This window comes from Atractosteus spatula, chromosome 12, assembly GCF_055471065.1.
Source record: "Atractosteus spatula isolate fAtrSpa1 chromosome 12, fAtrSpa1.hap1, whole genome shotgun sequence".
Classification (NCBI taxonomy): Eukaryota; Metazoa; Chordata; class Actinopteri; order Semionotiformes; family Lepisosteidae; genus Atractosteus; species Atractosteus spatula.
Window position 1 is genome coordinate 15,364,427 of NC_142717.1, and position 105,514 is coordinate 15,469,940.

At 36.4% G+C, this 105,514-nt stretch overlaps 2 protein-coding genes across 2 annotated transcripts; both read left to right on the top strand.

Annotated features, from left to right (window-relative positions):
* Positions 1 to 7,988: 7,988 nt before the first annotated feature.
* On the top strand, positions 7,989 to 20,719 carry dazl (deleted in azoospermia like). The gene is made up of 9 exons (XM_088929496.1): positions 7,989 to 8,048; positions 9,020 to 9,154; positions 9,227 to 9,318; positions 9,524 to 9,575; positions 11,020 to 11,086; positions 13,147 to 13,286; positions 13,555 to 13,635; positions 14,438 to 14,488; positions 20,675 to 20,719. The coding sequence occupies exons 1-9, from the start codon at positions 7,989 to 7,991 to the stop codon at positions 20,717 to 20,719; spliced, it is 723 nt and encodes a 240-aa protein (XP_088785622.1).
* A 6,635-nt stretch (positions 20,720 to 27,354) lies between these two features.
* LOC148822705 (raftlin-like) lies at positions 27,355 to 104,784 on the top strand. Its single transcript, XM_088929790.1, has 10 exons — positions 27,355 to 27,431; positions 31,939 to 32,108; positions 52,569 to 52,752; positions 58,621 to 58,729; positions 68,004 to 68,538; positions 77,704 to 77,907; positions 84,438 to 84,553; positions 88,970 to 89,073; positions 100,567 to 100,642; positions 102,615 to 104,784. Exons 2-10 carry the CDS (start codon positions 31,964 to 31,966, stop codon positions 103,077 to 103,079), a joined length of 1,938 nt encoding a protein of 645 aa, XP_088785916.1. The 5' UTR covers positions 27,355 to 27,431; positions 31,939 to 31,963; the 3' UTR covers positions 103,080 to 104,784.
* The last annotated feature ends 730 nt before the right edge of the window (positions 104,785 to 105,514 follow it).

Here is a 105,514-nt window from a genome sequence, read left to right on the forward strand (position 1 = left end):
ACACTTTGACATAGCAATTAATATTTGTTATAGTATACAAAACCTACTCCACACATTCAGAGCAAAAATAAAAAGAAGGAAATAAATAATTAATAAGGAGAAATGTGAAAAGCTTGATTGCATAAGTATTGAAACCTTCGGCTGTGGCAAACCTATATTACAGTAATTTAGGTACACAAAGTTACAGTAACAAACCACACAGTTGTCTTGGTGTAATAATATAGGTTCACATGATCTTGGAATACATACACATCTCTCTGTAAGGTCTCTCAGTCAGGTCAGTGAAGTAGTGAATTTCACCCATGAAGACCAAGGAGCTTTCAAAACAGCTCAGACATATATTTATAGACAGGTCTGGGCCAGGAGCAGACACTTAATGAATGCTCTTTATTGGCCATATACAATTTCTTGTATTAGAAATTTGTCTTTTCCCATAACCCAACTTGCTCTCCATGAGACACACAGACAGGGAGAGAAGCTTGGGGTCAGAGCGCAGAGTCAGCCATCTATACGGCGCCCCTGGAGCAGTTGAGGTTAATGGCCTTGCTCAGGGGCCCAACAGAGTAGGATTCTTCTGCTGTCCACAGGATACGAACCGGCAACCTTCCAGCCACAGGCGCAGATCCTTAGACAGAGCCACAACACCCCTCCATAATATCTCTTTGAGCATGTAAAGATGATCATTAAAAAGCATTAAGCACCAAGACACTGTCTGGATCAGACTGTCTCATTAAAACTATTAGACGGGCAAGGAGGAAACTGGGTAAGGATGCCACTGTGAGGCTAAAAGAGGCTTTGAAAGCGTTACAGAGTTCAGTAACTAAGATGTGGGAAATTGTCCATGGGTCAACAATATCCCAGTCACAAAGGGGCTTTCTATGGAACTGAACAAAAAACAGCTGAGAGCACCTAAGTGATACTGCAAACATTTAGCAAAAAGAAAGTGTTACATCTGAAAGGAACCGACATAGCACATCACTCAGCCAGCACCATCCCTACTATCAAGCATGGTGCTGGTAGCTTTATGTTATACAGTAGTTTGTTTCTCATCAGTAAAACCTGGGAAGCTTGTCAAAACTTAGTATGCAATCTGCTTCATGTCTAAAACTGGGACAAAACTTCACCTTTCAGCAGGATAATGATCCAAAGCACAAGGCCAAAACTACACTATAATGTTTAAAGAATAAGAAAGTGAGTGTCTTTATGTGGCCCAGTCTTGATTTAGTATGTTCTTATTGAGGAACCTATTGATCCTTTTGAGAATCAGTGGAAAGACTTGAAAACTCCTGTCAATAAGAGATCCCCAAGCAGCAAGAGATCTTAAGCAAATCTGAGCTTAAGCAAGTTCATTGGTCTGAATACTTATACAATCAACATATTTCAGTTGTTTCTCTTTTATTTTTGCTAACATTAGTTGTATTTTCTCAAATACAGCTATAATCTACAGTTCCTGGCAAAAGTATTCATCACCTTTCAATGATGTCCTACTGTATGTTGCAGAAATTCTGCCTACTTAGGTAATTATATTGTTGATTGTTGTTTACAAAGGGCTTTCACAGTGTTATTCAGGGGAGGGGAGCCTGCTGTAGAGTTTAGTAATAATTTAGTCTTTAAAGAGTAAGAAAGTCTACTAATACTCCAAAATAATTTATTCTGCCAATTAAATAAAGTAAATGATGAGCTTTTATGTGCTTAGTTCCCTTACTAAAGGGTGGAAGCTTCCCCACATTTACAGGTACGTGATGAAGAAACAGAAGACTACATAAACGCCCTTGCATGGCTTCCTACAGTTTAGCCACACCGATATGATTTGTATGCCGTATGGTCCCACTGCAAGTGTGATCACTTTAAATTGTTACAGCTATTGTGTCAACAGTTGCATTTCTCAGGGGTTTCAAAGCAAGTAGAAGATGGAAGGCGAAGTGTTGTCTGGGCTGCAGGGGGCCTGAGAGACATTGATCAAAAGGAATCATCTGGTATACCTTAGTTAATTAAATTATTGTTAAATCATTAAGAGTTTTCATCAGTGAGAAACACAAGATAAAAGACAGGGAGGCAGAAGCAACAAGGAGATTAAAAATAAAGAAAGAGAAGGAAGAGAGAGAGAGGAGAAGAAGCTGTCAGGCAAGAGGACCTTGTTGTAATCAACCTTAAAGATGAGATTCTAACTAAGTAGCTAGAAAGCTAGAGTCTCCTGCTAGAATCTTAGCTAATTCTAGTTAAGATTCTAGCAGGGCCATTGGCGCAATGGATAACACATCTGACCATGGATCAGAAGATTGTAGCAGAAGATCAGCTCCTGCCTGGTTCGTCTTTCTTTGCTAACAGCCGTATCACCCTGCAACTCACAACTGGCAGCCCACTGAAGCTAAGCAGGTATGAGCCTGGCCAGTACCTAGATGGGAGACCTCCTGTGAAAAACTAAGGTTGCTGCTGGAAGAGGTGGTAGTGGGGCCAGCAGGGGGCGCTCACCATGTGGTTTGTGTGGGTCCTAATGCCCCAGTATAGTGATGGGGACACTATATTGTAAAAAGGTGTCGTCCTTCAGATGAGATGTAGAATCGAGGACCTGACTCCTTAAAATTTGCACAGTGTTTATTGAAAGGAATAGAGGTATAACCCTGGCATCCTGATCAAATCTCCTATTGGCCTTTATCTATCACGGCTTTCTAATAATCCCCATCTATGAACTAGCTTCATCACTCTGATGTGTGGTGATCACACTGGTGCACTATGGCTGCTATCACATAATCCAGATGGATGCTGCACATTGGTGGTGGTGGAGGGGAGTCCCCATTACTTGTAAAGTGCTTTGAGTAGAGTGTCCAGAAAATATATATAAGTGTAAGGTATTATTATGATGTTGATGATGATGAAGTGGAACCTTGAAGAGAGATTACCATTTCATTATTTTAGGAAATGTTATTTTCCTATTAAAAATTAGTCAGGTTGTAATCTTTTACAACCTGGGAGTTGATTTTATTTATTTTAAATATTGATTACCCTGCTCATGATTTCTCTATGTTCTGAAACCCAACAATTTCTCACACATGGTGCCTGTCATATATTAAATTTAACTTGCCACATGTTTGTAAATTCATTGATAATGTTTGTGTTTGCCACTCCCCCTAGCTTAAATATCACAGGTGGACATTTCAGAAAAAGTTTGACATCCGTTTCTTTTTAAAAAACTTTTATTGTCCTTGTAGTGGTAATGGACAAAGCACTGCACCCAACGGTTCAAAGCGCAATCAGAGTATTACTTTCGATTTGTTTCCTATATAGTGAATACATAAAAATAGTCCACTATTATAGGTTGTTGTTGGCTCTGGCATGAATTTGTGTATCTGGATAAATTAAGTGATGGTATTGTGATAAAGGATTTCTTTGTGAAATTCTTTAAGTTAAACAAATGAAGGAAGAAGGGTTATTTTTTTCAACTGGGACTCAGAGATTCTGACTGATTTAATTCCCCTCATTTAGCTGAAACAGATAAAGAAATCATGCAGTAGTTACAGTAAGGGAACAAGTAATAGGTTTATTCCATGCTGAAAAGAAAAGAGATAAAACACGATGTTTCGGCTGTGAAGCCTTCCTCAGGTGTGAGCTATTACCCTATTACTTATTCCCTTGCAGACTATGCATGCTGACGCAGCTGCCCACCTGAAGTCGTTACAGTATACAGTATGTATTTCAAGGTGCTCTGTTTTATTAACAGACACTCCGACTCAAACAAGTGTTGTACAGTGATATAGACGTCGGTAATGTCATCCCCATTATACAATGTGCTTATCGCGCAAATCCTGCTAATCCTGCTCTGGTAGAATTTCTCTGTAAAATAAAGAATAATATAGGAGACACGTTGTGTATCGCCTCTTTTTACACTTGTAAAAAAACAAGATTCCAGTGTTAATGTACTACTGTGATAATTTGAGCTACAGTATATGAATATAATTATATCGTTATCAATTTCTTTGGACACGCGATTCCATATTATATTCCCCAATAATCAAATTCTAAAAAGTATGTGTTTTGTTACTGCGATAACAAGTGCAAATACTCATAGGAAATGTTAAAACATTATAGCTTTTTACAAAGTATATAATCTTAATATAGTCAGAAGGAGCACTTAAAAACTATTCCAAAATAACCACAGTATGTAACCGAATGAAAGACTTTGATGGTTAAAATGTTTAGGAAGAAAGGGGAATACTGGTGTGTATTTTTTAAACTACCAATAACCAGTCATATATAGTTTACATAATATGATTATGTTCCTAAATTAATATCGTTTATGACCTTCAGATGCTCCTCTTCTTTTTTTGCTCAGCTACTAAAGTTTCCCTTTAGTTGCAAAATTCCATATAAGTATTCAATACTAAGCGGATTAAAACATGCACAGTAAAGAGATTAAATGATTAAATCATTTCACTAACAACCAATGCACCACGTCAGTCATTTTGGCCAGCCAAATCATGTACTGCGGTACAACGCGGTGAATTGTGGGTAATTTTGTGTGGTATGGGGTTGTACCGTGCATTTTGAATGGCTGCATCTGTATATACTGAAGGTCTTTCATAAAGGGTGGCATGGTGGCACGGTACAGTAGGTACCACTGCTAGGGCCCTGGGTTTCAATTCTGGAACTGATGTGCTATCTCCGTGGAGTCTGCATGTTCTCCACACGTGGGTTTTTGCTGGGTTCTCCAGGTTCTTCCCACAGTCCAAATACATACTGGAAGGTTAATTGGTTTCTATGAGAATTGGCCCTGGTGTGAGCGTCTAAGTGTACCCTACAATAGACTGGCATCCCGTCCAGTATGTAACCCACCTTGTGCCCATTGCTTGCAGGGATAGGCTCTGGCTCCACTGTGACCCTGTCTTGGATAAAGCGGTTAGAAAATAGATGTATGGATGGACCTTTGATGTATCTAGGAAAATTATTATTCTATTTGTCCTAAAATTAATCTTCTGTAGTGAAGATCTCTGTTAGTGCATTTAATTAAGTCATTATAATCTGCAAAGACGTGTAGCATACTAACAATGTGTAGTACAACTTTAAAAAAAAAACAGAGTTCTGTATGACCTTTACTGTAATAGTTCATTTGTAATAGCTTATGAAAAAGCTCATTTGTAAAACTATTTTGATTGGTTTAAAAAAATACAATTTTAAATACGAAGACGTATATTACTGTTGTATTCTATTGCAAAGAGAGCTACTCAAGCATTGCACATTTAAATTAAGTACTCTGAAATACTGTCTTTTATTTTATACCAGCTCCTACTAAAGACTAGACAAACATATGAATTGCTCAACATAATTACCCAAAACCCTGCAGGGATGTCTCAAAGGAATTACAGTACAGTGGAGATCTCCAACCGTTTCTGGAGTGTCCAATTAAGGGAACTCTTGTCCTTGAACTCTTGTTCCTAATTATCTTTAAATTGTTTCATTTAGCAAATCGCTTGCCATAGATCACAAGTCATGTTTTCGAGGCCTTGAGAAATTTGTGATACAACAGTTAAGTTCTGCTGGCCGGTGATATAGTCAACAATTCTAATTTTGTGTCAAAAGGTGGGGTTGCCATCTAGTGGTATAAAAGAGTGGTTGTGCAATATTGAAACAACCTTAAAATATTTAGTTGTGTACAAAAATGTGTGGCTTAACAGTTCACAAGCAAATCTATATTTAAATATTTTTGCACTGTAATTTGGTTTTGCCATTTGACCTCAGAGTTTAAAGCTCTATTTATTACTTCATCTGGTCAGTCACAATAAAGCAGTGAGTCACCATAGAGCTAAATTTCCAGTATATTTAGAAAGCATTTTGAATAATATTCTCCTGGGCATGTCTGGGGGGATGTATGATAACTACAGTATGTGCCATTACATTGGGGGGGGGGGGGGCAATTCTGTTTATAATGTAGCATAAGCCATTACGTTCCATTCTGGTTTAATTAATAAAATGATATCTTATAAATATAACAATAATTCCTTACTCTTACATAGCAGTTTTCTAACAACACACCACTCAAAGCCCTTTACAGGTAATGGGGACTCCCCTCCACCACCAACAAAACCAAGGTTCAGCCCCCACCTGGATGATGCGATGGCAGCCATAGTGTGTCAGTACACTTCACCACACATCAGCTATCAGTGGGGAGGAAAACAGAGCAATGAAGCCAATTCATAGATGGGGATCTAGTTCAAGCCACTGATTGGTAAAGGCCAACAGAAATTTGGTAACACCCCTACTCTTTTCAAGAAATGACCTCAGTGTGATATCTCATCCAAATGATCCAAATGACAGTGCCTTTTTACACTGTAGTGTTCCTGTTACTATATTGGGGCATTAGGACCCACACAGACTGCATGGTGAACACCCCCTAACACCTCTTCTAGCTGGAGCCTAAGCTTTCCCCAGAGGTCTCCCATCCAAGTACTGGCCAGGCTCACACCTGCTTAGTTTCACAGTTGTGCAAGTTGTGAGAGGCAGGGTGATATACAGTAGCTGCTAGTAAGCCTCTATTTTATTAATTTTAATTTATAAAATAGTTAAAATGCAAAAGAAGCAATCCACAATTATCATTGCGGCAATACACAATAATATTTTTTGTAAAACTAACATTTTTGGTTGTATACTACTGTACTGACAAAAACTTACAAATATCCTATATAAAAAGTAGGTGTAATCACCCAACGTTTTCTTCCCATTATATTTTATTCACTTTTTGTATTGCAGTAAGAATGCAGGAAGATAATGAAGATAAGAAATGAGAGGAGGCCAACTAGTCCACCTTGTTTATTTGGTTTATGGTAGCTAATTGATCCAAGGTCAAATCCAGCTGGTGCCTATACTGTAAATGATGTGTCTGTATGCACACATGTGCACCCTGCAGTGGACTGATGTAGTCTTACCGTGCAACCTACATTTTTCTGTTGCTACTGCGCTTATTGGGAATAAGCAGCTTTCTGTACATTGCATTATAGATAATGCAATGTACAGAAATGGGAATAATGTACATTGCGTTATAGATAATGCAATGTACATTATGTAGCCCTTTCTTAAGCATCCCAGAGAACAATCCTAAAAAAAACCCGCATCTGACAGTTTGTTAGCCCCTCACAACCTTTTGTGTAAATGAATTGCTTCCTGATGTCAGTCCTAGACCTGATGTTAGCTGTGTGGAGTTTGTACACTCTTCCAATGTTTTCCCGGGTTTCCCTGGAAGCTCTGGTTTCCTCACACTGTCCAAAAACATAACGGTAGGTTAATGTGGCTTCTGGGAAAACCGGGCCTGGTTTGAGTGTGTGTCTGTATGCTCTATAACGGACTAGTGACCCGTCATGAGCATGTTGTTTGCAAGAATAGGCTCCGGGTCCCCCGCGACCCGAAAATGGACAGAACGGTTAGAAAACGGAGGGATGAGGAACCGGCACCGCAAATATGTAGGTCTCACAATGCTTTCCTGGTCTTACGTTTTAGAATAATTCCTTAATTCATTCGACCGGCCAATATCAAACTTTTAATCATACACTGTAATCGGTTTCACAATTGAATTTTCTAAATAAATCTTCCCAAGGCAGTTTAGACGATTTCCATACAAGTGACAAGTCCAGCTAGGAAGAGCGCGCCGTTAGGGAAGGCTTCTGGTAAATTATGCAAGTAATCCCATGAAGGGTGGGGGGGGTAGTAGATACATTATGGTATATGAATACATTCTTAGGCTGTAATGAAAATAAAAAAATGAAAGCATGATTTTCTATTAATTAATGTGATCAAGCAATGTGTATAAATAAAGTATAGATTAGCTAATTAAGGAATTTTGTAATTGAAATGCCCTCCCGTCTCTACCCACAGTTCATTTTTGGATTGTCCCAATTAAACTAAGTTTATTTAGTAGTGGATAGCGGCAGCGTTGGAATTGTTTGCCTATGGGCAGTGCTTGGGGGCAAATTTTCTTGTTTGGGGGGGCAATATAAAGGTTTATGCCTTGGGAAAAGCGATTAATTTATTGTACAGTTTTAATTATTTTATTTATAGAAATGGTAAGTAGCATTCCTTATCGCCAACACTATCTCCTCATAGTTGGGGCCAAAGTGCTATAATGGCTCGTAGAGGAGAGCGGGAACGAGTTTTTTTTTATTGTATTGATTAATATTATGAAATAACCACGACAGTCGGTTGTGTATTCTGCTTAACAGTTGATCTTCATTTCTTTGCGTTCTGTATCTTAAAAGCAACGTTTTACATATCCGTTGGGAACTTGCCATGCTCACGAGTTACGAGGAATCTGACATAAAGCAATGTAACCGTGCTTCATACTGTTTTTATGGCAATGCTTGGTTTTATATTTTATCATACTGTAAATAGGTTGTTTTTCAAAGGGAAATTATAGGAAGTATGATCATGATCCCCGACGATCAGATTAAAATAGTGGTTTTGGTGTGGAGTTTTTTTACGGGTGAGGTTCCACGTGTAATTCGCGTTTTTTGAGGAAAAGGTCTAATATGGGTGAATTGCCAATAGTTCCTAGCTAAACCCACAAATGAGTTTATTTCAATAATCTGTATCTTATCCCCTACGATAAGTATATGATGGATTAAAATTAGACTAGATCGTACGATGAAAATCGAGAATCACTTGCTGGGGAAACGAGCCTTCCTCGATTTTCCTCTTCCTGTCCACACGTTTGGATGCGTCCAGTATTTGCGTTTATTGCGGATCTTCAAAGGGTAACGGAAATTGAATTTAACTGCGAAATACACACGAGTGTGTATGGCCATGTTGGGAATCGGTTGAATATGGGTTTCTCTCCTTCAGGTTTGGAGATCATAGAGAAATAGTGAAGCAGGTGTTGAAGTGGAGCCGCACGGTCGGCTATGATGGCGATTTAACTCTTTCAGTAGCTGTAGACTGTAACCAAAGTACATTGAATAAAGTTACGAATGAATGAAATTCTTAAACCCCGTTAGTCATGGCTGACGTATTGTGATTACTATATTTGCTCATTTTTCAGTCTGACAAGGAGAAGCCCAACACAGCGATAAACGCATCTTACACTTCCCCTTCACTGAAAATGGCAAACGGGTACGTTTTGCCCGAAGGGAAGATAACGCCGAATACACTTTTTGTTGGAGGAATTGACATGAAGGTAAGTACAAAGAAAAACATTGGACGTCAAATTAGCTCGTACAGTTAGGCTTAAAAACGCTTTGTGTTGCAGGTGGATGAAAATGAAATAAGAGACTTCTTTGCAAGATACGGTGCCGTGAAGGAAGTAAAGATAATCACTTATCGCGGGGGCATTTGTAAGGGGTGAGTTTGTAAGTTAAGCTGCCTGTTTTCTATTAAGGATAGAGTGCTGCGCCTTCATAGATTCTCATCAGTGTTCTTAAATATTGCCAGTTACTGCCAATGTACGTTTACTAGTTGACGAAATACACTATTTCATTGCATTTAGGTGTTTTGTGAAAGAGGTAGCTTTTATGCATGTAACATGATTATTTCCTCCCCCCCATAGGTATGGCTTTGTATCATTCAATGAGGATGTGGACATTCAGACCATTGTCGAAGTAAGAACGTCTGGAAGCTTACCCGTCTCATAGATGCCGTTCACAGTATTTCAGTATTCACATTATTCACATTATAGCTATTAGCTGCATCCATCTTTTGCATATGCCTGGGCCCATGAAGTTACCTTTTAATAAGACTGATAATCTGTCAAGTATTCCTCTTTCTTCATCCTTTGATCTGTTCTCAGTTTTTAAATGCACTTCCATGTGGAAACCGTTGTCTTCTGGTTTGCGTTTTGCTAAATTAGTTTGTGAATATGAAGTCGAAAGGTTTGACTTCACCAGTGCCTTAAGGGATATTGATTACATTGAATTGGGTCTCCTCTTAGTCTTCTCTGTTCTGTATTCAACACGGTTTTTAGCTTGTCATCGTTTTTAAACTGTTAATGTTTTAAGCCAAGGAATGTATTGTCTGGTTGCTCTCTGGACTGAGAAGAGAATCAGTAATGTTGTGTAATGTTATCCAATATTGTATTCAATGTTCTGTATGTGGTCTTAGAAGTATTATAGATGTCTGTATGAATTTGCTATAAAGTGCTTTCAGTGGTTGTATTTTTAGAGACTGCCAGATTTGTGTAAATCTGGCTTTATGTAAAGTTTCCATAGAGTAATTCTTTTTGTGAAAATTTACGTTAGTGTCTAGCAACATAACTACTTGTGTATGGAGAAAAGGCAGCCATCTTGCTCTTGCAGTCTGCAGCCTCAGTTTTGTTTGAAAGTGTACATTCTCTGGAATAATTTCAGCTGTAACAGGTTAATCAAGGTTGCAAAATTTTCTAATGATGTAAAAGGTGTATATTTGTTTTGCTGGACTGTGTAAGAATGTCCTGACATACATAATTTCAGATGCATGTAAAGTTTGTGGAATCCCCTGATGTATGTTGGGGAGTGTCTTACTGCATTTTCTTTGTACTTGTGACTTGGTTTTGCTATGAATGGCTGGATTTGCAAGTTTTCTTAACCCAATATCTCATCTGTTATATGGCTTTAATATAAAAAGCTTTGGTGAATTTCATAGATTACCTTTGTATTCCAAGGAATGTAAACTTGGAGCAAATTTTTTGTAGCACTGTGCTACAACATGGTGCTGTTCACATTTGTTAAATTTCTTATTGTAATTGAGCGTTTTTCCATGATTAGTCCAGATAGCATCTCGAATGCTTTTGAAATAGTGCTAAATGTGTGCCTCAATGGAGATAAAAAGTAAGATGTTATCTTTTAAAAGATTTAAAAATTGGTAAAGCTAGCCATAGCAATGTACAATATCTGTAAATTCAAAAGGTAGTTGACATTTATAATGAAATTTTGTTATAATGAAAAATCTTCAAATTAAAATTGTGCTAGTGTGTATAACTAGATAAAAATTTGGTGGTAAATGGGGAAAATAGTTCTTAAATCACTTCTTAAGCAAAATCAAATTCATGTTTTACTTTTTCATTTTTAGCAACAGATCAGTTTTAAAGGAAGGAAACTGAAACTTGGACCAGCTATCATGAAAGAGCGAAGTTCGCGTAAGTTCCCGATATATTCATTAAGGGGCCAAACCCTAACTCGAATGAATATGGGTTTCAACCCATTTAAAAACTGGTGCACCTCTTGGATTGTGCATTGCAGTCCAACATACCATTACCCTCATCACCATCTCAACTGAACACAATCCAATTAGAAACATTGTAAAATAGGACAAGACATTTGTTTAAGCTATTAATGCTGTTCACAGAGGCCCAACCCATTGTTCAATGAGTGTTCCAGCTGTATTTTCCAGCTATGACTCCTATACCAGCACTGAGCCCTTGTGATGTAGAGTAAGTATGGACTTTAACTGTGCTAATCAAGGTACAGTACACAGTTATAAAAAGGGTATTGGGACACCCTTGCATGACCTCACCCATTGGTTACGGCTCATGGTCAGAATGCTTTCTGTTGCTGGATTTGTGCTAAGCTTTCTGTTGCTGGATTTGGCTAAGAGTACACTGGAAAAATTAGTTTTAAAGAATTTTTCATTGTTTGCTCACTGTTTGATAAAATCGAATATCTTGTCTGTCCCTGCACAAAAGTAGTGACGATACCACTCTTTAATCAAACTTCATGCTATTTAATGTTTCATCTCGTCTATTCTTGTACACACACGACAGTATGAACATAATGTTCATTCACGTTAAACAGGATTGATTCAAAGTGGGCATGGTAAACTAAATAGTACAAAGCTTTACTATAATATTTTCTTTCCATGTACAGTACCAAGTACGCCATATAGACAAATATTCATCAGTTGAAATGGATAATAGCTTTGTCAAAACTTCGTACCTAGAATGAATCTTAAGTAGCCTCATGAAATTTTTCGCTTAAAACAGTTTTAAAGTTTTATTTTCCATGGCAAATTCACTCTTTGATAGGTTGAAATGTCACCCTTCTTCAAGGAATTTGGGATTCCCTTCAGCGAAGTCCGCTCTCATGTAGACTTGCAAGAAGGGGTGCATAAAAGGACTCTTTGGGGCGTTGTGAGCACTATTTTGAAACGCAGATTAGAAATGGGTCATCCTAAGCCCTTGCAGACCTGAGTGGGGAAAATGAATATGAGGGGCACAAGACCGCAAGTGCGCATTGGGACACAGCCAGCATTTCAATCCCTGACATTAGTGATTCTCCCTTACTTGCCTTTGCTGTGTCTATGTGAGCAAAGAGGGACAGGAGTGCATAACTGCATGCTCACTAGGGCTTCTTGTCATTTCAGTGGTTATGGGTGTGTGTTCTAATCATGGGACATGGTAGAGAGCAAGAGAATGTACTGTAATATCAGCTTGCAGTCTAAAAGCAAGGGAGGTTCCCCCTTTTTATATAAAGATAGTAAGACTGGAATAAAATGGGGGGGAAAGCTTTTTAGCCCCCTGTAATTAGAATAAGTCTTAATATAGCATACATAGCAAATATATTTATCGTACTGTATAAATCAGAATGACCTTTTAACAGATTTCAAACAAAACTGTACATTTCATTCAACAAAATAAAAGGCACATTAAATGACATCACTGGGGTGCTTCCCTGACATGATTGCATTTCGGCTTAGCAACAGTTTTTAGTGGGAAAAACCCCAAGATAGTATGCAGCCGTTCCCATGCATGCATGAAAGCAAAGCAAGATCACATACATTTACCCTGCACTGTTCATCCGCAGGACAGATCTGCCTCACTACTTGTGCTTTACACGTGTAAACTCCATTTACCTAAAACATCTCATCTAAATGTCTTGGCACCCAGGGGAGGATTTTATGTAAAGTTGATTTTGTGCAACTTTCAAGACTAGGGAGAGGGTGTATAGGAAACGGAATACCCAGACTTCAGGCTCAATTAAGTTTCCTGCCCAGTTGTCCTGCGATTCATCCCTAACCCGGTTTTGATGTACTGTCCTTGGGCATTCCCTGGCACCATTGTCCCAGAAACTGCACCGTCAAGATAAACAAAATCAGATGAGAACTTCAAAGGCCAATTATATAACGCAGCAAGTTATCAAACTCCAGAGGGTTGTTGCCATAAGAGACTTTCAATTGATTTAATGTTGTCTTTTGCTTCAGGCTCTTTTCAGAGTCATGTTCTTGGTCCCCCAAATTGGATGAGTCCGTCACAATATACATATTGTAGCTGCTGCACTCAAGTGATGGGGAATGTAATCCAGCCCTCTGCAGTTATGAATACAGGGAGCCAGTACATGCAGGTAATTCCAATTTTTTTTTTGCCCAGTGAATTATATACTGTACATGGGCTTGGTTTGCGTTTGTTCCTACTGTACATGGAGATTTATTGCAGAGTTTGGGGCATTTGCTGATGGGGCTAGCTGGATGTGCTGTGCCTTTTTTGCATATGGATGTATAATGCCAAAAAGTACTTAAGAAAAACAGCCATTGATTATCCATATTGATTTTCAAGTTGTAAAAAATACTAGTTGATGAAATTAACATTACGTTTGATGTATTCTTTTCCAGCCATATACTTACTCTGCCTTGCCAGGAGTTACACTGCCACAGGTGCCTATGGGTTATACACAGACTGCTTATGCATATCAGGTAAACTGTTTTTTATGCATCTTTAACTGAGAAATTTATCATGGCCTTTGTGTTCACACAGTAAAAATGTATAAAATCATTAGTACAAAAACTTCTCAGTTGTCTATTTATCTGCTTTGTCATTCAGCAGAGGAAGTTTGAGGCTCTCTAAGAGCTTCATGTAGAGTTTTAATGGACTTGTAGAGGATCTCTTGGTTATATAAGTGTTTTGTCAAATATGCACTATATATATACCGTTGGAACTGGCCATCTTGTATATGTTAAATGCACAGATTTGAGCATGTAAATTACAACAGGGCTATTGTCAAGCTTGTCAATAGATTTTCAAATTATGAAACACTCAAGATAATTTGTAGTGGTTTCAAAATGTTTTATCCATCAGTGCGCATTTACTGGGTGAATATTGTTACACAGAATTCTTTAAGCGTTCTTTAATTGCATTAGTTTGATTTGCATCAAACACATCAAGTAATCAGGTAATCTGCACAGGAACTGATTATACAACAAATTGTACTGAAATTAGAGGATAAGAGCCATGAAGTTTTATCTTGGAATCAGTCACTGGTATGCACAGTCAGTTCTTAGTTTCCATCTCCATAGAGCTTTCAAATGCTGTATCACATCTTATGAAATGCCTAATGAACCGGCTGTTTTAATTTTGATTTATCAATTGGGTGTGTAAAACTTGTGTATGTTGCAAACAGCAAATGTTAGTCTTATTTTGGGCAACAGACATTTCCATCTGGTATCTTACTTTTTGGTCATCTTTGAAGATAGCTTGTAATTTCCTTTTCTCCGTTAGTATGCTGCTCCACAGTGGCCAGGGGAACCAAGGGCAAGAATCATAAATCAGGTGGGGAATAATTCAACATCTTTTTATACGTAATTGGTGTAGAAACTGCTTACATGTCATTCCTAAGGTTTTTATAGAATCTTGTGTATTCAGTACTTTTTTCCTCTACTTAGGATTGTGAAATATGATATGGTTCTCATCCTTTTTAAATTTTCTTGTATAGATTACCTTGTAAAAATATTCATCCTACAACGTTTTTGCATTTTGTTGCCATCTGTCCTTGGAATCAAGACACTTGTAAGTAGGATGTTGTCAGATTTTCAAATAAGGTTTCGGAGAGAAGGGCATTCTCGATGGCCTATTTATCCCTTTTCCTCTGGTGAGCCTAAATCACTTCAGATGCAAAAGTTTTCAGAGTTCCTAAAATTAGTGTAATCAAACAAGGCTTTGAATCCTCCTTTATTGAATTTAATGCCCACAAAATGCATAGATAAAATTATCTATAGTTATATAAGAGAAGCAGCTTTTGAAAAGTCATGTGGTAGAGAAGCACAAATAAGAGGTTACAAAACGTTCAACAAGTTCATCAGCAATTGAGACACTAGACACAGGCTAATAAACTAATAAACTTGCCAGCACTAAGCAATTTTGCTAGGATGAATGATAAAAAATAAGTCCTACTGTGCAGCTTGTATAGACCTTAACAAAGACATTTAGAAGTAATTCCTACCAAGTACCAATGTTGAGGTATGGATATAAATGATGCTTAAATAATTGCTTTTTTCTGATATTCAGCTTCCATCACTGATCCATCCAAACCGATTAATGTTCAATTTGATCATTTCCCATTCAGTTTCCTCTTCCTGAGAAGAGGGCTTAAAAAGTGATGTGCTGCAAGTTCTGTGCTGTACACCAGGTTAGAAAAAGTGCATCTATTCGTCCATAATCTGGAAGCAACTTATTCCTGTTGAAGGTTCCTTAACTCATCCCGTAAGCATATGGTAAAAGGCAAGACTGCAGCCTGGTTGGGAGTCCAGTCCCTTGTAAAACACATTGGGTCAGTGTAAAAAAGCCTAGTTGGCATGTTTTTGGAAAGTGGGATAAAACCTGAGCTTTTAGAAGTACAACTAAATACTACATCTAAGCGGGTAGAAATATATTGTATATTTGTAATGGCTAAAAACACTAAAATTGTGATATGTAAAGTGTGTTGTACTGGATAAGGATGGGCTAGTACTGCTTTTATTCTTGGTAAGATTCACATCCACGGCACAGGGTGGGGACAGCATCCTGGATTGGACACCAATCCATTGCATGATGTAGAGATCCAGCCATTCAAAATGCACGAGGTATGCTGCGGAAAATTGCAGTGCACGTTCCGCAAGGAACCGCAAAGTACTACATGATTTTTTTTTTAAATAGGGTGAAATACCCTGTAAAACCGCCAGGTGGAGCTGGGAAAGCTTAACGTCTCATGTGCAGCATTTGAGCTGTCGCCAGGAAACGCCTGATTTCGAATCCTGGTCAATGCTAAGGGACAATCTTTTGACAGTTACAGGATTTAAGTTGTATACTTTTTAGACTTAATTTTAAACTGTATTACAGCATGTTAAACATTTAAACTGATTAAAAAGTAGGTATGAAAGTACACAACCTTCCACCTTCTTCATACTGTGAATATTGTAATTACGCATCAAAGTCTTTAACTTGGTAATGTAGTGGTTTGTGGTGTTAATGTGCTTGTTCTAACATTATAAAGCTTATATAGTATACTTTTTAACGTACTTAATAAAGTTATAACTTTTATCCTTTTCTAAGAATACGTACTATAGTAACTGCACTACTTGCTGTTATTGTAAAAATAAGTTGTACTGATTTAATACCACTTAATAGTAATATTAATATGGAATGTAACTAAGAAGCTAAAATATCACAAGTGTACATTTTGGGAACATTTTGATGTTCAATTTTTAAAAAAATATGGTAAATAAAAATATTGTTTTTATAGTGGTAATGGGTAATGGGCAATGGGCTGTCATGTAGCGCGCTGCACCCTGGCGGTGCAAAGCCTGATCAGAGAATTACTTTGTTTGTTTCTTACATAGCCGAATACATGAAAACAGTCCAATATTATAGCTTGCTGTTAGGGAGTTTTGCTACAGGGACTCAGAAAACACAACGTTTCGGCCGTGGAGCCTTCTTCACACCTGAAGAAAGCTCCACGGTTGAAATGTTTTCTTTCTTCTCTTTTCAGTATGGAATAAACCTATTACTTGTTCCATTATTAAATTAATACTATTAATAACGATTAGACACTATTATAGTTTCAGTGGTATTTTTGATACCGCTTTATTCTCGATTCTAATTATATATATGATTTCGTTTTAAGGCTTGTTGTTAAGACTTGTGTTAAATTGCACCACTGAATTACTGGTTTTGAATTAAACCAGTTGAACTGGTTTTTATTCCCACTGATTGACAGTATACACATTTGCTCATTCGTGTTTTCATTTCATTATTAATATTACTTGACATTGAATATGATATAACATATGAAAAACCAAAAATTAATCTAGTGTACAGAATATTTACTATTTTTTAAAAATGAGTCTTTTAGAAAAAAATCTTCTTCCCTAAGCAGTTGAACTCCGTTCTCCTATGTAGCGCTCCTATTGACAAACCTACTGTACTAGTAGCAGGGCGCTCGGCAACAGCTGAAACAAACGGCTTAAAAATGTTTAGAAAGTAATCGTGCGTGAATGAGTCGAGTTAAAAACAAAACATCTTTACAAAGAAAGTGGACTACAGTAATACTACCAGCTATATAAATATATTATATTTAGATCCTTAAATTAATAGTTATTAATTTCTTTAAATAAGCGATTCCGTAATATATTCCCTATTTAGTGGATTCGAAAAAGTACATAACGAGCACAAGTGTTCAATAGAATAGGTTAAAACGTACAGCTTTTTATAAAGTATATAAACTTAATATGGTCCTAAAATAACCAGTAGTGACCAAGGGAAAGACTTTGGTGCATAAAATATTTATGAAGAAAGTGGAATACTGTTGTGTATTTTTTATTTAAACTACCACTGCCAGCAGTTTATAGCTCGTATAATATATTTGCATATATTCCTAAATTATTTTTTATGATGTTATGTTGTGCTCTTATTTTTATGCTCAGCAACTAAATTTCCCTTTAGTTGTAAAGCCCTCCATTAATATTCCATATTAAGTGGATTTAAACATGCATGGTAAAGAGATTAAATGAAGGAATCATTTCACTCACAACTAGTGTATCACAAGTGCCACCTCTCTGTCATTTTGGCCAGCCAATCACACACTGCAGTATTCTGCAGTTAACCGTGCATCTTGAATGGGTGCATCTGTACATGTGTACATGGATTCAGATAGTTGAATAGTGTTTTTTTTCCCCCCAAGAAGTCTTTGCATAGTGAATGGAATTGGGTTGTGTAAGTATGGCAGACTTTGTAATTTTGTTTTAGGATTCTCTGTTTAAAATTAGTTTAATATTCAATGTGATTTCTTCTAATATTTCTGAAGTGAAACTTGGTAAAGCACTTACCAGTATGCAGAACAAAATTGGTTTAATTTCTGTAAAACTGAGATCTTTAGAGTTCCTAAGGCAGTATAAGGAAAAGCTTTCATCGTGTTAATTCTGACTAGGGCTGTCTTGTCTTCATAAATGTGGTTGTTTCTTGATTCTCAAGTTCTGCACGATTTGCAAATTCTGACAATTCTGCTGATTCCTTTGCTTCGTGACATGATGTATAAAACATGGGAGATGCAATCATATTAGTGGAATTTAATATTTTCTAAATGGTTGCTTTCTATTAAAAAGTGACATGAATTTAAAAAAAAACACGTTTTGGATAGATGCCTATTTAAACGTGGTTTGAAGTGAAATAGAACAATTATGGTTTTCTTAAATTGACCAAAGTGAGATGTGCCAACCATCTTTCAATTGTGGATGATGTTGCAAATGAGAGGAAGCTATTGATTCTGTATTTAAATTATTCGATTCATTAAAACATTTCTGATTCCCACAACTTTATAAAAGCATTTCCTATTCTGCCTTAAACGGATTCCCATTTTGTTTATGGTTATGACCCCATGTTTCACTGTATGGGGTGAACACAGGGCACGGTTTCACTTTCTTAGAATTTTATACACTCGTGTGATGTCTACTTTGTCCTTGACTAAATATATTTAGTTCGTTTCACCTGTCCTTTTATGATTTCCTTGATTAACACATAAAAGTAGCTTCATAAACATCCGGATCTTTCATATGTAGTTTCACGTAGCTCAGAATAACCAATGCAATGTGTCGTTTATTTTCCTGTGTGGATCGCTTTGTACTTATCGATGTTAAAATTGACCAAGTGTTTTTGCAGTCTCATTGCCCTCATATATTAATGCCCTTGTTTTTGCACTAGCAGCTTTAACAATTAAAACACTGATGCATACAAGGGAAGAATAACAGGCTTAAATCAGATCAGTATTGAAAATCACTAGGACATCTGCCTAATTAAAGGCTCCCTTTAACAGGTATTGTTTTATGTATATGATGGTAAGTAGAGTGCACTGGTTAGCATTGCTGCCTTGCAGTGCTGGTGCCAAGGATCCAATTCCAGACCTTGGGTGCTTTCTGTGTGGAGTTTCTATGCTCTCGCTGTTTGTGAGGGTTTTTCGTTGGGTGCTCTGGTTTCTTTCCACGGTCCAAAGACATACCGGTAGGTTAATTAGTGTGTGTCTGTGTGCCCTACAATGGATTGGCATCTCATCCAGGGTGTGTGCTGCCTTGTGCCCGGTACTTGCCAAGATAGGCTCCAGTTCTTCTGTGGCCCTCATTTGGGTGAAGGTTTTAGAAAATGAATAGATTTTTACCGTTAATTTGGAAAATGAATAGAGGTTTACTGTTTATTAACCAATCTTTCTCAATCTGTATACATGAGCTTTTGATTTTATGGGACAGTCTCAAACGTTTTCCTGAAATCTAAATGCTTAAGCATTATAGCTACCATTTATTCAAAGTTCTGGTATACTGAAGACCTTCCTTTTTAGATACGTTAACTAGTTCTTAAAATGCCATTATTTTGTATGTTTTAGTGTCTTTTACTGTCTTTTATAACTTTACCAGCAAAAAAGTAAGCTTAATTTATAGTTCCAGGTTCAGTTTTGTGTTAGGTGTTAGGCTAAGTGTGTGTTAGGCTTCCACTGCATCACTGTTCTCCTCTCACAAAAATGCTGCTGTCACTCCTGTAGCAGGAGGTCATGCTGCACTGTTGTCATGTTTGGATGAGCCTACTGCAAGGCCAGCAAGTGAGTCCTAGGGTTTGGTCAGCAGCCACCACGTAGTCACGTTGCTATCATTTCACTACAAGTGAAGTTCTGTAGCAGCTATACATTTTCTAGACCTTAGCACACACCAATGAACCTCCCAATCAATATTGACAGCATGACTCATTCTCTGATTCATTCATCAGTAGGGTTCACCAAGTGATGGTGCTCATTTGGGTGGACTAGAATCAGATTCTATCAATTCCAAGTAAAATACCTTGCTCATTGTGCCCCAGTCAGGATTTGAATCCACATCTTGTTCTGTACTGCTTTGTCCATGTGAATGTATATGGTTAGACTTTAAGATATTGTATTTTGCTTCAAAACCTCAAACTTTTTTTCCATTTTGCACTTTATACCCTGACAATGTGGAATGGCCAAATGTATTTATCTGCTCACAGTAACGACTTATGTAAATGGAACGTTCCTACATTCTGCCCTATTGTTCCTTACTCTTTTGAAATGCTTGCAAGAGCCACAGCATATTACAGAATGGATACTGCTGACAGAAGAAGCACTGGATCACCTGCTTTATTCCTTTGCAATCCTGAAGGCATGATGCTTTGCCGGGAATGCAGACTACCAAGCCTTATCCTGGTGGTGCTCTGCCATTTGTCAGATGCTCTTTGATGAACCACAGTTAGTGAGGTGACCCAGGTTCAGACTTGTCAGCTGCCTGGTAACCCCCTTCACTTGTCAAATTCTATGAAGGGGAAAGGGTTCTTGTCTTGTTTGGGGGTAAAGTAAGAGGAAGAGCTTTTTTTTTTTTCAGAATTCAGTTATGAGTTTAGTTTTCATGTAAAACTAAAATGGAGTGGGTTGTAGATAAGCAAGTGGTAACTGTTTTTGTGTACTCTTGTAACATGATGCATTGTTTCCAGAATTTTGTTGACTGTGGTGTGCAGACACTGATGTCCATTTTATAATTTCCCCTCTACATGGTAACAGCTTTTCCAAGGTAAGTATTTTATACTAAATTATGTGCCTACTATGTGAAACAAAACAAAAGTGTTTTAATAAAAAAAATGCCTTTAAATATGCAGTCTGCAGAGGTATTGATTATCATTGCATACAGTAAGTCTTTAATTCCGAAGGCTATATTGTTGTCCTTTGTTTTTTCCAACTTTCACAAGTATTAATGGAATTCTTATTAATTAACTACAGGGAAGGTGCTATATAATTGCTAAGTTTAAGAAAGGTGGTCCAGTCAGTGTGTTATTCAGTTCTGTTCATTTGATTTGAGCTGGAATAAATTAAAACATCACTTTCTCACTTTTGAGTTTCTCTGTATAATTGCCATCATATGTACATGATAAACTCTAGTTCTGGTAGGAAATGTGTTTGGAGGATTCAGACCCAGTGTTAGTGTCAATTAAGGTAATTTTATTGCTCTTTTTCCTATGTAAAACCCAAGTCAGTTGCTAACCAGAACTCACAATGATCTCTGGTATTAAATGTTTCTGCATCTTGGAGAGGAGAACAATCACAGCCAGGCTTTCATTTAATGTCTTTTCTTTACATATAAGCCATATTTTCACTTTGAAATGTTAGGCTACAAAATAAGATCTTTAGGATAAAAAGTTTCGGTTTGTAATAGCAGGTTAATGTACTTGTCCTTGCTCTTAGTGCTCAATTCATGCCTTAAGCCTGTTTTTTTTAACAAAAAGCTTGGTTAGTTGTCCTTTGGGGGGGGGGGAGATATTCCTGCTTTCAGAATATACCATGACCACTGTAGAAGAGCTCATTTTAAATTTCCTTAATTTTGTGGTCTTTATGTATTCTAGACTTGAATGAATAGCTAGAATGCTATTTCCATCTTAGTTAACCATTTTTTTTCAACTTGCAGTTCTAGCCCTACTTGGACCGGCTCAGTTTGGCCAATCTGGATGTTAGAGGCCTTTGGCATGTTCAGAATTGTGGCATATTTTGGTCAAGGATGAAGGCATTAACGGTTTTCAAAGAGCAAATGTTCTTGCTGCAAGTTTTGAGATTGGCTTTTACATAACTACCTGTTAAGCACATTCACAATGTAAAGTCACTTAATGGAGCATTAGGCCATTGTGTAGTCATTATGCCCTCTATGCACTGTGGCATAATCTATCAGCATGTGGAATTCTGCAGGATTAGTGCAGAACCATTCTTCCATGAGAGACAGTCAACTTTTGTGTGTCTGATAGAGGTGGAAAATGCTCCACAATATCCCAGTTCATATCTGGTGACTGGGAAGGCTATGCCATTTGGGTAACATCAGTATAATGCTCATGAAGCATTAGTTTAGTATTGTGAGCTCTGTGGATAGAGACATTGTAATCCTTGAAGATGCCTTCCCAGCTTTGGGTGAAGATCACTCTGTACTGTTCAGTAGTGATTAGCATTGACCTAGCCTTTTAAGGGAATAAGTGCAAGCAAACAATGCCAGGAACATGCACCTCACAACATGACAGAACCACCAGAACTCTTCACTGCTGTGATGTACTCAGGGCTGTAGAGTTATTTATGCAGGCTCCCCACCTGCACTCATTTGCTTGTTAAAAAAGCAAGAATGATTCTTCTAACTTTCTCAGTTTTCCACTTCCTCGGTGTGATGTGGTTATGTGCACTGCAACCCAAATATGGTATACTGCTTGGTGGAGTTCTCGGCAGAGCTTTTTTGATTAAACTGGTGTTTATTTGCTTAAGCAACGCATGAGCCACAGGTGTGTTGCTCTGCTATCTGTAGGAGTGAATCTAATATAAAGAGTAAGGGCTTTGGATAAACATGTAGGCAGAGCTTTTTTTCTGCATGTTGCATACATCTTGAGCAGGAGTTTGGACATGTACATATGGTGGAATAACCTAATAGTTATAATAATGTCTATTTGCATAACTGGAAGTTGTTTTAATTTAGGTATTATTACAATTGCTATGAGCTGTGTAAGGCAGGGTTACTATACTGCAGTTATTTTGAATGAATTAATACTTGCATGTTTTTCTTTTTAGTGTTCTAATACCTTAGATGATCCCATAAATTAAAATGTGCAGTGTAAATTGCATGTTTTCAAGCTCAACAGGCATTGCATAATCATAACTGAAAGCTAGGTTTGTAAGCCAAGTTCTTAAAATCGTGTGGATTATACTTGTGTACTGTAATTTTCATAGACATGCTTGTTCCATAGTATTTATTTTCATTATTCCAACAGGTTAAGTGGACATTCTTCAAGCACTGAGGTGTGTTAACCTGTGCTCATGAGAGGATTTCCAAGTCTGAGTGGAGAAGCATGTAGACTTTTATTGAGTTTTTTGAAGATGCTCTCTTAACATTTTAATGCATTCCTATGTCCCCTCACAAGAAACAAGGAAGCAAGCTTTACTGAACAGTGTAATTAAAAGCAGTATACTTGAAAAGGATTCACTGAATGTGAGAGTTTGACTCATTTGAGTTTTACTTCAGTTGAAACATTTTTAAGCATCTTTGTAGTTGGAGTGCGAATTTCACTTTTTTTCCTCACTTTTTTTGGTGTCAGCTTGGTTATTCTTGAGCAGTTGTCTTTTAAATTCACCTGTCTTTTTTCTACTTTTTTAATTTTCCCATTTTTCATTGACTGATTCCTAATGCTTTACGTTGTGTAAAAAAAAAAACAAAAGCATGTTAATGTCAAGTACAAGGATGGAAAAATTGATTGTTGTGAATGATGAATCAAGTCTATTTTCCACTTTCCAAACTTGTATTAACAAGTTTTCTCAGACTTTATTTGCATTTTTTTTTTGTTTGGTGCTATATAAGGCATTACTTTATTTCTATGTACAGTACATGATAAGTAATTGTCAAGTTGCCACAGTCTTATTTTTAAATTGTCACACCAATTTGGTAGGTTTCTACAAGTGTTTATCATAGTGTATTTTTCTTGTTAAAACTGTTTATCACTTCTAAAGCGTTCACTGTTCTAGAATGCTGTTCTTGTTTTTGCGAATTGTATAATGTTTAGTGGGGGGGGGGAGAGTAACCGATATGTGCTGTGTACCCGTATAGCATGCCTGCGACAAATATAGCACCACAGCATCAGTTTCACAGAAAGATATTAAAATATTTTGTTCGGTGAAAATGCAAGGAACAAGTACCGCTTATGCTGACGCAGCTCCCCACTCGAACCTAAGTGATACTTAATGGTTCCGATTCCATAGTAATAAAGAAGGAAATTACTCTGAAGTATTCCTGAATATTGGTTATGTTCCAGTTGTCAATAGTAGAAACACTTTGACTCTTGATGTGTGTAAAGTTAAAGCTGAAAACTTAAAATGTAAAACAGTTAATTTTCACAGGATTTAGTTGTGGTTTATAGTTTTCAGAAAACATGCCTACCTTCATCTGTAACAGGTTTCTGTTGACTTAGTTCTTTAGGCTCCTAGCCTTTTCAGTTTTAAACTGCCTGTAAGAGCATTCATTAATTTCCTTAAGAAATGCCAAGGCCCAAACAAAAAACTGAAAGCAGCCATGTTTTTAAAAGTATACAGTTAAGTGGCTTTGTCTGGTGTGTATTATGATGCAATAGCCAGGAATTTGTTTAGCCACTTAATGAGAGAAGCTTGCACTTGATGTATTTTTTGATTAAATGTTAAAATCTCTGACCAGTAGTTAAAGCGCAACACTACTGTTGCCGTTTTCTGTGACTTTTTACCTGTGAAATGTAGAATATCAATTCTTAAAACAAGAAGGGTGTAAACTTTCTCTCCTTTGGCTAAAATTATTGGCTGCTGAGGGATATTGCTAAAGCATTGGTGCAGTACACTTTGTTGGAGGTAGTTTTGTTTTTCACATGTTGGTTTTTGTTAAGTTGAATAAACCTTTTTTGCAAAAATACTTTTGGCTTGGTTTCTTATGTTCAGTTAGATTTTTTTATTCAATGTTTTTAGCATTCTGTTGACATCTTTGGATGTTTTTTGCTCCTTACTTGAATGTCCCAGTAACTGAAATACCTACTGTAGGATGCCTGTTATCAACACTTTTTTTTTTAAGATTCTAATTGACAGCAAAAAAGCCAAGTCTGGGTGTGAAAAATGCATGAAACTGAATTAAAGGGGTTGTTAATGCATTGAGATACATTTACTGGTAGTTTCTGGATTTTTTTAAAAACTTGCAGCTCCCTCTTGTGGTTTTTTGCGGGTTTGAACATTTCAATTTAATTCTGATGCTTTTTTGAGCAATTGAACTTGGTCAGTCGGAATGCCCCTTAATTCAGCTGGTAAAGTAACTTCTAACTTCTTTACTCAATCACAAAACCTGCATGGGTGTTGCAGTACTGGATGAAATAGGACCCTCTCTTTGTATGTAAAGGATCTTTTGGTTTGGAAAGTACTATGCAAGTGCAAGAAGGTGGATGTTAGTTATGAATGCAAAAAGACATGGCATGTTAAATATCTTGTGGACTCTAAGATAATAATACAGTTCATACGCTGGTGAGGCAAATTCCAGCCATGAACTTGACACATTGCTACTGTAGCAGGAAATCTAATTTCTAATTTGTATTGGAAATAACTTGTCCAGAAATTGACGTATCATGAACTGGTGACATTTGGTGCTTCGACAGCATCATCCTAGAAGATGCTTAAGTTGTTTTTACATATGAAGGATTTATCCTAGCAAATATGTGCTCATTTAAAAGTTACAATTGTGGATTGAAGAATGCTTTAATAGGTCCTTGATGCGTTTAAAACCTATTGATCTATATAGTTAACACATAAATTGTACAATAGTGTTACAAAAGGCAGTGAAGAGTATCCTTTGTAGGTACAGGTATTATGGTTGTGCATGTTTACAAAAGTCATTTTTGTACACTGATCCAGAGAGCATAAGAAATTGCCCTTTAGGCTGCAACAAGATGAAAGTAGAATCTGAACATGCCCCATGGAGAATGTTTATCCTTGTGGGACATTGTGCAGCTTTTAATAGTTCTCTATTCGATTATAGAGTTGCCTGCTTATCAAATCTAGTGAATGGTTTTCATACGTCAATGTCCTTAACAAATCTTAATACACCAGTCACCTTCATTGCTTTATCCAAATGTTTGCCTTTAGTTAAAGAGGTCTATGAAGCAAAATAGAGAATGTATTCAGAATTTTAAAAAATGGAAGTTTTAAAATAAGGCTGAACATTTTTGTGCATAATCACACATGTACAGCAGTTTAAAGTACAATTAAAATCCAATGACTGGGAGCACTGCTGTAGGAGTTAAGATCCTTCAGATGTGAAATCTACTGTAAGTCCTGGGGACTTGGTTGTTAAGAACACAAGTTAACCACAGTGTCCTGACTAAATTCCACTTTGTCTTGCGGAATCACAGCTTCCTAAAGTTTTTCCTTAATTGAGATGATTAATTTCTGTACCTCACTTGTCGTGTGGATGAATGCAGTGGTGGATGAAGTGGATCCCCTCTTATACAGTACATATGATGTATCAAACATTTCTCATCTTTTGGAATGAAAATACTACATAAATTGTAAGGAATTATAATCACATGTGGTCTTCCATAAGTCAGTGAAATCAATTTAATCGGATTCACAAATTGACATCTAGCATTTTACAGATCTATTTTACAGTTGTAAATTGCAACTTCTGTACTTGGCTAATATTTTTAAATATGGGAAAGGTACCTGTACAGTATTTGATAAAGAGTAAGAACATTTGACAAATTCTCTTTGAAATTTGATTATATTCCCAAGTAATTTTTTAAGGTGCACTGTATATTGTTTTGCTGTTATGAGAAAGCTCCCTCCAACACTGTTGTATTAGGTTGTGAATTGTTTTACAGATCAAAATATAAGAAAGATGAATTTTTTTCAACCAATGGCTTAAAGGTATTGCATTCACCAAGAAACTGTCATTTTTAGCATTTTGATTCATGTACTTGTAATCCTTCCTTTTGTCTCTTAATTTTAAAATTATATAGTTTTTAAGTAATATACTGTATTCTAAAAATCTGAGTACCTCATTTTGTCAGATGGATTTTGCCCTTTTGCAGACTGTACTGAATAATGGATTGACTCTATAGGGGGCCTCCTCAGGGGTTTATAAAATATAGATTTCATTGAAGAGTGTGGATATAGACTTCCTAGTCCCTCCCGTCAACCAAGCCTCTGCCGTCTTGCTGTTTTAAGCCTCCGACGTGCTCTTGCCTGGACTTCTCACTTGAGAGCAGGCTGCTGTTGTACAGAGCTGTGCTGTGCTGAGGACTGATTTTTTATTTCAGGCAGTTTTGCAATGAGAGTTCATGGCAGGAGGAGAACAAGAAAATGTCAGAGGATGTGGTTTTCCTGAGCTTGCTGAACTGCACAGAAGCATACTTTGAGCATGACTTAACAACAAAAGGAAGCGAAGTGTCTATACATTTCCATAGGTTGTGGGTTGTTGAGATGAAAATGAGACATCTCTGCACTTACTTCTAATGCGTCATCTGCTGTTTTTGATTTTTTTTAAAGATACTTCGACCATTTTTCACTTCTCTCCGAAATTGGATTACCTCAGAAGATTGGTTCATTTTTACCCTCACTCAAGCTATTAACGTCCTTTACTTGAGATGAATGTATGTTTCAGTGGTGGCTGGCTGATTGTTGCTTTTGACCCTTGAAGTGATTACTCAGTCTTTTACAACATCATCTTAACAGGTAAGTTAAATTAAAGTGAGTTAGAAGTGTCTTATAATGAAGAAAATGTAACCTAATAATGGAATGCCAACAGCTTACTTTATACAGATTTAATAAACATGTATAAAATAGATTAAAACTGATGTTTTTTTTAAAAAACTACTTATTTCTTAACTGTTTTTTATGGTATTGATTGTCTTACTGCTTGAATTATACACCCATACAACCAGAAGCACTGTGGCAAATACTTTTCAATGCGTAAAGAATTTTGATTTTCTGAGACGGACAGTGCAAGGTTTTTAAATCTAAAGTTCAGTCCTGAGATGCCTTCTGTTTTACGTAGGGTTGAATATGCCTACAATGTACAGCAGACTGTACTGATCATGTAAAGAGAAATGCAGTTGAAAAAAGCCGTCTGTTTGCTCCTTGAAAAGACAACAGGATTTCCAGTCCTACGCATGTGACCTGCTGGGCAGTTCAAGGTTAGGCATTTTAAGAGGAGAGGTAGATGTCAGACCCACCCTTTAAGCTACAAAAAATAGAATTAGCTCTGACAGCATTTGAAGCAAGATATGCGTGACATCTTAAATCGTTACCTTGACTGCCAGCAAGGCTCTTCCTTGAAGTGTTTTACCAAAGTGCAGCTAATCAGTTCCAGAAGGCACAGTTTAACTGTTTCAATGCATGTCTAGCTCCCAAAACAAAAACGGTATCAACATTCTAGCACCCAAAAAGCCTCAACACTTTTCTCATTTAAATGCCCAGTGTGTGAAAGTAAAATGAAATTGTAAAAGTGAAATTTAGTGGAAAAAATTGTATAAATGTGTGTTGGTAAGTTATGCATTTTTTATGAAGAAAAATCACCTTTCAGTAGAAAAAAAATGCTTTGAAGTCTTTGGAAGATTAAATTGTTTTTTCTGATATAAAAATGAGATGCAGATTTAAAAATCCATCTGTATAGTAAAACTTATGATTTACTGACCACTGATGTTAAAAGGATTTTTTTTTAATACTGTTAATTTATAATTTACCTGGAAATGAAAACAATGGTCTAACGTTCAATCTCCTTTTACACATTAATATGTTCTGATTTTATATTTAACAGAAGCACTCAAATGTATGAGTGTGAAGGTTTTCTTAAAACTTTTTGGTACTCTATTGAAAGCAGTATTTTTTCAATACATTGTGTATTTTTTTGAATACATTGTGTCATTATACATTGCAGTAAGTAGTTCATTTTTATCTGAAATATTTAAGCACAAAAAATCTATAACATTGTTCTATTATAATTGAAATATTTTAGAATTTCCATTTTATTTATAGTGTTTCAATCCTTTAATATTGGTATCTGACATGCGTGTGTTCAGACACTAGCTATAGAACACATTTGCTCTCATAGTTTCCCTTTCCAGTGGTACACAATTAGAGAGAGACTGATTTCCCTTTAGAACACTTTCCAAAAATGAACATTTGTCACTTTTTATTAATGATAAAAATATTTTTTTTCCATCAATCCCAGTCACATATGCCCAGAACTGTACACAACAGAGCTTTGTACAAATGCCACACATACAGATACAATTTTGCTTTTTATTATATTTGTGTAATGTCGCTTTTTTTATAATACATTATATTGTGTAGCCTTTTAAGCTGTACAGTGTAACAGAATTTATTAATCAACATGACATTTTAATTGTACGTCCTTACATTTTGCCCAGAGCAAAGGCTGTGAAGTGTAACCTGGCAATTTTAAACAAAAGGACACTGTACGGTAGCAGAAATACAGTTAAATGGCAATATACATTCTCCAGGGAATGTGCTTCTGATAGGTGTCTTTCATAGTCTGTAATTGCAGAGTGCTAATAAAGAAGCCGGTATCCAAGGTTACGCTTTGTTGTGTGTATCTTAGCAATTTGTTTGCAGACCTGAGATGCATTCAGACCTTGAGATAGAAAATTAAATGCACCCAATTCAAGGCAAACAGTGCATCCCATCATACTTATCCTTGCAGGAACAGATGGGTCCTCATGAAAGTTAGAGAGCAAAAACTCAAAAGATGCACAGAAGGCATTTAGTTTCCATTATGCACATCTGATTAATTTGTAAGGCTGGAAAATGATAAATGTTTAATATGCGGTATGGGAGAGTATTAAAGTTTAAAATGTATAACTAGATATTTTGCAACATCCTGTACTGTGGTTTTCGATTAGATATATAGTTTTTGCAATTGATTAATGTCATGACAATTGATAATTGTTGAGATATTGGAAAATATTTTTAAACAAAGAACAATTAATCACAGAACAATCACAGGTTATTATATCAGCCTGCAGTTCCACGTACTATAGCAGTGCTGTTTTATACTTCTATCTGAAAGGAAGCCTGTTGACTGTAGCTTACCCACAGAGAACATAAAGGGAAATGTTGCTTTATTGATTTGTTTGTGAAGACAGGGTTTCTTTCCTATTTCTTGACTGAAAAGCCACCAGTCTTTAGTAACTCCTCTTCAAGTACGTAGTTTAGCTTAGGGAGGAGAGCAGAAGTCAAAAAAGGGGATTCCCTTCATATCTCCGTCTCACTGACGGCGTTTTTTTAAATAAAACTGACTGACAGGAAACACAAGGAAAGATTGTTTTTAGTCTTGCTTAGTTTTAAAGAAAACCGTCACATGAAAATTGGAAATACTGTACTTTTAAAAAGCTTTAAAGTTTAACTTGGTTTTCCAGCACTTCTGCTCTTCCTTATTAATAGTATGCTTTGTAAATTCATTTTAATAAAGTCCATTGTTATATGGACTTCAAAATGAATCATATCATTATAAACTGAATTTTTCATTTCATTATATTATTTCAACATAAAATTTCCCTACAGTAAGCTGCTTCAGCTTCTTGCATTTGAGCAGAGCTGGATCAAAAGTCAGCAGATGGAACACAGTGACAAAGTGCTGTGCAAATAAGACAGTAGTTACGTTTCTGTTAACTCTGATCTAAAAATACTTCTCAAAACATTTTACCATCCTGCTGTTTCCCAAAGCTATACAGATAAGACCTCTTGTCAGATTTCTTCCCTTTGTTCTGTTTTTAACTATCAGTTGGATTATACATTGAAACTCTGTGAGGGTGAGATGGCTTCTTTACTCTAAAAATACAATTCTGAAGTATTAGGTAAGTTTTTTATTCTAAAAGGATACATGGTTACCTTATTTTTACAGTTCATTAGTTCATACCCAAAGCATAGTACCAATGCTTTTGCTAGGGGCTGATCATGTGCCATTTCACATAGAGTATTGCAACATTAAGATTTGTGATTCAGACCTGACTTTAGTTCTGTTTTTCTTGCAGTGTTTGTAGATGAAACCCCTACGCAGTCGTTACAACTCATTTGCTATGATGTTTTCTTTTAACAAAGTAATATTTTATATGATAAATGGTCTTGGAAGTAAGTTGATCTGTCAGCTATAGTAATTTTGTAGTTTTTAAGTGGTACTACAGTATAAATGTTTTCTCTCTGACGTCCTTGTAAAAGTAATTTTTAACATAAGTCTGCGGAAGTGATCACCTTTGTTTAGCTTTTTTTGTGCATACTGTCAAGAAAATAAATTGCTCATCCTTTGTGGAAAATATGGTTCTTTTCATAAACTAGTTGAATATTTTCAGATACAATAGGCATGAACATTGTTACACTGATATTTACTGTAAAGTAAAACTATTTTAAAGCCCCTCAGGAGTTTTAGAGGTAGTGCAAAACACAAAGGCATTATGGAGAACTGAAAACTTTTTAGAACAGGAGCAGTATAGCTTCTCTTATATAGTATGTTGTAAACCCCATTTTTACTGAAACCTCAAAGCCTAATTAAAATTGCCATCTCTGTGTAGGAAATATATGACTGTAATCCTTAAGGATGCAGTGGCACCTATTCAATCTGAAAATTCAGCTCAGAGAGATTTTCTGATTCATTTCCTTTCCTCTTGCACAGCATTCCCATTCACCCTGCTAATTGCTTTTTTTCTCTAATCTTTCGGAGCCTGCCTTCTGAATTTGTCAGTCAGTGTGCGCTGTTTGGTGGGATTTTCGCAACATGATTCTGTCTCCAATAAGCAGTACCCCAAGGTTTAATCAGATGGCCATAAAATGATGTTACCTACTGTTACCAAGTGATTCTATTGGTTTAGTGTTGTCAAAAAGGATTTTTGTTATTTCAAACTAAAAATAGGCTTGCAGCTCTTTAGCAGTTGGAAGCACAGTAATTCCACGCTTGTCTCTGGTAATTTCAACCGGAGAGAAATGGATTTGGGCATCTGTGAAAAAATATTTCTCATTTTGTTTTCTTTTTTTTAAGCTGTTTATCAAATTTCGCTTTATTGGGTTTCATGAAACCCCCTAAAGGAGGAGGCGTGTGAATGTGCTGTGTGAGTTCTTTTCTTTTTTTTTCATTGTTCAGAAGATGCTGTGAGTGCAATGATTACTGTTTTTGCCAGCAAGTGGAGCAGACACACACTTACTGGTTCATTTCATTTCGATCTTTGAGGCTGCTAGTGACAAAACCTGCTGAGATGGGCTGTGGACTACCTAAGCTACAAAAGGCAGAAGAAAACAGCCCAGGCAAAATCTACTCAACCCTCAAACGGCCCCAGGTGGAAACTAAAGTGGGAACAGCCTACTGCTATAGCTTCCTGGACTTCATAATAGGAAAAGATGGTAAGTTTATATCTTGATCTCTATCTGACAGGTGGGAGTAACTGCAAAATGTTATATTAATGCAGTAAATGGGTATTTTTTTCTTTTTCGTTTCAACGTTTTTTAAGTCTATTCAATATGATCTTGAATATGGATATTAATCTTCTTCTTCTGAAGACGAGGGCAATGTGTCCATAAAAACTGTTGTTGACTTTTTTTCTTAGGTTGCTCTGTTACTGTAATAAACTGACATGCAGCAGTAGTGTATTTTCTGACTTCCTGAAAAGGGAACAGCTGGATCTAAAACAGCTCGCCCTCAAAACTCCATAGATGCTTCCAAAAAAACGCCACAGATCAAAATCCAAGAAGCTTTCATGTGGAACGTTCTGGTTTGATTTTCAGTATGTACAGTCTTTGGGAGATTATTTGGGACAGAACACAAGATACTGTACTCTTTTAAACCACTGCATAGTTCAAATCAGGATGGATATGTTCTAGATGTGCATCTCTCTCAGTTTTAGCATTCACAAATGTTTTATCAGTAGAAAAATGGGCTAGTTCTTTATTTCAGTTAGGAATCGTTTATTAAAGAGTTCTTCTAAGTATTAGCATTGTTAAAATGTTTATAAGAATACTGTCACTCTACCATGAATAAATATAAACAAGTTCCATATTATTTTAAATGGAGCTTACTATTTGCATTATTCATTGTGTGTGCTTGCAGATGGAGACCATTATAAATACTTATTAGTTAAAGAAATGCTAATTAGTGGAAGAATGCAGAAAGCCAACTTGTAGTTGATGAAGGAAAGCACCAATTAATAAGGCCTATTTTCATTAATTGGGTCAATATCTTACCTTTGTTTTATTATATTGCTTATCAGTATAGAATACTTACAAAATCATAGAAGGTGGCTAGTATCATACAGTACCTCCATAAAAACATTTGCTTGCATGACACTCTTCCATGGTTACAGACATAACACTTAGACACACATAGCCTCATAGAGCACACATTGTAGCAACATGTTGATCAGTAGCTGCTTATCTCTGAAATGTTGCCCCCTGGAGGAAAGGCACATAGATTTACACAAATTCAAGAACAGGCCAATATCTCAAATTAAAAGCTAATGTATCAACAACATTTATATTGTTCTATCTTGATGTAGGGTTCACATTCCAAATGATCCAAACAGACGTCCACACAAAACTGGCAGAAATATAATTATAGTTAATTCATTATTCATCCTGCCTATGATTTTTATATACCTTTGTTTTTCTCTTTACACAAACACAGTTATACAAATGAGAGATTTATGCTTTATGAATCTGTGTTTGGTTATAGTGGACATGGACATACTTCTATAGTACACCAATATGGCTAAATGCAACCTTTGTTTAGTTATTCACGAGTGTTTCAATCTATAATATGATTCAAAGGTGCGAATTTTATTCATACAGGTCATTATGTAAAACAACTTTGACATATGTGCAAAAAGAAGTTCTAATTAGACTTAGATGAGGAGTTAATTCGTATTCTTACACATAATTACAACATGGCTGCTCTTAGCTTATGCCCTAGACTAGAAATATGAATTTCCTGATATATGATGTAAAGAAATTTGTATCTAAACAGACAAAAAATAAATTTGGTTATTATACAGTTATACAGTGACATTATACAGTGTATTTGCTAAGCTTTATTTGAAGTTTCAAAAGCTTTTGATAGAAACAGAGATACTTGCACAGTCTTATTTGCTCAAAAGAAAAATAGCATCAGAGCTTTTTTAACCTACAGTGGTAAAATAAGTAAGAAGAGGAAAATGGTACTCATTTTTTAGAGCTTCACTGCTAAGGGCATTATTCTTAATATGAGAAAATGACCCATTGATGGACAAGGGAGAAATGCCCTGTTTCTGGCCCTGAGCTTTCTTCAGACTCCTGGCATGCAGTCTGTGGTGATTAGAAAGCAGCCTGTAGTATGTAACTGTCTGCAAGCCTTAAAAATGAATGCCCCGGGTGATACTCGTACTGCATAATTCTTTTCATAAGCCTTAATAAAGCAGTGACCGTAGACCAAGGGTAATTTAATTTTGAAAGAAATCTGGCAAAGAATTATTGGGAGAATGTCTTGGTTGCTTTAATTCATTTTCTCTCTTTATGCCTAGAATCAGCTTGAGGAATTGTTTGTCTTTGTCTTTACAAAATTTGTTTGAGAGCTAATACTGTACATGTAACAAAAGGGCTGAAAAGGGCTGTAAAAGGGATATTCTTGGTCTTAACATTATTATACAACAGTTTTACACAGTTTATTGTTGCAGACTTATTTTTGCTTTACAACTGATGCACCCTAGCACTCTGAAAACAGTGTGAGCTCTTTCTGGGATTTTGTCCGACATTTTCTTTGCATCCTTTATTTCTGTATTGATGAGAGTGGATAAAGTGTTTTGGAAATACAAGATCTTGTGACTCTTTTCCTTCTTAAAATTAAAGCTCCTGCTTGAAATTGAAAATGCATGGAAATGAAATCCTTTGAGAGTGTCTCTAAATATAGCAACAAATCCATTGTTGGTATTCTCATCAAAAGGAAGCAAACTGGCATGGCTCATAGATATATTTTATGTATGTACATTCTGAAATTGTCCTGTCTTGTTTTAATTTAATCTTGCATGTAGTGTGCTTTCCTCAACAAATGAAATTCTCTAATTGCCAATGTGCAATCAACCTCTGTAGCACCACATGTAAAAAAAAAAGATTCCTTTCAGAAATATGCAAAGTAAGGCCTGAAGCCAAGCTATTTGAAAATTCCATTGTAATGGATCCTGTAAGATAGCACTCATTTGCTGTACATGACAGTTGTCAAAATGCCCTCTGTAGTGATTGAATATATGATCAGATATGATCGAACATATGCTTAATCTCTGCTGGTTCACAGGTCTCTGTAGACATCTGAGGTAAATCAAAATGTGATTTTGATAAAATCTCTTTATGATGCAGCACCAGACCTGGAATATTCAGATTTCTATCATGGAGATTTGTTTGGATTCCTCACCACCATCTCTTATCAAACATGACTTTAAGGGTAAAAGGGTTTCATCTTGTCCTGTAGCAGATTTGTACTGGATAATGGGTTATGTCATAATTTTGATGTACAGTACTGTTACAGGAAAGGGCAGAAGAGGGTACTGCTTGTAAGACAAAAGATGGAATGACGTTTTACTTTCAGGATCCCTTTTCCTGGAAGACAGTTATCAGAAATACCATAGAGCTCGAGCACTGATTGTTGCAGATCTATGATAATTTTTCATACAAATCAATATAATGTAACTGTCTGCAAGCCTTAAAAATGAATGCCCCGAGTGATACTCATACTGCATGATTTATCCTAATAAAAATGACATTACTGTTATATCACATACTGTATGACAACTGCCAAAAGTGATACCTTTCCAAGTTGTCATCTCACAATAGTCCCTATCAGGAAGAATATGTCCAAACCACATTATAGTTTTGTTTATGGTATCAAGCAATCACCATTCCTTTATTTTTCTAACGAATAAACATAACATCACATAACAAAAACAAAAAGCCTGAATCTGTTTCATTTGACAAAAGATGGTTGCATTCTGTCTTTCTAAATTTATATTCTGGTTAGTTCTGCTCATTTATCAATCATGAAATAAATGCAAAATAGCTTATGATGTGTTAAGTCTATAATGCCTACACCAAGGTTGTGTAATTTAAAGGTTGATATTTTACTTTGTTTGGCCAATAAGGTTATGAAAATCACTGATCAGGAATCAAGAACAATAGTTTAAGTCTTAGTATAATTGTACTGGCTATTTGCAGTAAATAGGCAATGGATTCTTTATTAGCTCCATGTTTTTAAATAGTAATTCTGAGAATGGGGAGGCTGTCATCTACAGCATTTGTATAAGTGTTCTGAAAAAGAGATGTAATTACCTTATTACCTGATGTAAGTACCTTAATACTTATTAAGTATATATTACTTATATCTCATAGTTTATGTATGGTACACACTTTAATGCCAGGAACTGATTTCTGACAGTCTGATCAAGCTTTCTTCTCCTATTTTATGGTAACATACAGTATTTTCACACAGACTATGAAATGTTCTTGATTTTTTATTTTCTTTAGAACTGTAGTAGGTAGCAATGACTTAATCAAAATAATATATTGATGGGGAAAAAAGAAACACAACAAAAGGTGCACTTTTACCCAAAAAGGTCCAGGTGGAGCAATGCCTGATCAGGTCACCCTTAAAAAGGCCTTAATTCAAAGCTTAGGTCACTGCAAGAAAAAGGCCACACAGTCAGTTTTCTGGGCATTCCATAATGCCTCAAATGTCACCAGAAGCAAGGGAGAGGGCCATTGGCATGCTGCAGGCAGGCATGTCATGTGCCAGCGTTGCCAGACACTATGGAGTAAGCCGCTCCACTGTGTCCCGACTGCAGAGAAGGTTTCAGCAGGACAGATGACCGTCCAACATCCGGTTGCCCTTGAGTGACCACATCAGAGCAGAACCGACACATCAGACTGGTCCATCAGCGAGATCATTTCAGATCTGCCACCCGTACTGCTGCTGAAACTGCCGGCAGACACAATGCCAACATCAGTGACAAGACAGGCTCCATGCTGCTGGCCTTAGAGCAAGGCGACCTGTCAGAGGCCCTCTGCTCACACCTCCTAGGCGGCACACCCGACTGGCTTGGGCCAGACGGAGGCTGCGATGGACTCATCAGCAGTGGCTTCAGGTCCTCTTCACAGATTAGTCACTCTTCAGCCTGTTCCACGCAGTCGGGAGGGCCAGAGTGTGGAGGAGGAGGTGTTGCGTTTTTTTTTCATCAGTATACAGTATAATAATATTTTAAGAAAAATAATAATTGAAAACTAGAAAGAAAAAATATCTATTACATTTCTAGCAGAAAGCTATGGTGATTTATGGGATAAGGCTGATATATGGTGATAAGGCTGAAGTTGCTAGTTTTTTTTTAGGTTTTGGTTTCCTCCCATTCTTGTTAATGGACTACTTGGGAAATGTGTTTGAACTTGCTTCCCAGTTCTCATCAGTATATTTTTTTATGCCAAGAATACAACACCTGAACTGTTAATTATATTAACCAGCTCAGAGAGTTCTAATAAATTCAGCTGTTTTGAATCTGAGGCATTATCCAACTTATAACTTATCCAAAGTAGTTTTCTTCTCTGCATTCTTTTCTCCTAAAATATTCCTCTACAAATCATTCCGTAAAAGAAGGATGTATGACTTTTAAATAACCTCCTGTGCAGTATAAGTTATCATTCTCTAACAAATGCTACCTTCAGACTGTTTGTTTATGATATGAAATGTTTATGATGTGGAAGAAAATAGTAAGACATGTACTGTACTATAATCTCTAAGGGAGTAGCACTGTTCCTCCTTGTGGAACCACGAGTCGTGCGTGAAGAGAGGTAATTTGTCAGTTGTGTTTCTGACTTCTTGCACTGAGGTAATGGACATCTATTTGGTTTCATGTCCCTGATAAAGTCCCATGATTCAGGGCATTAACCTATAATATTGTGTAGACAAGCTGTTCCAAAGCCTAAGTGATATTTGAGGTTTCAGAATATCCTTGGGCACATCCTGGAGTGTTCTAGCAAAAGAGAAAAAGCAGTACTTCATGTGGTATGTTTTTCAGACTTCAAGAAATTGTTTGATTTGTGAGTGTTTTCAACAACAGGAAACAAAAACCGAACAGTTCCTTCCCTTTCAGTTTGTATCTACTCCTTGTGTCAAAATATTGTGCGGAACAATTGCAAATTTCAGGCAATACAAAAGAAAATTTAACATATTGCTCTGTTGCTTGTTGCTATCAGAGGCAGTTAATTTTGGTCATTTCCTCTCTTTTCACTATTCAACTTCAATAGTGCTCAGTGCTCTTTTCTCCACACCTGATCAGGTCTAAAATTTTTTAGTTCTCCTGAATCTATTTGTAAAAACCTGACTGGCTTTGCAGGTTATACAACAATATTATTATGCATTAGTCGGGAATCTGAATAGATTCCCTAACAAGTCATTGGCCCTGGTTTTCCTTGCTGTTCCCATCGCTAGAGTCATATATTATTTCCAACCTCTTACTTTGAGTGAGGATGACAATACGGATTTCGTTTTAATACTGTTGAGAGATCTAAAGCAGAAGAATAAGATTTGCCACATGGAAGTAGTTTCATTTTCTTTTTCTTACCTTCCAATTATTCCATTTTCCTGCATTCTTTTTTGTTCTATTTATTTAAAACCATTGTTTTAAAATAGTTATAACCACCTAAGGTTTTCTGACAATGTTGTTACAGCTGCGGGTGTGTTTTATACTTGCATCTTGTCTTGAATAAATACAGGATTGCCTTTGTGAGCAAACAAAGAAAAGACAAACACATTCTTGGCTTCCTGTTTCAGTAATTCATTTCCTTTGGATTTTCCTTCCTGTCTACATATCCTGACAGTGCTTTCAATTGTTCTGAGTGTTCAATACTAGAGAGTTGAAAACAAGTACTGGTTATTTTACACTCTGATTTAAGACAACCTTGCTTCCATTTTTCATCCCCTCATTCATAAAGATACGTCATTGGTACGTCCATGCCAAAACAATGTAGCCCATTTTTCTAATAACACTTTGGAAGACCTTTCAGATCTGCAAAAAAAAAGCTGTTGAATGGCTTATCACTAGGCTAATTTAATTGGTAGGTTTTATGATATTTCAGCTTCATTTGCATGCAAAGACAAGGGGACTCTATGGTTCCATAGAGCAGGGACAGGGACTGTCATGTAGTGTAAATAGTAAATTCAGAGGTGATCTGATAAAGGGAGTAGCTACTAACATATTGACATTTGCGGCATTGAGTAGTATGGCAGGTCTTACACTCTTCATTTTGAGGTTTGTTTGCTTTTTGATACTGAATACTAAATATACGCAAAAAATAAATGGCACTTCTTCGTCCTAGCGTTAATCCCGCATCGCCAGGGTCCGCTTGTCAGCACGCCCGTCTCCATTTGGCACGGTCATAGGTGTCCTCCGGGGCGATGTTCACTTTCCGCATGTCTTCAGTGATCCGATCCATCCACCGCTTCTTGGGCCGCCCTCGCGGCCGTTGATCCTGCGGGCTCAGTCGCATCGCTGTCCGTGCCACCGTGTGCCCTCCACTTCTCATCACATGTCCATACCATCGCAGTCTTCCTTCTCGCATCTTCTCCATTATTGGTGCCACTCCCATGCGTCGAAGGACATCGTCATTAAGGACGTGGTCAAATCTTGTTAGGCTGCAAAAAATAAATGGCACTGATCATGATAAATCAGTGTTCTTACTCTTCATCATGAGCATTGCAGTTAGAATCTTGGATAGAAAACACCTAAATCAGGAAGCTGAGGAAACACTAAGGCAGCACTCAAGCAGCTCCCTGGGTATGGCTGAATGGCGATCTCACATAAAGTATCAGTTTAAGAACAGTAAAGAAATTAACATGGTTAAAAGTAATTGCTGTTTTACACAGGTCTATAATTCTGGAAAGTAACTGCACATTGTTCTCCCAGGGGTTTTTTAGATGTTCATCCATAACGGCACGGGTTTGAACCACAGTTGTGTGGTGGAATGATGAGTTTCCAGTGGGAGCTGATCTGGGATCATCAGTGTTATTTATCACCTGAAGCATACTTTTCAACAAAATGCCCTTTAAATAAAGCTAAGGCTTGACAGTTGTATTAGAAAAATACCAAATAATTCCACAATCATGAGGATATATAATTAACATTTCTTTTCTATAATAGCTAACACAGACCACTTATCCCTTTTTTTTCTGTAACCTTTCCTAATGAACAGCAACATCTGTTTTAGCAAGCTGATTCTGCTCCATTACAAATTAGTCCACAGATTTCCTTTGCTGATTATTATTCACATGAGGATAAATAGTACTGAATTATGCTGTGGGCTTAATTAATGAAAAAGTGATTCCATATTCTCAGTAGAATTCCTTATTTTTTTTGTTATTCACACTGCACATTGGTGAAGCTATTGACAGAGTGAATTACCATCAGTTAACAGCCCCCTGGGGGGACTCCAATAGTCTTCCACATGCCACTTAGAGCCCCAAGATGGATAGATACAGTATTTCCTGGCTATTCAGTCTGTCACATTTTATTGCTTAATCAATAAACTGCAATAACCCCAGGTCTTTTTTTCCTACAGGATTGAATATTGCTAAAAATCATCTTGTTACAACTATTGTATGTGTGTATTACTGTAGAGAAAAAATAACATGAAATCTAGACATGCATCTCTTTGCCAGTATAGTACAAATTGGTTCTGTGATTCTATTTAGTATATGTACAGTGTGGTTTCTACAGCCATGGTACGTAGGTCACAAATACATTTTGAGAATTTTATATCCATATTAAATTCAATTTATTTTTATATGGCACATAACAAAGCTGTGTAAAAATACATGACATTACAATACAGAAAACAACAGAGGAGAGGAACGAACAAACAAACTTCTCTGTAAGGAGAAAAAAACCTCTAGGGGTCCAAGGTCAACTGGCTGCCCAACCCCTCTGGGCATGCTAAGGTTATACAATTCTAAAAAAGTACTAAATGTGGAGTATAAGGTCTTCCATCATTTCCTTCTGTGTGCCACTACTCCATGCAGATCTCTGTAGATCAACAAATCCGCATAAATGATAGCTGTATTCACGATCTCCCTCTTGGTTTCATGGCAGTGATGCAGCATCCAACTCAGATGGTACCCAGCTTGGGCACCATCCGGCCATGTGGGGAGGAGAAAAGGAAAGTTTGGTCAGAACAGATGTATCTACCTGGTGGGCCAGCATAGAGGCACACAATAGCATGTACAGCAGCACCAGCAGCCATGGTTGCAGCAGGCTATAATGTAAGGTGTGAGTAGGCTAAGCTAAAGTAATAGGTTTTCAGTCTGGATTTAAATCCTGAGATTGACTTGGCATCCCAGACTATTCCTAAACTAGGGACCCTGTAGCTAAAGGCTTTACCGCCAGCTGTTTTTTTATTAATATGTGGAATAAAAAGAAGACCTGTTTTCTGTATCTAAGTGGGCAACTTGGATTGTGTACATTAATCAGTTCCATTAAATAGACAGGTGCCTGACCTCTGAGAGCCTTATAAGTAAAACAATTTTGAAGTCTGCCCCATACCTGACAGGAAGCCAATGGAGAGAGCTATGTATAGGCGTTATATGGTCGTATTTTACACTCCTGGTAACAATTCTGTCTACCGAGTTTTGATTTCGCTGTAAGATGTTGAAAGTGTGATAGGTGTTCCCAGATAGTAGGGCATTACAGTAGTCTAATCTGCTGTATACAAAAGCATGTGTTGAGTTCTCTGTGTCCTGAGTGGAGAGCAAATACCTTAGTTTTGCAATGTTTCTTAACTGTAGGAAGCATGCCTTCGATGCTACATTAACATGAGAGTTAAATTAGAGCCTTGTATCTAAGATGACGCCTAAGTTATGTGCCGAATCTTTGAGGCAAAATTTTAAACCCTCAGAGTTGAATGCTGAGGTTAAAGCAGTCCTGTCCGCACTGTTACCTCCAAACAGCAGAAACTCAGTTTTATCAGAGTTGAGTGACAAAGTTTACACACATCCAAATCTTTAATTCATTAATGCAATTAGCTAAAGTGACAATTGATGAGTTGTCATAAGGTGTAAATGAAATGTATATTTGAGTGTCATCAGCATAGGAATGGAAAGTTAATATGCTTTTGTATTATCTTACGTAGAGGCAACATGTATAGAGAGAACAATACTGGTCCAAGCACTGATCCCTGTGGTACCCCAAATTTGATTGGTGACAGTGACGAAGCAGTACAAATATTAGATGTTTGAACATAGTGAAAACGGTTAGTTATATAGGAGGTAAACCACTTAAGGATGGTTCCACATAGGCCAACCTCAGACTCAAGGCTGTGTAGCAAAATACAATGGTCTACTGTGTCAAAGGCAGCACTAAGATCTAGGAGCACAAGCACTGTTGCATTCCCTGCGTCAGTTGCTAACAGAATATCATTAACAACTCTTGTTAATGCAGTTTCAGTGCTGTGGCCTGGGTGGAAACCAGATTGGAATTTCTCAAGTATATTATTTGAATCCAGATAAGACTGAAGTCGGGCCGCAACTATTCTCTCAAGAATTTTAGATAAAAATGGAACATTTGAGATTAAGTACATATGCAAATTACAATATCATTTCTTAGTAATCTGCATTAAAAACATTGATATTTAAGTACAAATACATGAATAAATATAATATTTATTCACAATTCATTTTTAAGTTATTCAAATTATTTGAAAGTATTTAATTGTTTTATAATACTGCTTTGTGATATTTGTATCATTTTATTTCTAAGAAGGAAGTAGTATAAACTCTTTCACACCACTTTCTAACTTTCTTTTATAATATAGCAGTAACTACTGATAACTGTGTAATCTTTCATATAGAGTGATTTGTAGAAAAAAAGGTTTTGTGGAAATTAACAATTTGTACATAGTATTTAAATAAAAACTCTTACTTCTTAACATGCTAGAAGTGATTCATTTTGTTTTCTGGAAGAGATTTTGTTAGTGACTGTTTCACCTAAGATGTTAAAATGCTGCAAATGTTTCACAAACAAGATTAAACTGTGGTTTTACTGTTCTCTCTGTGATACACTTTCTGTCAATTTTTTTAAAACTGTTCATGTTTGCTATACAGTACATAGGTAGGTCCCCTTTACAGGCCATAAAGGCCCATGGGGGGAATGGGGGGCAAGGGCCACCATTTTTCTTAACCATCTGGGACTGGAAGTGGAGGTGATGTGGTCAGCATCACGCTCCAGACAGCCTATTACTCAATTGAGAAGCAGACCGAGTGGACCTGGGAGCCATCTGGAAGGAATTAAAGCAAGCTACATCACTTGCCCCTGCCTGGGATTGAACCCAGGATCTTCCAGTCAGGAGCTAGACACCCTTGCCATCTGAGCTACCATGGCTCCTCATGTTTACTATGGTACTATTGAAATAACCAGTAACACATCTTTATAGGATTTAATTAATTAATTATAATGCCACCCTGATTTACAGCAATCACTGGTTACTTCAAACTTTAAAAAAAGTCTCATTCTCATAAAGTTGTTATGATTGTTTCCTAATGCTGTGGATTTCTTAGGAATCTACTGCATAAGTGATGTTTTAGCAATATTTGTACAGTATTTTGCATTTGTCTAACAGTTATGTGCACAGTTCAAGAAGTATGTTTGAGTGCACCACAAGTACAAAAAATAACTTCATATACTCTCAAAGGCAATTTAAATATAAGCCCAATTATAGACCTGGATATTTTGCTGGAAAAATTTTAGTGAAGTACTGTACCTTCCTCAAGAGTACAACATCAGCTCACCTGGGATTTAAAGCACACAACCCTAACTGCTTCTGCGCCCTTAAGAAGAAATCTTTCAGTTGAGAAGACCTGATGAATGGGTGTTAATAAGCCTTGTAGAGCAGGGAGAGGGAGTTTAACTGATTGACTTTCAGGTGGCAGTGATGTTTGTTATGGTTGATGAATGGCCCTCAGCTGAACCGAGAGTTCTGTTTTCCTTGCTGGTACTTCCTCACAAGACAGACAATTGTAGATCTTTAGTTTAATTTTATTTAAAGAAAACAAATTTCCTTTTTATAAATACATACTAACTACAGTATAATGTGCAAAGGAACAAGTAATGGGTTTATTCCATGCTGAAAAGAGAAGAAAGAAACACAACGTTTCGGCCGTGGAGCCTTCTTCAGATGTCAATATCTATAATGTGTGCACTGAACCCAGCAGGTGTAAAGAAATGTGGTTTCTGTAACTGTCAGGAAACTAAATGACAAAATTCTAATATAAAACAGATTGATGTTGATATATCCGAATTATCCAAGGTATGTTTGAAAGTCTTGATATATTGTTTATTTATGCAGTGAGTTACAGTATCCTGATGTACTGAGCTGTATTAATGTTATTAATAACCTTAACACAGAAAATGATTTTTTCCTAAAGGTAGATCTTATTGTACTTGTTTGACAATACTGTACATTAAGATTTCAGTGCTGAAATCTTTTTAAGACTTTGCCAGAAAAAACAAATGGAAGAAATGCTAACATTTTCAAATGCTTGTTATGTACCTGAAACATCCTTGTGGCAACATGTCAGCTAATTTTTTTTTTCCTTTTTGAAACCTCAACATGACTATATTGGTACATTGCTTCCTGTTCTGTGGTGCTCCTCAATGTCAGTTTCCTAGCAACATCACTGTAAGAGATAAAACAGGAACAAAACCTGTTATCGGAGAGGTCCTTTCTGTCTTGTTTCAGAACTGTTATTGCTCAGAATCAGATCATTTTAGGCATGCAATCTGTGGTCTGCTCTGAGGCAGTAGTGGACTACTGCAGGTGATATGGTTGATTTGCCCTCACCAGGTGTGGTTTTTTCTTTTTTCAAATTGTGATCATGAACAGCAAAGTTTATTTTAATCGATGCTCAGTCCCCAAGTCACAACTTTAATAAATGGGCAGCCATTAATAATTTTCTGGCATTGATTAAAATAAAATGACTTGCAATTTCTTTGTCTAAATTTAAGAGAAATATACTGTATTTACATCTCTAGTCATAATGAGTCCAGGGATCCCACTTGTCTGTTTAGTTATTCTAACAGTTCACGTGACCTAACAAAAGCTGGAACAGCAGTTCATTAATTTCCTTTTTTAGAATTTTTGTAGATTTACCTATTTTTGAAAATTCTAAATGGACTGAATTGTTTTATCCCAACTTTTTTTTATTTTATTCCTCCCAGTTTTCAATCACCCGTTGTCGCAGAACTTGGCTTACCAGTGCTATACTCAGGATAGGAGAGAAGGGTGTTCCTACAAAATATGGACTGTCAGTTCTATCTGCTATTTTAAAAATGTAAGATATGTAACAAGAGAAGAACACTAAACCTATCACGATCTTTATATCTTCTAGTAGCAATCATCCAGCCATTTCGTAAAGCTGCCCTAAGTATCAGCTTCAACAGCTTAAACCAGATTCTCATAGCCCCTTCGAAGAGAATAAATGTCTATAAAGTTCTTACTCTTTTAGTTCTGAAGTGCTTTTTCCACTTGCATGTCCTGGTTCTAGTTTCAAGGTTTTATCTTGAATTCCATTATGTTAACTTTCTCCACAGCATTTGTATCACGTTTCCCTTTAATGCTAATATTATAAGGTTGGTAATGTGGAATCATATTGTACAGGCTAGTTTCATACATTCAACTTAATATACATGTTTGAAAAGTGTCTTGTGTTAGAGTAAGGTAAAGAGTTTTGTCTCTAGTGTGTTATTAGTCATTTAATTTAGTCACAGAGCTTCCACCCCACGTCTAATTCTGATTCACATTAATAATAACTTGGCCATTCCAGGAATTATGTAAAGACATCATTTCACTCTCTACATTTGGGTTAGTTGAATGCCATGTAGCTACAGTAAGTGACACAAAAAATTTCTTTACAACAGCATGATCAATATGTTATAGTGAATTTTTTTTTTACTATAAGTATCAAATAAAAGTATGGTGAAGAGAGCTCTGTCTTCCTGTGAGCTATTGAGTATTTATTGGAGTTCTCAATATTGATTTTGCAATAAATTCCTGGTAAGCTGAAATAAACCAATTCATAATTATTCAATTTGTATTAAGTGGGGAAATTAAGCTTTACAAATTAATGTAAAAAAATATTTTGGCATCTAGTTTTTAAATGATCTTCTGATTTAAATTGTGAAACCTCTTACATCCCCATAAGGCATGGCTGTGGCAGTAGTAGCATATTAAAACAACTATTTAGTTGTTCACAGAAAATCTTATTTAGAGGAACACATTTTGAATATGCTTATTAGCACCTTTTGTAGTGAAATGGGTTTAATTAAGTCAGTTTTTTTCCTCAAGTTTCATGCAAATTTGTGTCTCCTTGCGTCTCAAGGAGCTGCAACAGTGTTTTTCACAGATGCCTCTGAGCAGATTATCATTGATTTATTTTTAAACAGAAACTTAGAAGAAGCAACATGGTAGTATGGTCACAGTATGGTTCAAGTAAATGATTCTGAGAATATGCTACGATCAGATGCATTAAACATTTATTCTTAATTTCTTGTGCAATTAAAGGGAAAGGGCGAGACAAATTGCATTCAAAGTAGACCAGTTGATTTAACAGATATAAGATTTCATAGAGATAAGATAAAATGCAGAGATTTATAAAATAGAGAAGTTACATAAATTGGTTTAATGAAAATGGCAGCCTCATATTGCAATAAGAACATTTTTTTTAATTATTTGTCAAAGTATTATGTTTCAAAGGAATGGAAATTAAAAAATGGAAATGACTTTCTATTATGACTGATGAATATTTGCTATCGTCTATTTACTGTTTTCAGCCATGTATGATCATGGGATTATTCATTGTAATAATTCAGTAACTGATGCATAGTGTTAATAACAGTAATTCCAAATAGCAAAAGTAAAGTAAAGCAATTTCTCACATATCTCTGATCTGTTATGTAGTGGAGTTGCTGACAAATAGTGGCTGCTGTGTGTCATCCAGCTGGGTGCAGCATTTCAGTTGTGGGTCCACCTCTGTGCTTTGGGATCCATTGGGCTCAGAAAATCTATACAACTGCGAGGAGCTATCATTATTAATTATTAACACTACAGTATTTCCATCATTTGTAGGGTGTACTATTCTTCAGGATTCCAAAAATTGTCTGGTGTTAAATGAAATGTCGAAATACAAGTTATAGATAAAGATTTTAACATAGTCGTCCAGAAGGAATCTTTTTCCTTTGCCTTCACACTGCCAGACTGTTTGACACATCTGAAATACATTCCTTTCAAACTGTATTTCAATACAGGATGTTGAGCTCCAGTATTACTTAGAGGGGAGAGGAAAGTTGGTTCTACATTTATAAACTGCAGTGTTTGGAAGTATGAATTTTAAATAGATTTTGAAAGAAGAGAATGTTAGAAAAGTCCTGCTTATTTGGTATTTTATGGGTTTAAATGTACTGTACAGTGGTGATAGAAAGTTTGTGAACCCTTTAAAATTTTCTGACTTTCTGCATAAATTTGACCTAAAATGTGATTAGATCTTCATCTATGTCATAAAAATAAAACAAATAAAACACAAAAAGATATACTTCTTCATTCATTTATTGATCAAAATGATCCAACATTAAATGTCTTTGTCGGAAAAAGTATGTGAACCTTTGCTTTCAGTAACTGCTGTGACCCCTTGAGCAGCAATGTCTTCAACCAAATATTTATGGTAACTGTTGATCAGTCCCGCACATCGGCTTGGAGGAATTTTGGCCCATTCCTCCTTACAGAACTGCTTCAACTCCGTAATGTTGGTGGGCTTTCTTGCATGAACTTCCCACTTCAGGTCCTGCCACAACATTTCTTTTGGATTAAGGTCTGGACTTTGACTCTGCCTTTCCATAACGAAAAATTTCTTCTGCTTCAAACATTATTGGGTAGACTGACTTGTGTGTTTAGGGTCGTTGTCTTACTACAAGACCTACCTTCTATTGAACTTCAGTTCACGGACGGATACCCTGACTTTCTCCTGTAGAATGTGCTGGTACAATCCAAAATTCATAGTTCTGTTAATGATGGCAAGCTGTCCTGGTTCTGTGGCAGCAAAACAGCCCCGAACCATGATACTGCCACCTCCGTGTTTCACGTTTGGGATGGGGTTCTTATGTTGGAATGCAGTATTTGGTTTTCGCCAAACATAACGTTTCTCATTTAAGCCAAAGAGTTATATTTTCGACTTATCCGTCCACAGAACATTTTTCCAGTAGTCTTCTGGCTCATCGAGGTGGTCTTTAGCAAACCTTAAATGGGCTGCAATGTTCTCCAGCAATGCTCTCCAATGTTCTTCCTTCTTGCTATCCTCCCAAGCACACTATTCTTGTTCAGTGTTTGCCTGATGATAGACTCATGGACACTGACATTAGCCAGTGTTAGTGAGGCCTGCAGATCCTTAGACGTTACCCTGGGGTTCTTTGTGATCTCCCGGAATATTATACGTCTTGCTCTTGGAGTTATTTTTTTGGGATGACCACTCCTGGGGAGAGTAACAGTGGTGTTGAATTTTCTTCATTTGTACTCTATCTGCCTGACAGTGAATTGGTGAAGGCCAAAATCGTTTTGTAACCTTTTCCAGCCTGATGAGCATCGACAACTCTTTTTCTGAGGTCCTCAGAAATCTCCTCGAGGCATGGCATGCGTTCACAAACCTGTGTGGTGAGGAGGTTCACTTACTTTTTTCGACAAAGACATTGAATGTTTGATCATTTTGATCAATAAATGAATGAAAAAGTATATCCTTTTGTGTTTTATTTGTTTTATTGGGTTCTCTTTATCTATTTTTATGACTCGGATGAAGATCTGATCACATTTTAGGTCAAATTTATGCAGAAAGTCAGAAAATTCTAAAGCGTTCACAAACGTTCTAGCACCTCTGGAGGTATTTTTTTTTAATTATGGAAGAAGTAAGGGTTTATTCCAATCCTGGAAAGAGAAGAAAAGAAGCACATTTTGGCTTTGGAGCCTTCTTCGAGTGTGGGCTCCACAGCGGAAATGGGTTTTTCTTCTCTTTTCAGCAAGGAATAAACCTTTATTTGTTCATTTGCAACCTACGCATGCTGACGCAGCTACTGTACCTACTTAAACCTTTTTGAATTATGAACACTTTTTGTATAAATTTCTAAACTGTGTTGGTTTTTAGTAACATATGGAGCAAAAGCACCATTATATCTAAAATTATTTGAATAATTTAATTCAACATTTTTGTGTACTCAATCGTAACGTTGTCATAGTAACATTTTGTACTAGGCAATTTACAGCACATTGATTTATACAGTTTTTTGTATTTAAATACATTCCAATTAGTTGTCTTTTGTAGTGTACCATAATAGGGATAACCCTTCTATTTTTAATAGTTCACACTACCTTGAGACACAGAAAGCATGAATTTACACTATGATTTTCAATGTAGGCCTATTTTTAGGCTACTAGGCTATCCAAATGTCATTAGCACCCTTATTTTATAAAATAACAAAACATTGAGTATAAACATTAAGTATAAATTATTTAAGAACCATTTGAGTTCCTGCACAACTTGCCAAAGTCACTTGAGGAAACGTCTGGTAAATTTTAGAGATAGTTTCCCTTTACCTTGAAATATAGGTGCAGTTTTTGTTGTTGTTTATCCTACTGTATCATGATTGTTCACTAAATTAGCAGAGAAGTAGGGAGCTTTTAATATTCTCTTGCTCAGAATATGGCAATTATACATTAAAAAACTTGGTTTTGCCTGCATGTAAATTGGACATCATCATAAAAGATTTCAAGTAGCATTAGTACTGATATAGCTTTGATTTGGGTTTGTTTGTCACCTCTGAAAGCCAAGCTCTAAAAATTCCATTTTGACTACTACACACATGTAGAGATTATAGGTTACTATATAATTATAGATTGACTATACAGTACATACCTTTTGTTTCTTGACATGGAGATTACACAATCTCCTTCACTCAATGTCCACACCTAACAGAAGGGAAATGTTTCTGGAGAAAAAAAGTAAAGAAAAAAAATAACTTGAGGTTCTTCTGTTTTTTGTTTCTAACAATAAAATCATTTGTTTTGAGTCACATTTTAATCAGATTCCCAATCTACATTTTCCCTCATTATCCTATGATTCTTCTTTTGATGTTGTTGCTCTTGAAACAGCCTTTCTTCTTTTATAAAACATCATTTATCACCATCATAGACATCAGGCTTTAGCACCGGAAGCTAGAAAGCTGTTTTTAAAAACAGTTGAAATAGGTTAGGGTAGGACACTAGACCAAAGATAAGAATTTTGTAAATTCTAAATAAAGGGGCAGTATTGCAAAAGAAGAAAAAATTCACATGCTGGGCATGGATGACCACTCTTTCTTGGGATTGGTTTAGGTTAACAGACTTTATATTTAAATGGATCCTGTGTCATAACTGGAGAAATCATTTCATACTGTCACATAACTGCTAACAGTATACTGTAGATATCCTAGATTTAAGGTCTCTTATCATTACTCAGACACGAGGGTTTTATATTCCCTAGGGCAGCAGCTTCTGTTTGATTTTTGCCATTTTTTTCCATCCACAGATATCCTGACACAGAAAAAAATGGTGCTCTTTTATTTTTCTTAACCAGTCATTAAGTACACAATCTTGTGTGAGATGCCATTGATGGTAATCCATTTGTAAAGCCTTGTCAATCAGTGGCCATCACAGAACAGATGAAAGGGGGCATCGAGACCTTGCTGTACAATTGCATTTTGTTGACTTCATTTGCTTAAGTTATTTTAGATTTTTAGTATAAAATCTGACACTTATTCTTTGTTCACCTGCTTTGGGTTATGATTAGAATAATGAAAATTAGGTATGAAAGAATTAATGGTTTTTATCTTGTTAGACTGAGGGGACGTTTCATACCTGGCTATCAACAGAAAGCACATATGCTTTGGTAAGACTGTGTGTACATCAGTAGGCTGCAGCTGTCTGTTGAGACAGCCTTCATGTGGTTTTGAATGAGCATTTTCACTCACTGAAATAGAGCAGGCAGCTGTGTTTCTCTTTCTCAATGTTCTTTACTCTCAGCCGTTATAGTTGCCTTTATTTTTAATTTTTTTTTTCCCTCTAACTTTGAGAAATACCAACGTGACATCTTGTTTGCAATGTGACAAATTATACATCGAACAATACTGGCTAGTATTTCTTACTTTTATTTATTTTGGCCCCTAAATCACACAGCTGTTCAGCAAGGTTAATATGCTATAGTGGCTCAAAAAATCTGACATATCTTGGGAATCGGGCCTTCAAACAATAGGCCAAATGCATAGCCAAGAAGTTTTTAAGCTGTCAATTTATTTGCATAACAGTGTTTTTAATTTATTTTTGGAAGGGATTAGTCAGTTAGTATTACACAGCTGGTTGACTTCAACAAGTCTTTTGCTGAGTATGTTCTATCTTCCCCTTACAAGTCTGCTGATCTTGCATATGGAATCTAACCCTTTTAAAAACTCGGTGACTGTTGGAATTGTATGTCTCACCCCCATACTATTTCATATTCTGCAGAAATTCAGAATGGATTTGGTATTAAATAAAATGGCAAAAGCTTCCTGGTAAAAGTGCAGATTTCATTAAAAATGTCGTCCTGTACAGGGCGTATCCTGCCTTACACCCTTTGCTGGAATAGGCTCTGGTTCCCTTGTGACCCTGTATTGGATAAAGCAGTTAGAAAATGTATGGATGGAAATTTCATTGGCACACACTCCAAAAATATAGGTAATTTTAAAAATATACTGTATACAAATAATGACACCGCATATCGAGAATAGGTTTCTCTATAGGGCTGCAGGACCATGCAGTCACTATGAAGTATGAAAGGCACATTAATTCTGGTAAAAACGTCACAGGCCACGTACTGTAGGTGGCCTTTTCGGGCCATTTTTCGACTTGCCAAGTTCCCATAGCAAAATCCAACTACTCTGGATTTAAGCAAGAAGTCACCGATTGCATCAGAAATTGTTTCAGTAAGCATGTTGTTGCATTGTATTCTACTGATCTGTTTTGTAGGTCCATGATGACAAAACTTCCCCCTCTTTGCTTCTTTTGTGGTTCTTATTATGCTTTCTTTTTTCCTGTATCTTTCAAGTTTCCAAGCCTTGCACACCAACCCAACCGATTATGAAACTGTTTAACACTGCTGTCAACTACGTACCACCTGAGTACTGCTGCTTCCAGTGTGGTACATTTTGCGGTTTATGATAGTTAAAGTGATCTTCACACATTGTACCAATGTGTAGGGTGTTCTTCTCAATGAGCATTAGCACATAAAAGAAATATTGCAACTCATAAACACACAAAAAATACATGAATAGGATTTAAGACCTGTCTGGATAGATCTTGGAAGGCCTGTGTGTCTGTAGTTTTTCACTCTTACTCAGGTCTTAACTAGGTGAACCTAATGGTTTTTGGCTTAGCGGAACCAATTCAACAGCTTCTACCACCTCTTCTGGTATGGTTGTTTTTTTAAAGAGACCTTGAAAACCTGATACACTGACCTTCCAGGATCATGATTTGATGTTCCTAGCATAGATGGTAGGGAAGTGCCTTTTAGCTGGTTGTGAGTTGTGTTTTAAAAACATCAGACATAGAAAGCAAAGATTTACACAATACAGGGTTTTTTCTTTGTAAGACACATATGAGGAAAGACAGGCAGAATGTCCATGCTGTGAGTCATGACTACAGACACATGTCCACCAGAAGTGATTCTGCTTCTCAGGTTTTGTCTGTCTTTATTGTTCTCTTCAGACATCCCGGGGTCCTCTGCACTCTGCCTGCCCTCCCTGCGTGAACTCCCTGCCCAGCTGCAGGACCTGTACCAACAAGGTTTTGTTCTGGCAGCTGTCCATGCCTTCATTCACCCGTCTGGTGTGGAAGAGGGTACTGTGCATGCACAGCTGTACAGAGCTGTGCTTGTCAAGCTGGCTGACAGGTAACCTCTTCCTTTCCTGAAAGTAAAAACCCCTCACTTTCTTTCCTCACATACTGGAGACAACATGAAAGAGGACCATGAAAATGTGGACAAAGTGTTCATTCATTTATTTAGTAAAACAAAATAACTAGATTATACACACAATATTGATAAACACCCATAGTACTGAAAAAGCAATATACATTTTTGGTTTGAAATTAACACTTAACCTACCTTCAAAACTAGAGTTCATCTATGGTATCTAAAATATTAGATGCAGTTATAATTATGTGGATTACAGTTTCTTACCATATTCTTGTTTAATCGTAACAGGTCTTAAATAGCTAAAAGGATTTAAATGTACCAGTTCAATGTTTTTTGAAAGGTGGTGTATGAAGTAGAAAAAACTAATTGTTAAGAATCAGTGTATATGAAATGAGAAGAATGTCTTGCTATCTATTCATTAGCTGAAGCCAAGCCAAAAGTGGATCTTGCAGCAAGGTGATCCTAAATTTAAAAGCAGATCTACATTATGAAAGAAGAGAAGATGAAATTGCACTTTTTAGATTGGCCAAGTCAAAGTTTGTACCCAGTGAAATATTATGGCAAAATCTGTTGTGAGCTATTAATACAAGGTTGATACAAGGAAATCCTTAAATACCACCAACTGGAAGCTGCTTCAATAAAGAACTGATAATAACTGAAAAAGTGTGGTGAATGCCAAAATAAATAGGCCTAGTTTCACTTCAGTGACTCTTTCACTAAGAGTCTTCCTGCTCCTTGTAAGAGCCCACTTATGGGGCAGATACAGACAGAAAGAAGCAAACACTAGCAACATAAGCACAGACACATTTGCGCTTCCTCAGCTTCAGCCCAGCTACTCTTACTGCCTTGCTGAAGCCTGAGCTAGGTGGATGCAGGGAAGTATACTGCTGATAATATAAGGCCTCCCAAACTGTTACTCATTAGTTCACCAAGTCTTTGTAGCTGTGGTTGCTTAGCAACCTCATCTCCCTGATGAGAAGTTCCACCTCCCTGACAATTACACCTCATTTTGTCACAGTACCAACACATACCATAGAGTTCTCTGGTCCTCAGGCCTTGGTGCTAGAGGTTTACAGCTCGAAAGGTGTTTAGGCGTTTATGATGAATGTAAAAGCCAGTTTTAAAATTTTAAATCTGCACTTTGAAGTTTTCCCTTTGTAAGAAGCTGTGACAAACACAGTTGAGTCTTTTCCTTTATATGTTTAGTAGTGTACTAAGTAGATATGGTTTGCATGCTGTGCATCTTGATATGCCTTTACGGTCTGTTTTTCCCCGTGGTCATGATCAGACACTCCTGTACCCCCCTCAGGTAAACACATGACTGGACTGAGTGGAGAATTTCTCTACAGCCTTCTCTATATGGATGTCTCCAGGAAAGCATGAGATGAGGGGTATTGTAGGGAGCTTATATTTAAAATCTGCATTCTTTAGTGGATGTTCTTTAGTTTCCCTATGACATTACTTCTACTGCTAATGTTTTTGGAGTGAATATAAGAACATTTCCAATGTTTTTTTCTTCTATTTCTTGCTAATATACATATACATTGCATTTATAACATATTGTTTCTGATTGCAGGGGTAGATAAGGGGAGGGAAATGACTTGCAATCATTCTGTATTGTTTATGCATCCTTAAAGGATAATAAGGAAATGTCTTTAAGTGAAAACTTAGAAATGATAGGAGGTAGTTCAGGGCATCTAAACTATTTGATTACTACAGTAGGAGCTAAGTAATTGAAAAGAAGTTAGTCTTATGGCTTAAAATCCGGGGTAGTTTATTCCAGACTCCCACAAACCTTTGTGTAAGAGAGAACCTCCTAATTTCAGTCTACAGTGCACTTGCGCATAGTTTACCCTTGTGGCTTCTGGTTGGTTTCACTGTTGATTCTGAAGAAGTCCATTGGGTTGGATTTGTGCTTTTGAAGATTTAGAATACTTGAATCAGTTTTCTCTGTTCAAGACTAAAAAGATTATCTTGAGGTGGTGATTTCTGAATTTTGAATTTCCTTTGCAGCTTCTACAATATTTCTAATACTTTCTATAACACTAATACTTTTTTATATAATCTGCAAATTTTACTAGTTTGCTAACTATACCACAATCAAATCATTGATGTAAGAGCAGTGGACCTAATACAGAACTTTGTTTACCTGTGAGAGATTTTCATGACAATCGCATTATAATCTATTTTGTTTGTGGTGTGCGTATAAGTATAAGTATAAAGTAAAGTATAAAAGTATAAGAGAAGCATTCTTAGCCCTGATCAGAAGCAGTCACTTCCCAAATGTAACTCAAATGTAACATTTCAGTTTATTAGAAGACCTGGAGAAGCTGCAGTCACATTCATAGGGTGTGTGACAACACAACTATTGTGCACCTTACAGGCCATGAGGTGGAAAAGCAGGTCCTTTGGGGTTAGACTTGAAAAAAAAATGTTTCTCTGATCTCATCATCTCTCAGCTCCTGTCAAGCAATCTTTCTTTATCTCCCCGCCTGTCATACAGAAGATAATATTGAAGGGTGAAAGCTGGTTTCTTCAATGTGAGCACATAGGGAATAGAAGATTTAAGTGTTCAAAAAGAGTTTGTCTTGGTGCCCAAAATACTTCATTTGGCATACACTATTTTGGAAAAGTATTGATACCCTTGTTCAGTTTTGTTGCTTTTAAAGTTTGCAGCCATGACACTTTGTAGTAGCAACTAGCATTTGTTAACAGCAACAACCTACTCCAAGCATTCAAAGCAAAAAAGAAAGAAATAGATATTTAATATGAAAGAAGAATGGGAAACTCATAATTGCTTAAGTATTCAAACAGTTTTCTTTGGCAAACCAAAATGAATTTACAGTAATTTTACAAAAGAACCTTAAGAAACAATTAGATGAGTGGCCTCCGTGTGCATTAATTGGGGTTCTTTTATTCTACAGGAAAAAATACTTGTCTCTGTGAACTTGGTCAGATAGTGGATTTCAATTAAAGAGTCAACCATGAAGATTAATTAACTTTAAAGGCATGTTGTAGATAACGTCACTGCTATGGGGACATTTATTTTCAGCAGGGTCTGGAAAGCTTGTTAGAACTGATGGAAAAATGGATAGAGCAAAGTTGAAACGTACCAAAAATAAACCGTTTCAGTATGAACTGCTAAAACATAACCTTAAAATCCAACTAAAGACTTAAAACTAGGGCATAAATTAACCTTTCAGCTGTACAATGATCCAAAGCACATGACCAAGGCTACACTGAAAGGGCTTAGGGGTAGGAAAGTGTGTCTATACAAGTAAATGTCTATAAGTGGCCCAGTTGAAGTAATAACTATTGAGAAACTATTTAGAATCTGTGGAAATACAGTACTTTAAAACTGCTGTCCATGATTCTCAACTTTCATGAGAGAGTTTTTGCAAATTTGTCAAGAATAATGGGCAACATGCTTTGTAAGTTGGTACTGTATTTTGTACTAAATGTAATCAAGATCTTTCTGTTTTTGGTCGACATTTTATGTAACTTATCTTACCCTTAGAAGTCTTCAGTCTGAGCATTCAGATTTTGGACAAAATATTAGGTTTAAATCATTCAGTAATTTCACAAAATTTGACACCATAGAAGGTGTGTGAATATATTTTGAAGGCACTGTACAGTACATACTTAAATTTTCTTTATATTCTTTATTCTCAACAAATTCACAAAATCCCACTGATTTCATTCATTATGATTTAGGAAATCTGCAATGTAATTAATCATGTTAATTTGCATAATTTTTATTAAGAATTTTCAAATGCAGAATTTTTTGTAATAAATCAGAAAAAAATAAATGTGGAAATGCTGACCAAAAAGATTAATAAAATTGGACAATTTCATCTTTTTACTGTTCATTTTAAAATACAATGTTTATTTCATTTTATTATTGATATCTTTCTTAATTATACAGCATATATATATATATTTTATTGAAACACTAAAATCTTAATTGTTCTGTTTGTGATATTTAAAAAAAAATAAATAGTTAAAGGTACAATTAAAGAATTCATATGTATAATTCTGGAATAATAGAACCAAACACTTAAAACACACATTTTTAAGCTATGTTATGTTTATTTGTAAGTGTAATTTATATAACATTTAAATGGATTATTTGAAAACTGAGTCTGTGCTGAAGGACAGAGAGATGCAGGTCTTAGATAGCAAGAGCTTCAAGCAAAGAAATGGACTGGGCAAAGTTTAATTAACAGGAATTCTTGAAAGTTTAAGTCAAGCAAGCATTATCATCATGTGATTTTCACAGAAAATTAAAATTCCTGACCATGACAGGCATTGTAAAAGTGTGCTGTACTCTGACCCTAGTGCACATGCTATAGATCAGGGCCAGCTGCAGATGGTTTGTCTACTGTCAACTATAACTGAAACCATCTGATCAGGAAATGGCAGCAGTCTTTTAACACATCTACAACAGTGGTTTCCTGCTAGAGTGGCACTAGTCGGATTTGTCTTCTCAGCCTGGCTTGGCCTGCATCTAAGGCTTCATAAGTACTGGTTGATTCACTTAAAAAATAAAGAGCTATTTTGATCTGCCATGGAGTTACATCAACTTTGCTGTTATGTTTTGCACTTGGCTCTCCCTGAACATAGTTGTTTTCTGTTCTGTTTTAGATCTTTCAAATTTAGTCAGGAAAAAAAACTAATTAGCCATGTACTGTTGGAAGTATTTAAAGAAGTGCCCAAGAGGGCTAAACGATTCCACGATAATTATCTTTTGTCTGTATCATGTTACTAAGGTAATGCAAGCATAACATTTTTGGATCACAACAGGAATATGAAGTGTCAAGTTACAAGTTTACTTGCTAAATGAAGTGGTGTCATTTTTTCCCACGGTGTATGATAGTACACCAGAGTATGATAGAGAAGCAAATGCTAAAATCCACCAAAATTCCCTATCACTGAAATTTTCCTGAGGTTGAATGTAAGATAAAATCTGGTGAAGCAGTCAGTTGGTTTCTTCATTTCCTTTATCCTGAGCAGGCACAAGCAATCTTTGATTTTTTAAAGTGTTGCTACCACAGTTTGTCAATTTTATGTAGGACATATCGATGTTTAAAAATCTGCCTCTTCAAGTTTTTTGCTGTTGTGTACATCTATACTGAGAGGCACAAAATTCAAGAAATGAATATTTGAGTCAATATTTGGTGTATTTTTGTTTCTAATGCCTCTTAAAACATGGGTTCTGGTCAGAGCAATAAAGAATAAATGTAAACATTTATATTTTTTAGCTTGATATTTGATATTAGGATCATACTTTGTATTGAAATTTCTGTGTTATTGCAAACATCTCCATAAGGGACAAACTTAGCTTCAACAGGATTAGAAATCTGATTGAGAGAAGTTACCACATTAACCTTTTTCTATATGGAATTAGATTTCCTGTTTAGATTTTTGCCTGTGATATAAATAGATTATATGACAAAAATGTAATAAATACAATACCACAGGGTAATTACAAATATGTTCAGGTACTCTCTGCTGGGGATTTTAAACTTGTCCAGTTTTAAATAGCACATTTATAGTTTATTTTTTATAAAATGTCAAATTAAATGTAAAAGATGTATTTGTATTAGATAGATTGTGTTCTCAGATATATGATGTTATTATTTTGTCCTCGAGGATTCAAGACCTAGGAACAATTTGAAGTTCCATCAAGTTGAGTCTGTCATGTTTCACCTCATTGTTCCTTGCATTTTCAACCGTTTCTACTATGCTTTCATTTCTCAAAATCAGCATTCTATGTCTTATTATTTCTCTCTTTTTGTACTTTTCGATACTGAAACTGATTTTCTTGCCTTCCTTTTTTTGCAGTTCAGAAAATAGCCAACTAAACAATGAGCCCCAGAGACTGGAAATGGATATGTGCCTGTCTTCTGATCAGCTTCCTGGAGCAGAATTAATACAAGGCTATATGAAAAAAGTAAGTCCCCAGAGTCTAATAATTTGCTTTAGTTGTGATACTGAAGTGTATAATAAATGAATGTTTATGATTCATTCAGTTTGAGCTTTAGCTGAAGCTGAATCAAGTGAATTTGTTTTTCAAAGTTAGAGTCCAACCCATCTTGATGGAAACCCATTGATGGAGTCATTAGGTTTTGCTTGGCAGCTCACTAAATCCCCTATAGTATGTTCATTTATTCTTTGCACATAAAATTTACTCCTCCTTGATAACAGGGGAATTCCATACAGCTATTAATAACACCTCTAAGGCAATGGTTAAAAGAAAAGATCTAATTAGAATGAAAGGTCCAAATGCATAAGTTTTACTTATGATTTATTGACTCAAGTAATTTTTTCCCAGATCCTATTTGTGTTATCAAGAGAAATACATTAAGCATGGCATTGTCAAAACCACCAGTTATAGACTAAATTCAATTTTATTTTAAAATTCTCATAAAAGGCCTCTCTATTAAAAATCAAGCAATGTTGAGTGCTAACATTGAGTGCTAAATTTAAATCATGTAATGTAGTATGTATAATTACATTATGTGGTTTCAATACTGATAACAGTAGACATTTTATTCTTCACATGCATATATATCTTTAAAATTAAATAGCTTAATTGAAGACTTCAGTTTCATTTTAATAACTGTTTCCAGTGTCGAAATAAAGATTATTATATCAATTTTCAATTACTGCAGGTTTTAAGAAATGGTAAACCATTCATTTTTATGAATGTTTTCTGTGCAGATATTGTATTCCTTGCAATTTTTCATACAAATTAAATAGCAAACCCAGTGTCTATTAATATTTATGTGTGCATCTTCTCAAAGAGCAATAGCAATTTTCAGGGCCTTGCAGGATTTTATTAAAAAGATAATGGAAAAAAATTCCATAACAATATTAACATTCTTTGAAAATTAACATTTGAATAGTATTTGACATAGTATACTAATATTTTCATTTCAAAATGCCAGCTGACAATGGAAAAACTGTTATATCTTCAAATGGTAGAAGACAGTGCTAACACATTAAACATTAAAATCCATTCATCTGATTAATCTGAATATGAGAAGTGATTCATTTACATATTCTGATCCTTATTGAAAAACAGATTTTGTGTGATATTTTGGCCTCTATTAAACTAAGAGTCTGCGATTGGCTGAAGCACACAATAACTATTAGTTAGAGGGAGCCAACTAATCTGGGGATCTGGAGCTTATCCCAGCAAGCAACTGGTGCAAGGCACAACACACCCTGGATGGTATACCAGTCCATTGCAGGGCACACAGAGACACATAAACATGCACAGGCTCAAACCAGGGCCAGTTTTCCCAGAAGCCAATTAAACTACCAATATGCCTTTAAATTTGTTGAAGGATCGTGGAGCACCCGGAGGAAACCCATGTTTCCATGAGAACATGCAAACACCACACAGATAGCATCCAGGGAATTGAATCCAGGGCTCTAAAGCTACACGATGTACAGTATATATAATTATTTCTGTACTTACAGTACATGTAAAAATAAGAATAACTTGCACTGTTTATCGCCTTGCTATATTTGTTGCTCCTCTCCTTCAGTATTTAGAGAGACACAGATTACATTTGCTGTGTTTCATAGATAAAACTATCCTACAAACACTAAACACAGAGTGAGTGTTTTTCAAAGTAAGAATACAATCCAACCTTAGGAAAAAAAATATGTTCAAATAAGGGCAGATTTTTATAGCAATGACACTAATATCTGTAAAACCAAGTTCAAAATCAGGAGCTTACCTCCATTGACAATGACCAGGATATGGAAAATGTACAAAGTTAAATTTAAGAACATGAACTCCACGATTAGCATTCCCCACTGAAATGAAATTGGCACTAAACTGTCAGTGAGCATGCTGGCACTTAACCAGGAGTGTTTGTTACAATATAAAAACAAGACCACGATGAGATGCGGATGCTCGGTAGGGGGCACTTGGGCAGGCCGCAGGGAGAGGCTCATTCAGTAGCTAGATTCACCCCCGTGAACTAGTCTCTTAGCACTGCTAATTTGAAAGTTGAGCTTAAAGCTCTGTTTAATCCTACTCCCCTCTTTTTTTCATTCAAGGCTATGTTGGCCAGACCAAATCACGAATAAGCAAATCAGAAGATTTGTGAATGTTAAATTCACAGATATCAAGTGTGTGTTTGTCTGAAATTAACCAATAACATTGTAAAACATGTTTATCCCACAAGTCCCCAAATCAATGCATGTATAGAAGGGAATCTATTTCATTCACCACTGAAGTACAGCACCTGCCTGGTTGAAAAGCAACAATCATTAGGCATCAACAGTCCAACTAAACATCAGAACAGGTGGAGAAATTAAAACAAATTGAATTAAGGGAGAAATTTATGAAGATCAGAGTATACTGGCTTTTCCAAAGTATAATTTCAACTAAGACATCAGGAATAACATCCCTGTTCTTGCAAACAGTACTAGGTATTCTTTAACCACCATCATGGTTAACCATCATGACCTTGTTTTAATGTCACAATAATGACACCCGATACAGCATAGTGCTCCCTGTCATTGTACTGTGGTATTGCTTTAGAATTTCTTGTCCACTGGGAAGGGATAAACCTTGCTTAGCTTTGGAGATCTGATGAGATTAGGCTGCAAGGTGATAATGATGCTGTATAATATTATATGGTGTTTACTGTATCACATTGTTATGCTTAGGTTTACAAATGTTTTTTTCTTACACAAATACTGTATGTATGATTAGTAGTGTGATAATTATTCAATGATCATGCTGTCTCTGGAAATATGAATGTTTCATAACATGCTTAGCAGAGTGCATATACTGGACATGTAGGCTACAGTATGTGTCACAACAGGAGAAAGCAATCCTATCTGAACGACAAAATAAACTGCATTATATTGCTGACACAATCATAAATGCAAGGATTAGAGGAAGAAGGTAGCCTGGCTGTCTTATGTAGTGTACAGTACATGCATCTATTGCCTTCATGTCCAGAGATTTCTTTTTTGAGACACCACTACTAAGCCTATTCTAGTCTTTGTTAACAGTAAGTACATCTGAAGGAAAATCTGTTCCTTCATGTCTCACTAATGCTGCTAATTAAGTTATTGGATTACATTGTCTTTAAAGTTCAACTTCATTGTCATTATACTCATACACAGGTATATGGTATAATGAAATGCTATTTAGCTAGCTCTCAAACGGTAAGTACAGTAGTACAAAAAACAACAATACAATTGTATAGGAAAATAAAGACAGATAAAACAGGCAGTGTGCAAAACAACAACAGATAATGTGCAAAACAACATCAGTTGTGCAAAATCATACATCAATAGAACAAAATAAAGGGTAGAAAATTATGGGGAGTGAACTTCTTGACATGTGAGGCAGAGGTAGATTTCAATGTGTGTTTGAGTTTTGATAAAGAGAGAAGGCACTGTAAGGGTTCAGATCGTGGGTGAGAGAGGCTGGGAGTTTAATAGTTTGATAGTGCGGGGGTAAAAACCTTTCTGAGTCTGGTAGTCCGGGCCCGGATGCTCCAGTACCGTTTTTCAGATGGTAGAGGGTTAAACAGTCTGTAGCTGTGGTGTGTGGGGTCTTTGATGATGCTTAGAGCTTTCCTCAAGCACCGTCTGTGATAAATGTCCTGGATGGATGAGAGAGCAACCCCAGTGATGATCTGGGCAGTTTTCACCACCCACTGTAGAGCTTTGCGGTTCGCAATACTGTGGTTACCATACCACACTGTGATGCAACCTGTCAGTATGTTTTTTGTAGTGCATCTGTAAAAGTTAGTGAGGATCTGTGGACATATCTTCGCCTTCTTCAACCGTCTTAGGAAGTACAGGCGCTGTTGCGCTTTCTTGATCAGACAGGTGGCGTTGAGAGACCATGTGAGGTCCTCGGTGATATGGACGCCAAGGAATTCGACATTACTGACCCTTTCCACTTCAGCCCCGTTGATGTGGATAGGGGCATGACTGTTTTGCAGTTTTCTGAAATCAACAAACAGCTCCTTGGTTTTGCTGACATTGAGGGTGAGGTTGTTGTCTTCACACCACGTTATAAGGAGATTGACCTCTTCCCTGTAGGCCCTCTCATCATTGTCTGTGATCAAACCTACAACTGTGGTGTCATCGGCAAACTTGATGATGGAGTTGGTGTTATGTTTGGCCTAACAGTCGTGGGTGTACAGGGAGTAGAGCAATGGACTAAGCACACAACCCTGGGGGACCCCAGTGTTCACAGTTAGTGTGCCGGAGGTGTGGTTTCCAAGCCTGACTGCCTGGGGTCTACATGTAAGAAAGTTTATTTTATCCTGATGGGATAGGGCAGTGTGTATGGCAATGGAGATTGTGTCATCTGTGGATCTGTTGGGCCAGTAGGTGAATTGGTACGGGTCCAGTGTGTCTGGAATGGTGTCCTTAATGTGCCCCATGACCAGCCTCTCGAAGCACTTCATGATAACAGGAGTTAGTGCCACCGGACGGTAGTCATTAAGGTATGTCACTGTGGTTTTCTTCGGTACTGGGATAATGGTGGTTGTCTTGAGCTGGGGACTACAACTTGGGCCAGGAACATGTTGAAAATGTCTGTGAATACACCTGCCAGTTGATTGGAGCAGTCTCTGAGGACACGACTGGGTATGCTGTCAGGTCCTGCAGCCTTGCACATGTTCACTTTTAGCAGAGATCTCCTCACCTCATCTGCAGACAGTGGAGGATGCAGCTCTGTTGACTGGTTCTGTGTTGCTGGCTTCAAACCAAGCATAGAAGGTGTTGAGCTCACTAGGCAGGGAGGCATCGTGGGCAGATGCACAGATGTTCTTCCTTTTGTAGTCCATGAAGACCTGTATACCTTGCCATGTGCGCCTTGGGTCATTAGTGGTGAAGTGTTCCTCTAATTCCTGTTTGAGAGTGTTTTTTGCATGTTTAATACCATTCTTTAGAATGATCCTGGCTGACTTTCATTCTGATTTATTGCCGTATTTGAATGCTGCATCCCTTGCTTTGATTAGGATGCGAACCTCACTGTTCATCCATGGTTTCTGGTTAGGAAAAGTTCTTATTTCTTTTGTGACTGTGACATCGTCAGCACATTTCCTGATGTAGCTAGTGACTAATGATGCCTATTCCTGTATGTCAGTGTGTGACCCCTGTGTGGCTGCCTCTTTAAACACATCCCAGTCAGTGCATACAAAACAGTCCTGCAGAACTGATTCAGCTACTTCAGGCCACACTTTCACTGTTCTGACCACTGGTTTCAGTTGCCTGTGCAGCTGTCTGTATGCCAGGAGAAGAGTCTTTAGAGTCTAGGGAGAATCTCCATCGGAATCTCAGTAAATATGTGACACTGTAATTCATTTAGTTTTTCTTGGTAGAGCTCATTACAGAAACCTTTTTTGGTGTCATTTCACTCATTATTTTACACTGGACAAATTCTCGTGCATTCTAAAATTTCTATTAAATTCTTTCAAATTTACTTTTTAAATTGTTTTATTCACAAGTTATTTCCATTGAGTTTTGATTTTAAGATTTTTTTTAGACAGTAAATTACTTTGTTTTAGGGTTTTATTGATGTTATTTTAATTTTCAAAGTGAAGATATCAATAAACTGCTTCAGATACATAGATGGGTAGCTTTTTTATTACCCCTCAACCCTTATTATATTTTTGAGGTGTGTTAAACCATAAACGTGCAATTTATGTGTGCCTAAATCAAAACTGCCTATACAAAGGAGTATCCACTCAGCTGTGTCAGAGTTGAGAGCATGTTGCTTGATATGGCTTTTATTGCAGAGATGTACTGGACTGTTTAAGATATCTGTGCTACTGAAATCACATGAGTTTGACCATTAGAGGTTCTGCCACACATAGACATGATTTGTTAATGACAAGTTTGAAAAAGGGATTTAGATTCTCCTTTTGAGATACAAAGTTCCAGTGTATACATTTGTATACATGCGTAAGCATGTGTGTCCATGCTGTGTCACGTTCTCACAAAATGGTAGGAAAATCTGGCAATTCCAAATTTTAAACCCAACAAATACAGGTTTTTATATAGTTTAGAAACTCTAGCTGATCCTGTCATTGTCATTAGAAAGTAACACAGAATGTGCAAGTCATGTATATTCCTCTGACCATTGGAAAGGCGCATACAGTACATGCCACATTTTAAAAATGATGTGTTCAGAACTTCTCTTCCATGACTAAGGTGACTAAAATGATTGGTTATGTACATACAAAAAGGCCATACTATACAGTATTCACTAACACTAAAACTTTGGTGATTGACAAGAAAAATCCTTCTTCCCAGGTGATGATTGAACTAATTGCCTCCCATGTCATTCAATGTACTTTAGTTTTGAAACGTAATCAAAGCACAAAAGTGTATTTTCTAGAAAATCTGTCATGGTGATTATAGATTTATTGAGATTGAAAATGTTAATTATTTTTAATAGTAATAATTATAATTTTACACAACAGTACAGTAGCAATATCATTAGGAAGTCTAGAATGTATTTTCATATTCTCAGTTGTAAATGTTTGTACTTTTCTATTTTTAATGGTGTGAAAGAGCAAAAATGATGCACTTACACAAAGGGTTATACTAAAATTAGTCAATAGTTTGTGTTATGCTGTAAGTCCTACTGCATTGAAGGCTAATATACTGTATATACTTCTTCAGCTCACACCTGAAGAAGGCTCCACGGCCGAAACGTTGTGTTTTCTTTCTTCTCTTTTCAGCATGGAATAAACCTATTACTTGTTCCTTTGCATACTGTATATATATTCATTCTGAAAATAATGTAAAAGTCAAAGTGTTTGTATTACTTCCCCTATTAGGTAGCGAAATACAGTACTATTTACAGACATCTAGGAAGTCCTATGCCACATCATAAGTTCTGGCATGAAGTACAATGCTATAATTATTTTTTGCCAGAATCTGTGGACCAGAGAAATGCTAACCAGTGCAGCAGTCTTATCAAAGCGTTACCATGTACAGGTAACTCAAATGTGCTTCCTGTTGTGGCAAATAAAAAGCAAGCAAATACAGCATTCTTAGTCATCCAGCTATATTTAATGTACTATACAGTAGGTTTTAACCAATATGGTTTATATGGTTTATAATTACATAATAATTTGAAAACTGGGTGAAGTAAATTACATGCTAAAAAGAAAACAACTAAAAACCTTTACAGTCAATCTACTTGTGTTATTGTGACTACTAAAATTGATTCACTGATAGTAAATGGATACATTACATTACACAAGTAAACTACTTAAGTAATAATAACTAGAATATTGTAATGACTTGTAATGAATGGATGCTATTTCTTTTATGCATTCTCTTAACCCAGGTGCATATAGGTTCTGATCACATAAAGTCAGCTATAGAATGGTTCAATTAAAACTGTAACAATTTTCTTTTATTTGCTTCAGAAAAAGTTAGGGAATTTTAATTCTTCTATATGTTTTAAATTCATTTCTGAATATTTTTTTTTACTTTAAAAATAAAAGTGTTGGATAGCAGAAACAGTTTAAATTAAGATTTGTGGGAAAAGCTTTTTTGTGACACTCAGACAACACAACATCCATCAATCAATCCTTTTTCTAAAAACTTCATCAAATACAGGGTCGCGGGGGAACCAGTGCCTATCCCAGCAAGCAGCATGTGCAGGGCAGGATACACCCTGGACAGGACGCCAGTCCATTGCAGGGCACAAACAGACACATAAACACACTCCCTCACACCAAGGCCATCTTTCCCAGAAGCCAATTAACCTACTGTACCAGTACTGTATGTCTTTGGACCATTTTTCTAGAAGCGTTACAGAGCTTACATGGATGCATTCATTATTTAAAGTTATTTCAGCAGCAGCCCTATCTCCCTGCAACTCATAACTGGCAACCCACTGAAGCTAAGCAGGTGTGAGCTTGGTCAGTACCTGGATGGGAGACCTTCTAGGAAAATCTAAGGTTGTTGCGTGAAGAGGTGTTAGTGAGGCCAGCAGGGGGTGCACACCCTGTGGTCTGGGTAGGTCTTAATGCCCCAGTATAGTGATGGGGACACCATACTGTAAACAGGCGCTGTCCTTCGGATGTGACATAAAACCGAGGACCTGAATCTGTGTGGTCATTAAAAATCCCAGGGTGTTTCTCGAAAAGAGTAGGGGTGTAACTTCGACATCCGGGCCAAATTTTCTCATTGGCCCTTACCAATCATGGCCTCCAAATAATCCCATCTATGAATTGGCTTCATCACTCTGTTCTCCTCCCCACTGAGAGCTGGTGTGTGGTGAGAGTACTGGCGTACTATCAACACTATCATCATCTGGGTGTATGCTGCAAACTGGTGGGGGTGGAGGAGGGTCCCCATTATCCGTAAAGTGCTTTGAGTGGAGTGTCCAGAAAAGCACTATATAAGTGTAAGCAATTATTATATTATTATTAAAGTATTTTGTCACATTGTTATTCGTTTCAAAATGAGATTTTCGCGATAAAAATCCTAAAATAATTCTATTCTGTGAAAAATAAAGTCTCCCTGCACTTCCAGATTCACCTTAAGAACTGTCATTTCATTTTGTATGAACATATACAGTAATGACATGAGCTGTGATGCTAGGATTTCTATAACTAATATTAATGTGTTGAAAAGTTAAATCAATCTTTCAATATTAAACATGCCTTTGACATTTGCTCATTGGTGCTTTAATGTCAGTGGCAAGAATTCAGTGGAGCAATTCATTACAAACAAAAAGACGATATTCATTAACAGCATATTTTGAGACTGAATCTGAATAAAAGTCTCTTATTGAAGATTGATTTAAATGCACATACTGTATACTGTACTTGATAACTTAAATAATAACCCATTATGGCAGGTCTCTTTATCTCTTTCTCTTCGTGATGAATAACATTGTTTCAGGAGAGACTAAAATGTTCACAGCTGTTGGTTTTGAACAGTTGCTGAGAAACATAATGAAGTAGTTAACAATGCCCCATTATTCCTTTTGTTTTGAAAAAATTAAGAGGTGCTAATAGTGTCCCTTGTGTCAGACAGTGCTACAATCTCTGGTATGCACTGAATGAGTGAGAATCTTAAATGCTTTCAGAGAGAATATAAAAATAAAAACAAATAATTATCTTATGTTCTTGAGTAACCAGTATTATATTTAGGTTTGAATAAAATGAGTGAACATTGATTTCACATATGTCTTTTAAAATCCATAGATCCAAGATTCTGCAGAACAAGGAGTGGTATTTGTGGGATTTATCCAACAATGTGGCTCACCATTGAATTCCAGTGACCAGGAGGACTCTCGGGAGCAATCACCATCGCTTCATTCAAGTCCTGTATGGGAAACAGCAGATAATCGACAAAATGGCAGCCCAGACCCTGAGGCTATGCCAGAGGAAGATAAAACCTGTGGAGAAGAACAAGAGCTGGGAGAGATTGCCAGTGACAGTATCCGGGGGGGAAAGAGTTGTGAAGGTCAGCAGAGCAAGAGCTCCCCTCCTCCACCGAGAGAAAACAAGGGGGAGACTGAAGCAGTGAACAGTGGGGGCAATGGCTCAGTGGGAGAATGTAAGGAGGATTCTTCCCATCGCCCCTCAGGTGGACCAGAAGGTCACCCGGTTGATGACTCCAGCCAGCATAAGGAGACAGATGACATCACCAAGTCTCATGCTGTCATCCACAACAACAACAAGGAGAAAGGGGAAGGTGGAGAAGCTAAACTGACTGATCAAACACAACCCAAAAAAGGTTTGTTTTTTAAAGTTAGTAATTCCTTGCATTTATTTAACAGTCTTTTCAAACTTTAAAACCCGTTCGAAGAAATAATTTTCTCCTAAGATTCTTTTTTACACCCTAATAACGTAATTTGGCAACAGAAAGATGAAATGAAAAATATTAAAATCTGAATTTTGTCTCCTGTATATTATTCTGATGATGTATTTTAGTCAACTTAACTGAAAATTACAACTAAGAAATCACATTTTACGGCTTTAATTAAATAAGTCCACCATCACTTCAAATCAGTTATCAGTCTTTTGAGCTAAAAGTACTTTTCCTTGCCTAGTGAGGGGATTTTGCATTACCACATAGTATTCCTCTAGAGTACAGTTCCAAGTTTTGTTTGAATTGGCTTCACAGATGTTTTTATAATAGGGCAATCTCTGGCATGTCTTTATAAATGTAGCACAAAAGGCTAAATATGCACCATACAACAGAGCTTCAAATCTGTCTGTGGAATGGAAGAGTTTTTCGATTGGTTTTGAGATGGAGTGCATATAGACTGAAACAGTTCCCCCTCTAAAACTTTCATATTTTATAATACCAATTTTAAAATATGACTTTGAGTTTTACTCCTCTAACAGAACAGTAGTGGTAATAACATCATACATCATACAAATTGAAAGGACAGCAGTGGTGACCTTAGAGAGCCTCTGACGAATAGGGACAAAATGGTTAGGAACGATTTCAATGATTGCTTTTAAAGGTACTATGTAAAATAGTGTATTATTTTGTAACTCTTATTAATTTGTTGAAGGAAAGTACCTTTTCCAAATCTAAATTTGGTTCTTTTAGTAAAAACTACTGCTCGAAAGATGTGGTCATAGAAATAGAGAATGCAAACCACAAGGTATTAGTGAAGTACTAAATATGATACTTTTCTTTGAATTTCAAGGAAATTCCCTTAAGATCACACTTTTGTGCTGTGTGTCTATGCTTGTGATGAAGGTCATTTTTAGGTCCCATCAACCTTGTAATCCAACATTACACACTGTAATTGACTCTTTCTCTTCTGTCTTCTACAAAAGGCAATTATAATTTCCTATAAAATGTTTAATAATTGTTGTTTGATTGATAACATCTTTGTGAATGCTGTTTGCAGATTTTAGTTGGGTTTAGGTAAAAGGTATTTTCCAAGATCAAGGTATGAATATCTGGGCGGAGGTGCATTCTGTAAAGTAGCTATGAGGTTTACAATACATTTTATGGATTTTTAAATTATGGATCATGATATGCATGCAAAGATCAAATGTTCGGTGTATGTGGGTTATAAAGTGCCTGTAATGTGCACTGTAGTGATGAACATAAGCTAAGTAATGTCCTGTGTTTTCCCAAGCAGCTTAAAGTCAAGATCTCAACAGGAGAAGGAAGACCGTGAAATTAAATAATTTATGTCTGAAGTGACAGAGAATACCAACATTGTCAGCTGTAGAATAAAGAATAAAGGATCACAGTTTTGATTAGATACTTTAGCTTTATACTGTGAATATGGATAAGAATAACAGATACATAATAAATAACAGAAATAACATTTCACAGAGTCTTGGTCAAAAGCCTGCCCTTAGTAGGCAGAATGATGGCGTTACTTTTGAAGCTTTAGTGTAGCTTTGAAATAGAAATAGACAAATGAGGGACTATAATTGTGTGCATGTGCTTTCTTACTTGTGTTCTGCAGACACAAGCTTTTTATTGTATGAGAGGAGGTACAATTTGAAACTACATTTGCTCTTTGATGCTTTTCATGTGATTCAGAAATGCTAAATTTCTGAGTTATCTAATATATTAAATAAGATGTCTGACCTTTAAACCTGCGCTCCTTAAACCATGTTTCCATCACAGAAATGCTTTAAGAGTCTGTGAGATTAATGGCCTAAAACAAAATGTTGATATTTGTGTGTGTGACGGAGGTAATTTTTCAGTGGTATCCACAACTGCCATTTAGTGAGCTCCCACCTGGATTCCTATCATTACTAAAGTCTACTGGCGATGGGGTGTCTGTTGACAGGGTCAGGATTGAATGATCTGGAAACCCCCCAAGTCAGAGACCTGCACGCTAGCAGCACAAAGCTATTGGTTGTCAGTAGCTGGGATTTGAGTAGCTACTGCTCCTAGCAGACCCCTGTGTATGTGAGCAGCCCTATTTAGGGATCACATTTCTCACCCCAGCAGGGGGAAGGACTAGAAAAGGTGGATAGAAAATTTCTGGATAGGCTGCTGCACCTATCGGGACATTCCGCCTAGCAGTCCATAACTCCACAGCAGAAATCTTTCCTTACCACATGGAACATAAGGACTTCTGGATACCAGCTATGGCACAAACAGGCTCAAACGTAGGACACCACAGCTGACATCTCAAACAGTTGGAGTCCTTTTACATAAACTGCCTTAAGTGTTTTCTGAAATTGACCTGGCGCGACTGTGTGACTCATACTGAATAGAAATCCTACAGAGGACCAGCTGTAGGTGTTTTGAGGCCACCATCGTAAAACACCAACGTCAATGGCTTGGTCACGTCATTTGGATGTCGGAGGAACACCTCAGACACAAAATACTGTTCGGCCAGTTACAACTGGGTCACAGTTCTGCAGGAGGACAACAAAGGTGGCTGAAGGACCCACTGAAATTCCAGGTAAAGAAGCAAGGGATAAACCCTGCAACTCTTGAAACTACAGCTGTAGAATGATCCACTTGGCGGACCCCCTGCCATCAAGGAGGGCAGTTAGCTGAGGAGAAGACAGCCAATCATCGCCTACAGAAGAGACAGAAGAGGAATATGGTCATGTTTCCTCCTGTCCCAACCCAAGTCCAGGCTTTTGAGTGCACTGACAGTGGAAGACAGTGTGCTTCTCGCGTTCTCACATTGGATTATCACAAATAATAGTGAAAGTGCTCATCGATTGCAATGGACAATCTGACTGATTTTCACATTGCAAGTTGACTCTTTCGCTGCTGTCTTCTATGGTACACCTCAGTGGACCCATCAGTAAATGCATGTTTTTTTAAAGATCAGTTAATCAATATTGTGACTAAATATCTGAGAAGAAAAACTGGTTGAAAAATTAGATACATGCTCACTTTCATAATGATGTACTAAACCAGCACAGGAAATGAGAACATAGGAAAATATGAAATTACTTTGAAACGTAGCTGTTGCATGTGATTCTCAGTTCTTCTTTCTGTGCATTTTGCCTAATAAACACACTTAAAATAAATATAGTCATAAATGAGTCATACTGTACCAAAATAGTATACATCCTGCAGAATACTGGATTCTGAAGAAAGTTGATCAGAAAAGGTAAATACACATTGTGCAAACATGTTCACTATTTTTTATATAAATATAAACACAAAGAAAGACCTACAGAAAATATATCTGTATTTTTTATTATTGTTTCCTTGGATTTCAAGGCCCAACTTTGTCTTGAGGTTGCAAATACCTTGCTTTACAAGTTGTATGAATAATATATTGTTTTTTCATCTGTAATCTGTAAGCAGGTTATTTATTTCTCTTAGTTATCTGATGATTCATACTATAAATTTGACATGCTACAGTAGTTTAATGGAGCTAAAATGATCCCAAAAGAACAGTACATTTATGAATTATAACTGATCCACTAAAAGCAGTAGTTTTCTTATCTCGTAGCCTGAAAAAGTGTAGTTATGGAATGTGGATATACTGTACAGTACATTCACTATGGATCCAGCCAGTATCTTTTTCACAAGTAGAAATTATATTCAGTCTATGGTCAAGCTCCTGTGTCTCAGAGTAGTCCTCTAATGGGGCGTATTCTAATCATAGCCCTGGTGCAGTGTGATGAGGCAAAGACACCTAAAACATTGAAATCACAAGCACTATTTTTATGCTTACATTGTTATGTTCTTGAACTTGTTTTGGGAGTCTCAGGGCCATGGCAAATGACAAGCCAAGCTCCAAGTGAAGGTTTTCAGAGACGTCTCTAAGAGTCTTCAGAAAGGCCCTGTGGGAGTGAGGCTTTAATGAGTGATGAAGACGAAAACGATACAGGGTGATTGGAAGAGGTTTTTCTGTCCACCATCAGGACAGGACAATGGACTCAGGGAAGATCAAGGGCAGAAGGGTGTGCTTCATGGTTAATAACTCCTGGTGTACAGCTGTGGAGACTATTTCATCATCATGCTCTCCACACCTTGAACACTTGACAATAATGTCACCCATTCTATCTACCGAGGGAATTTACATTGGTGGTCAACACCACAGGAGCTCTGGAGGAACTACAGGTACACCTAAGCAGACATGTGAACTCATACCCCGAGGGGCGCATTCGTCACAGTGGGGGACTTCAATGGCGCGCACGTGAAGAAAATCATGCCAAACCTGCATCAGCATATAAACTGTCCAATGCGCAGAACAAACACGTTGGACAATCTTTACACTCCTTTCTGGGATGGCTACAAAGCCCTCCCCCGACCTCCTTTCAGCAAATCTGACCACACCTCTATCCTGCTACTCCCTGCCTATAGGCAGACACTAAACAGGAGAAGCCTGTGACAAGGACCACCCAGCACTGGTCAGAGGAATTGGACTCTATTCTAAGTCACTGCTTTGCCACCACTGACTGGCGGATTTTTCGGGAAGCTGCCGAGAATGACATTAATCTGTATGCGGACTATGCTACTAGCTATATCAGCAAATGCATAGAAGATGTTGTCCCCAGGATTACGGTTCACACATGCCCATATCAAAAACCATGGGTAAATGGCAAAGTATGAGCTAAACTCAGAGCTAGAACATCCTTCAACTCTGGAGACCCACTGTCTCCAGAGCTGACATGTACAAAGTCGTTAAAAAGACTAATCCACGCAAGGCTCCTGGTCCTGACACTATCCCTGGTCGAGTCCTGAAGGCCTGTGCAGATCAACTAGCGGACATCTTCACAGACATATTTAATCTTACCCTCACTCAATGCACAGTCCCCTCTTGCTTCAAGAAAACCACCATCGTCCCGATCCCCAAGAAAACCAGAGTCGGCTGCCTAAATGACTAACGCCCCATTGCACTCGCATCCATTATCATGAAGTGCTTTGAGCGGCTGATCAAAGCGCACATCACCTCCTAACTGCCTGACACCTTGGACCCACTGCAATTTGCTTACCGACAAAACAGATCAACTGAGGACGCCATCGCCACCTCTCACTCTACCCTCTCACACCTAGACAAGAAAGAAAAAAGACTGGAATCAGCAGTGGAGAAGGCTGGGGAGTAGAAGCCATGGAGGTGACGGCGTATCAAAAAAGAAAAAGGGAGAAAAAAAATCACAAGCTAGGAGAGAATACAGCAAGGCCAGTGACACCATGATTCAGAGCCCACAGGAAAAAAAAAAAGTGTTTGTACAACAAGCATTTAAGTGACAGGGAAGCTAGCACTGTTGCTCTAGCTCAATGTCAGAGCACTGAATAAGTGGGGAAAGAACTTTAAATAACCTGCTCAATTGCCCAATTGATTGTGAGATTGATGGGGTACACTTTTCATTTCAGCAATAGAGCATTCTCCACTGGAACCCTTTCCTGACTGTCCCATCATCTTATATCACAACCTTCTTGTTCACAGCCACATTTAACCACCCATAGCAACCATCCACACTAAGCACTTTCCTCTGTTGCATCACTTGCAAATATACATCCATTATATATTTGCACATTCAAGGCCCCTCTGGACAATTCTGTATCACCCAGATTACATCATATATTTCCAGCAACATCATTTACTGCATCTCATGCAGAAAATGTCCAGCCATTTACATCGGTGACACAACAAGAAAAGTGGCAGACTGTTTCAGGGAACATGTTAGAGCTGTGAGCATCAAAGATATCTCCATATTGATATCTCCCCATTTCAACTCTAATGGCCACATCTTTCTGATCTCTCCAGCTGTCTTCACAGAGGGGTTTTAGAACTCCTGTTGCAGAAAAAAACATCTGAAACCAAAATTATCCTTCAACATAAATCCGATTTTCTGTCAATGACGGCCTCATTTCATTCTAAATCCTCTCTATTCATTTGTAAATTTGGGCTTTCCACACCTTCTCCTCCTGTTCTCCCTGAGTTTTGACTCATTCTCATTTGCTTAATGCCCATTTCTTTACTGCTCCCTGCCCCTTTTCTTACCTACTCTGTTTGTTCTTCTATGCCTTGTTTATTTGTTACTTTATCTCTCTCCCTCAAACCCGAAGAAGGATCCACAGTTAAAGTATCGTGTTTCTTTTCTTTACCTTTCAGCATGGAATATATCTTTACATGTGCCTTTGCAGCCTACGGGTACTGACACATCTACTCAAACGTCTGAATTATGCACTTTCCTATGAAACAGAATCTATTGCACAACATGCAAATATATATATATACTGTACAGTATATCTGTTAATGATAAAACCTTGTGTATCTTACATGTTGACTATCTTGGAACCCAGCTATAAGGCTGTTTCTTATATTTAGGTTCCTTGTCAGAATAAAAATGTCATTATTTTTGGAATCATGAATGAGCTCAGGAGCAAGACTGATTTTTGATAAAAAGCTTTTCTGCAATGAAGCCAATAAATGATTCAATGTATGTATAAAATGTATATTAACTGTGAAGAATTTAAAATATATTTAAATCCTGTTCATAATTAAACACAGAAAACTTCACATATACAGTCATTTGAAAAATATAGTACACTCTCTTTCAATTCTATGGTTTTATATATCAGGACATAACAAAAAATCATCTGGTCCTGACCAGGTCCTAAAATTAGGTGAATCTAACCTCAGGTGACAAACAACACATAACGGATTCCACTATGTCATTATTTATTTAACAAAAAATAAGCCAACATGCAGAAGCCATGTGTGAAAACTAAATCACCCCATGATTCAGTAGCTTGTAGAACCACCTTTAGCAGCAATACAGTAACTTGAAATGATCATTTTCTGTATGGGTTTATCAGTTTCTCACATTATTTTGGAGGAATTTTGACCTACTCTTCTTTACATTGCTTCAGTTCATTGATGTTTGAGAGCATTTGTTTATGCACAGCTCTCTTAAGGTCCCGAATCAGCATCTCAATCTGGTTGAGGTCTGGACTTTGACTTGGCCATTCCAACACCTTGATTCTTTTCTTTGTCAGCCATTCAGTTGTAGATTTGCTGGTGTGCTTGGGATCATTGTCCTGTTGCATGACCCAATTTCTGCCAAGCTTTAGCTATATGTCTCTAGAATACCTTGGTATAAAGAGGAGTTCATGGTCGACTCGATGACTGCAAGGTGCCCAGGTCCTCTGGCTGCAAAACAAGCCCAAATCATCACCCCTCCACCACCGTGCTTGACGGTTGGTGTGAGGTGTTTGTGGTGATACTCTGTGGCGTTGTGCATAATGACCAAACATCTCCACTTTGGTCTCATCTATCCAAAGGACATTGTTCCAGATATCTTGTGGTTTGTTCAGATGCAACTTTGCAAACCTAAGCCGTGCTGCCATGTTCTTTTTGGAGAGAAGGTGCTTTCTCCAGGCTACCCTTCCATGAAAGCCATACTTGTTCAGTCTTTTTCTGATTGTACTGTCATGAACTTTAACATTTAACATGTTAACCGAGGCCTGTAGATCCCTAGGTGCATCTCTTGGGTTCTTTGCGATTTCTCTGAGCATTATACGGTCTGACCTTGGGGTGAATTTGCTGGGACGCCCACTCCTGGGAAGATTGGCAACTGTCTTGAATGTTCTCCATTTGTAAATAATCCTTCTCACTGTTGAATGATGGATTTCAAATTGTTTGGAAATGGCCTTACAACCCTTCCCAGATCGATGAGCAGCAGCAACAACTGCTTCTCAGTTCAGTGCTGATGTTTTTTCTCCTTGGCATGGTGTTAACACACACCTGAATGCTCCAGACCACCAAACTGCCAAAAGTTCTGCTTTTATAGAGGTGGTCACACTTCCTGACGCTCAGCTAATCAAGTGCATTTGATTAGCAGCACCTGGCTGCTAATTACCTTCTTAATTCCTATGGAAGCAGTAAGGGTGTACTTAGTTTTTCTAAGTGGTTTCTGCATTTTGGCTTACTTTGTGTTGAATAAATAATGACATAGTAAAATCTGTTATGTGTTGTGTGTTATCTGAGGCTAGATTTGTCTAATTATAGAAGTTGGTGAGGACCAGAGGATTGTTATTTATGCCCTGATATGTAAAACCATTGAATTGAAAGAGGGTGTTCTTTCTTTTTCACATGACTGTAAATGGGTTTACATCTTAAAAATGATAGTGATGGAGTGGTGGCCCACAGGTTAGCATTGATACCTTGCAGTGCTGAAGCCCAGGATTCAAGTCCTGTGATTCTATCTGTATGGAGTTTGCATGTTCTCCCCAAGTTTGCATGGGATTCCTCCCGGTGCTCCAGTTTCTGTTCACAATCTAAAAATATACTGGAAGGTTAACTGATTTCTGGGAAAATTGGCCCTGGTGTGAGTGTTTGTGTCTGTGTGTGTCCTGTAATGATCTGGCATCCTGTCCAGGGTGTATCCTGTCATGTGCCCATTGCTTGCTCCCCCGCAACCCTGTATTTGAAGTTAGAAATTGGATGGAAATGAAGTATTGAACTGAGCTGCATTTCTTTGCATGCTTGATTAAATCCAATGAAGTATGGTGCTTTAGGCGTTCTCATAAAACAAAGAATTTATCAAGAATGTTTTTTTTCCTTGGTCCCTAACCTGTTTGTTTTCAAATTAAATTCTTTCTGGAAGCAGTCGTTTAACAAGATCAAAATGTGCAACAGACACTGTGATTCTGTCTCTTAAAGTAGGTGTAATTATTATTAATCTGTCTTTAAAAGTGATAGTTTAATATGCTAATTAAGTAAACATCATTACCATACTGTACTTTTGGGTGTATCACATACAAATACAAATCTGTTTAACCATACCATGCCAATATGCTGTCTCAAAAGGTTATTTATACTGTTTCTTAAAGCTATGTAAAATGTTGCTTATTATAATTAATACAGTAGCTAATAGGCCATACCAAAGGTTGTTAGATATAGGACTAAAGGATGTAAAGGATACATTGTTAATGAGGGTGTGTGATTATATAACATATATATGTTTGTTTTGCTGTTTTTGTCTGCAGGAGTCCAGACATATGCACTTTTCAATCATCCCCACGCCGGGCAGAACTCTTTGAAGTTTTACTCAGTGAAGGTGCCCTTGAAAATCCTCAAGAAGGACAATAGCGTTTGTAGTGTGGAAGCAAACTGGCTCGACCACATGACCCAGCACTTTACCAGTGGGGCATCGCTGGTGGATGGGTACTTCCATCTGGGAGCAGACAATGGTACAGTATAAAGTGAAGTGAAATAAAAAATTGCTGTCCAACGTTAGTGAAATGTTAGAGAACCGTTAACTTACCTAAATTGAGTTATGGGATCTTCTCTAAAAATGAGATTCTATTCCTCTTTACTTTTAGAAACACTTACTGCAGTTCTCAAGGTATTTAGGGGAATATGAAAGGCTATAAATGTCATTTGTTTACTGAGAGATTTCCCAAACAGCAGCACATACTGTAGCTGGTCAAGCACTGCTAGAGATGGGATGGATGTATTGTGTTGGCCACCCAACAGGGACCCCTACGGCATGCTTGATGTGAGCAAGCTTGCATTCCTGTCGGTCTGTGAGCCATCAGTTCATGTAATGTAGATGCTATGGGGCTCACAGTATGGGGAGATGAACTGACAAATGGTGTTTCCAATTTAGAGATGCATCTTAAAAATACTGCATGGTTAACTGAAATATTCTGTCACCTTTGCCTAATCCTTTTGACCAGATCAGACTCCGGGTCTTCTTATTTTGCTTGCTATCTAAATGTTATCTAACATTTTTTGTTCTCCTCAGGTTAGCTTTGCCCTAGATACAGCTGTGAAAAATCTGCACAAACAGTGGAGCCTAATTATAATAACCAGCCTTCAGTTCATAATTTCTCAACTATTTTTATGTAAAGAATCATGCTGATTACTCAATTTAATTTCCTTTGGATGTTAGCAACCATCTGTGTTTAAACTCTCATTTAATAGCTTCATGTTTGTCTGTTTGCACTTCGAGACCAGTGCATTTTAAATTAGATTCCATACAAGCCTATTATCATATTTATATAGGAACATTCAATTACAAAAAGGTTTGGACTGCTGTGGCTGTGAACTATATAAACAGTAGGCAGTTACCCATTAATGAATTCTGAACAGAGAAACAATTTTTTGTACATGTCCCTTAGTTCAAGCTATTAAGCTTTTTCTGTTTTTCCTTCCAAACTCCATTGTAGATTGTTAGGACTATTTGAAAACAGGGTGGAAAAGGTGCTTACATCTACTTTATATACTGATACAAAATGAAAACTCAACAGTCTAAATTGTATATCATTAGCTCATTGTGCACATATACAATTATTGTTCCCTCAGATAACAAAATACTAACCTCGACTCATGTAATTTCTTAAAAACAACCAGGTGTTTGATATTTGAATTTAAATAGTTACCAAAATTGCCAAATTGAGATGATTAAGAATAGTCTCTATAGTCACTCAAAAAGACATGATTTTAATTAGCACAAGATCAAAAAAGCATATGATCTTGCTCCACTTGAGTAATGAAGATCACCTGGTTGCTACTGGCATGATTGAATACAGACTGACTGTTAGAGAAGTTGCCTAGAGAATGAGATTTTTAGCTTCATCAGGCAGCAGACTGGTCCAGAGAAGCACAGAAACTGGCCTGAGAAGGACAGGCCACATCCTAAAAGGCAGAGGATCACGTCTATCTGATCTATCTCCATTATCATTTTTTTTGGACTTTTGTGACTGCAAATTAACAGAATGCAACTTGTTACCAACATCAAAATTATTTTTATACAGAGGTTATTCAGGAGTAATATGTTGACAACTAAGACAAAACTGCCATTTTCTGTGGAACCTGAGAACGTTTAGTGGCAGAGAAAGTGGTGGGGTGCTTTATTCACAAATGAATGCTATTGTCCTTGAAAGACCAGACAGAATACATACAGTATAGGAGATATCTTGTTGAGCATTATTCAGATTAATACATTGTGTAAGTTACTTCTTGAACCTTTTGACAACCAGAGGTAGTTACTAAGATAGAGTGATAGATGGGACAGTCCACAAAAGACTATCCAAAGGCTGATTGGATGCATCAATACTAAGTAAAAGGAATGTGTTAATGCTCAGAAACTTTCCATGCAATACTAACTTTGCCATGTTTTTTTTCTTTTTGTTTTGATAGTGACTAATGTTTCAAAAGCACTTTGTTATTACAGGTACAAAAATGTGCAAAAGTACTTTTACTTACATGTTCTGTGATTTCGTTTGATATCTATATTCAGTTTAAATCCATTAGTCGTGAGTGTTGGGCTGCTTTGTATTATTGTATTGAATGATTTTTTATAAATAATTCTGAATTAATATACAGTTAATAGCAGATAAAGAACCTATGTTCTGCTTCAATGGAAAGTAAAAAATATAAAAATGCAAAAGGTGAATCAAAATACTGTCTGTGAAGTCTATAGCTATATAGCCTATACATTTTGCAGATTTACTTTACTGTTAATTTCCTTTTGTCAAACTGGCATCCTGTTTAGTCCTGTCTTACTGTGACTCTTACTGACAGTGGATAAATATACTATGCAGTGCCTTGCAAAAGTATTCAGACACATGCACACGTTTCACAATTTGTTGCTTTAAAGCTTGCAGTCATAATGCTCTGAAGTATTATATGTAGCATTACAATATTAAAAGTTAATATTTGTAATATACACAGCATGCAAAGCAAAAGATTTAAATAGCAATTGATAATATGATAGATAAATAAAAAGGGATGTTTGCATAAGTAAACAAACTCTTTGCTGTGGCAAACTTAAAATTAATTATATCCACGACATTTCCTTATGAGCCACATAATTAGTTGAGAGTAATAATCTGTGTACAGTTATAGTGGTTCTCATGATTTCAGCATTAAAACACTTCTCTCTTTGAGGTTTCTTGGCCAGGTCCTGAATTTTAAAGCAAAGACTGAACCATGAAGACTAAGGTGCTTCCAAAGAAAGTAAAAAAATAAAGCCACATTGAAAAGCACAGATCAGAGAAAATATGAATGTTTCTCATTATCTAAGGAAGCACAATCTATTTAATTTTAAAGAAATAGAAGGTGTCATCTCACCCAGATATTGCCTAGATCAGGCTGTCCCATTAAACTGAGCAGTAAAGCAAGGAGAAAGCTGGTGAGGGGATAGCAACTGTGAAACAACAATTTTGAAACCGCTACAGTACACAATGAGGTGTCTGAGGTGGGTGAAAATGTGTATCCATCAACAATATCCTGAACACTTCACAAACTAAGCCTACAAGGCATTACTAACATTTAACCATCTCAAGACCCACATAGAGTTTGGAACAAAGCATCTGAATTATCCTGCAAAAATGTGGAAAAGGTGTTGCGGTCAGAAGACACAAAACTGGACATTTTGGGGTCTAAATGATAGTCGTTAGGTTAGGTGTGGACCCAACACAACACTATACCTACAGTCAAGCCTTGATATGGAAGCATCATGCAATTGGCAAGTGTCTCCTTAACAAAACCTTGACTGGATTGGTGAAAAAAATTGAACAAAATACAACCAAATACTAGGGACATCTAGGGCGAAAATTCACCCTGCAGTAGGACAGTAATCCAAAGCACAGTGCTAAACCTACACTGATGGCTTAAGAATAAGAAAGTGAACATCTTTGAGCAGCTAGTCAAAGTGACCTGAATCCTATTGAGAATCTGTGGAAAGACTTGGTTACTATCCTATGAAAAAAATATGATGACTGAGCTTTAGGGTCATCAACTGTAAAGATTTGACAGTAGTCCTAGGGCGTGGTATGCTCTTGAATTTTGAGCTTTTTTCTGTTTCATACTCTCATGCACACAGCAGTCGTATTATAAAAGAATTCCTCCATCCAACTGAGATGTAGTAAAGATTTATACTCTTGGCCTGAGAGCCTTGCTCAGCAGGGATTTCTTTTTCCATTTTACATTTGATATTCTTCAGTAATGAAGTGTTTATTGGTGAAGTAATGCTAATGTCATCAACTGTCCGTATCTTTTGTTATACACAAGTGAAGTCATATTTTCTTTTTAGAAAGAGATTGTACTAGAGCATAAATTATTGAGAAAAAATGAATGGATTTAAACAGAATAAAATTTTTATAACCTGATATTTACATGTAAGAAATAAATCATACATACTGTGTAAGGGTAAAATTCAAGACAAATGTAATTAAGTTCCAAGATTTTATTTATTGAGAAGAAATGGCAGAGAATAGCAGCTAGTATTCCCACTGAAGATAGCAGAGTAAGACTATAAACAGTGCGCAATGTAGCTGACTAGACGAAAGAGTGGTTGGAATTAGACAAAAAAGAAATAATTTTAAATTTAACTACAATAGAGGAGAAAATAAATCTATACAAGCATTTGAAAAAGTACCCAACAAAAGTCCTGATGCCACCACTGTACTGTACATGAGCCATTACAATTTTTGTACAGGTGTGAACACTTGGGCTGCTTCAAAAAAGCTCTTACAACCTGACTATTCATAGCTTTAGCTGGCTATTGGGTTTGTATGACAAAGGCTTGTTGGACAATGTTGCCCTTTTATTATTATTGGTGTAACCTAATGGATTGATTAATATACAGTATTATCACTAAAATTGTTTAGTACCAGGTTGTTTACTACAGAGGAAAATCTGTTGATCACTTGCTAGCATATGTATTTTTTAATCTCATCATCTCACAGGATTCTTAGTAGACTGATGTATTTTGCTTACAGTCAGCATTGTTTTGACTGTCTCACATTTTTCATTGCAGTAATATAGAACCTTCAGGGCTTCCTCCTGTTAACAGATCAGCGTTTTGCTGCTTCAGTGGAAAAATCATTTAAAAGACTGCAGGAGAAGAAAGATACTGCCGTTTGTAGTTGAGCACTTTGTATACTTCTGCTGAATGATTGCTAAGCAAGCTGATTTGTGTGCAGCTCTCAGCTTCCATTTACAGTCTAAACGAGGTTGTCTGATGTATGGAACAAAAACATATTTCCACAAAAAAAGCAGAGTGATCTCTTTAAGCTATTGGAGGGTGCTTAATAGGTTTCAGAAAGATAAAAGAATGCTTTAAATGGAAGCACAGCAGCCATGTCACCAGTGAAATCCATTTTGTCTTGATTTATTATTATTCTGAATAATGAAATCTTGATTGATACTAAGGCTATACAAACAGAATTTGTTTGCAAATGTTTAGAAACTGATGAAAGACACTTTAAAAGACACGCAGATTAAAATGAACACAGATTATCTAAACAATGTCAAAAAAGAAGCTTTAGAGCTGCAGGGAGCTTGGAACGTTTCTCTTCCTGACCTCACTGCATAATATCTTAATGAGTGATATAAACCAAATTGCAGTTGACTGCAATTCCTGGATGCGTCAGATCTAATAACAGGAAATTCTAACCGTAACATCAAATAGGTGTGAATGTTCCTAACAAGCTACTTATGCAAAAACAATAGTGTGTTAAATAGTTAAAGTTATATAAGATGCTTATTTCAAGTATTGGCAAAAAAGTATATTACCGGTGGTATTTTAAGGGAAAAGATGAAAAAATAAGAGCTGTGTGGTTGGGCGATAAAGTTTGACTGCAATATGGCTTTACTTTTTACTTTTGACATTTTCATGCAGTCAACTATCAAAAAATATTTTCAGATGGTTATACTGTAGAGTGCTGATTAACATACTTCACTGAGGAACACTAAATAGGAAATAGTTTGCATTACTGCATGCCATTAATTTTCAAATGCAAATGTGTGGTTTATGCCAATGGACTGATTGGTTTTTTCATGATCCTTTTGTTATTTCAAAGATCTTCTTTTTGAAGAATTTACAAACTGAAGGTTTGGACAATTCTTGGCCTTCGGGGTCAGAAATTTGCAGGGGTTACGAATACTTTTCAATTAGCTACCGAATAAGATCTTTAAAAAGCAGATAATTTGACTTAAATACAAATTATTAGTTCAATTTAATAATTAATATTAGAAATGGAAACAAAACCAGAGGGCCAATCCCTGATTACTGTAATCACAGTTACTAGTACTATGGTGAAAAGAAATTAGGATAGTCACAAGTAATAGGTTTATTCCATGCTGAAAAAAAGACACCTGAAGAAGGCCCCACAGCCGAAACGTTGTGTTTTCTTTCTTCTTTTTTTTCAGCATGGAATAAACTTATTACTTGTTCCTTTGCAGCCTACGCATGCTGACGCAGCTACCCACCTGAACTATTAGGAGAGTTATATATATGGATATATAATATAATGTAATATAATATATCATTTTAATATTATTATATAATTAGATAATATTATATCATTAGAATATAATTAGTTATATTATTATATTATAGGTTATAATATAATTTTAGTTTAGGAAAACATTGTTGATAGTGTGAGGAATATTATGAAATGCACACAGTAGGTAATCTATATATCCATATGACTTTGTCCATATGGAATACAGTAGACAATAAAGTGAAGCTTGGCATTCAGCAAACCTAAAACCTATGATTACTGTTTGTGAAAATGCTTTTGTGTCTACAGCATAAAATGCTTACATAAATTATAGTAAATAATTCCTGCTTCATATAACTGTATGTCAAAACAAGTTAAACTTATTTATCAGCAGAGAAATGCAGGTGATGAGTAAAGAGCTTTATGTCAAAAAGAAATGATGGATTTGAAAATTAAATTTTTAATGGATACATTTCTGTCCACAGATTCTTTATCCAAGTCTGTTGAGGGTGTTTTCATCTTTCAAGATTGCTCTGAAGGGGACTCTTCTGAACCACAGGCATATGATGCCATTGTCGTTGAACAATGGACTGTTTTTGAAGTAAGTGTATTTTTTTTTAATTCGTTTACCTTCATTGGCTTCATTTGCTTGTTTCAGCAGTTTTTTTTCATCTTTTTCTTCTCTGTGCTTCTCTCTGTAGACTTCCAGTTTACAGGAAACAATGTGGACTTTCAAATTTTCTTTCAATGAATTTAGATTAATCACATGGTATATTTTAAAGTCCTGTTTGATTGCATTACTTCTCACCTTACTTCATTATATAATTATGTTACTTAAGGCACACTAAATATTTTTCAAACTGTAATGTGATTTTAGATGAATGTTGCAGTACAAATGCAAAAATATTCACTTTTATTTTCAGGAGAAGGTTTTCATAAGAGACAAACTATTAAAGGCTTATGTCCTTAACCATTAACATATCTGCCATGAGACAATTGTGTTCCACTGGAGATCATAATAATGAATACTTATTGTCATTCAAAAGGGAGTTACTGGCTTGTTTTTACAGGATGTTTTTAAAAGCCCTTAAAAAATATGGGGTTTCATTGCTCATGAATTTGTGCCCCTTTTCAATGGGACAATGATTAAGCTGTGTTCTGTTTCAGCCTTCTGCTTTGGTTCCTTCTCAAAGCTATATGATCAAATCTGCAGCAGATTAAAAAAGCAGCTGAGTATACTCCCACTTTATTTCACTTTAAAGCAAATGCCTCTCTTTATTTACCAAGCAAAAAATAATTAAATCGCAGTTGATTTTATGAACATGAGTGTAAGGAGATGATTTGTGTTATTACACCAAATGGCCAGATTTATACAATATTCTTTGAATAACAATATTATTTCAGGTCCCCTTCGTTCTCTTGCAGAATGGTCATGGAATATTAATAGTAGTAATAATTATTAGTTCAGGTGGGTAGCTGCGTCAGCATGCGTAGGCTGCAAAGGAACAAGTAATAGGTTTATTCCATGCTGAAAAAAAGAAGAAAGAGAACACAACGTTTTGGCCGTGGAGCCTTCTTCAGGTGTCAATTATTATTTTATATTTTAAAAATAGCTTTACAAAGTGCTTTACAGTAAAAAATCACAATGAGAGAAAACAGCATAATTGCACAATTATAATAAGGCTTTGGAATAGTGGGGAAGAAAAGGGGAAAAAGCAGTTAAATAAAATCCCTTCTAAAGAAGAAGGTTTTGAGTCCTGATTTGAAAGTGAGCATTATAGATGAGCATGAGAATTTTGAATTCGACACAAAACCTGATAGGAAGCCAGTGTAAGGACTCCAGAACTTACACAAGCCCTGGTCAGGATTCCAGCTACCGAATTCTGGATAAAATGAAATTTGTTCAGAGTGGATTTAGGTACCTCAGTGAGCAGCGCACTACAGTTGTCGATTTGAGAAAAGACAAAAGTGTTGATCATATTTTTGGACCAGTAAGGGATTAGTTGCTAGTGCAAATCCTCACATAAACTTAAATTCCAGCATGTTAGCAAATAAAGTCTGAGTTTCTTCACATATGTAATGATTGTATATATTGTATTTCTTATATTTTATATAAATCTGATGCTTTGATGTGCTAATAGTTCACATGTGTATAACTGCTGCAGTACATCTGAATAATGTTAGCCAATTTTAGTATCAAAAACTAGTTTTTGCTAGCTCGGAAAGCTCAAAAGTGTGATGAATGAAAAGCAAGTGTCTTTCTTGTTTCTATGGCTGATATAGGGCAGAACGTTTCATGTGGGTGACTGTGATCAACAATGAGTTTCAGTTGCGATGTGGTAGTAAACCACACACAGTTCCTGTTTAAACTGAGAAGTCTCTGTCTGTGCAGCTCTGTCTTGCATGCAAGCACAACACCTTTGAGGAAAGAGGGGTTTGTTGATAAAATAGCATAGCACTGCATTACTGCAGTCACACTGAAACATTAAGAAGATGGTTCTACAGAAAGAATAGAATCCCATCACAAGAGTAAAACGCCTCATAGCACATTCATGTGTTAATATAGTACACTATGACTGACTGACAATGCAAGCAGTCAGAAAAAAAATTGGCACTGCTGGTAACTGAAACTTTTGAGGCAGATTCCATCCCTATCCAGAACTAACTTTATGCATCAAAGGTTATGTTCACGGTGCAAGAGATGACAATCCAGTTTAGATCTTGCTAATAACCTATTGTATCTGCAAGTACTGTACGTACCTGTACTATTTCTTCAACAGAAAAGCATAGTTGCAGTAGGACAGAGTGGTCACCATGATTGTAATTGCCTGAAAAAAAACCAAGTTAGTTGACAGTTAATAGCTGAGAAAAAAAAAGGACTCTTATCCAAGAATTCAAATTCTAGGTTGGGACACTACTGCTGTACCCTTGAGCAGGTACTTTGCCCAGGTTTGTCCAGGAAACCTATATGTATAAATGGGCAACAAAATATGTATTTTTTTATTATTCTGTTTAGATGAATAAAAATGTCTTGTCTTTGAAACAAGACATTGAAGCTATGCAGAGGTAGATGGAAACTAAGAAAGTTACGCAACACTCTGAATGAATTGTGGCACAGCCTTCCATGGCCAGCAAAGGAACAAGTAAAGGTTTACTCCATGCTGAAAAGAGAAGAAAAGAAGCATAACGTTTTGGCTGTGAAGCCTTCTTCAGGTGTGAAGGCTCCATCTCACGTGAAGAAGGTTCCACTGCCGAAACATTATGTTTCTTTTCTTCTCTTTTCAGCGTGGAATAAACCTTCACTTGTTCCTTGCAGCCTACGAATGCTGACCTACAGTACTTGAACTATTTCATTCCATAGCCATACATGATAATCTGTATGGAAAAATGAAACTAAGGTATAAAGCAAAGAGCTCACATACAGTACCAAAAAATAACATGCTGTACAGAACATTACTTTTGTTTCTGTTTGTTTTTGTAATAAACCACTGTGTTAATATTGTGCACAGCAATATATAAATAAGATACAAGCAAAGGTTGATTCTACACTAAAAAGTAGAAATGAACCATTTTGGCTGTTGCGCGCTCTTCAAGTAACACACTTGTAAAATGTGTTTCTTTCAACATTTCAATGTGGAATTAACCTTTACTTATTCCTTTGGAGCATGACACTCACACAGCTCCCCACTTAATTGAATATATATATGTATTCATTTGGTATAGACACTTATATCCAAAGCAACTTATAATCACCTCCAGGCAAGATGCAAAGGGTAAAACAAATGCTACAACATTAGCATAAAACAACATCTAAACAATGCTAATGAACATTTACATTATGTATGAAATATATTAAAAAATATATCTTCATTGCTGTTACACAGTAATGTTTCCATGTCCTAATGCTACAAATACAGTGAAGATATGTTTTTTTCCACTGTTATTAAAAACAATATTGTGTTTAATACAGTGATGCACTTTCATAATGCAAGTGTTTGGTTACATAATTGCCTCGGTATTGGCATTTTGTTTTTAAATTAATCTACAAATCCATATTAATATATACAGTATCTTACACTATATTTAGAACTATGAGTTTGATATTTATTGTATACCACCCTGTTATTTAAACTGTAAATTGTTCTAAGTTGTAAATTAAAATGCAATTCAGTGAGGGAGGATAAAGATGCATATGTCACATGATAATGCTTGCTAGAACAGTTTTAAAAATATATATTATATATTTATAACATGTATATATATAAAAATACAGCATATTATTTTGTAAGGCAAATACATGTCTATTGTATGGCATCATGTGCGAGTAAAGGAATATAAAATTCAAACTGCATGTTCAATTCACATATATACTGTATAGTACAGTGTATATTCATGGGTTGGTATAGGCTAAAGTACTGATAATATTGAAAATGGCATCCATGTTTGCATGTTTAAACAAAACTAATCTATTGTATAGCCTTCATAAAACAATACTAAAGGGTTGCAGGAGTATGGAATAAGCAACCTATCCGTGGTACCCCGGCTTCTTTCAGTCAGAGGCTGGATAAAATCCATTGATAAATTAGTTACTAACTACTAAATAAACAAGATGAGCTGAATGACATCCTCTTTTTTTGTAGACTTTCTTTGTAGCCTTTTAATGGTTTTACTTCAAACACTTTTTTACAGTGGCAAAACAAAAAAAAAATCAAGGTTCGAATTGTGAATGTTAGAGGTTCTTTGAAGAGACATTAAGCATCCAGTATAAGATATTGTCATTTTGTTCTGTCATTGTTTTATATTTCCTTTACCCAACTTCTTTGTATCTAATATGGAAGTTTTTAAATGCTTATTGCTGACATTAAAAATGCCATACATTGTAGAGTAATGTAGCAAAGCATATTCATTTCTCATGGTATGATGTCAGCGTGTATTTCTAAAACTGCACTGCATCCTGTAGGAGCCATTTCTCCATACTCTATACATTTACATGTTTTGGTACATGTGTCCTTCTCAGGGTATTGAGGTGAAGACAGATTACATTCCTCTGCTCAGATCCTTGGCTATGTACGGATGGAGGCTGACATGTGTGCTGCCTACTCCAATAGTGAAGACAAACAGGTAATGTGAGCCTTTTATATGCAATGATGTAATTCTCCGGATGGTGTTAATTTATTTTACTTTGTTCTAAATGTTTTCAGCCATATTCCTTTAGATCTCCCAAAGAATTGGGCGATCATTTAGGTTTGAACATTTTTTAGTTAAACATAAGTTGTAAAGCTGCTGAGGTGATCTGGTGTACACCAGTTAAGTCGAGGGTGTTGCAAATGACACCTCAAAATTAATTTGTTATTTATGACATAATTTATTAAATTAAGACATCCTCTACAAGACCATCCTTTAACATATCTGTCTGCTGACTCACATCAGAATTCACTTCCACTTGAGCAATAGGAAAGCAGCCTGGCAATAAAATATGTGGTGGGTCAAGCAGCTTATCCAGTAAAGAAGTTCACTCGGCTTTGTTTGACTTGTATGTTACACAATTTAGGTCACAGTAGTCAGCCTGAGCTCTCTCGGAGAAACAACCCTTTCAACTTCCTAAACACCTGTGGTTACAATGGTGAGGGTCGTGCCTCTCTACAAGCTGACACTAAATCTCTTATACAGTGCCTTGCAAAAGTATTCAGTCCTTTTCTATGGTGTCCCATTTTGTGAAATTACAAAATGTGCTGTATACAGATTTTTTAACTTGATATTTTATTCAAAATGTGAAGACTTCTAAAGGTAGGATATGATCCAGTACTGTAAATGTCAGCAAAAACTAAAGAGAACCAAATTAAATATGTTGATTACATAAGTTTTTAGAGTCATGAATTCAGTATTTTGTGGAAGCACCTTTAGCAGCAATTACAGCAGCAAGTTGTTTTATGTAAGTCTCTCCTGTTTATGACACAGTGACCTGATGGAGATAGCCACGTCTTGCTAACAAGGCTGAAGAATACAAAAGCTTGTTCCTAGTGAAAGCTCGGAGAGGAATGAGAGCCCACAGAGAGCAGCCTGGAGAGAGAAGGCAGGTGGAGAAACGGACAGGCGTTAGCAGATGGGCTGATCTGAGACTGCAGGCGAGCAGAGCTTTCAGGGCTGATCAGAGCAGGGTGGCTGCACCGTCACGCAGGGTTGTAAACAGGAGGTTCGGTTCTGTGTCACTGGTCCAGTGCTTGGCTGGATAGAGGGGGTGCTTACAGGCAGAGTGGGTTTGAGACAGATGGAGAAATTCTCAGGCTGAGTGTCCTTCTGGGAATTGGGCTTGTTGTGCAGCAAGCACTACGCTGGTAAGAAGGTATCTCAATATCAGAGTCCCAGATCAGTGACAGATCAGGATTTAAATATCCTGTGCTGATGGAATAATCACCCATTAATTGGAGGCAGGCAGCTGGGACAATTGTCCCAAGTGAGTCTGTACAGCCCTTGGATGTGTTTGACTCCTCATGCAAATGTATCCAGTTTCTGCAGAGACCAAGGGCTGTGGTTACATTACCAACTTAACAACTCAATTGGTGCAACTCTTGCCTTTCGTTTTAGCAGATTCTAGATAAGATTCAAGACAGGACTTTGCCTGGGCCTCTCAATGATGTTCTCTTTCTTATTGTTAAGCCACTCCAGTGTAGCTTTAGATCCTGCTGAAAGGTCCCAGTTCTATGTCTAAAGCAGTTTTTTTTAAAGTAGCATTCTTTTAAAAAGCAGTATTTTCTTAAAAAAATATTTATAAATCAGCATTTGTCCCATTTTTGTGTCTAAAGCAGTTGGTACTTTGGTCTTTTCCATTGGTCCTGACAAGCTTCTCAGTCTCTGCTGAAGTCAAGCAGAGCTATAACATAATATAGCTACCACCATGCTTATAAGTAGGGATGGCATTCACTGAATGATGCATTGTGTTGGATGTGAGTCAGATATAACATTTTGTAACCATAACTGTCCAATTTTGTCTTCTTTGACCACAAAACCTTTTGCCGCATGTTTGTATCTTTGCGTGTCAGCAGTTATCACTCAGGTGTTTTGTTGTGGGATCCCAGCTCATCCCATGTGGGAAGTTTTTTGTTAGACTCATAGACATTTTCTCCTATTTCAACCACTGAGCTCTTTAGCTCTTTGAAAGTGGCTGTGGGCTTCATTGTGGCAACCTTAACAAGTTCCCATCTTAACTGGCTGCTCACTTTGAAAAGACAGCAACTATGCCAGGGGTTGGCAACCTACAAGCCATTATAAGCATGTAAAGGGATTTTTAGTGACACTTGCAATGAAATTCTAATACACCATGAAGAAATTAAGTTAATAAAACTATAAAAACTATGCTTGACTGATCTGTAATTCTCTAGAAGATGCTACCCAAATAAAGCATTTTAGCACAGAAAAAAACAACAATTTATTTGGTGTATTTACTGCATTATTTTTAGCGGCGCTAGCCTGTTGTTTTCACATGAAAGCTCACAATCCAATACGATAACATTTTTTTTTTCTTTTTATTTAGCGATGAAAAGATTTACAAACAGAACGCGTCCAGAACAGCAAAATAAACGTTTGCCTTCATCTTTCATTTTTGTTACATTATGTTCATACATACATATAAAATAAACTATTTACATTATGCTAGCAGATATGGGGGGCTATACAAGAAAATACAATTGTTTAATGAGAAACACAACAGTAAAATAGTCCACACAAATATTACTGTATATTCTCTCATAAACTTAAATCAGGTCTCAGTGGGAAGATAAAATTAGTCCCTGTTTTCCATTATTTCCTAAACCTCTCTGCCTGTAACCTGGGAGAAAAAGTTATCTTTTCTGTTATATAGATCTCATTCACAACATTAACCCATTGTTCATGTGTTGGAGATTCTTTTATAAGCCATTTTCTTGTGATTGCTTTTCTACTAGCTGCTAGAAGAATCCCTCATATGTATCTATCCTTTACTTCAATATGATCAAAGTCAAAATTGGCCAAATACATAACAGACAATTCAAATGGTATTTTAATATTTACTATATTGTTAAGAGTTATATGTATAGATTTCCAGTATTGTTGTATTTTTGGGCATGACCAGAATATGTGTGTGAGAGTCGCAACTTGCTCTCCACATAACCTCCAACACTGTGAACTACTGTCTTTTTATTTGGCTTGAATTTTAGGGCTGATAAAAAAACGGGTCAGATTCTTCCAACAAAACTCTCTCCAAGTCTGTGAACTTTTTTTTTTCATCTATTTGATACTATTGTACAGCTTTGATATTATTTTTTTCAAATTACCCTGATGATAAGCAGCTGTAAAATTATCAAGCAGTTTATTCCCTTTCTTTTTATGTGGTTGCTTTCTCCAGCTGTTTATATAATGTCTGATTTGAAGATATCTGTAAAAATCTTTTTTTCCATATTGTACTGTTGTGATAGATCTTTCATAGCCCAAATCCTGAATCGAAAACTATCCACCTTAATATTTTAACCTCTCTCTCCAAGTCATAGGCTTTTATTATCTTAAGCCAAGTTTTAATTGGTAAAATTATCCAGGTTATAGCTGTTTTATACATAGTTTCTTCCAGTGATCTATCCCCCAGGACCTTTGTATTGGAAATTCACCTTTAATCAAAGACTCCATCTCCTACCATTTTGCACTATAATATCTATCACACTAGCAAATTAGTGTTCTAAGCTGAGCTGCTTGGTAGTATGACTTTAGGCGAGGCAGGGCTAAACCACCTTTCTCCTTGGTCAGTTTTCATGTTTTTAATTTAATTCTTGGCTTCCTTCCATTCCAAATGAATCTTGAAATCATTTTAGCATTAAACTGTTCTGATGAGATTTCCACTGGAAGAGACTGAAAGAAATATAGTAATCGCAGTAGAATATTCATTTTAATAAGATCCCAGTGAAAGAGGCAGCAAATTCCAGCCAGCCAGGTCATCTTCTATTTTACGTATTTAAGGGCTGAAATTCAAATGAAATAATTCTGATAAATTCTTTGGTAAACATACTCCCAAATGTGTAATAGATGGTGATAGCCAATTTAACTAATTTTTTTCTCTTACTTGATCTGTGGGATTATAATTATAACATAAAACATCTGTTTTTTCTATATTTAATTTGTACCCTGATACCTGACTACATTTTTCCAAAAGATCCATAACTCTGATAAACGATTCATTGGGGTCATCCAAATATAGCAGGGCATCATCTGCATACAATGCAATCTTATGTTCTTGCCCTTTAATTTCTATCCCTTTAATTTTTTAGTCTTGTCTAATCCACTCTGCTAAAGGTTCTATTTACAGAGGAGACAGAAGAGGTGACAGGAGACACCCCTATCTTGTACCTCTTTTCAAACAAAATCTCTTAGAGAGATGTCCATTGATCTTAATTTGTGCTGTAGGATTTAAGTAAATTATTTTTATCATATTGATAAATTCATCAGCGAATCTAAATCTCTCTATATGTCCGATATAAAAATTTCCAATTGACCCAGTCAAAGACTTTTTCTTCATCTAGACTGACTAAAATTGCCTCCTTCTTTTGATCATCAATATGCTTCATAATATGAAGGGTGCATCTAATATTGTCTTGTGTTTGTCTGTTCTGAATAAAACCGGTTTTATCTAAATTTATTATCTGAGGTCATATTTTCTCTAATCTTTTGGCTAGTATTGAAGCATAAATCTTCATTAAGTATGGAGATTGGGTGAAAAGACCCACATCTAGTTTGATCTTTTCCTTCTTTTGAGATAACAGAAATAACAGCTTCACTCCAAGAAGGTGGTAAATCCCCTCCTCTTATCCAATTACAGGTGGACAGGAGCAGGGGTGCTGTTTTTTGAATGTCTTATAAAATTATAAAATTCACTTGGAAAGCCATCTGTCCCTGGTGCTTCATTAGATTTAAGATCTGAATAAATATGATTAATTTCCACCTCATTTATTACTCTAGTTAGCATGTTATTTTGTTCCTCATTTAAAATAGGCAAATTAAGTGACTATAATAAGAGAACTATATCTTGTTTATTTTAAATTTCAGAGTTGGAATATAACTTTTTGTTGTATTCTGTAAAGGTTGTTTGCATTTCTTTTAGTTTGGAATGTATCTGGTTGATTACTGGATTAAATATTTTAGGGTTATTGATTTGGATTGTTGTTTACAATCTTCTTGCTAATATTTCATTGATTTGGCTCCTGATTCATAATAACTTTGCTTTAGAAATTTTTGTTTTGTTTCTACCTCTATAATTTGTAATTTATTTATTTCTTCCCTAACTTTCAATAGTTGGTTATGTATTGTACGTGTGGGTGTTTTTTATGTTTTTGTTCTATAGTTTTTAATTCGGATGATATTGCTTAATTCAGCTTGTCTTACTTTCTGTTTATATTGTAACGCTTACGACCGACAGGTACTGTGTAAGAGCCGGCTGACCAGAGCAGGTGACGTCACCGCCCTTCCCTGTGATAGCAGGACTACAGCTTCTGGGCTGTAGAGAAATCTCTCTTTAGCTCACCGGGCTGGGTCCCTCTAAGTACAGCTTTAGCTGTATCCCATAGTATTGCTGGGGAAACCTCTACTGTATCATTGTTCAGTAAAAACTGTTCAATCTCATGTGAAATTTGCTCTTTAACATCATTATCATTCAGAACAGTTCATCTTCCAAGCAGTATGCTTTTTTACCAGATTTAAGTCTAAAGTCAGATAAACTGGTGCATGGTCAGATAAATCCAAGGTTCCAATTTCACAGTCCTTTATTCTTGATCTGTCTAATTTGTACATAAGAAAATAATCTATTCTACCATATGAATTATGAGGTGCAGAAAAATGCGTATAATCCCTTCCTGTAGGGTATAAATCCCTCCATACTTCAAATAGACCTAGGTCTTCTATAGATTTATAAACGTATTTCTCTAATGGTTTAAGTTCCCTTTTACAATTCCTAGAAGTACAGTGTCTAGCTTTGGATCTGTATCTAACTTTTATCAAGTCATTTATCCACATCAACCAAACTTATATTTCAAAACACGAACAAGTTTCTTAATTTATTACTTATTTAAAAAACTAATTGAAACTGGTACTTTTCGAAGGGAATAAAGGGGATGAAACCTTACAGTAAATTATTACATTAATCCAATAGATAAGCAGATACTTTAGTCCTGAGGCAAGTAATACAGTCTCTGTCATCTGGAGAAGTTCGGCGGCGGAAAGCCTGGAGTATCTTGTACTGCTCCTCTGTCGGTTTCTCCTCCTTGCGTCTCTCCCTGTGGCCGTGCACTTGCTGCCAGGAGCCCTGTCTAATCCGCTCCTCCACGGACCTCACTGCAGCCATCGCTCCGGCCGCACCCGCAATCAGACCTCGGTGTATCGAGTCCTTATTTGCTTCCGCAGCAGTTATACGTCTGGGCACCCGAGTCGAAAAAAAAACTTTAGTTTGGCTGGAAAAGGTGTTTTAAATTTTATGTTCTTTTCTCTCAGTGACTTTTTGATTATTTTGTATTCCAGCCGTTTCTGAAGAACATCGGGTGCATAATCGTGATCGAAATATACCATTTTGTTTTCATAGAACAGCTCCTTTTCCCCCCAGGCTTTCGTTAAACCTCTTCTTTGGTTCTAAATCTTAGAAACCTGACGACAATAGATCTTGGTCTGGACTGGGGGTTCGTTGGTTTGGGGGCCAGAGCTCTGTGAGCTCTTTCAATCTCTAAATCAGTCTCAGGGGGAAATCCAAGTTGCTCTCTAATAAACTTTTCAACGAGCTTGGTTATTGACCCTCCTTCGCTATCCTCCGGAATTCTGTAGATCCTCTGGTTCTGTCTCCTCGACCTGCCCTCCAAATTCGTTATTTTGGCCCATAACTGCTTCTGTTTCTGGAGCAGGTCTAAAAGCACGCCATCTTTTTCACCCCACGCCTCGGTTTGCTCAATGCGTTCGTCCATTTAGTTTACCCTCTTACTCGTTCTGTTTATTTCTTCAGTAAAGTCCATTAACTTTTTGTTAATATCACTTTTGAAATCTTTCAGTTCGGTAAAGATGTTTTGGGGGCTCACAGGGGATTCGCGATCTTTGGATTCTTCAGACTGGCTCCTTGCCATTGACAGTGCCTGGTATGGAGCAACAGAATTGATTCTTAATGATCATTGTAGACTACAAATGGTCATCCCATAGTAAACTTTCGTTGTATTATTCATCAGTAAAAGCTTTGTGCCAAGTTTACAATTATGAGCTTAATAATATGATGACTACAGAGGAGAAAATAGTGACATTCCTTGTTGCTCAATCTGACTCACAGGCAGTTTAAAACTCTGCTACAGGAACTGGACTATACATAGAACATTGTTTCACAAGATTGTTCATTGGCTAAGCTTTAGGAAGGTTTTGGCACACTTTTTGGATTGTCTGCAATCAAGATCTTTTTGTCAAAAGTCAAAACTCCCTCATATTGCATGATGAAAAATGGATTTCATAATTTTTCTTGGGACATTGACACTTCAACTTTCCTCTTTTTCGAACATCTTAGAGAACCTTCAAAACATTGCACAACCCATGTTGTAGAGTGGAATGTACATGTGAAAAATGGCTTCAGAATTTTCTTTCAGATTTCAGGATTTCCAACGTTGTGGCCAAATATTTTCTTTTCTAATTAATCCAGACAGCTTTGATACCAGTGACATGGATGTTTCAGTGTTTTAGTGGATGGGTATAAAGGATTTTAAAAAGCAACTAATTGAATCATGGTGCTTAGACATCTGGAACTCAACGTTCTGGGATATACAAAACACACCTGAGGTTACTGAAAGCAATCAAAGTGTCTCTATTTTGACCTTTGATCTGTTGGAAGTCCCTGCCAGTGAAATTTCACTGTTTGAAGAAAATAGCATTTTCACTGCTTTCAGCATTTGGATAAATGTACCACTGTTAACAGGTATTTTCACACATGGAGTCAGTTCTTGGTCCCTTACATAGCCCATTAACAACTGAATACTCAACGGCTTGTCTGCCAGTTAAGCTACGAACCTGAGACTGGAGAACTCAGCAAGGAAAGGCAAGGGCAAGAATCACACTAAGTGTTGTTAATAATAATAATAATCATAATAATAATTGCTTACTTATATAGCGCTTTTCTGGACATTCCACTCAAAGCGCTTTACAGGTAATGGGGACTCCCCTCCACCGCCACCAATGTGCAGCATCCACCTGGATAAAGTGACGGCAGCCATAGTGCGCCTGAACGCTCACCACACATCAGCTATTAGTGGGGAGGAGAGCAGAGTAATGAAGCCAATTCATAGATGGGGATTATTAGGAGGCCATGACTGGGAATTGCTAATGGGAAATGTGGCCAGGACGCCGGAGTTACACCCCTACTCTTTTCGAGAAGGGGTGGTAAGACGTGCATATTAATTTATCCAGTTTAGATATTATTATATTTTAATCTTACATTTTTATGAACAAAAATGTAAGCAGGGTTATTATTGACATTACAGGAGTACCCATAAAAACAGGTGCATGAGATTACTCTTGGCACACCACTTCTGAATGGTGGCCGACTCCAGATCTAGGCAGAGTCTGGGTCCCTTCCATTCCTTAATCATCTTTGATCATTCATAAAGAGATATTAGGAGGATGATTTTTTTTATACTTTTCTCCTGATCTGTGCTTTGTACAACTTTCATGCTTATCTATTAACTTTATAGCTGCAAGCTTTAAAGCAACAAAAATTTAAAACTGTGCACAAGGGTCTGATTTTTTTTGCAAAGCATTGTATGTCAACTCACAGGATGTAATGTAGTGAATATAGTGATATAAAAATTAAATTTTAAAATAGGTAAATTTTAAAATTTTCCATGTTCTTTGATAATTATTAAACTGTGTCTGTTTTCGTACTGAGAAGATGTTTATAAGCTTTTTAGGATGGCACTGATTAATTACATGTCTGTACTGATCTCTAATCTGCCATGCTGAAAATAGTCTTGCACTGCCTCGTGAATACATCTAATTAATCAAAGGCACTGTCCCAGATAGAAATGTGTGCATTTTAAAATATTTTAAGTTCATTATTTAATTTCTTTATAAAATTATCAAAAGTAACACAATAAGGTCTTGCCTACTGTCAGCTACAGTCAGGCAGAAAATTTATATTTTGATTAATAAATTAATAGAATTAAGAAAATGAAATATCAAATATATTTGTGTAAGACAGGTGTAAAGTGAAATCACATAATTTCTATGCTGTCCCATTTTATTGAATTACAAATTATATTTACATACAGTATTATTTAAAGTGAATATTTTTAACACAAATTTGTTAATGAATGCTGTTATTTAGATTAAACTAAATGTTCTTTGCAAAAACTGCAAAAAACAATCAAATACTTAGGCCTATGCATGCTGATGCAGCTACCTACTTGAACTATATCAAAAACTTAAATATGTTGATTGCTGTATTCAAACCCCTACATCAGTAATTGGCAGAAGCAACTCTGTGAGGCATTTTGTATAAGTCTGTTTTACACCAGACTACAAAAAGTACAATTTTCACCTCTTCTTTGAAAACTTGTTCATGCTCTGTCAAATTAATTGAAGATTAATTTTCACACATTTTCAAGCCTTTTCACAGCTGTTCTTCTCATCTTAGGACATCATCTCCTCATCTCATCTCAGGATCTTAAAGTCTTACATTCACTTTCTTATCTTAAATCAGAGTTTAACTTTGATCTTGTGCTTTGGGTCGTAGTCCTATTAAAAGGTAAATTTCCATCCAAGTTTTTAGGCTTTAGCTTCTACAATTCTAAGATTTGCCTTTACTTTACTCTGTCTGTTTTCCCCTCAATCTTATCAAGTCTCACATAGTAATGAGATGCAGCCCCATAACATAATGCTGCCACCACCATTCCTGACATTAGAGATAGTGTTGTCTGGATCATGAACTGTACTAGGTTTGTACCAGACCTAACACTTTGTATTTTAACTAGAATTTTTCAATATTTCCCTTTCTGATCACAGAACCTTTTGTCTCATTCTTACAGAATCAAAACATCAATATTCAGTGTTCAATTTATCCAAGTTGTTTTGAAAACTCCTTAGTTTTAATGGTTGAATCTTTGCTCATAATTCACTACCTGAATGAGGGATATTAAAGAGACGTGCATGTATTCTAAAATCGTGCGAACCACTATTATTCCACATATTCACCTATTTTTGTGACTTGTCAAAGTAATTTTTTGCCACTGAACTAATTTAAGTTTGCCACAGCGAAGGGGGTGAATCCAGCAATTGACATATTGTATTTTTTGTTTTTTGCTGCCATTTAAGTTCTTTGATGCATTAAAGTATTCCATTTGAACATTCAAGATTTGATTAAGAATTTTCACTTCACAAATGTATTATATACATATGTATACAGTATATACATAATTTATAATTCAAATAAAATGGGACATGATTGGTAGGGGTGAATACTTTTAAAAGGCACTATACTGTATGTGCATTTTAAGAAGTAGTTTGGACAGATCATCATCATAGAGTCTTTTGTTTGAAGTCTAGATTATTTGATATCTCACTGTACTGTATATTACAGTCACTAGCAGAGAGAGAATAGTGTGAAAACTATCCAAATAGTTGGCTGAAAACTATCCAAAGCCTTTGCAATTTATTTTTTCATGTTTGTAATAGCAATGCTTACACTGAATGTTCTGTATTCTTTTTATACAATATGAGGGTAGAATAATTGTCTTACTGCCCCATTATTCTTCAGGCTACCCTTTCAATCTAAACATGTGAAAGCATATTCCTAAAGATAAAGTATTTGTGGGTTAGAGTTGTTCAGGAAACCATGCAGGAGGAGGCAGAATTGTTTTCTAAATATAAAGCACACAGCAGGGGACCTCTCCTCTAATCTCTATTTTAGACCTTGAGGAAGTTACAAAATCTCAGATTCCAGTGCTTTGTTTTCTCATTTTATCTCCTGTTTATGAGGAAGTATTTTTATTTTTCTAAAAAAAGCTGCCTTTAGAACAAATATGAAACACTTTAGTGTTAATCAACAATATTATATGTTTTAAACAGCATGTACTGTAATTACTGTTTTGATATCTGGGTTAAATGATGGGACAAAGAGGAATTGAAATGCACATTTGAATCACAAAGAAACAGTAATATTGATAGTAAGTACCACTGTTGGTGCCAGTACTAGCTCATGACAATGTGCAATAACTGTCTCTCAACTCAAAATGTACTAAATATTGTGCGTGAAACAAATATGAGCAAATACTACATACTTATTGTATGACACAGTGATTCTTCAGTTCAGAAATCCAAAATGTAAATAATACATACAATATAATATGCAATTTGTCGTTATTGTACACACTTTTTGTATGCCTGTTGTATTGATTTTAAATTATTTTTTACAAAATGTGTAATTTCATTTTTTGGCATTTAAAAATGATACTTCTGGTACCATGGTACTGAGACATAGCTTTTTCAAGTTCAGTGATGATATAAATAATTAAAGAGAGTGAGCGCAAGTTGTGCTGACAGGAGTGGTACTGAACTGCAGCTGAGGGTAATGAATGCTCTCTTTAACAGTGAAGGCAATCTGGCAACAAAGCAGATTGTTTTTCTTCAGAGACCCTGCCTACCCCGAAAGAAGAAGGAATCCAAGGTAACTGACCTCACATTCCTCAGTATGTTTCTGTTGGCTGTAATGTGATATTATGATTTATATCCCATAGAGAAATTGTAATGCAGTGTGGCTAATTTGAAATGATCAAAAAGGTCATGTTTTGTTTGCAGAAATCCAAACATTTTAAGTGCTGCTAAAACATGCTTTTGTAGCTCTATTGCATTCACTAGAATTGTATACCATTTAGGGAATTTCTAAGCATTATACAGTCTCTCACAGAACTTCAACTTAGCACAGATAACTTCAAGCCTTTCATTTGGGGTGAAAAAAATGAAACATTTTGATTCAGTTGCTTCAGCTGAAGATTTATTAAGCAAGACAACACACAACAATCTTTACAGAAAACTTTTCAATGTTAAACCTGTGATAATTTAACCAAGAGTAAATGAATGGCATTCACCTTGATATCTACAGTATATCCACAAAATGCATTGTGCTTGTCACAGAGAATACCTCAAAAAAGATCTTTCTTTGAAATTTAATTTAATAGAATTCACCTCATTTAGTGGATTATGAAGTATTTTTAATGCAAACACTTCTAAATATGTTAAGTAAACAGTCTGGCAGAACAGATAAGACTATAAAAAGACCTTTTGGAAAGGAGGTCTTTCCTCATGATTTCCTGTCAAGATCTTAAATTTTCAAGGGTTATGGTGCTTAGTTTTATTTGAGTCCACTAAAAGAAGAAGCAGTTCAGGCATACTCAGGCAGCCGAATATTAGTCAAAGGGTATTTTTTAACATTAAGGTAAACCTTTACACAATGTGGAAAGAACTAGAACCAATTTTCTGTACAGAAAGGATATAAGGATCCAATGCACATATTCTGTTCAATAAATACCAAACATCAAAAGAAATTTATAACTATGCATTTTTTATTTTAGATAAATAAAAGTACATGGATTTTGTATTTGTGTCGTTTTGTTTCACTGATCATTAGTAATCAGCTGTGACACACACAAGTGATTTTGACTCTTGCATAAGGACTTAATCACGTGAATAGTGAGAAAGTGATTGGAGACAGTTGTGGGGGTGATTTAAACCCTCACTGAGTCAAACCTGGTGAAAATGAAGAAAGAAAATGACAGGGAGGAAACAATATGACAGCTACTGTAGTTGGCAGGCCACAGTCTGGAAGATTTTGAATCACAACACCTTGCCAAGGTCAGTGGAGAGATCCAGGTGTGATGGACTAGGCAAGAGTGTCTAGTCACTTCAGGCAGAACTCCACTTGTAGTAATTGATGGTAAACAGGCTACACAACGCATGTATCATATAGTCATTGCAGACTTATCTTGCATCACAATATTCCAGCAAGACAATGCATGTACTAATGCTGCTCATGTATGAAGAAAACACAGCCTCACTGACTATTTTGGGAAGATCTTGGATGACAAATGATCTTCTAGGATTTAGAGACCAGGGAACAGACGCATGTTTGCCAGACTCTGTAACCTGGTGCAAATCATGCATTGTATTGATTCAAAATGTGACCACGAGCTGTAAGCCTTGGACTTTCATAGCGAACTTTCATAGCAGGCTCCCTGTCTATAGACACTTTTGTCTACAGATCAGCATAATAAATTTATCAATGTCATGACTGTTTAATAAAATGCCAGTGGCACTCAGACGCAAAGGTTTTGTCATTTTTCTAATACTTTTTATTATTATATTGTTACTGTTATGTGATGTTTTTATTTTCAGTATATTTTTCCCCAGGCACAAAGTATTTAACTTCAATATACTAAGTGTAATCAAAATTAATCAGAACTAAAATATGCATTACTTCATAAATTAAATATTCCTGAAGTACTTACTGATAGCTGAGGCTTCTACAGTATATTAATCTATAATAAAGAAATAAATGTACCTACTTGAAAATGACTTGTTGGTCTTAGTGAACATTGTTCAAAAGCAAAGATGTATAATCTTTTATTCTTTGACTTTAACAGAAACTGAGTTTCAAAACAAGAAGCAAGTCAAATAAAAACTCCATTAAAGATGTGCTAAAAAACAAAAAGCAAAACAGGATACTGAAACTGGCAGAGAATGAACAGGAACAACAGAAGATCATAGAAGATGCGGAGAAAGGGGGCGAAGAGGAGCAGGAGAAGAGCATTGAAAATGAGGAGAACAGTAGTGAAAACAATCACAATGAGAAACAAAATGAAAGGGATGTGCAGGGGGAAATGGACACTGAACATAGCAAAGAGCTAAAGGCAGTGACAGAGGAGCAGCTTACAGCTGTGCAGGACAGCGGCGAGAAGGACGGAGGACTTGCCAAGCCTGCCTGTGTCAGTGAAGTGTCAATGCCCATCCGGGAGACAGGGAGCTCTGTCTCCCCACCAGAAAGCTGTGTCTCACTGGAAGCCTCGGAGATACCCAGCTCAGACTGTGTGGAGTCTAATGATAGTTAAGTTTAATCACTTTCATGGTGCTGCAAAGCACAGTTCCACATCAAAGTGAAACAACTTTGTCACCATATAAAACTTTTGAACCTTTGAAATATTTTCTATAGTTTTGCAGCTTTAACGCATGAATTCCATTTCTAAATGTAACACAAAATTGAAAATCTGGATCTGAGGCTTTTATGTTGATTAAAAAAGACAGATTTGTACCTTATTTGTACCAGAAAGGATGTGCTGATTGCACTATGAGAAATTAGCCCATAGAGCTTTTTTTAGATAGCACATTAACTTTTTGTCCCAACATAAATTATGAATAGATTTTATTTTGTTTGACCCTGCACATGCTTCAGAACCCTTGAAATAAACAGGTCCAGAGTACACATAATGTAGTAGACAGGTTTTCTATAACAAGCTGTAACAGCATTGCAGAAGGGATAACACTGATGTTTACTGTCAAAAGCTACTCTTTTATCATATGGTATATTATTTCTATGCACAAAGAGTATTGTAGCCAGGCATTGTATAAGCTCCCTGTTTGCATCTTCTGGTAAGTGTGTATGCTTTTTCAATATTTATGCTGTTGGAACCAAATTAAAATATTCCATGTATTGTGATATACTTTAATGAAGCACAGTTACTGAGAGCAAGGGTAAGATTTTTCATTGAATGTAGTTCAGAGGTTTTGAGAAACTGAGACATGTCCGTAGAAATTAAAGAGCTTACATTTAAAAAATACAATATTGGACCATAAGATGCACTGTTTTGTGCTTGCTGAATCTGTAGTGTGAAGTATGGCATGTTTTAATTTAAAGTCACAATAGTCCCAAAACATGTATTCAGCTTATAGGTGAATACTTGGCATTATGAGTGAGGAAAACAAGTAATAACTGGTAATTATGCTGGGTCTTCAGAGACATGTTTTTTTAATACACTAGGATACAAGTCCTCTCTGTTCAAACTGCTTCCACTCTTATACTTCCACAGTTGAGAGGCTAACACACCTATCACATTGCCGGACAACCGATATCAAAAACGTTGATACATCTGTATGAGAGTGTTTTATAACTGGCATTGAAATCCACTGAAAAGATACTACAAGGCTATTTGTTAACACTTTTTGTGTGGTTCAGTATAAATTAATATTAAATATATGCAATTATACAAACAGTTCTTGTTAAATTGTAACTTTCAATTAACATTTTATAAATTTCTAGGACAACCACTGTTAATACTATTTAATCCCAATTACCTTATGTTCATTTTTGGCAGAGTATGTGGATTCTTTTAAAACTATATTTCACACTCTAAAAGTTTAAAAATGAAAATACAACAGATTAACATGAACAGCCCTTTCATATTCATTACATTCTCTTATATAAAACCAGAATTCCTTTTAAACAGTAATTGAAAGTAATGTGTCATTTCATATGAAATATGGAATGTGAATTTATGCTGTACACAAAAAAGTGACAGCTGAAAAACCAGCCATCATAAACTGGCCTACATGCACACTGAACATCAGGTGTTATGGGATCATAGAAAATGTTTAAAGCTTGAGAGATAATGTGCTGTACAAGTACTTTGTAGATTTTCTATTGCCATAAACATGTTGTAATGATTTTGATGTTTGCTGATCATGTCAATTTTAGTTATTTTTTAATAGTCTGGACATGCTTTCCCTAATTTCCACTGTTGGAATATATAGCTATCTCGTGCATATATGTGTGTGTATGGATTTGTAAGACATATCATGTAGTTAAGAGAAATGCAACTCTCCTGAATGGTTCTACACCAACATCACCTAAATTCTAGGTCCTAAAAGAAAGACTACTACAGTATATATAATACTGTATCAATATTCAGAATAGTTCTAAGCAGAAATGAAACACTGAACATCACTAATCTGACTAATTTCATATTAAAAAAACAAGCTTTGTAGGTGTGTGAATGTGCACACTTGTGAATTTTAACATATGCCATGAGAAGTGAGGGCAAATGAAATTGTGAAATGATGTAACAATTCTCATTGAAAACCTTTACTCATTTACTTTAATAAGAAATTGTAAAAAAAATAGTAAAACACAAAGTACATTTGTCCTTGTTTTTTTTTTATTAAAATAAAATTTCCTTCTGATTATCTTTAAAAAGGCAATTGTAGAAGGCTATTGGAAAATTGTAGTATTGGTCCAATCAGCACCGTTACTGATCTAAGCTTGCATAAAGTTTTGACAAAAACTAAAAGTTCGTGGAAAATATTTTCACAGCACGGTTATTTTTAACATTTTTAATTTTGAAATTGTTTGAAGCAACAGAATAGTGATTTAATGCTGAACTAAAAGGGAAGGACCTGTCAGATGTAGGACAGGATGAAAATATGGTTTTAATCAGTTTCTTTTCCAAATGGTAACATGAACTCTAGCATTATACAGTTCAACACATCTGTC

What these genes read in the sequence shown, in the direction of transcription:
- dazl (XM_088929496.1), top strand. Translation starts at nt 7,989, where the DNA reads ATGCCTTGGGAAAAGCGATTAATTTATTGTACAGTTTTAATTATTTTA. An exon ending in TTGGAGGAATTGACATGAAG is followed by an intron (nt 9,155 to 9,226) that starts GTAAGTACAAAG and finishes TTTGTGTTGCAG; the next exon opens with GTGGATGAAAATGAAATAAG. An exon ending in CAGGGAGCCAGTACATGCAG is followed by an intron (nt 13,287 to 13,554) that starts GTAATTCCAATT and finishes ATTCTTTTCCAG; the next exon opens with CCATATACTTACTCTGCCTT.
- LOC148822705 (XM_088929790.1), top strand. Translation starts at nt 31,964, where the DNA reads ATGGGCTGTGGACTACCTAAGCTACAAAAGGCAGAAGAAAACAGCCCA. An exon ending in TACAAGGCTATATGAAAAAA is followed by an intron (nt 58,730 to 68,003) that starts GTAAGTCCCCAG and finishes TAAAATCCATAG; the next exon opens with ATCCAAGATTCTGCAGAACA. An exon ending in GAAAGAAGAAGGAATCCAAG is followed by an intron (nt 100,643 to 102,614) that starts GTAACTGACCTC and finishes TGACTTTAACAG; the next exon opens with AAACTGAGTTTCAAAACAAG.